Genomic DNA, 144,179 nt, shown 5'->3' with positions numbered 1-144,179 from the left:
GGCAGATCCAATCAGTCTTAAATTTCAACAGAGTACCCGCATTCAAGGAAGTTAACGCTTGTCAATGGAGAGTGGCCAGACTCTCTGTACAAATGAAATGTACGAGAGTCTGGTAGGACCAGACTACACTAGGGGCGCTACAAGTACGAAAAGTTTATATCTCATGAACGGCTTTTCCGATTTTTACGAAATTTGAAAGGGTACCATCTAGGGCCACTCCTGAGGCCACACCTACAGTGGTGTAGTGATTCATCAAAGTGGGAGTGGTCTACTGTGCCCCCCAAAAATTACTTTGGTGCCATTTGTTGGGTACTAGTAGGTGTACAGATCCAGATCAGATGTTTTATCAATATTAATAAAGTTATGAATATGGTTATTAATAACTTTATCAAATCAACAAACAATCAAAACGGGGCACCACCCTGAAACTTCAGGGGCCAATATTGAACTGTGATTTCTTTAAAGGAACAAAGGGAAGGGTGAGAACCAGTGTGTTCAACCAGCAATTATTACAATAAGTACACAAATAATCACAGACAACTGCTAATTAAAGTATAGTAGAATTTATTAACTTCAAAATTATTAATGGCCAATCAATAATCCTTTGGTCAATTAAAACCAATATACGTTTCTTTTAAGTACAACAAAACAAACAAAACCAGCATGTCTCTGTGAGACACTGTGTGAGTGAGTGCGTGAGTGAGTGAGTGAGTGAATGAGTGAGTGAGAGAGAGAGTGCGAGGAGGAGGGGTAATGAAACCCGGGGGTTGCTTGGTTACGCCCAGATTAGCTGTTGGCTCATTTAAGCTAGGTTATGTGTTAGCTGCACAAAAGCTATTTAGCCCCCAAGAGGGCGGCAGTGGGGTGCGTTGCAGGCTCCACGTGGCTAGGCTAGCCAGTTAGCTCTCAAACTAACATGTTGCAGACAAAGGACACCCTAAGGAGCGCAGTTGTTAAGCAGTGTGTGCTCTGTAGCTACGTGACTACTGTTGGCCAGCTGTTCACCTTAGCACGTGTGTGTAGCTATGTGTTCATATATATGTGTGTATGAGAGAGAGAGGTTAGAGAAAGAGGAAAGAAAGAGATTCTTAGATCCACTTAGATCTTGGTTATCGATAATGACCAGCCGTCTCAGTCACTCCTGCCTGGACTAATGTGAAATTAGGGCAGACTCTGAGAATTTCGTCTGACTGAGTGAGGGGGCGTTCATTATAACCACTCCGGTGTACAGTACCTAAACTCCGTGGAAGGAGCTAGCAATGTAGCATTTACAGTTTACCCAAGCTTCATTAATCAACACATCATCAACAAGTATCGTGATCAAATGATACATTCACAGCAAAATAATGGGACACAGCGGTCACCATCAGATTAATAAATCAAAACGTGCAGCACTGTATTAATCAGATCACATTAATGGTAACACAAAATAGCAGCAATAGCAAATTACTCATTAATAAAACACACCCTGTTCTAATCTGCCCAGAACACTATGAAGCCTCTTACTTTGGGTGTGCAGTTCGTTGTTTCTGTCCATAGATAAACAGAACGAGTCCGTGTGCTCATCAGCAGCACGGAGAAACTTTGCTGGTCCCCAGGACAGCGGGGAACCAGCCAGAGTCGACTTTGAAGATTTCCTTCTAGAGAACGTGTTGTTCTCTCTGCAGTATTGAAACACGACGTGTGTTTCCAGGATCCAGTAGTGTTCTTCAGAACACCTAGAAATAAATCCACTTTCTCCAGAAAGTAGAAGTTTTAGCACAAGCTTGTGTGCTTCCTGCAGCAGCGTGAGCCACAAGCGGAAGACGATAAAAAAACAGTCCAAAGGTTTTATAGGCTAAGGCCCCATGCTGTGTTCAGGGGCCGTTAAGCGAATGGGGATTCAGAGATCTCTGAGGAGGTGTGAACTACAAGCTTGTAGTTTTTAGAGTTTTACCACTTTGGCCACTCCTTCATGGTCATTCGGCCATTTTGTGATCCTTTTCCCTTGGGGTGACCTGTGGGAGTTTGGTGACAAGGCTGTGGAATATACATGTAGGCCCCTGACTTCTTTGTCTCTGAGCACATGTTGGCTGAAAACCCTTTGCTTGAAAAAGATAATGTTTAACCCACTACTGGATGGTTCCAACACATTACAACGCATGTATAACATGAATGTGAATGGGAAGTTGGATTTATACTTAAGACCATGCAGCTCATCCACTGCCATACTTCCTGATGTTGGACGAATTGCGATGTTTCCTGACGTTTGCCTAGATGCCGTCATAGGTTACACAATTGCGGACTCCGAGGCTCGTTGGGTGGCGTCTCGCGCCAGGGCGGCTCAGACCCCGTCATAACTGCTTGCAGTTCTCATTTAAATGTTTTGATCCGTCCATAAAAAATATTTAGATAATTGTAGTAGCTCTTCTTCAAATATTCTTGAACCAAATACCCAATGTTAAGATTCCTCTCTGTCCATTTTTCTACATTTGAAGATTTACCTTGATTGTGTTGTGTATTATCTCATTTGTAGTGTTTCACTTTCTTGTTCATGTCCCATCCAAAGCCTTTACCAGAAAATGTTGTGTACTCTCAACAATTCTGCATGCTAAATTCCATTTCGTCCTCTTATCCAGTATGCTAATTTATTTTTATGTGGACTTGAAGTTGAACATTCTTCTATCTCTGTCTGTTGGTGCCCAATTGTGAGTCAGCGGTAATGAAATGTAGGCGCCCGATTAACGTACTGTTTCTTTGCATCTTTCCTCGTTGAACGTTCCCAATTTCCGAGTACAATGGAACGCAGCATAATCGTCAGTGACAAGTAGGGATGCAGCGGTTGTTAAGTGTTTGTTAGCTTATTAACGTCACCAGTTAGCTGGTAACGTAACGTAACGTTACAGTTAACAGCTAACCAGTCAGGAGCCGACGTTTGCATTTACAGTGAATGCACTGATGATAACGTTACGTTCATACGAGGCATACATTTCTTAAATGTATAGAGAGTTAACACCTACCAAAGTCAAATTCCTTGTGTATGTAAGTATACTTGGCCAATAAATCTGATTCTAATTCTGAAAACGTTGATGATTGATCATATATTCATTTTTAAAATGTTCAAAACTGTTACTGTTATTTCTGTTTCAAAAGGCAGCAATACATAACACATTAAAAATCTGTTTTGAGTGTTCATGTGATTTCATACATTAGTAGTGAAATTAATGAATGCATAATAATCGTGATAATTGTTAAACCTTGATTATTTTTAGACTATAATCGTACAAACAAAATCTATAGTCGTTGCATCCCTAGTGACAAGCTCCACCTGGGGCACGGGACGGGAGTAAATGACCCCTACTCACTGATGTAAATAGCGTCACTGTGCTCCATTTAAATTTAGGGCAGGAAAGTCGCCACAGACACTCTGATTGTATTACGTGATAAAGCAGTTATTAAAGCATTTTCTGTGAGTCTTCCTTTTCTAAAGCTGCTAAAAAATATGAAACCGGCAAACAACAATCTTTTTCCGATTCTCATGAACAGGTCCATATGATATTGTACGAAAACGTATTTACAACAAACGACTAGTTAAGATTAGAAAAAATATTGTGGTTTGGGTTACAAACAGCAGTCCCCTTAAGAAGTACTCCCGGGACATGAACACCGTTTCCTGGGTGAAGGTCTTGTGTTTTCCCCTTATCTTCTTTCGGGACATGAACACGAGAACAGCCTGACTGTGGACACTGGCAAACGCTCTTCCTAGAAGATTGTCTTTTTTCATAATGCAACATTATCATCATCTGCAAGAACTGGTATTTATTGTTTATCTTTCTCCCACTTTTTTTTTTTAAATCATGTTCTATATCATGTATACTCATGTATCTCTCTCTCTCCTCCACTATGTTACCACTGTATTTTTACCCATCACATATGATACCATATTTGGTATGTTTAATCAATGCATGCCATCTTGTTCCTATTTATATACAACCTTGTTCCTCTACCATTGTTACTGTTATTATATTGATTGATTCTCGAGTTCTGTACACCTCAACAATTGTGCATGCATTTCCACCTGAAGGATTTATTATTCTATGCGCTAAACCCTATTTAAAGTTTTAGTGCGTAACTTTTTTATAATAATAAACGTCCGTTACGCTCCTTGGCTACATAGCAACTGTGTGATGGAGGGGTGGGGGTGAAATTAAGATAATTTGAACTTCCAAAAGACAACATAGAAAAAGGTGAAGCAAATGAGGTTAGTGTCTTTGATTTTTCACACCTTTGTTCTTTTTCCTGGACAGATGGGTAATACTGCATGGTCTCTGGCTGTAGCTGATCCTGGTGTTTCTAAGTGCTTATGCACATTCATCATGCTGCTCTGTGTTTTTCTTACCAGACTGCGTTTACAGAGTCAAAGAATAAGTGGGAGAGAAACTCAGCGAGATGGTAATATTTATCTGTACAGACAACACAAGTTTGTGTTGGAATCCTGCTCAGACACCACAAAGGCACAAAGGAAATGGATGGAATGAGCTCTCCTTGGTCAGCCCCTGACTTTGAGACTGTTGAACAAGACCAGAATATTCAGTGTTTCTGATTCAGAATGAGGGAGTTAGAACTGTTTAAAAAGAAACCACAGGAAAATGCTTTCGCCACCATGAACGAAGAATGACGCACCTGATACTGTTGAGATTTTGCACAAGTTCCTGTATTTTTTGCCATCATTACATCACATCACATTTACACAATAGTTTGGTGGGACAAAAAGGTTGTGCAAAGAAATGAATAAGTGAAATATTATCGTTCTACCTTCAGTCCCACCAGAAACCACTTGTGGCTTGTGTATACTTCAATGGGCCAGGGGAATGTTGGCCTTGGAAAGTATATCCTCATTGTGTTGTATGTTCCTGTTTATAGCACGATCGTGGTCTGATTTGCAAGCCAGATTCAAGCCAGAGCCAGAGTCATTATTCCTAACAAGACAGGCTAGGGCAGAGCAGGTCAAAGATCTAAGAAGTCATTAAGTGAAATCCTCCCAGGGCACAGACTTCAACCAGCTCCATGCTATTGGCCTTGACTTCCAATTGCATTGTGCTGCATCATTAGAACGGAGGAGGACAGGATGCTTAACTTGATGCAGTTCCAAAGAATCCTAACAACAAATGACATCCAACCTTTTCCAGTAATAAAAGGAGTAGTTCTCAGGTACAGATATTCATCTAAACGATACATTTAGTCATAGAGGGATAAGGTGGGTGAGCTCTTAAGCAACGGTTGCACCCTTTCCTGAAATGATGTATATGAAAAGTAGCTGATTTTTTTGTTGTAGCTGCTTCACTTGTTTTGAATTTTCATAATAAAAATGAAAAGGAATGATAATACACAGTGTAATTTTGCTATATGAATCTGTTACCAAATAAATACCGTACTTACCAGTTCCTACTGGTACTTAAATGTAGGTACAGTGGGGCTTCGGGAAAATCTCTGGAAACTCAGATGGAGGGGTTAATGAAGAACATATAACTGATTGATTCATCCTGAAGGTAAGCTTCCGGTAGATATTTATTAAGACATTTTGTTAGATAAGTTTGTTTGTATTTGTGAAATAACCTTATTTCATGTTAAAGCAATACATTGCTTTATTATTTCAATTTCCAGTCTCCCGTTTTTCTTTTTTAATGTTGTGCTCCCACACTCCTAGTAACAGAACTGCTAACTGGTATTTTATTGGTACCTGATTCATAAAATTAATTTACACTGTAAATCACAAAAATGCCAAAGTGTTAAAGAACAACAACAATTGCAACTAAAATAACATGATACAAGGAACAAGACTCACGATCATCACACATTAAGTATTACAGAGGTACAAAGATTGCTCATGAAGACAGGCACGGACAGGCTTCAGCTTCCTGAAATTCTCTCAATAGATTGTGAAGTTAGCACACGGCAGAGAAATATCTCCTGCACAGCTGAGCAACCACAGAATTCACCATTCTCCTCTGCAGAGCAGATTCTGCATCTTTAATCAAGATGTGCTCATTTGGAAAATCATACATCTGGTTATATTTTGATAGCAGGTTAGCAAACCTGCAAAACAATGTTAAATAATTCATGCAGTTGCATTTTACACTTACAGGGCTCCAGGCTGTGACCAAATGGTTGACCATTTTTTGAGACAGTGCTAGTATTATATATATATGTGGGACATGCACATTTTATGACTTTTATTTTTTATTTCATGTTGAAAAGAAGGATAGAGCGAGTCTGCCTAAGTTGGCCAATGTGTGTGAGAGGGGGAGGATCCATAAGTGATTAGTCAACTGCGTGGGTAACGTCATCTACACTCATGTGTCTCGCTATCGTAACGTCACACTCATTGTCTGCACATGCTGTTGCACAGCCGAAGATCATCAATTTTGTTTGCTAAAGACTGTACATTGGAGAGAAAAATGCTGTGTAGTAATAGCCGAAAAGGAGTTAGCCTTAGCCTAACGTTAGCTCCCCTCACTTTGTTTACGATCTTAACCAGCTTGCACGCACTTCTCGTCGGTGGAGCTGTGTTGATAGACCTCGGCAGTGTTGTATTCGGTCTCATCACAAAATATATCACATTTTCACTCAGTGTTGTCTCAGTCTCAGACCAAAAGGACGGGATTTAATTTCAACACCAGAACTGCAGGATATCACTTATTAGCAAGTGTATCTCGCTGCAGCCTGCGGAAAGGCCCCGCCCACATCCAAGTCAGTCATTTTTCTTTGCTTACGTTACTCCCCCATACGCTCGAACGGACCAAGACAGCCTGGTAGCATTTCTTACTATGAAGGAAATTATTTGGATAAATGCCATGTTTTCATTTTGAATCTTTTAATTTTATTTGAAAATTGTATATCCATAAATGTAAATGATCTGAAAGAAAACTGAATATTCACCAATTTTGAAACTTATATTTTGAAACTTTAAAACGAACTTTAATAAGAAAGCCATCTGGACTCTGAACATTTACAATTAACACCTCTTTTAATGTAAATTTCATGCGCCCCTTTTTCGTGTATGTATGTATGAATTTAATGTTTTCAATGTGTATGTGTATCTATACTTGAATAATAAAGTTTTTTGAAAAAAAAAAAAAAAGACGGCCTGGTCGCAAAGCCTCTTTTTTCACATTAGATAGAAACTGATGATGTAGGCTAAACACAAACAACATTTCATGCAACAGTGAAGTTTTCATGTAGTTAATGTAATTGTTCCAGTGTACTTTTTATAAAAGGTAAAACTAATATATTATATAGACTTATTACATGCAAAGCGAGATATTTCAAGCCTGTTTTTGTTATAATTTTGATGATTATGGCTTCAGTTTATGAAAACCCTCAGAAAATTTTAATATTGTGAAAACGTCCAATATTGTAGGCTCAAAGTGTCCCACTCTAATCAGCTAATTAATCCAAAACACCTACAAAGGGTTCCTGCTCCTCAGATATTCAGCTTCAATCAGTGACCTGCACAGTAACAGACCTAATTTAAGTATTTCAAAAGGTCGAACACACATACAGATGTCTAGACAGTAAAATCGCTACGTGATTACCGTTATATCCGAGGGTTGAAGTTGCAAGTTTTTGCTGTGGCTTAGCTGAAGCTAACGCAGCCTGAGCTTTCACGTTGCGATATAAAAGGTGTTGACCGTTGACTTAGCTAGCTAGCATGCAAACAGTTAATTTGCATGTCTACGAGCATGTTAGCAAACTACACCAAGAGACAAATACCGAGGAATATTGAAAGAAAGCAGGGGAAACTAGCACTTCCATACTTTTTATCATTGGCTAATTAGCAACCTGCCTGCCATTCAGAGCTAGTTAGCAGCTAGCCCCAGAAGTTCATGAAAACAAGGCTTTCACCGGAGCAGTCTTACGTTATTCCCGAACCACTCTTTTCGTTTCAAAATCGGAAATCAAATGAACGAAAAAGTACACGGGCCCAATTACAGTTCACTGTTGTTGCATGAAATGTCGTTTGTGTTTAGCCTACATCAGTTTCTATCACTTACTGTGAAACAAGAGGCTATATCAGCTTCGCTACCATCTTGGTCCGTTCGAGTGTATGGGAAGTGACGTAGGCAAAAAAAAATGACTGACTTGGATGCGCCTTCCCGCAGGCTCCAGCGAGATGCTCCTCCTTATTAGGGGTCCAAGCCTGAGGGGGCTGAGAACCGCGTTTGCAAGGCAACACAAACAACAAAAAAGAGACAGAGAGGAGGGAGGGAGAGCCTGTATGAGGCAGAGACAATAATACACTACATTGACAATAATAATACTTTGTTTACATTTCTGAATGTGCACCATTCAATTAAAATGTGACTGTGAACTAAATTAAAACAGCATCAATATGCTGTTTTAATTAATTAATTTCATTTCTGTATTTATCCCCAAAGCATTTATCAGTAAAACACTTAAAATAGGGGAAATGTGAAAAATTGCATTCCAGGTTGATTAAACGTGTGCGCCCCTAAATTTTCTGTCTGTGCCCCTAACATTTTTCTGTTAGGGGCTACAGTGCTGCTAGTAAAAGAAGAATCAGATTTCCTCTGATGCTCATTTGGCAGTCGCAACCCCTACGTTTAGAAATCAGTCATCATATGTTATTATCATCATTCAGAAAAAGGTAGGCTTTCTTGTTGTTGCAGTGAGCCAGATATTAACATCCCTGTTACACTATTCTCTGTAAGACCACAGGGCAAAGACATACAATATGTAATAAACAGTTATGCAGTGTTTTGCCACTATGTTTGCAAAATCAAACGGGTCACAGAATGCATCTGTAAAATCCTGGTATTTGACTGGATTTGTGTGTTTGACGTGGGTTGGACAGCTTTTACTATTCAAAACAGCGGTGGAAAAGTTACACACTCCACACCATAGTTATGGAGAATTTTGAGGTACTTTTACTTTACTTGAGGACTTCAATTTTTTAATACTTTTTTTTATTTAATTACTTTTTTTGATACGGTTGGGAGGCAGCTCCGGAGCAGACCGGAGACCTTCGGTTGGCGGCTGTGGCGGCTCGGTTTTAGCAAGACACGAGCGCAAGCGCCTGGAGTCTGATATGGTCTGTTCCCTGATGGATCAACAAACTTTCTGTTATTGCTGTTAGCGTCGTTAGCACCCGGCGCTGGGGTTTGTCTGGGGGCTGCTATCCTCAGGATCATCTGGTATTTCTGGGCGTTTCCCGTGTTTTGATGGAAGTTAGAGCAACTAAGTTAGAGGGGTTAAAGGTTATATTTACAATATTTACTGTAGAAGAGCTTTGTTTCCCCTTTAAACAATATGAAAGACAACTCCTTCCCCAAAAGAGGTAAACAAAATAGCTGTTCAGGGGGCTCCAAAGATGTCAGAAAACCAAGAACTGTGTCTACTTGTGCCCCATCAGGGGGTTGAAGAACACAACAGAGTGTGAAAAATAAAGATGTGATTTATTGTGATTTCATGTCTTTTATGTAGCTTTAAACTTGGGAGCTGCTGGCTTTGACAAGGTCTCATTCTCTAACAGATTTGTGTTGCGATCTACAGGATTTCTAAAGAAAAACATCTTGAAACACGTGTGATAATTTGAACATGCAGAAAGAAACAATACAGGAGAATAATAATTTTCCTTTAAAAAAATAAAGACATTTGCACCATAAATTGTTGCATAAATGTTCACCAGAGTGCAAGAAATGTTACGGAGCCCCTAAGGGGACATGAGCAAAAAAAATCTAAAGTTTAGTTTCATGTGCGCACGTGAAACTTTCATGTGCACACATGAACGTTTCGTGTGAGCACATGAAACTAAACTTTAGATTTGTTTTCGTGTGCGCCGCTTTGAAACCCATTTGGCGCTGTAATAAACAGTGCCAGTTCCACAGTCAGCAGCACTGCAGCAAAGAACTCCGGTTAGAAAGGATGGCAGCTAAAGATGAGTTTATATAGATGCCAAAAGGCTTCAATTTGTCATAAGAGTCATAAGAGATTTTTTGTCAGTTTTCAGTGGTTATGAGGAGCAATATGAGAGAGAAATTTGGGGATCATTGATCGTTGTTTAGGTAGGATACATTAAACCACGTTAAGCCTTTTCCTTACAATAGGCACTAATGAAGCAGAAACGCTTAATGTCAGATAAGGTCCATAATAATTGGACGTTTGGATCGATTTTTTGTCAGTTGTCAGGGGTTATGAGGAGCAATATGAGAGAGAAGTTTGGTAATCATTGATCATTGTTTAGGTACATTAAACCACGTTAAGCTTTTTCCCGTTAAGCGTTTTAGAATGTCCCGTTCAACACCCCTTTTCTCGTAGAATTACTCGAACATTCTCTTTCCTTATGTTTGATCCATTCTCCTTTGCATTTTGTGTACATCCACCTATATCCGTGGGGTTGGCCAGATGTTTGTAACTGTTCATAAATAAAAGTAATTGCCCGATCCAAATCGCTGTATCCCTTGCTCCGGAACAGATTACAATACTTTAAAATCCGTTTTAAATGTCATAGTAAAACAATAGAATGGTGACGACTTGCAAGCAAAGCAGCAATGTCATTATAATGAAGACCTAGATTAAAATATAGTGCAACTAACTCCTGTACTGTAGTCATTTCTCTAGCTGTCACTGTCATGGCCCAGACTACATCAATATACGGCTTTCATGTGCTCACACAAAAGTTTCGCGTGCCCACACAAAACTTTCATGTGCGCACATGAAAAGGTTTTGCGTGCACACATGAAACTAAACTGTAAAATGTAGTGTTTGATACTCAAAATGTTATGGCGGATGACCCCCAGACACCCTGTTACAATGTGTCCCCCCCCCCAATATTGAAACTAAACCTACGCTCTTGCCATAGACAGCCTGGATGAAACACTGATGGAAACATTTGGGATAATGAAGTACATAACTAAACAAAATATATTATTAGTAGTATTGTCATTTTTAGACATTTCAATGCAGAAATATTTCATATTGTATATTTAAGCTTTAGGAAACACAGTGACAGACATATTTCACTGTTTTCGGATGTGTAATAAATAAAATGATTACCGATTAACAAAAAAATCAGCACATTAGGCGATAATGAAAATGATCGTTAGTAACACACACACACACACACATACACAGGATGTGCGCTGGGCTTTGAAGCAAATTGAACATAGCGGACAAACAGTGGAATTGCAACACTCTGCCTTTCACGTGATGCCCTCTGGCCCAAAAATACTTTTTCCCATGGACTTACTTATAGAAAAAAACGTCTGTAAATCAGTGGATAAATTTTTTCGAGCTTCACAACCCCCGCAACATGACTCATCTCACTGTCCGAATTTGATACATTCGGTCAGATAACATTTGGAAAGAAGAGCTGCACAATTAAATCATTAAATTCCCATTCAAGTTAGCCAATCGCTAAACCGGAACTAGCCGCGTCGGCCAGCGAAGGTCTCTCTCCGCTGGCTGAAAAGACCTTCATACAAGGGCTGTGTTAGCCTACCCTCACTGATATAAATGTGGTGGACAAAATAACAGAAACACCTCTGTATAAGAGAAGAACAGCACAAACTACAGCCTACAAAATGATCATACTATTAGTTTCACTTTACATGGTCACATCAGTAAAAATGTCCCAATAGTAATATAGTATATAATAATATATCACAGGTGACATTCTGCATAATAATTACTTTAATTCATGATATTTTAGTACACTTTGTTGATAATACTTCTATACTTTTATTTAAGTACACATTTAAACATACAGGATTTTTTACGGCAAAGTATTTGAGGTTTTCTTCCACTTTGAGACTAGAGATCCCAGCACTTACATCACTGTTACAGTTCTTTGTTGAACTCATGTCAATGTCCACTAAACAAATGTGCAAAATTACGAGCTGTGGAATGGCCACTATGACAGTTAAACATGCCTCTGTTCAAAAGCCTTTTGAATCTGAGTTAAACATGGACAACACAAACCATGCTTCAGCAGTAACAGTGCATAGTGCTATATAGGCTATGGCCCGGCAGTGCTCAGGCACAATACATGTGTTTTAAAACATGGACTTTTCTTGCACTGTACAGTAGGAAGCAATCACAGGACAGATCCGCTTTTTTAAGCACACAATCACAATCACAGTAATACACAGTGCAAAAATATGAACAGCACCTTGGTACAATTCAAATCAGAGCACTATATGAGATGCTAACATGAGCTTCAGCTGGAAATAACAAGTTCTGTCTTTTGTAATAATGTTCAGCAGAAACAGAGAAAATCCTCCAGCAGGACATTTGATATTCTCTCTGCGCAGACACCTTGGTGACCTGATGACGTATGGCACTGCTAGATAATTGGCTATTATCTTGCAAATCATCCGTCATTATTATAGGCTACTTTGTTCCAGGAAATGTGGAAGTTCTGGCGGTGCATGATACGCAGGGACGGAAATGTATCTCGGGTGAAACGATTGTGCGTCTATCCATTCATCAAGTCGGAGTTACCGCGAGTCTCTGACGGTGAATCCGCGTCCGCGTCCATCGGTCTGCGGTAAAGGACTGCGCCTGTCAGGCCGGCCAGAGACAGCCGGGCCCGCCTGCTGAGGTGCTGAAGCTTCATAAGGAAATCATCATTCCCAACTATATAAATCAGCGGGTTTATTGCGCTGTTTAGACAAGCCAGGAATCGGCCGACCTGATGCGCAATGTAGATGTCGTCGAAAACAGAGTGGCAAATCCCACTCTGTTTCAAAATCCTGGTTTTCAGGTTAACATTTCGAAAGACGTGGTAGGGGATGAAGCAGACGGAGAACAAAATCACCAGAATCACGACCAGTTTCAAACACCGCTGCTTCAGCAGAGGGTTGACGTTGGCTTTTCTGGCAAGAACCACAACGATGTGTCCATAACAGAGCAAAATGATAAGCAACGGTATGGCAAACCCTGTGACGGACCAGCCGATGCTGTACGGCAGGTATCCTCGGATCAGCTCGTTCGAGGTGGTGTCGTAGCACGAGTTTGGGGATTTGAGATCATTCTTGTCGAAGAACATATCAGGGAGGATCTGGATAATTACGAGAAGCCAGACCAGGGCGCTGATGGCCAGCGAGTGGCAGCTGGTAATTTTCCCCATCACCCTCATGGGGTGCACAATGCCCAGGTACCTGTAGATGCTGATGCAGGTGAGGAAGCCGATGCTGCCGTACAGGTTGAGGTTGAAGCAGAAGCGGGTCACTTTGCAGAAAGGCTGGCCGAACTGCCAGAGGCTGTTTCTTGCGTAATAGTGCACGAGAAACGGCAGGGTGAACAGGTACAGCAGGTCCGCAACCCCCAGGTTGAACATGAAGATGTTAATGCTTCCGATTTTGTTCCAGCTGGTGCACACGCTCCTGAGCCCCCAGATGTTGGACAGCGTCCCGACGACGAACACAGTGATGAACCCCGCCGGCAGGAAGGCGTGCGTAAAGTTCAGGTTGATGCTCTCGCATGCTTCGTGCGTGATATTTCCAGACATGTCTTGAGATCCCGCTGGTTTTAAACCTCTCTTTCATTCAATGTGACCGTTTAACTAAAATAAAAACCGTATGTAGCCAGCTCGCTCAGACCAAACATGGGAACTGGGAACTACGTGTGTGAGTCGCGCAAACCAAAACTGAATTCGAAAGGAAGAAGCCCGCCCACTTCCAAGGCTAGAGGATGGTGTGATACACACGAAGAGCCAAAACAACAAGAACAAGTCAACATCACAGACCTTTACAAGAACAAATCACAGGATTTATTCCAGTGAAATAATTTACATCATGCCTACTGTCATAACAGCTAACTGTTGAAGGCTACAAATGACAATGACAAGAAACAATGACAAAAATATTAAAATGTTCACGGATTTTTTACTAGTCCTGCAGGTTGAAGCATTTATAACTTTTCACAACAAAGTCGATTGTGTACCAACATTGAAATCAAATAGGCCCAACCAAATTCCATTCTACTAAGATATTCATTTATAAAACCAAGAATCAAGTCATTTTTGTGAAACATTTATTCATCACTTTAGCAATGTGTTCTTGATTAAATAAACAGCAATTCTTTTATTTACCACAGCTTTTTATGTAACTCAAATCTGATCTTATTGAAAATACACCCTAACATTTGCAAATGAATACTACTGTAGTACATACCCAGATTTGAAAAAGTGCACTAACATATGTGAATTTGTATGATTTAAAATATGCATATTGTGAGTAATAGGTGGGCCCAGTTTTATATAACTCCATTCTCAAACTCCCAAATCAGTGTGCAGCTATCTGTACATTTTGTCCAACCCTTGGTCGGCTCTGTGATAACGCTGACTGTGGTGAAGGGGCTGAGGAAACAAATCAGAGCATGTTTGTGTGTGTACATACTTGTAGATGAGGAGACATTAAAGCTAATGTTATGGGCAGAAATATGTGCCACTATAAATGGAATCTGAATTGTTTAATTTTAATAATTGCATTGAAAAACTGAATCTGAATAGCATAATCTGAAATTGAATTTAGTTTGGAACTGAATTCTAATAAACTTGAAACTGGATGTAATATTATGAAATTATATTCAGTTTCTCTGAAACTGTAGGCTATTTGATCCTCACTGAAAATTCAACTCTCTCTATACTTCCACATTGAGGGCTCACAATTCAGATTCAGTTCTTGCATTTCAGTTTCAGTTTACTGAGATACACATCTGGTCATTGAGGAAAGAGCAATGAGAGCAGATTGACAGAACTCCTGGTCCGTGTAGCCAAAGTTAATCTGGCCGGCCTGACAGGCGCAGTCCTTTACCGCAGACCGATGGACGACCTGATGAATGGATAGACGCACAGTCGTTTCACCTAAGCTACACTTCCGTCCCTGCGTATCATGCACCGCCAGAACTTCCACATTTCCTGGAACAAAGTAGCCTATAATAATGACGGATGATTTGCAAGATAATAGCTAATTATCTAGCAGTGCCATATAACAGAGAGCTTTAACGACAATATTATCAGCAAAGATAAATCAGCCTACAGTAAAAGCCCATAGGTAAGGTAGCCACTAAGGTAGCCATCCACAGATACAGTTAAGCTTAAGGATTCACTGTGCCACATGTATGTCTGACTAAACTCAAACTGCAGGCTTAAAAATGAACCCGTGGGTGCTATTATCACTGAGGCCATGTTTTCCTCAGACTATGACTGGCACTTAAGCGTGTCCCTTGTGCAAGGTGGACATGTTTTTAATCTCAGTACAAATCTGAGTTTGTCAAAGAGTGGATGGGATTCAAATGGTAAGATGTGGTGATATGAGAATTTGTAGAAGCATAGAAAGTAAACAAATGTGGCAATGTGAATTACTTTAGCTTGTTTTAACTCTGGATACAGATTACTGCATACATCTTAGTACATACTTTTGAATGTGAGTGCCCATTTTGCTGGATACTCTATTCTCAATAGCTATTGGCCAATGTCAAGTATCCCATCCTGATTGTAATATTTCCATAATTTTTAAACACTGGCTCAACTATCATGTGTATACGTTTGGTCACTTTCCTCACAGATGGGACCTGCCTATGCATGCTCACAGCCATGGCAGGACACTCCGGGCAGCTGTGGCTGGGGACGGGCGGCAGTTAGAGATGCTGCAGGAGCAGGACTCAATCATCATCACCTGCTGCTGGCTTAGACCGCCCTGGGGGCAACGGAAAAGCATCCGCACTGTCCTGGTGTGTGAGGGGCTGCAGCAGCGTCCCTCTGGACAGGTCAAGGCACAGAACCTGGGACGGTAGGCTCGGGTGCTCCAGCAGCCCTGTTGTTCCAGCTGAATGGACACAGGTGAACTGTAGCTGCTCTCGCACACCCCCGAACCCTGAAATACACAGGGACAGGCAAAACTGTAGTAAGTACGGAGTTACTCTTGTTACATGTCCAGTGATGTGTAGTCATTTGTAGGTTGGTGCATGTTTTAATATCCACGGGACCACGATTATCTTCGGTTATGGCACATTTGTAACATAAAATATAATGTGTTGGTAAGGATGCAGTATTCTACAATGTCACTTTTCATTATTGTAATAAGTCTAGGCCTGTAACAATTGTCTAATCGCAATTTTTTTTACATAATCGCCATTTTTTTTGTTTAACCGTAATTAATTGCTAACATTAGCTAAGGTCCTAAGGGGAATTGTCAGTTTTATGTTCATTTAAGAAATAAATACAATGTTTTATGATAATAAAGAGGCGTGGTTTACTTCATAGGCCGTGTACTTGTGTTAATACATTATCTGGGGCACATATATAGTGATATAACCAAAAGATTCATTCAAAACTTTAAGCATTCTCTATGGGCCCATCTTCACATGAGGGCCCTGGGTACTTTACTTGAGGTTATGGATATTATTCATGACACCATAATATAAGCATTTGATGATTAAATCAAACTTCATGACAGGTTCAAATTGTTTCACTTTACTTGAGGTCAAGGAAAAATATTCATGACACAATTATAATGCTCTCATGACAGCCAATGTAAAAACTAACCTCTTAATGAATTTTAATGTAATGTTAACATATAAAGCTAAATAGTTTATTAAAGTTTGATAATTGACATATTTATGAAGGTTATGTTGTCTAGGTTAATGTCAAGTTGTCATAACACAGAGATTGTTGTCTTCGCTAAAGTCAAGTTGTTATGACAAGACATCTCGGACAATGCTGACTTTGCATTAAAAGTCTCATAATTTCCCGAATGACACTTAATGAACACAGTCATGAACACTCAAAATGACTCCTTCATGTTCATGACAGATGTCATGTCATAATAATGACAGTGTCATGTCAGTCTTATTCAAAAAATCCTATGAAAAAATCGAGGAAGGGATGAAGTGACCCTGCCCGGAGGAAGCCCGGGGCCCCCGTCTGGAGCCAGGCCCAGATGGAGGGCTCGTCAGCGAGCGTCTGGTGGCCGGGTTTGCCACGGAGCCCGGTCGGGCACAGCCCGAAAAAGCTACGTGGCGGACATCCCTCCATCCCATGGGCCCACCACCTGTGGGAGGAACCGCTGGGGTCGGGTGCGCTGCCACATGGGTGGCAGTGAAGGTCAGGGGCCTCGACGGACCAGACCCGGGCAGCAGAGGCTGGCTCTGGGGACGTGGAATGTCACCTCTCTGTGGGGGAAGGAGCCGGAACTTGTGCGGGAGGTGGAGCGCTACCGGTTAGATCTGGTGGGGCTTACCTCTACGCACAGTCTTGGTTCTGGAACCATACTCCTGGATAGGGGGTTGGACTCTTTTCTTCTCCGGAGTTGCCCAGGGTGTGAGGCGCCGGGCGGGTGTGGGGATACTCACAAGCCCCCGGCTGAGCGCCGCTACGTTGGAGTTTAACCCGGTGGACGAGAGGGTCGCCTCCCTACGCCTGCGGGTTGTGGGGGAAAAACTCTGACTGTTGTTTGTGCATATGCACCAAACAAGAGTTCAGAGTATTCGGCCTTCTTGGAGACCTTGAGTGGAGTCCTGTATGGGGCTCCAGTCGGGGACTCCATAGTTCTGCTGGGGGGACTTCAACGCGCACGTGGGTAATGATGGAGACACATGGAGAGGCGTGATTGGGAGGAACGGCCTCCCTGATCTAAACCAGAGTGGTTGTTTGTTGTTGGACTTCTGTGCTAGTCATGGATTGTCTATAACGAACACCATGTTCGAACATAGGGATGCTCATAAGTGTACTTGGTACCAGAGCACCCTAGGCCAAAGGTCAATGATCGATTTTATAATCGTTTCATCTGATCTGAGGCCATATGTTTTGGACACTCGGGTGAAGAGAGGGGCGGAGCTGTCAACCGATCACCATCTGGTGGTGAGTTGGGTCAGGGGGTGGGGGAAGACTCTGGACAGACCTGGTAAGCCCAAACGGGTAGTGCGGGTAAATTGGGAACGTCTGGAGGAGGCCCCTGTCCGACAGACTTTCAACTCACACCTCCGGCGGAGCTTTTCGTGCATCCCTGTGGAGGCTGGGGGCATTGAACCTGAGTGGACGATGTTCAAAGTTTCCATTGCTGAAGCTGCGGTGAGGAGCTGTGGTCTTAGGGTCTTAGGTGCCTCAAGGGGCGGTAACCCACGAACACCGTGGTGGACACCGGTGGTCAGGGAAGCCGTCCGACTGAAGAAGGAGTCTTTCCGGGATATGTTATCCCAGACGACTCCGGAGGCAGTTGCAAGGTACCGAAGGGCCCGAAGGGGCTGCAGCCTCTGCCGTGAAAGAGGCAAAGCAGCGTGTGTGGGAGAAGTTCGGAGAAGACATGGAGAAGGACTTTCGGTCGGCACCAAGGTGCTTCTGGAAAACCGTTCGCCACCTCAGGAGGGGGAAGCGGGGAACCATCCAAGCTGTGTACAGTAAGGATGGGGACGCTGTTGACCTCAACTGAGGAGGTAATAGGGCGGTGGAAGGAGCACTTTGAGGAACTCCTAAATCCGACTAATCGCCCTCTATGGTAGAGGCAGAGCTGGAGGATGAGGGGGGGATTGGCATCAATTTCCCTGGTGGAGGTTGCTGAGGTAGTTAAACAACTCCACAGTGGCAAAGCCCCAGGAATTGATGAGATCCGTCCAGAAATGCTTAAAGCTCTGGGTGTGGAGGGGTTGTCTTGGTTGACACGCCTCTTCAACATTGCGTGGAAGTCTGGGACGGTGCCTGAGGAGTGGCAGACCGGGGTGGTGGTTCCCCTTTTTTAAAAAAGGGGGGGACCAGAGGGTGTGTGCCAATTACAGGGGTATCACACTTCTCAGCCTCCCGGTAAAGTCTACTCCAAGGTGCTGGAAAGGAGGGTTCGGTCGATAGTCGAATCTCAGGTTGAAGAGGAACAATGCGGATTCCGTCCCTGGTCGTGGAACAACGGACCAGATCTTTACTCGCAAGGATCCTGGAGGGAGCCTGGGAGTATGCCCAACCAGTCTACATGTGTTTTGTGGATCTGGAGAAGGCGTATGACCGGGTGCCCCGGGAGATACTGTGGGAGGTGCTGCGGGAGTACAGGGTGAGGGGGTCCCTTCTCAGGGCCATCCAATCTCTGTACGACCAAAGCGAGAGCTGTGTCCGGGTTCTCGGCAGTAAGTCGGACTCGTTTCAGGTGAGAGTTGGCCTCCGCCAGGGCTGCGCTTGTCACCAATCCTGTTTGTAGTATTTATGGACAGGATATCGAGGCGTAGTCGGGGTGGAGAGGGGTTGCAGTTCGGTGGGCTGGGGATCTCATCGCTGCTTTTTGCAGATGATGTGGTCCTGATGGCATCATCGGCCTGTGACCTTCAGCACTCACTGGATCGGTTCGCAGCCGAGTGTGAAGCGGCTGGGATGAGGATCAGCACCTCTAAATCGGAGGCCATGGTTCTCAGCAGGAAACCGATGGAGTGCCTTCTCCAGGTAGGGAATGAGTCCTTACCCCAAGTGAAGGAGTTCAAGTACCTTGGGGTCTTGTTCGCGAGTGAGGGGACAATGGAGCGGGAGATTGGTCGGAGAATCGGCACAGCAGGTGCGGTATTACATTCAATTTATCGCACCGTTAGACGAAAAGAGAGCTGAGCCAGAAGGCAAAGCTCTCAATCTACCGGTCAGTTTTTTGTTCCTACCCTCACCTATGGTCATGAAGGCTGGGTCATGACCGAAAGAACAAGATCCAGGGTACAAGCGGCCGAAATGGGTTTCCTCAGGAGGGTAGCTGGCGTCTCCCTTAGAGATAGGGTGAGAAGCTCAGTTATCCGTGAGGAGCTCGGAGTAGAGCCGCTGCTCCTTTGCGCCGAAAGGGAGCCAGTTGAGGTGGTTCGGGCATCTGGTAAGGATGCCCCCTGGGCGCCTCCCTAGGGAGGTGTTCCAGGCACGTCCAGCTGGGAGGAGGCCTCGGGGGAGACCCAGGACTAGGTGGAGGGATTATATCTCTAACCTGGCCTGGGAACGCCTCGGGATCCCCCCAGTCGGAGCTGGTTAATGTGGCCCGGGAAAGGGAAGTTTGGGGTCCCCTGCTGGAGCTGCTACCCCGCGAGCCGACCCCGGATAAGCGGATGAAGATGGATGGAAGATGGATGGATGTCAGTCTTATGAACACCCCCATTCAAATAAAGTGTTACCAATTTTTTTTTTTCTGAAAAAGCCACAGTATAAGTCAAAATTTACTTTAAGATGCTTCTTCAGGTTGGAGGTGGAGTAATTTGGACGCTGAAAGGAGGTTGGTTGCTGGCAAGCAGAGTTATATTTTGTTCTCCCTTCTCTTTCTTTAATGTGAAATGTTGTTTGAATTTTCAAGATAGAAACACATTCCTGCCCTGGCTCTGTTGTGCCGGTTCAAACTCCATTGTGACTGATCACGCAAATAGCGAATTTTTTCGTTTTCATATTGGGGGAAATGCATGGAGTTGCCTTAATTTATTTAGAGAGTGAATAAACTCGTGAAAATAAAGTAACGCCATGTAATCCATTGATTTCAACAATGTAACTGTATTCTAAATACCAACTATTTCAATTGTAACTGTAACGGAATACAGTTACTCATAATTTGTATTCTGAATACGTGACGCCGGTACATGTATTCAGTTACTCCCCAACACTGGTGGCCGTAGTAGTTATGATGGGAACAAGGCAGGAAGTAGGTGACGAAGTATAAGAGCACCAAACTCCACATAAGGAGACAGGTTGGGGTGGTGGATAGGTCAAACAAACACTCACTGAAAATAAAAATGAACAGAAAATTTGAGAATATAACTTTGCAAAACAAACAGAATTACGTCACATTCTATGTCACAGGCGCAATTACGTCATGTTGTTTTAAACCGCAACAGTTACATTTACATATGAGGATGGAAAACGCTCCTGTGATCGCATTTACTGCCATCGCTAGGGGCACTAATTTATCAAACGCTCCTGAGGGTAGGAATAAACGACCTATGTGGTCGGTTGGAGGACTTGTTGATTATAGCAGATAGTTATTGAGTCTTTTAGATACAGTACTTTACCGTATTTCCAGTACATCACCAAAAGCATTTGTAAATGATATACCGTACATGTTCTTGGATGGAAATGTACTTGTATTTACATGTATGTATTTGATCACTGGAACTGTGACTGGAACTGACCGGCTGCAGTCTTGGGAGCCCCAGCTGCAGACTCTGGCACGGTCTGATCTGGCACAGTCTGGTCTCTGTCTGCAGGCGACAAGCCCAGTTCCTGTTTGTGGTGCGGGTGGAGACACCTGGGCCACAGCTGTGGGAGCAGGGGCTCCAGTCTGAGGTCCACACGATACAGTTGGAGATCGAGCCAAGCGACGGGCCGGACAGCCCACCCCCGTAGTCCTGACGCGTATGCTCTACTGGAAAGATACACCGAAGGGGAATTTATTTGCTGTGTGCAACAAGCTGAAAGTTGTTTGAAGTGGACAGCTTTGATGAGAGCTCATGAGCCAGAATATTTTGCACATATGTAGTCTGAAATGTTGTAAACTGCTGCTCGAGCGAGGTCAGTTTGCTAAAAATAGTGCTTGCAGGTGTTTCCCACAGATGTTTGATCTTCTTGACACCTCTTTGGTATTGAAATCTGTTTATTTCTTCACAACCCAACCTGAAACATTCTGATAGTTGACTGTGGGTCCATGTGTCCAATGTGTTTAAAAGCAGATTTGAATGCCTCACAGGAAATAGCTGAAAATCACCCAATCCGCTGTTTTTCTCAAGAGCTGGTGGGGACGGGACGCAAATGGCTCTGCAGTCTTCAAAGTAGTTATAGGCTATTTGATGCTTTTACTCTTTCATATGAGTGCCAGCCAGACTTGTTGCAGTTATGATTCTAATAATCTAACTACTGTTGAAATATGTTTCAAGCTGTCTTTTCGATCACCAAACCCATTACCTGCTGATGGATTTGAAGAAATGCTGTTGTCCAGGCCATCACACACCCACTCTTTGCAGCAGCGCCCTGGGAGTCGCACCAGCTGAGGGCTGGAGCACTTCTCAGTGGGCCTCTGCAGATCATTGCTGCACATGGGCACGCAGGTCACCCCTCCCCCCAGGCAGTGGCAGAGCTGGGCACAGGAAAGTTGAAATACCTGTCCCTCCTCCAGCCTCCGGTCATTTATCTCACAGCCCAGCTCGTTCCGACCTGATGGCAGCAAAGGGAGGAAGGAGAGGAGGGAATGTTATGCGGGTGAAAGTGCCACGCTACATCACTTGTAGAATGCATAGAGCTATGTGAAACATGTGCAGACAAATAACGTGCAGGAAACATATTGTTATCCAGTCATTACTGTTAGAACATTAGCAGAATGTCTTTAATAACTGAAAACAGGAGAAACAGTCACCTGCTTAAAAATGCAGAACAGGATGCAGCAGAATTGATTACATAATGTACTAAAGGATATGCGGCTTATTCTTATCATGATGAATAACATCATTATTAGTCACAGTAGGAGTGGCAGCAGTTACAGTAAATAGCCTAGTGATAGCAGTGGTTGATTAGTAGTAGCATAGTAGTTGCAGTATAGTGGGCAACATCAGTACTGTCAGTAGTAGTAGCAACATTATTGGTAGCACACTAACATACTACTTGTAGGCTAAGGCCCAGGCACAATTTGGCCAATCAATGTGAGAGCACCTGAATCTTCAAGAGGCTCATGTAGCACAGGTGTGCCGGCTTCATTCTTTCTCCTGTGCACATGCTTCCTTGGTTAGCCAAATAAAGTATTTGTGTTTTAATAAGGGTTACTTGATTGTTAGGGTAATATAGGGGAATTGTATTTGTATGAAAATGTTGAACTTGCTGGATTTTTATACAAAAGATTTGAATTACAAATGTGGGTCTGCCAACAATTTGTTGTTTCTTTTGTAAAGGGTCATTACAGTGGCAATGTACAATAATGTCTCTAATGTTACACTGTGTTTAACTGTGGTTGGACTGAAATTAGCATGTGCTGTGTTCAATTCACATTTGTTGACAGTCATTTTACATTGTATTACCTTATGATTTAGTAGTGCGAGTATAGTGCTAAATTGGGATTTTATCTCATCTTAGTGAGATGTGATATCGCAGCTCGTGTTGACCTCTGGTCACAGTACCGGCTGGTGCAGTGGGACTTCGCCTGTTGATTAATGGTGATATCATTTAAAGTTTGCTGTGGCCCTGGTAGTAGTTTTTTTCTGTTGGGAGGGGGGGGGGGTTATCTTGTGTGTAGTTTTGATTATCCACAGATAGCATACTTTCAGTGCATCGGCCTGCTGACAGGTGCATCATGTTTTATTATTTTATGACCCTGAGTTCTTATTGTAATAAACCAGTCTGTTATGGCACTTTGACCCACAGTGTTGGCTTGGTTAAAGTGTGCCTATATTTATATCAAGACTTAGTCTTTCATTACATTATTCAAAGATATTCAATTTCCTCTTATGTAAGACTCAGAAAAGCAGCAATTTCTCACATTTTAGAACCTCTGAATGTTTGGAATTTTTGCTTGAAAAATGACTTAAACTATTAAGTTAAGTTACTACTATAGCAACTGTTTCTATAGTAGTAATTAGCATAGCAGTAGCATAGCAGTTTCAGTTTTGTCAGTAATAGAAGTAGTACTTGTAGCTCTAATCCAAACTAATCTGTTTCAGCTTGTGTGTAATCTGTTCGCACCGACACATCGTCCCGGCCCTCCAGGGAAGCTGGCGCTGTAGTCGCAGTGCAGCCCTCGGTGGCTGTCACAGGGCAGCCGGTCGGTGCAGGCCTCGCCCTCCTGCCTAGCACATGCCTGGCAGCATCCGCAGCTGTCTAACATCAGAGGAACACCAACAGGGCAGCGTGGCATGCTGGGCGGGCACTGACATGTCCCAGTACACTGTTGGCACCACGTCTGCAGTGAGAATTACAAGATACAGCTGCTGTTTATACTGTTGTTCAGTAGCTTGTTGAACTTCTGCAGCTAATATCTGGCTTTACTGGTAGTACAATAATTGTTTAGTGCTTGAGTGGGTTTGGCACTCACACATGTTATGTAAAGGTAATCCACACACTGTGGATTCTCACTGGAACTGCTTTCTACTGAAGAAACAGCTCCAGTTACTACGGCATTGTTTCTGAAAAGACAAAATGCTGTTGACTTTTTCAGCTCACACACAACTCTTTTATATTTAGTGAATTTGGGTGAACTGACCCTTAAATTGATAAATCTTGTCTCTGCATGCTATACTGATGATCTACTGTAGAAGTCAGTCTGAATCATCTGTATTCCTAATGTAGATCTACACACAGGTTCATACATATGACAAAAGGTAGGTTGTTAAAGAGTCATGCTCAAAATAAATTAATATTCACTCATACTGATTCGTGATTCAACTAATGTTGTTTAATTGGAATAGAACAAAAAGCTATTTTCATAGAGAATGGAGTTTAGCATTCTGCACATGTTGATCAAGCTGCAGAACTTCAAGGCGGACTTCTAATTTTAAATTACAATATGTGTCAGAGCCCAGAATGTTTTCGAGGGACAGCCCCATGTAAAACCATTTTGTGTTACTTCAGCTATCATATTAACATATCAGATATTTCCAATATGACAATTTCCTTTGACAACCGGAAAGGTTGAGAACTAAACTATATGTGACTGACAGTCAAACAATCTGTCTGCGTGATCACTGACGCTGCCTTCTCCTTGCTGATTAGAAGAACTTTGAACCTGTTTAACCATAAGACAATTTGTCATCAAGCATAACACATTTGACAAAACATCTTCTGGTCACACATATCAGAAGCAAAACATCAATTAAAACATAATGTATGCCCCTACATACTTTCAAATAACATAAATTAAATACATACATTATTTATATGTTCAGTACAGAGGCAGCCGTTTTAAGGAAACTAGACTAAAACTGCTGTAGTAAATAGCTACTGCTGTGATTCCCCTCATGGTATGAGGATTAATGGCAGACCTTTGCTTTGTATTGCTGCCTCCAACACTTGTCATCTATGTCATTATGGAAACAACAGGGACACCCCCATCCAACCATCATCGTGATAAGATGAAAGCAAGCATTCACACACCACAGTTCACCATGCCACCATGCAGAGAACTGAGATTTTGTGACAAAATCTTCAAGTGATTCCATTAACTGACAGGACTACTTTTGTGGTTAACAATTATTTTACAGAAAGGATATAAATATGTTTAATTTTGGCAGGTCATACCTGAGTGATGATACACAACAGCAAAGAGCAAACCAGCTGGGTGTCTCTTCTGTCCATCTTCCTCACCTCTGCTTCTGTGTTCCTCCCTTTGTCCACTCTCCCTCCCTTCTTCTCCTCCTCTGGAGAAGTGTACATGTATTTATTAAAGCTGCCAACCTCCATTCATTTATATAGTCTAGGTTCTGATGTCACAGGCATGGACTGCAAAGTGAATAGTTACTGGAGAAGAATAAAAACTCCCAGGCCTCTCTCATCTCATCTCCACATTTCTACAGCAACCCTTTTCCACTGACAGACAGCTATTCCCTGGATGCTCTTTGCCTGCAATATGCTGCTGAAAGGTGCTTAGTTAGCCAACAGTTTTGAGGTGGCCCTTGCCCATTTACACATCCAGTAGATACGAAGCAACATCAGCATTCATTTTGTGTTGTGTTTGTGTCCAGTATTAACTCTCCTTTCAGATATGCTTTGGTTTAATTCCTTAGGAAAATATCTGGTTGTTTAGCTGCTAAATGCTCCACTGTCTAACCTTGTTGTTTGGTGTGGGCAGGTAGTGTAGTGGGTTTATCAGATTTTATTTTTATTTTTTTTTGCTATTTCAAAATATTTATATTAACAATGGATCAGATGTCGGTCATAGCAACAAACCCACAGAGAATTATCACTACCAAGGCTTCAATAAGCCCTTTTTCTGTTCAGCAGCAAACAGCAGACAGATATAAGGTTAGCCTCTAGCTGGTGAACATAGTGGAGATACTTAGCAGCTAAAGAGACAGATATTTCTGGTACAGACCATAACAAAGCTAAAAAGAGAGTGAATATTAGACTTACATTTGTTCACCAGAAACATGGCTACAATGAATGCTAATGTTGCTCCATGTCTACTGGATGGGTAGCCTCGCTTTGCTAGACCATCCTCCACACGATTCGAAGGAGGATGGAGGATGGGTAACTTGACATGTTAGTCATATCAACTTGGCATGGTGATAATATGGTGATGCACTGCCAATTTATTTCAGTGTCAGAATTGTATGATCTGGTAGTGTCCACTAACAAGTAATTTTGGACACAGCTTATGTGTTTACAGCCTTCTCCTTAAAGAAAAAGGCTCAATCTGAGCAAACAATTTCACATTACGCATTTCACATTACACCACATTTCATTCAGTGTTAATCAACACTATTTATTGCAGATTTAATTCAGGTCCATTGTGTGTGTGTGTGTGTGTGTGTGTGTGTGTGTGTGTGTGTGTGTGTGTGTGTGTGTGTGTGTGTGTGTGTGTAGGCCAACTACATGTCATGTTTGCAGCTCCAAAGAATACCTACATAGAACTGGCAGAAACACTCATGGGTATTTGTCTCCGCCTAGTGGTTGGTATAGATTTGAAATACACTGATGATGAGCAGCACTTCTTTCAGTACTGTATTTTCTACACAAGTACTCTTATAGTAGAATAGGTTTACATGCTTTGATGTTCAAACACATACTATGTTTCTTATACTGCCCATTGCTGCAGCTCTGCCTGAAACACTCTGTCTGAGCGCTCGGCTCTCCTTCCGGAAAAGCCCAGTTTATTGTGTATTGTTTATTGTTTATTAAGGATCCCCATTAGTCATCACCAAGAGTTTTCTTCCTGGGGTGAAACACAAGACAATAAAAAATATTACAAAGCAAATTATAAATACATATTGTTATATCAGAAAAATGAAAACATCCCACATTTTATAAAACAAAAGGCACAGTTTTCCATGTTATAAAAACAACAAAACAGTAACATGAAATAAAATATATACTAAAGAAGCAAGAAAGAAGACAACAGAAAGGAATGACAGAATCAAACAGGTTTTAACCTAATCTCCTTACTGTAGAGATGCACCGATTGACCGGCCGGTGACCGGACTTGGCCGATTTTCACATCATCGGCCATGACCGGCGACCTGCCGGTCAGTCTGACATATGCCGATTTTATGCCGGTCAAATGCATGATTTACATCGCGCAACAGCAACATCACACTTGCACAATCAGGGTTTTTCGCTGTATACATGTAGCAGCGGCGCACTGCCGCTCAATCAGCTGTTTATGAAATGTCATAAAGTCGTAATTATACAGGGCTCGAACAGTCAGCCGCTCTCTCTCCCCTCCGAGGCTGAACAACTGGAACATGAAAACCGCACTCACACGTCCCGTGAAATATGACAACTACAGTTTATCGGAAAATAGCGTATAAAAGAATGTGAAAAGAGAAAAAAGCGGATGTGAAAAGAAGGAAATGGTTCTTTCATAACATTGCACTTTAGATGTGTGTTAATTTCCCACACCAGGAGTTATTTATATAGTTGTACTTTATAGCGATCAATTATCTATTTAAAAAATGTTCTATGTTCTATGCAAAATGTAACATTTTCTATTAAAGAAAAGATAGAAAATAAATATTTGTGTGTGCTGTAAAGGAATCGGCTAAAATTGGTATTGGCTGGCCTAACTCAAAGAAAATCCGAAATCGGAATCGGCCTAGAAAATTGTAATCGGTGCATCTCTACCTTACTGATAACAGCTTCTCTTAGTTTGTTTTTTAAACTTGAAGTATTTCCCATTAGGATTAAATGTGAGGGGAAGCTATTATGTTACAGTTCTGTACATTACTATTTTTTTAAGCACATTGGTTCTGGGCATAGGCAGCCATAACCCACATAACATAACACATAACCATGGTATCATAACCATGACTATCATTGGTAGGTAATAGCTGTGAGAACAAGCTGGTGGGTTTGCATAATGTACAAATATTCTTTAAAAATACAATGCTATGCTATGCATTTTTTTTCCACATTACTCCTATTGGAGCAGCTCAATTTGAAAAGCTCTTCTTTTGAGGCACCAGACCAGATTATAGGGCAATAGTCTAGAGACTGTCCCATCAGCCATCGTATTGGTCAGCTGGCCCACTCTGTTGTGATTGGGGAATATTAGCCATCTGTTGTTGGCTCTGTATTTCAGCACATTGGTTTTGAAATGTAACAGTGACTACAAGGTTAAAAGTTAAAAGCTCAACTTTAATTTGCAGAAGCTACATGTATCATATGATGAACTGTGATGCTCAATGGTGGAAAATAACTAAGTACATTTCCCACTTACTATGCTTAAGTATAATTGAGTATTTACATTTTTTTTAGTTTATAAAAAAACCAACCCTGAGCATAACAACATGAAGCATTGTATTATAGTAAATGAAACCAACAGTGTTTAAAGCATTAGAATGCTGCATACATGTTAATGCAGCTGTGGTACACTTTTACACTCATTTTCTAACAATGCTATGACCATTTATGATTGAATGACAGATGACAGAGTAGTATTGCTACTCTTAGGCAGGGTTGGTAACTATTTCCAATATACACTTTTTTATATATTGTTTCAAATGGTCATCTGTAGCTGCTATAATCCTGTAAAATCGTCCACCAATCCCTGCCTCGCAGTTCGCTTGGAAAGAACCAATTAAATGCCTCCTTGCCCCACTGCATGTACTCTACCCCGCCCGTGTAAAAGCCTGAGCCCAGTGCGCGCTGTCCCCACTGGAGTTACTGACGTCTTTCTGTTGGACATATCTGAATACTTGATTACTGTTCAGTACCGTGAATACTGTTGGTGTTCTCCAATAATGGGACCAAAGGTTATTGAATGATTAGCTGCTCAGATGTTTGAGGACAAGTGTTTTTCATTGCAGTCCATTATTTGAGGCGCAGAAGAGCTTACAGGCCCTGCCCGGTGTTTCAACTTCCACTGCCTGATTAGACCTCTCTTCTGTGTGGGCGTGTACAGACTGAGCTTAAGTTGTTATGCTTTTATCATTCTTATTGGTGATGATTGTTGTAGAATTTTGGAGAGCCAAATAACTTGGAGACTAAATAAGTTTCAGGAGACTTTGATGACTTATTCATTAATTGAATCTTGATCGAGGAGAATATGGATAAGCAATAAACTACTTTACTAAACTTTAGTTTCAGTGCAACGCCACCCCAATTCGGAAGGCTTTTCTCCCCAGGGAGGAAAAGAGCCCCTCATACTAAGCATACATGATTAGAAATGACCAAATAAGGTATTTCCTCACTTATATGCACGTGTGAAGATGCTATTTCACAACAACTATTCTTACATAATATTTCATAAGGTGACAGTTGGTAGCATCTGTGAACGTATGGGTCATGTGATGTTTTATTTAGCAGAATTACATTGTGTTGTTCTATTCTATCCAATACTTCCTATATTTCTAAGTAGATTTCCTATGCTGTCTTCTAATAAAATGCCAGAAAAAAGAGTAAATTTACTATAAATCTTTCCCCAACAATGATGTCGACCAGAAAAAGTGATACCTCCTGTGTGGGTGTGCAGATACTTTACCAAAAGGTGATTTTGGATGTGACATTTGACTGTTTGGTGTTTTCTGTAAATGTATCCCCCTATGTATTCCCTTGTCTCAAATCCCCAGAAACAATTTCAGTTACTTTGGAATGATTTACTTGACAATGCCTTATTCTTCTGTTCATTTAAAGTTTTAGATTACTGTAATCTTATCTAATCTAATTTGCTTGCTTTGAGACTACAGTGAATGAATTTATTGTAGTACACATATTTCACCCATTGGAGTCACTAGTGATCTTTTGGCCTGAGATGTTTCTGTTGTCAGCACCAACAGCAGTCTGTCATCTGCACTCAAACACTCAGGAAGCAGTTACAGAAACAAAGGGTAGCTTTACTATTAGTAAATAATATTTTAAAAAGTGTGTAGTGGGTCATGTAACTAAGGTTAGAGAAGGAGAGACAGCGGTGGGTCAAGCCTAGCAATAGATAGAGAAATAGAGAGATAGAGAGATAGATAGACGGATCAGTGATTCAGTGATAACAAGTCAAGTGACACATGATCTTTATTCCTGATTAAACTTAAATGATGTAGGACACTGAAGGTGAACATCAAATGGTCAACATGAATTTCAATCAGTGGATTAAATGTCTAAAGCACAAGGCCTACACCAACACAGAATGTATCTAACAAGTACTGTGCGTGTATCCAGAGCCTGAAACATCTTCTTTCTCTGCACTGGGTGCACACACGCTGATTTGACACCAACAAATACACTCTCCTCCTGTTTGAGTAGCATTTGATTAAAAAAACTATAGCCACAGACAGGGCAGAGAAGTCAGAAAGTACTGAGAGATAAGCTAACACATTGTTGCTTTTGGTCTTGTCATGGGATTTGTTGACAATAACAAAGATTTAGAATATTACTAGCCTTGTCCTGAAATGTATTTTATCATATCACCAGAAATCCAATAATATTTATTAAACATTGAATTTCATCAATATTCATCTTGCCATGCATTCTCCTCTCATGTTTTGAGAACTGATGCTGCCTCACAGATGATGACTCACATTCAAACACTGAGACAATGACACAGCTTTTCTTATCACTGATGATTGGGGATTGACCTCTTCAATTGTGTTCAGTGGGATCTTGTTTTAGCCAGCTGAATACTGTTTGGTAAACTAAGATAATCCACTCTCAAGCTAATGGATGATTAAGTCGTGACATGATGAATGAGTTAGTTACACTGTGCTATGGACACCAAGGAGTTAGTGGAGGATATGACCATGCTTCTTTTCCCACGTACAGCAATACACACTCCAGTGTGTTCAGTGGTTGAACACTAGTTGTTGCTTCCTGGTGTTCCAGCCATGAGGAACACACTGTATGTAGTGCTATACGACACTGCAGAACAGAGGGATCCTGCTTCTGCATGCTGATCACCAGACAATGTTTGGCCTGTCACATTCTAACTGTGCATCCTTTCAGGGCTGGGGTAGTCTGAGTGGGAATGAGTGCTCTATTGTTGGTGATTAATTACACAGATCTCGGCTTGTCAACTCCGGATTCTGTTCAGAGACAGAGAGGAATCAGAGCATGAACATGATGCTTGAATTACTGCAGAAAACAAACTCTCACACCCAAATAATTTACTCCATAATTACTAGAATGTGGTATATATTATGTACTAAATATTATACTGTATGAGGACCATTATATGAACTGTATTACTGTGTTTGTGTTAGTATCTGTGTATTGTTGTTGCTGTTGTGATTTGACACTATAAATAAAATTGAATTGCATTAAAATTGGGTGTATGACTGATGTAGACCTGTATGGAGTCTGGAGTGTCCCAACAGAATAATTAAAGACTTTTTCAGCATTTAACTGTGATCCATTAATAAAGAAATTACACATTGATTGCGAATTGCATTTAATTTATGCATTGAAAACTCAAAGTAAATAGAATAATAAACAGATGACATTACATTTGGATAATTACATTGGATTTATTTATAAATAATAAATGAATGACATAATAAACAGGTTTGATGTGATGATGTGTAGTCAACTCACCTGACCGGTTTTGCACAGAGAAACATGATCTTCTGCCAATGTAGGTTTACATCATATCAGCACTTCAGTTTGCCCTCTGACCTGTGAATGTAATGGGCTTCAGGGTGGTGGAACACATTACATTTTACACTGAGCACATTAGAACTCCAAAAAAGAAGGTGAAATGAATACCCTTCAAAGAGACAGGTAATACATCTTTACACTTCAGACAGCATTTAGTTTCAAATTATTTATCATTTGGGAATGACAGTAGCTCAGTCTGTAGGGAGTTGGGAACCGGAGGGTTTCTGGTTCAAATCCTCTTACGGACCAAAGTATGGTGGTGGAATGGTAGCTGGAGAGGTGCCAGTTCACCTCCTGTGCAGTGCCAAGGTGCAGTGAGCAAGGCACCGTCGACAGCTGCAGCCCCTTCACTCTGACGTCTCTCCATTTGTGCATGTATAGGACCTGAGCATGTGTGTGTATTTCAGGCCTGTGTGTAATAACAACAGAGTGAAAACATTGTAATTTCCCTTGCGGGATTAAAAAAGTATATCATTATTATTTTAGTTTTTCTCTTGATGCGTCCCAGATGTTCAGCAGCATTAAATGTTTTGCATACAGTATTTGTTTTAATACATAAAGCGGCGTACTAAATGTACGGCAACACAGAGGCAAAGGAGCAGGTTGGCTTTTGATTTTACACACCAGTAAGACTAACTAAAGAAAAATACAATTGTATAAATGTTTAACCAAATTGAAAAAATGGCTTTTAAAAGATAAGGTTTCAATATCAACAAATTCCATTAAAGGACCAAAACCAACAATTAAATGATCCATTGTAGTCTGATAACTATTAAAAACTCTTCAATGCACCAAATGTGGATTAATCCACCGCTAAAAATAGTCCTCAACAAATGTCCTCCTGTTTGTGTAACGTTTGCTTAAGACTACAGCTGCCCAGCTGTTTTAGGATTTGCAAAAGTCAAATATATCGGAGCTCTCAGAAAAATCAAAGAAAGCTTTTTACAAGTCGGAATCTCATAATTCCGATATGACATGAATGCGGCGGCATGAGTGCCACAGATGGGGTAGGGAAATCAGTAAGTATTGAGAGATGGATTTTGATGGTCTGTTCATGGGATTGGTTAACAATTACAAAAATATCAAATAATGAAAGTCTTCTCCTTAAAATCTTTTTATTGCAGATGTATTTTAAACTATATGTGAGGGCATCTGGACTTAGATTTCCAATCTAAGGCAGCAGTAAATCAAGTTGTAATTAACACAGTAAACATGTCGATAACAATTTGCGTGGGCACACCCAGCTAACTTTCATGGAAACATGCTCATAATTTTCCTGAGCATTCTCAAGCTATACTGAACGTCTTCTCATATCTCCTACACATTCCAATCATTGTCATAAAAATGTTAAGAATTCGCACAGATACGAGGTATTTCCAACCTTTATTGAAACAGAGCCCAGCTATGTACAAAGTCAGCAATAAAAACATTTTTTCTTTTAAAGGTGCCATAGGTAGGATTGTGAAGACCCAGGACTTAACCAAAAAATTTGAACATTGACAACTTCTCAGTCCCTCCCCCCTCTCCGCTAAAGCCCAAAATGGTTTCCTAAGCCCCTCCCCCCACAAGGGAGAATATTCATTCTTGTGCGTGTGCATGAGCAGTGATTGACACACAGTTAGACCCCCCCCCCCCCAGCCTTAATTGGTGCATCTGAACAGGGAGCGGTGGATTTTTGCAAATCGCACTACAGGCTGTAGGTGGTGCCAAATTACCTGCTTTGTGTAGTTTCTACTCAAACATGGGGTCAATTTCAGCAAATATGACAAAGTTTTATAATGCTTACCTACTGCACCTTTAATTCAAGCAAACAGCTTTAGCATCATGTACAACCAAGGACTGTAATGTTGAAATAAAGGGTCAAGTCATCTGAACACAAGGTCCAGTGGTATAGTCCAGTTCCTGTCAGGATGAGAAGCAGAGGACTAAAAGAGAATGAGCCACACCTGGATTGTTCCACAGGAAGGTAGAGTTGCATAGAAAAGTGTTGCATGTAACAAAAGTGACCCATTAGTCATCAGAGTTTAGTCAAACGTAGTGTTACTGCACACTATACAGGTACATTATTCCAACACCAAAGGAAAACCTCCAGGGGCAGCTACACAGACTTAAGGGGAATATGTTGAGGGTTTGCTTGAATCGCTTGACATTTTAAGTACATTCCTCTAAATTAAAGTAAAATGAAAGCAGTTCCTCAGAAATCAGAATAAAGAACTGTGTGAGTGTCAAGCTTTAGCTCACCTTCAGTTCAAGATGATCATTCCTACCCTACACAATAAAACACTGCACATACATTATGGGAACTGAGGAACCATTTTCACAGAAGTTGAAGAAATTAACTCAGTATATCACGGCCTGTGTTGAGCTAAAGGTGTGTAAACATCTGGACCAATGTAAACCCATTTCTCAGAATGCATCAGCAAAAACAGAAAGAAACAGTCAAAGCAACAGAGAGAAGTCAAACTTCACTTATTCCAAACCAATGTGATGCATTCACAATCCAAGGAAAACTTCCCACATCTAACAAATACGTTGATGACATTAAATAAAAGTCTTAAAATCTCTAACTGAGGAATGTCTTTGTTGGAAAAATGTAACTATGGCTCAGAAAAGGAAATGTGAAAATGTGCAGAAACATGAGGTAGTACAATTAAAAAAGAAATAGGATTCGTTGAAAACATTCAGGTTCCCAGTTTAGTTCAACATATAAACAGACTACAGACCTTTGGTTTCAGGGCAAAAAGATCAACCGAGACACAATATTCAGCTGGTTCACAGTACAAATGTTCCAACATGCTTCTAAACTCGTTTTTTTTTTTCACATCACAGGCACTATTAGACCTCACAAACGGCCTGTGGCTGATTTTAGCAACACTTAGATTAAGTGTGATTATTTCTCAACAAGAAACACATCCTATTCATCACAGTTTAGAACTCGTAATCCACCCGAAACGCTAAGAAATAGCTCTGCGGCTTTGCTCCTTTAACATGAATGGCACCTGTTCAAATACTCAATCTTCAGTTCCCTTTAAAAATAAGATTTTACTTAACAAATAAATGTTCTACAGAAAAACAGTACAATTCCAAATAGTAAATAATATATGTATAGTAATAATACATTCATCATTCCTCATCCATAATTACACCCAAAATACTGAAGAAACTAAATTATCGAGACCATATACCATGAATAATGTATTTGGAGTGCCAAATCAAAGAACAATAAAACAGCTGATCTAAATGTTACCTGACTAGCAAATTCAAAGCTTCACTAGGTATAACCAATGAGATTACAGTGAAAATCAAGTGTCCATGAAATCAAAACAAGCTGCGCTCAGCATTGGATTTCTAGTCAAAGGCAAAGAAGAGGGGTAAGGTAATGTCAGGCCTGTGTATGTCCTGCATGTCACCAGATATACTCTAAACATTCACACCCATCACGTGTGTCTAGTTCAGGGCGTGTTTCTGCTTTTCTTTTCTTTTAGCTTTCCCCATGTACTTATAACAGACATTTTCACATATGTTTGTAAAGAGTATGAAAATTAACTTTTTAAACTATTTTAACTACAATTACGCTTAAATTTGACCTGGGATTTCCTTACATAGCTTTTGCATTTATGCCAGCAAAAATTCTATATCCACGTCCATGAGAAACTCTCAGACAAATCTTCTGTGAAACCCAGTCTGCTAACTAGGTTTCACTATTTGAGCTTTAAATGAAGACAACACTGATGTGAACCTTAGGAAGGTGGCAGAATTATGAAGTGATCAAAACCCAGGCTAAAAATATCTAGCATTATCCAGTGGCTTATAAGGTTTTTACTGTGGGATTAAAGACATTTGTCAACCGTTACAAATTCTGCATTATTGTTAAGTTAACGATCACTTTAAAAGCTTTGGATGCTTTAGGAGATAGCAGGCAATGCTGCGAGTTAATGAACATGATGACTTGATCACAGTACTGAAATCACAGGATTTTTGCAAGTTTTTAAGATGAACTAACAGTCTCAATTGAATTTACAGAAAACTGGCTGTATATATGAATATATGAAACTGTGTATATAAATTATAATATGACAGAAGATTTTACAGTCACTCACTTCTAATAACTAACCATGACTCATGTGTAGTGTTCTTCCATGTAAACCAACAGATGTCTGGAGAAATTCAAACCCAACAACAGAAAAAGGATGTTGACATGCTTTTTTTTGTCAGTAAATAAAGCCGTCAAATCTCCCTGGGGCAACACAGGGCAATGACGTTCCCTAGTGTGGCGACCACGACCACAGCATGGGGAATACAATCCAAACTGGCAGCAAAGTCAAACATCTGACTAATGACCAGACTCCACTGAAGTTTTAGACAACAGAAACTCCACCACTTGAAGTGAGAGGTTTGCAGTAGCAGTGGGCATCTGATGTTTTCATCCAATATTATCAAAATGCCCGACACATGGAGACGATCGCCTACACACACACACACACACACACACACACACACACACACACACACACACACACACCTTAGCTTACATTTAGAGTCAATCGATGCACCGTCCTTCGTTAAGCAGTGTCACCATCATGTTTTCTGATGGGAATTTCTCCAGACCTCTATTCTTTGATGAAGGGATGGTTACATCCGTTTAAATCAAGCTTCCTACTAAGCAGCAGGAATAATGTTTTCTTGCTTTATCATAATATGCAGGTCACAAATATTCTCTATTGAATTGGCAGATGACCTCACTGTAAACAAGTTCAAAGAAAACAAAAATCCCATTTCAGCATCCAAACTTGACGAGTCACGAGTTTCCTATGCTTCTCCTTTATCTTCACAGTCTTCAGCTCAAAGCAGCCAGACCCTCGCTGATGTAGCAGCTCCCGGTAGAAACACAAGTCTGCAGAGAAAACAGCAACATTGTCATTTAAAATGACAAAAATTGTCATTTAAAATGAAAAAAAAAAAAACACGTGGTTCAACAGTAACAGGCACAAACTGAGAATTTACAGTTTGTCTATGTGGGACATGGTCACCTTGAGTAGAGAGAAAAAAGTCTGAGGCTGGAATACTGCTAATTTAAGAGGCCATCCACACGGAGACGCTTTTTGGTGCAAACACGTTTAGCATCGTTTGGGCCCGTCGTCCAAACGAATCCTGTAAACGCACTGCCTGAAAACCCACTTTTTTGAAACTGAAAACAGCTCCCTTTTGGCTTCGTTTGGACGGCAAAGCTGCATACTTGCGTATCGATGATGTCATCGCCACACCCCTCGACCTCTTACCCGCGGCCACTGACACATACGACTGCGGTGAAGCTAAGCGAGCATATCCCAGTGTTTCCCACACATAGACTAATGTGTGGTGGTGCGCCTCACTATCAACACTGGCCGCCGCAAATTGTGTTCGTTATCAATTTATTTTTTTAAATAATGCTATTTAAAACACGTTCAGCTGGATTTTCTCTCCCTGCTCTCCTCCATCTCACTGTCACTTGCGTCTCGCTCGCTCGCTCTCACACACACACACACACACACACACACACACCTCCTCCCACCATGCACACAGCGTCTCTACATAAGAAGAAAAGATGGCTGGCGAAATTCCCGTCCCGACTCTTAGCAAACAAGCGATTGCGCCTGCTTTAGAAAGTTAACTAGTCGCAAGTTTGCGCTAAAATGCAGTTGGGTTGTCGAGGTCAAAACACTATATGTAGCAGCCGTGAATCAAATAAACGTATTAATGTTATGTCATTTTTTACTCTTACACTGAATGTTTGCTGCTTCAATTCATATGAGTATTGAAAAGTATTTTCCGCGACTGAAAAAGGCACGTGTTGAGGATGAGGACCAGCCTGAACCGGAGACAAACAGGAGAACAGTCCAACCAGTTTTGTTATTAATTTGTTTACAATATTTTCAGGCTTCAACCAGTGAAAGACAGGGTCAGAGAGAGAGAGAGACAGATTCGTTAGGCATTGAAGTAGGAGAGGAGGACAGCATCCAACAGCGTGATAAGTACGAAAATAAGTATTCTTCCCCCTCCACTTATATGAATGACATCTTTTATTTAACTACTTCAGTCACAGTAGTATATTGAGCACTGACCAAGCCTGGTGTAAACATTCATATGAAAGTCAGAAATAAATCACACAAACTAAAGTGCAGATTGCAGAAATATAAAAACAAATATGTGGCTTTACCACACTTAGTAGTATTTAGATTATTGAATTATTATTTACTGTAATAAACATATGTAAACATGGGGATTGCACTTTTTAAACACTGTCTTTGAACTTTACTAGACAGTTAAATACGTAAAAATATAGTACATACACAACGGTGCATTTTTTTTTTTTACAGCGCACACAGGAGCTGCCTCCAGCCCCTCCCTCCCCTCAGGAAGTGTGCATGACAGCGTCAACGTTGCACTTGCTCAGAGAGGCTATCGTTACATTAGTAGTAGCATGCTGCTGGTGGTCTTGTTGTGGGATTAACTGTACTAATAAAACCGTTGAAACAACGCGGCCACGCTGCTGTGAAAGCTCCCCAAACGTCATTTATCAGAGTCTGGTTGTTACCCCTCTCCGCGGCAGTCTCCTCCACTCCATATCTTTATAACGGCGCTAGCTAACTGGAGCTAACCACTAATCAGAGCTAGTCGTTGCTAACCGAGCCTTCAGTTCTGCGTGCCTGTATCCATTAACTGCATGTATGGACTCGAGCCCGAATAAAACCCTTATATATACCTATATATAATCTGCTCAAGGTACAGCGTAGCGTTAGCGTGCCAAGTTGATGCTTTCTCGGCAGAGTGCAGACTGATTTGCTCTCGTGAGTCACGTGACCAAATCGCAGCCTTTGCGATTAGGAAATTGCGTTTTAACATATTGCGATATTATTGGAAATGCAATTAATCGTTCATTAACCCTACTAACGTTATACATTGCTAAAGTAGCTGACGCTCCAGCAGCGATGGAACGTTAATGTTAGCTGCTATGGTTATCAGTTTATAAAGTGGAAGTAGACAACTTATCAACTAGCTAGCTAATCTGTCTGCTTATCAACTCTTGAACGGATTATAGTAACTTTTAGCACGGCTTATTGTAGAAAGGCTACTGCAAGAAAAATATGTAGATTATCAAAAAGACATTGGATCATTGAGGTTTGTTTGACTGCCGATGTTAGCTAGCAGTGTTAGTGCGCTAACATTAGCTCTGCTAGCTAGCACGCGGCAATCATGTCCAATGGCAGACAGAATTGCAAAAATAAAAAGCAATCCAACAGCACATTATAGAACGTAAACAAAGACGGCCTTTATAAAATGAGCAGTGGTGAAACGATCTACCCATCTTCCCTGGATTCGCTATAACGTTCTCTTAATACATCCATGGACTATAATAACTTTCACCACTGCTCATTTTATAAAGGCCGCCACAAGAAAACGTCTTTGTTTACATTGTATAATGTGCTGTTGGATTGCTTTTTATTTTGCAATTCTGTCTGCCATCGGACATGATTGCAGCGTGCTAGCGCACTAACGTTAGCTTTTCAACGATTTGCTGAGTAATTGCAGCAATGAAAATTGTCTCCGACTCTTTTACAGCAATGCCCACAAAGTGCTGAGAGATGCACACACAACTAAAATGGAAGGAGTATCGGTCTGTCCTTCGATTTTATCGACAGCTGTTGATCAGATCGACTTCCCATTTCGGTTGACTGCGGAGTGCAGTGTCGAGTGCGAGTTCTTGAGATCTACTGGACATATTTATAAGTAGAGTGTTATGTACACACTGTGTAGTGTATTGAAAGAGGAACCCTATTAACGGTTACGCTACTGTTGGGACCAGCAGTATTGTTAAAAACCCGATGCCCAACCCTAAGCAACAGTGAGTAAAGCTGACATAGGTATAGCAGTGAAGGCGTTTATTGAGCATATGAGGAGTAGTGGGACAGACCATCAGGAGGTTTTTACTGAGGCAGGCCTGCTGTCAATTGCACTGACCAGACAGCTGACTGCAGGGCCACAAACACTTCCCAATAGCTCTCCAACTCACACAACACACTTTGCATGTCTGACATCACGTCAGCCTGTAAACCAGTGTGTTGAGGATTATCATCAGCCATTGTGTGGCAGTGAGGAGCCAGAGCCTTAGGGACTGCTGTGTAGCCGCAGTTTGTGCCCAGCTATGCAGTCATAGGAACCTCTTTTAAGTCCGTTATGTAACCGAGTGCGTTTTCTACACGCACTCGGTTACATAACAGACTTAAAAGAGGTATACTGAGGGTATTGAGAGCTTTATCCTGCAGCCCACAGAGACAACACAGTTTAATGACCAGTGCTGACTTGTCAATTTTATTTAGCATAGGAATTTGGCCAACAGATGGAACGTAACAGAACACAGTCTGTTGCTATTGGGTACCTAACATGACAATATGCCATGGACTGCCTCTATTCAAAGTCTTTGTATATACTAGTGAAAAATTATCCAAAATGTACAGGACAACCCCTAATATTTGAAGGGTTAGTTCACCCAAATCACAAAATCATTCTCACTTATCCCTAGCTGTACCCACACAAGCACATAATGTATGTGTTGAGGATTGGACATGATTTGACTTTTGTCACCAACTCAATTCAATGCAGGTGAGTGGAATTTAATAACAAAATGTTTATATTAATGTTGTTTGATTAAATCATCTTGAACTTTAAAGTAATAATCTGAAAGATTTTTATTTAAATAAATGTCTGTTTGGTCCCTATCCATCACTGAATGAGGTAACATAATAGTGATTGAGTCTATGGCCCACTGATGAAAGCAACATTGACAGGAAACATCAAACTCGGCGCACAGTTAGTGATCGTTTTCCATCACCCAGCAGTGATTGGTCCACCAGAGAGGGTAGGCGGAGCTAGCGCAACAGACTCACCCTTCCCTTGTGTGTGAAGCGCCGTCCTGTTTGGATCTCTGAGAAGTGAGACCCCGTGGTTTTTCCTACATAGGAGTTTTTGGTGCCCCCCAAAATGGTTTTAGCTAGCCCCAAAGGAAAATCACCAGCACCAAAATTAAAATAATTGGAGAATAAAAACAACAACAACCGTGGAACAAGCAAAACATAAACTTGAATAGGAGAGCTAATCTTACCCCAGGGTCAGGCTGTAGTGATTTATTTAAATGTTAATATTTTTTCAAACAGTTTTGTTAATTGAGGTTTTATTTACTCAAGCATAATATACATGTTTGTTTATCAAATTGTCAGAAACAACAGGAAAATGCATAAATTTCTGCCAAATAAGGTAACAGACTCCAGACTACTGCAGTGCGTAGTCGCCCCCAAAGGCCTATTCTGAGCCAGGAAAAACCCTGGATCCATGGTGAGAGCCAAAACACACCTGAAACTATGGCTTATCACCATAGTTGCCGCCAAAGAGAATGAAATGGAGATCTTCAAGACTTAACATTCAACTCCAGCTAAACCAAAGAAAAAGCAACAGGCCCAACATGTCATGGCTTGGTTAAGACAGGGATGTCTCGATCAACTTTTTTTCGGCCCGGTTCCTGATCCTTTTATATTACCCATCTGTCGATACAAAATCCGATTCAATACTTATATTTGCCCAAATGTTGAATGAATGAATGTGCATCTGACACATCAAAATACCATGTGTAGTAGAGCTGTCAATCTTCCTCTATAATACCATTCGAATTCCATTCGATTATTATTTTTATATTCAAATAATATTCGAATATTTAATGCTCAATTGCAGCCTGTTAAATAATATGTACTACACTACTCTGGCTTATGCACTGTCAATGCCACTATATACTAGAAGCATGTGGTTGTTGTTACACCTTCTGTCCACTAGAGCATGGGTTTTCAAACTTTGTGTGTATGTGGACCACAATTTGTAATCAAGAATTTTCGCGGACCACCTCATAATACACATAATAAAATATGTCTACACACAGTCCTACCTGAATTAATATGCACCTCTTACTACTAACTACATCCTGCTAGCACTAAAACTAGTCTAACTGGTCATCGCATCAGTACAACAGGCGTGTTAAAAGAAAGTTTACCGCGCACAACGGCTGCCACATATTTAATTTATTTATTTACTCAAGCACCTGAGGGCATAATCAGGTTCATTTGAACAACAGGCTTATTTCCATAGCAATGGAGTATTAAATATATAGAGTATAAGAACACTTGGATATAGTCAAAATTTCAAAACCTTTGGCGATTTTAGGGGATTATTAATCTTCGAGTTTGGATTTGAATGTCACGCCTGAGCGCCACTAGCCTATTTTAGTAATCACACAATAACATGACAATTGAATTAAAATTGTATATCAATATACATATTCTTAATTTTTATGAGAATGTCCTTGTAAAATGAAAGTTAAAAAACTATTATTTTATTTTGCTTTTCCAGGGACCACCTGCAGTACCCTCACGGATCACAGTTTGGGAATGACTGCCCTAGAAGATCTTATAACATCAGCCTGGCCTTGAGGGGACCTGCAGGCAACTTTGTTTACATTAATTTTCCACAACAAGCACAGAGCGACAAACACAAATCATTAATAACAAGCATTAATAACCAAGCCAAACTGTGCTGTCACTACTATTTTAGTGATTTATAAGCAACCTGTTTCTTATTGTTACAGATTGTCATGTTACTGAGAATACAGCTATTAGAAGGTAATATATGAAGTCGAAGCTAACTCTGACAGAGGGCAGCTAACATTACCTTTAGCTGTCTCCATGAAGCTCCCAGCTACGCTAACGTTACTATACCTTGCGACGCAGTTAGAAAACAAGAACAAGCTAACTAATATTAACGTAAGCACTTTGGCTCCGTGGATGTCGATTTTAAAGTCATGTTAAAACTATTTCCCATCCTTCGTTACGATATCCAGCCGCGGCCTGTCACTCCCCCTTGTACTAAGTTAACTCGGTATGAAAAGTTAGCTCCGTAATGTTGCACTAACGTACGGTACGTAACGTTAGCTTAGACCTCACAATGCCTTGTGTTTCTCACTCCCGCTAAATTATTGTTCATGAGACATGACATGAGTGACACATGTGGGTAGGCCAAGGCGAGAAGATGGAGATTAGCTAACGTTTGCCAACATATTTAGAAAAAAAGTCACATTCGAATAGTCATTTCAGCCAGTGTCTCCTCCATGTTGATTTTATTGTGGCGGTACGCCATGGCAAAATTTCTTCCGCCACGCTATCAGAAATAGGGCAGACGCACAATAGTCGCGGTTGCCTTTTAAATGATCCTGCCGACATAATGCGACAAATGGCTGCTGCTCACATTGCAATGTAACAACAAGTAGAACTATTCAGAGGTTATTGGGCCCGTCCAGTTTAACAACACATACTGTTGTGTGTGCAGACATGTCAAACAAACATGGTGCCGTCCAGGTGAAGAGAAATAATGCTGCTGTATGTGCTCTACTGATTTCCTTGCCTGTGGCTTTTTGTTGGGCAACTTGAGAGAGCCGGGTTAGGCAGCAGTGTTAGGTGACCTTTTAACATGCTCACAGGATTCTTTTCTCAAGAATGTAGCCAGACTACAGATTGCATTTACCCCCGACTGAGATTTGGTCACAATGTGAGCCAGACCACCTCCAGTATTGGTCTGACCAATTGGATAGCGTTCCGATTACAATACTCTGTGTGTAATTACAACTGCATCAATGTGGTTGTCTTTATCAAGGTAAGATATCCAGATACAAACCTAGGGTTTAGGTCAGAGAGCATTTTATGTGAATTCAGTATTGTATCAGTTTGATCCTTTGGTATCCCTAATCAAATCTACTTACGTTTATTTCTTGACATTTGTAAGTAAATACAATAACAGACACTACCATTTCTTGGCTGAGAGTGCAGAGGGTGGTTGCGCAAGGGGGTGGTTGTGCAAGACACTGAGCACATACACTGAGCACATACACTGAAGGCAGTCACTAAAGTTACGAAACATGGAAAGACACTAAAGTTACATTAAGACCAACAAATACGGGGGCAGTGATGTTGACTGTACGTGTACGGGACTCTCTCAACGCCTCAAAACCATGTATATTGAATTCCTCTGCATGCAATTAGATAGACATACAACCAATCAGAGCGGTGAAACGGGACCTACAACCAATCAGAGCAAAGAAACGTCATAGTGCTGAGGGACACACGCAAGTTGCGTGGTCCATTTTGAAGCAGGAAAAAAATGGCGACAAGGTCACAAACTTTCTTTAATTACAGTTAAACCGGACACTGCAATGCGTTCCTGAAAACTTTGAGGCGAGAAATATGCACTACAGTAACATAATCTTGATTCATATTTGATCAGCACCGCCTAGTTTGACAGTTTGTTCTGAGTATCCTGAGCCTGGCGCATTAAGCTGGACAGAGAATTCCTCTGTCAGAAATTGTCTTAAACCCGCCCCATGTGAGATAAACAGTTGTGATCGGCCTGTGCAAATTCTGGACGTCTGGAAATCTGTATGAACGGGAGGGGCCCAGATGTATCTGCCACAGCAAATTAAACATGAGCTGGCAGATTCAGCTGGTTTCCAGGTTACATACAAATAGTATTTCCACATTAAAAGGATAATTCTGGCACAAAATGAACCTAGGGGTTAATAACATATGTATACCGAGTCGAACATTCTCTGGGATGTGTTTTCATGCTAATCGAATGCGTCTCTAGCTTTAAACAAGCTACCGCAAATTGGTGGATAGCTGCGGATGCTAGCTTTTGGGGCAGATGGTAAATCGCTATTTTATACCACTAACAAGGCTCAAAATAGCACCACACTTCAACGGTAGTATAATTAGGGTCCCTACATGTAAACCGAAGCATTGAGAACTTTGTAAGTGTACAGACAGTTTATTAAAAAGGTAGATTATAAAGACAGTAGCGTTCATGTTTACATGAGGGCGCCATCCTGGAAAACAGTCATGAGCAGTCGAACGATGAATGACTGTTTTCCAAGATGGCGCCCGCACGTAAACATGAACGCTACTGTCATTATAATCTATCTTTTTAATAAACTGTCTGTACACTTTGCCCCGGAATTGTCCTTTAAATAAGATGTGCAGTAATTCATAAACGAGGCAGATAGCACATTAACAGGTTCAAAGAAGTCATGGGGTGATTATAAGGGCTGATATTAGATTGTGAACGATTAAAATGTCTTTATGATCTGCCTTTGCAGAGAGATTGTTGTCTGTTGACTGATAGTCATCCATCCGATTGAATCGCATCTCATGAAATCGTACCGAATCGATTCAACTTCGAATTAATTGTTGCACATTAAAATGTACTGTATCATAGGCCACATATCTAGATATGCATCCGATCGTCTCTTAAGGGAGAGATGCACAACCCTATGGATCAGTGAACAGCGAGTTACCAGCGATCAGCCAGCCATCAAGGCATTCTCTGCTCAGGACACCATCAATTTCGCTCTGGCCACACTCTCACACAGTGGTAAATATTTTGGCTGAAAAACACTGAAATTCTGAATTTTAGAAAACAGAAGTGGGGAAATAGTCTAGAAACATTCATATTTTACATACTCGTTTTTTCATACTTCTTCAGAACTGATAATGACTAAAATCAAATTCCATACCTTTCCATATCGTGTAGCAACATTGCAAAAATAAAAACGGGATAAGATCATGGATCTGGATCCTGCCTGAAAAAAAATCCTGACCTGATAGTTTTGCAAGGTGATTATGTTAAGATGAAGGCATAAGTACCTGTGAAACAATGTGGTTGAAGGTCATGCAGCACACGTAACTTGGTCCATTCTGGCCTGCAGCTCAAAAGCATCGGGCCGGTCCTGAGGGTTGACTGCGAGCATGTCCTGCAGCAGCTTCCTCACTCCATCGGACATACACGACCTGCGTTTCTGTGGGATGTTTAGTATCATCTTTGGATTCTCTAGCAGTGCCTCGCCCACCGGCACAATGTCCACTCCTTGTCTCACGTAAGAACCCAGCAGCTCCCGCTTAGACTCAGCATCAATGAAAGTAATTCTCTCCAACATGGCCCAGATAATGATGCCTAGGGCAAATATGTCCGCTTTGGCTGTGTAGTGACCCTCCCACACCTCAGGAGCCATATAGAAGTCTGAGCCACATGCCGATGACAACCAAAACTTGTTGACATTAACATTTTTGTTCTTGTCTTCGCCTTCTTTACGCTCGTTGCTGTTTCCTAAACCAGCGCAAACTTTACTCAGGCCAAAGTCGGCCACCTTGAGAATTGGAGTCCCTGACTTCTCTGAGATGAGGATGTTGTCAGGTTTGAGGTCTCTGTGGACAATGTTGTTTTCATGCAGGAAAGCAACGGCGCTGGTCAGCTGCAGCATAAAGCTGTTGTTGGTTTGTGAGTCGGGCCGCCGAGACAGGATGAACTGGTTGAGGTCGCCGCCTTCACAGAACTCCATGATAAACCAGAGGTAACAAGACTCCTCTGGAGGACCAAGCATTCTCTCACCTGCAACGGATGCACACCGGTCATTCACACAGTGATGCAATGATATACACTACTTCAAACAGCTACATGTGCAAAGAAAAATTATCTATTTTGCTTAAAAAATATAATTTTTTTGTGGTTATTTAATGCAACACAATATGTGTGAATAATTGTTTTACGATTTGATACCAGGCTTAAGTCCTTATAATTTCCCAAAAGCCAGTGAATGTGCACTCTGCACATCTGACAGTAAGCAATTCCACTCCAATCTCTTTGGATGTGCCCTGCCTTTCTTTATTAGGGTGTTTCTTGAAAAGGTTATGTGTGGGTGGTATTTATCTGAAACTCAACACGCTGAAACACTGTGGAACCATTACACAGCATCTTGAACATGCTATGGCATGCATTTTAGATGCAGTTAGAGGAGAAAATGCATCATTAATGACCCACTGTAAGCCAAAAAAATGAGGTGTATCCATTATGAATATACTGTCTACTATTTATGATGCTAAAACCCCTTCAACAAGTCCTTGACTGAGATGCATATTTCAAATACCTGTAAACAGATCAAGTGCCATAACTATATAAGGAGGTATAACTGCACACAGCTGGTTTAGAGTGATGGTCATTCTGCGTTTCACAATATTACCTTACTGTGATTTATCATAGAAACCGCAAAGGGAACCAGCACAGCACATTAAGACAGGTTTAAAATGCAAACACTTTGTTGACGTGGTGGGTTTGGTTTAAGTTAAATGACTATCAAATAAATGTGTAAAACACCTCTGTGAATACTGCCAACACAGCAGACTTCATTTTAGTCAGTGTGCCTCGGGAGCTCCCTCACAAAATCGACCCATCCCCCAGCGAGTCTGTGTCATGGCGACAAAAACAATGCTACCTCCTGCTTGGAATAAGTAGTCAGAAGTACATTAAACATATATTGCAATTTAACATTTCTTTGGATATATCGGATGACCACCAAAACCCATAGCTACACTGCAGATAGTTTCTGAAGTGTTGCTTTTTATTAGGCATATATCTAAACCAAAATACAGCTCTTAATATAACGTTACACAGCTAACGTTGAAGAGCTAAAGAGCCTCACCACCTTTTAGTGAAGTCTCCACCAGACGCAGGTACTGTTTGGACCTTTTGTTCCCATGACTCATTTTCTGGGCCATACCGTTCCTCTGTAGTACACACTCTTCCAGTTGCACCACATTTTGATGCCGTTTTTCCAGACTCGCCAGCGCCCAGAACTCCTGCAAAGCGAGCTCTACGTTTTCCGGCGCGTCGCATCGCAGTTTCTTCACGGCAACTTTCGCACCGGTCCTCCGGGCCACCGCTTCGTACACCACGCCGTATGTGCCCCTTCCCACCTCCCGCAGCAGGCTGTAGCGGGGCGCCATGACCCTGCGCTCCAGATTGTCCTGCTTGAAGAGGCCGATGGCTTCCTCCATGTCATGGCCGTCTTCCGTGTTTCCAACGCTCAGACTCCGCAGCACACTGGACTCGTCAGCTCGTGCTACAGCTTGTTTATAGGCTCGCGCGCTCCTCGTGCGTCTCCGCCAATTGTCCCCACCGACTGTATCCATACGTACTCACGAATCATTCACGATTCAAACAATACATCGAAAAACGTCCACATGTTATCAACAACAGCAGTATCCATGCAACCCCTCGCTCTCCTTTCTTTGAACAGAGAAAACAACAGTCAGGCTAAAGAAGGGAGGAGTGTCAACGGGAAGATGAGTGAAACTCGCTACAATACATAACAGCATTTCCGGTATGGACCTTCTAAATAAAACACACAACCTTTTTCTTCCTCTTTAGATTAGGCAGACTAGACGCTGCAATGGCGTATCGCTGCCCTCTGCTGTTTGTTACAACCAGTCTATATAGTAACATTTATTTATATTTAGTCCAATACCAGTGCTGGAGAAAGTATACATTTCAGATCCTTCACTTAAGTAAAAGTAGCCTACTAAAACCACGCTGTAAAAATACTCTGTTACAAGTAAAAGTCCCACATTGAAAATGTTACTTAAGTAAAAGTATGTAAGTATCATCAGGAAAATTTAGGCCTAACAGTTCTGTCAATCAACTAAGTGTTTAATCTTCTACTATTGTTAATTTAAAATAAAACATCATATTTTATAAACTACATGTGTTTCGTGTGCAAAAATCTTACCGCAATTAGTAAAGTAACAAGTAATTTAAGCTGTCACATTAATGAAGTGGAGTAAAAAGTAATATTTCTCCCTAAAACATAGCAGAGGTGAAGCAGAAAGTGGCATGAAAAGAAGAGACTCAATTAAAGTACAAGTACCTCAAATTTGTACACTTGAGTAAATGTACTTAGTTACATTCCACCACTGTCCAATACTGCAGATATACAGATATCCCATCAGTTTCTTCAGCTGCTCCCAGGTCTCTGAAAAGCTTTTACTTCGTAGAACATAGTTCTTACACCGAATGAGGATGTGTTTTACTGTCTCTGAGGTCTCTGAACCTCCACACACACAGCTTCCATCCGGGTGTTTCCCAGTCAGAGCCAGCCCACTCCTAAACCCACAATGCCCAAGCCTCAACCGGGTTATGATAACAGAATTCTTTCTTTTGCAGGGGAAATTGCTTTTTGCTTTATCCACTGTTTCCTTTATCTCAAATGAACTAATTTTCTTCTTTTCTTTCTCCCATGTTTTCTGCCACATTTCTTTAACTGACTTGTTAATGATTGAACAAGTCAGTTAATGAAAACCTCTGACAATCCAAGTCCAAGTTTGTATGCGTGTGGAAGCACCAGAGACACAAAAGAACACCCCAAATCCCAGAAAAAGTGTTTTTTTCATAATATGGGCACTTTAAGTTCCTCAGATAACTCACTTCCAACCCTCACCTGAATTGACCTATTGCATAAAACGTTCTTAATCCAGTTAAACATTCTTCCTCTAATCCCAGCATCATCAACCTTCCATAACAAGTCAGATGCTTTTTTTTCAATGTCAAGAAAGACTACTGCTTATTTATTTACTATAGTTTTTTTTTATGTCAATGTCTAACTTCGAGACAGAGTCCATAGTTGAGCGACCCTGCCCAAACCCACTTCTACTTTCCAGCAACTGCACTAATCTGTCTGTAATAATCTGTTCCATTATTTACAAAGTACTGAGGTCAGGGCAATAGGTCTTTAGGAACTGGGGTTAACTGGTTCCTTCACAGGTTTGAAAATTGGGATTATTACAGAATGTTTCCACTCTTTAGGAAGACGCCCAAGCTGCACACATAATTGATTAGGGCTAGCATTTCCTCTGACAACTGTCCTCCAGCCTGTTTAAATAATTGATATCTGAATCCATCTCTGCATGGAGCTGTATCCATGCCTTGATAAATCACTCTTTTTGACTCTTTTAATAAAATACACAGACATTAATAACACCAGAATTATCCCAATTAATTTGCAATATATCCTGCCATTTTTCTAACATAACATAACACCAACTAACAAACATGACTAACAGAAGACAATTGGATGTTATGGATGTTTCAGGTAGTACAAAAGTATTTTCAACAGTTTTTCTTTACTTCTATTACTACCCGTCTATCTTAGGCTCTAAGACTCTTGTATTTAATAACATACATGTAATTCTCTAATGGATGTCTTTTTAACTTTTTATATGCTCTATTTGTGGCTCGAAGCTCAAACTGCAAAGTTACACTCCTCATTCAACCATGGGACCATTGGTCCATTTTCTTGGGAATTCTGCCTGTTGGCTGACAACTGCCTTAGCTAGTGAGTCATTCCACTTATCTATTCAGAGTACAAAGTACAAATCAGAAAACAGAGTGACTGAAAGAGGATGGGATAATGGACAACAACTTAGATTTTAGGCAAGAGTGCAGAAAAAAAAGGCCAAAATATATATATATACATGATCTAATAAGACATACATAAAATAATTAGGCAAAACACATATAGGCTGTTCATCTACTTTATCACATTACATCTGACCACATCATGTTTCATGTTCAAAGAAGCCAATTATCCACCTTTAAACATGACTGAGCCTCTGACATGGAAGATTACTGTGAGAGAAGGTGACTTTCACAAGCATGTTTAAGGCTTAAGCATAGCATGGTTACAAAACAAAAACCTCACTAGACAAAACATTTCATTAAAACTTGTGTGTGACAAATACTGTATATGTCAAAATCTAAGCTTTGTCTAGCTGCTTTGTCTAGGACGTGATTAGCAAAGTGAGTAGCAAACTGAGATTTATATGTATATTTTAAAAAATCACGCATGGAAATGTCCATAAAAAAATTGTTGCATTGAGATAATCGGCTTAGAATCGAATAGTTGGCCTCTGAATCGGAATGAAATTGAATTGTGAGGTGCCAAGAGATTCCCACCCATGTTAATTGTATACCTTATACTTTTCAGGTAAATTGTCATATTAAGGTAACATATTTGGCCCCTGATAAAACGCTTTTACATATTTAAAAAAAATCTATCTGTACTATCAGTAGATTGTAAATGTATATCTAGTCTGGTGGGCCAACAAAGGACATACAATCACATAGATGAGTCATTATAGGTTACTTACCAATGGGAACAATAACATCTGCTATTAGATATACAGTCCTAAAACAGTTTTACAAATACATTTTATGCTGTCATGAATTAGAAGAAATAAACAAACTAAACATATGAAGACATGCAGGCCTGTTTCCACCGTACCTGTACATCCGTCTGCCGTGGTTAAAAGACTGGCCCAACCTCATCGCTGACCTGACATAGGACACTTTATGGGATTGACATAAAAAATATGAACTTCAAGCTATTAATATTGCACATGTTTATGGAAGCCCATAGCGGACTTAATTAAAATAATAATGTAAACCTCAAAATGAAAATTGAATTCCACGATAGCATTAAAATTTTCCACAGATGTAGTATCTTATTTGAGTAAAACTGAAAATGCAGTTTTCAAACAATTTGAAAATAAAAATGAAAATACCATTTGATATTTATTTTTTAAAGACTTAAACTACAGTACTTTACAGTGGACAATGTTCAAATGGAATAAGCAAAACAGCATCCCCAGTCGTTTATAATCTCTTTGCTATAGGTTTAAGCACATTTCCTGCAGAGGTGACGTTGTTGGGCACATTAATCATCACTTTATCACAAACGCTCCAAGTTTATAACAAAATAACAAAACATATTTCTAGTGTAAAATATTATTTATTTGCAGATAAAATATTCATGTTTATTCATTCTTTATTTTCATACTTACTTCATACGCACTAATAAGGCAATATATATTACCTGCTTGAAGTGTTTGATATTTTAAATAGATTTCTTATTGTTAGGACAAATTCTATCGGTTGATTTTTTTAAGTTTATTTCAAGATTATTTCAGTTCTCATGAGTAGAAATTTAAAATTAACATGGCAAATACATTGAGGTTAATACATAATATAATTAATATGGTTTGAACATTGTACCCTGAAACTATGGGGGGGGTATTTGTTTTCTGATTTTAACGCTATAAAGACCGTTGCCGTGCTTGCATCACTCCCTTACCCCTCCTACCAGTCCCTATGGCCACTTGGCCAGTGTGAATGCAATTGGAAAAAACGTTTTTGGGGGAGAGTAGTTAGTAGATCTGTTTAGAAGTGGACTTTTCCTAGAACTACGTTCCTGTAACTACTTGGTCAAAAAGCGGCTATAGTAAGCGGAGTGGCAACCGGGAGAGTCGGGACTTTTTCCAGTGGGCCGGTTGTGTCTTTTATTTTGCTGCTGACGTTTGTTTAAATATCACAACAAATGTCCATCATAAGATTAACGGGAACCTGTGGTTAACTGTCTTTTCGGAGTTAAACTCCACAAGCGTGCCCTGCAGGCTTGCAAGTTCTTGGCAACACCATCCGGCAGCCTGGTGTGCGGCCGCTGCCCGCTGGTCAAACTGTGCAGCCTCTGCTTAACCCGTGCGGCGGCCTCTTATTTCAATACAAGCACAGGCTAATCAGAAAGCACCAAGGAAGTGCAGGTCACAACCATGTCTAGGATTTTCAGAAATATAGGGGATCAGTGAGAGTCTAATGATGAAAAGCCAAAAAATAAAAGGGAAAGGTAGCGCTGAGATGGTCAGACTCAAAAGGAAAAAAGGGATCGTGTTGCTTGCTGTGCTGTGTGTTGTTCATTCATTCACTGGACCATCCGATACTTCACCATCAACGGAAATGTTCAGTTTAATGTGAATTGAAGCAGTCTTGGTGGTTCAGTTACCGCAGAATAGGTGACAGAGCACCGCAAACTTATTTATGTATTTATTGCCTCATTTATTTATTTCATGATGTATTTCAAAGGCATATTTATTTATTTATTCATGTATTTATGTATTTATTCTAGGGCTGTCAAACGATTACATTTTCTTAATCGCGATTAATCGTTGAATTTCTATAGTTAATCACGATTAATCGCATGAAATTATCACATGATTAAAATTCTATTATTTTGCTGTTTTTAAGTACATATTAACAATGGAAAGCAATTCTTACCAGTGTATCTTGATTGGGAATCAAATGAATGCAAAGAAAATTACTTTTTGAACTTGATTTTAAGATTTGTATTTGTTTATGATATATTTAATCTAGTCATACATTTGAATCTAGAGTTAATATTAGGGTTGGGTATTGTTTGGTTTGGATACCTGTGCTAAAGTGGTACTTTTAAAACGGTACCGGTGCCTTAACGGTGCCTGAACCGATACTTTTTAAGAAAGTCAAAAAAAAGAAGGGTACTAAACAGTTGGCAACATTAAAGCATGGCTTGTTTATTGCTAAGGCCATATCGTCAAAATGAAATGTTTAATAATAATGTAATCACTATAACAATAACCTATTTCACTAGTAAATAGCTGTTGAATGACAAAAACAACCACCAGATGGGAAAAGGGCATTTAACAACAACGAATGCACCACGAGGCTGTAAATTACCAGTTTCATCGAACGCACGGTCTGTGTTTTTCCAACAACAGCAGCTGCAGATTGTTACATACCAGTGTTGAATCCTCCACAGTGAAATACAGACAAACTTTACACCGTTTAGCGTTAGCTGTCAGCATTGTAACCGTGTTTAATCATAGCTACTAGCTAGCGGTAGGCTAACGTTAGCTGCTGTCGAGTATAGTGTTAACTAGCGTAACGTGCAGCAATGTTTCTGTTGCCTGTAACTCTGTTTCAGAGCATCAGAGAGAAGTGCAGGCATATCAGTGGCACCAGAATGAGGCACCGAAATCCGCGTTGCTATTCCTGCAGCAGCAGGATGTGTTACGAGGAAGTAATGGCAAAATAGTAGCCTGTTAGGCATGACGCAAAGCCGAGTGAAGTGAAAATAAATTAATAAATGGCGTCATGTGATTAATACGATTAAAAAAAATTAACACATTATGCCCTTAATCGCATCGCATTAATGTGTTAATGCTGACAGCCCTAATTTATTTAATATTGAATAAAACGGCATTCCATATAAAACAGAGTCAATTGTGTTTGTTGGAGACTATCCTCCCCCGAAAAATGCTCCCAGACGTTGTTTGTTCAAACAGCAAAATACAACCTATATTTAGGTTTCTAGTTGCCGTAGTAATTACAACAGCAGCAAAGCAGAAAGTAAGGTGACGAAATATAAGAGTGCTAAATTTCTGCAATAAAAGGGAAGGTTTAGGTGGTGGATGAGACTAACAAACACAGGACATTCACCAGGGAGCGCTGGGTTTGGGTCCTGTATGAAACCAAAATACACATTCAGCGTCACATGCGTAATCTTTAGGAAATAAAATTGTGTCTGATAAGTAACTAATAAAATGTGTTGAGAAAATTTTGTGGAATGGAGTATACGCTATTGTTACAGATGGGCCTGCTAGTTCCATATATATAATGTTTTATTTGATCAAAAAGGAACTAAAATAGCATAAGCTTGTCTTAAAGCTTTACTGCGTAACTTTTTGATATTAATGAACGTCTGTTACATTCAAGCCAATGCCAAATGAGTTGCTACAAAGCTAATTAAGACTATCAGCGCAACAAAACTCTCTCTGTATTTCTCAGTATTGTTATGTTCAGAAGATTGTGTTATCCGGTGACTTTCCCAGAAACTCAAGTGAAGATAATTACCTCTTCTGAAGAGTCCATCATGTTTTTTTTTAATCCTTCGTGTCCGCCTTGGCTACTAGCAACTGTGTGGAGGAGGGGTGGGGGCACGTAGGCTTGTATCACGTGGACGTGCCGACAGTTTTGTTGTCATGACTTAGAATTCCTCATGGGGGCGACAGAAACTACGCACTATAGCTTTAAAGCCGTCGTTTTATTAATTGCAGTGCTCAAAACTGGACTGTCCATCAACAACTGGACAGTGCATCAACAGGGACAGTTCTTTGTCACAGCTTACAATTGGGTGAAGCCAGTAGTCCCTGCATGGTGCTAAGTCATCTTTGAGTATTTTTGTGTTATGAGGCTAGAAAAATCTATTTATCCTATATTATATTATGTTTGTCAATTACATAAAACCAAGGCAAGTCTAAGCCCTTTCTCTCTCTCAGAGCTAGCAGGTATAGTAGTCAGCTGGACTTCAGTTGCCTACTGTTTGTTTTTTGTGTCTTTTTGATGAAGTCTTCTCTTTGTCCTGTGCTAGTTTCACATTGCCAGACCTATCTCCACAGCGCTGTGGAGTAAGGTCTGGCTACACCACACATACATTCTGGGACAGGAGAAAGAAATTGCTCTGGGTTTTTTATATTTCTTTAAACCAATCACAATCGTCTTGGGCGGTGCTAAGCTCCAGACACAGCGATGGTGGCTCTGCTAAATAGTCTCAGAAAGGAACTTGTTTTGGTGGAACATTTGGACCCCACAAAAGAAAACGCCACATATAATATTAAATTAAGGTAACTGTCGACACAATACAGTAACATGAGCTATTTAAATTGTGTATCGGCATGTGTACTTCATCCACAGCAATCCTACCAATCGGTCCCAAAATGTCCCAGTTACAGAGTAAATGTCCTAAACATAGTCTTTGTAAATCTTTACAATCATTCACAGAAAGAACCAAGCAGGGCTGCCATGTTGCACATTCAAAAATTTCTTCAAAACATTTTCAGCGTATAACTTGCTAGTTTGTAGGTTGTTGTTTCCTGAATGGAACAGAAGTAAGTAACACACACAGTAACACACAGAGAGCAGAATGTGATGGACATCTGGATCCGCCGGTTGTGAGGCAATTATCCTGGAAATGTACTGTCCTTGATCCAGACTAGTCCGGTGCTGACGGCTTATGTACACGCTGTGGAGGAAGGTCTGGCTAGTTTCATACCTCAAAGACATCACAACCCCCTCCTGGACCCCCTGCAGTTTGCTTACATAGCCAATAGTTCTGTAGATGATGCAGTCAACCTGGCCCTACACTACATCCTCCAGCATCTGGACTCTGCAGGAACCTACGCCAGGATCCTGTTTGTGGACTTCAGCTCTGCCTTTAATACCATTATCCCGGCTCTGCTTCAGGAGAAGCTCTCCCAGCTAGGCGTGCCTGACTCCACCTGCAGATGGATCACTGACTTCCTGTCTGACAGGAAGCAGCATGTGAAGCTGAGGAAACACGTCTCCGACTCACAGACCATCAGCACCGGATCCCCTCAGGGCTGTGTTCTTTCCCCTCTGCTCTTCTCCCTGTACACCAACAGCTGCACCTCCAGTTACCAGTCCGTCAAGCTTCTGAAGTTCGCGGACGACACCTCCCTCATCGGACTCATCGCCGATGGAGACGAGTCCACCTACAGGTGGGAGGCTGACCACCTGGTGACCTGGTGCAATCAAAACAATCTAGAGCTCAACGCTCTAAAGACAGTGGTGATGGTTGTGGACTTCAGGAAGAACCCAGCCTCACCTGTCCCCATCACCCTCTGTGACTCCACAATCGACACTGTGGAGTCTTTCCGCTTCCTGGGAACCATCATCTCCCAAGATCTCAAGTGGGAGCTGAACATCAGCTCCCTCGTCAAGAAAGCACAACAGAGGATGTACTTCCTGCGGCAGCTGAAGAAATTCAACCTGCCAAAGACAATTATGGTGCACTTATACACAGCCATCATTGAGTCCATCCTCATATCCTCCATCACCATCTGGTGCGCTGCTTGCACTGCCAAGGACAAGGGCAGACTGCAGCGTGTCATTCGGTTAGCAGAGAAGGTGATTGGCTGCAATCTGCCGGCGCTCCAGGACCTATATGCCACCAGGACATTGAAGCGTGCTGGAAAAATTGTGGCCGATCCCTCCCACCCCGGCCACAAACTCTTTGAGACACTCCCATCTGGCAGGAGGCTGAGATCCATCAGGACCAAAACCTCACGCCACATCCATCCATCTTCATCCGCTTATCCGGGGTCGGGTCGCGGGGTAGCAGCTCCAGCAGGGGACCCCAAACTTCCCTTTCCCGGGCCACATTAACCAGCTCCGACTGGGGGATCCCGAGCGTTCCCAGGCCAGGTTAGAGATATAATCCCTCCACCTAGTCCTGGGTCTCCCCCGAGGCCTCCTCCCAGCTGGGACGTGCCTGGAACACCTCCCTAGGGAGGCGCTCAGGGGGCATCCTTACCAGATGCCCGAACCACCTCAACTGGCTCACGCCACATGAACAGTTTTTTCCCATTCGCAACTAGCCTTATTAACAAGGCCTGGAAACCACCCTGACTCTCTCCACACTCCACCCCTGGCTCTTCATGCCACTGTACTCTCTCTGCTGTAATGCTCTTTTTATTTCTATCTTTATTTTTAATTTAATACATACTGTGTACATATACTTAAACTTATATTGTTTAATATTCCATTTAGAGAATGTGTGACGTGCACCAACAACACCAAAACAAATTCCTTGTATGTGTTAAAAAATGTGCTTCTACTTCTTAAAACCAATCACAATCGTCATGGGTGACGCTAAGCTCTGCACTGAGTCGCTGCAAAATAGCCTCGGGAAGGAACTTGTTTGAGTGGGATGTGTGTATGTTCAAAAGTTGTTTCAGTAGTGCAACAGAAAACTCAGATTGGACAGATAGTCTAGCTAACTGTCTCGATTTACCAGTTAACAGTTGCAGTTAACTATACAGTCCTCATAAATCCACCGGATTTTAAAATTCCAACACAAAGAAAGTGGAAGGAACGGACATTGGTGAAAAGACGGGATTTCCAGACTGGCGTATGTATGACACGCCAATCTGTATGCCATTTTTGCGTGTTATCAAGATGCATAATCGCTTTTTACGTGTTTATCAATGTCGTTTGGCCTCCATTAACCTACATTACGTCCGCGGATGGGTAAAACACAGGACTTTCACCCAGAAGAGCCGGGATCGCGTTTATTAACCGTTTTTTATTTTTTATTTTAAGCCTTCCCCAATGTTCTTTTCCTAACATACACACACCACATGGTGATGCCATGTATGTCTACAGCGTAGACATACATGTGGATAGCTCAAAATGCATACAGATAACATGCCATTTGGCTTTAGGAAAGTGGCGTGTATGTTTACGCAAAGTCATGATGCCATGTTGCAGATGGAATTTCCTGCGTCACCTGAGCAATCCCGGAAGTGGAATGTCATGGAAACAAACGTTTGATGGCCACAGATGACTTTATCGTACTGCTGTTTCCCTGGTGAGCGAATGTCTGTAATGTTTATTGGTCCATTCCCAGATGAATCTCTACTCCACTGAAGCACCAACAGCCTTCGGTGTCATGTATAGCACTACAGATAATGCCTCTTTTTTTTTAAAAGGGATGCCTCATTCTGTTAATACACAACAATTTTGTTGGAATCCAATGAAGTTAAAATGCTGATGTGTTATTTTGGATGGGGTTGAAGTAGTCTATATCCTTTGTGTTCCACTTCCGGGATTGCTGCAGGAAATTCTGCCAGATGCATGTATTTTACGTTTCCTTCTGCTTTCTTTGTGTTGGAATTTTAAATATAAATTATCTTTCCAATCAAAGTTTTCACTTGCAGGATTATTTTGCAGCGGCTCTGTGCGGAGTTTAGCACTGCCCATGATGATTCTGATTGGTTTAAAGAAATGCTATAAAACCAGAGCACGTTTTCCACCCATCCCCAAATGCTATGTGGAGTAGCCAGACCCTCCTTCACCGTGCTTTGGAGGAGGGTCTGGCAAAGACTAGGGTTGAAGAGACCCTCCAAACTGCAAGCTGTATGTGTTTAGCATAAGTGTGTCCTAGTGTGTAGGTAGATGCACACGGAAGATCATCTATATGGAAACTATATTATTCACATCATATATACATGACCATGATACTGGTAAAACTGATATTTTATAAATTCATTACTTTGGAAGCAGTAATCACAGCACGCTGACTATTTAGCATAAAAACATCATCTTTCTTACCAGATGGCGTACAAGGGTTGACAGCATAGCAGAAAAATAAAACATATAAAAAACAACCTAAATTCACAGTCACTTAATGGCACTGAGCACTTAAAAGAACGAGGCTATAAACCAAAGAACAAAGACTGTATGACAGCTCAGCTCTTATAAACGGCCTTAATCAGCTGATTGTCAAAAGGCTGTGACTATATGCCACCTAACAACAGCAATTAACTTATGGACAATTCATCAAAATACAAGTTAACATCAAAGTCATAATTTTGAAGTTGAATGTTTTTGTACACACAGTTACTAAAATCACAGAATGCAGAAAAGTTTAAAGAACAACTTTAACAGCAGTTTAAATGTATAACCTTTCCTGAAAACTACCATTTGAAAAGTTAAGGATTTAATGTTTTAGAAGATATAAAGGCAAAAATTCATAGCCATTTTGAGCAATGCTGCTAAAAAACGTTTCTTTTGTCTCAACATCATACGTGTCATATTTGATAAAAATGTTTTATTAACATAGATACATGTATTCCTGTAGCAAAACCTTATCCCTGAACAAACAACATCTAAAGGTATCAAAAACAATTCTATGAGAGGTCAAACATTAAAAAAAGAAAACTACAAACTGGACTCACTCTTTAAGTTTTAAGGCCAGATGAAAACTAATTCTGACACATTCATCAGTAAACAGGAACGTTGTCTTACTGGAGGTGATTTCATACAGTGGTAAATACAGTGAAATACATTTAAACTAAACCTAAAGATTAATTAAAAGATTCAAACAACAAGAGCTGAACTCTGTTTTCTGTCATTATCATTGTCTGATAAAGTATTTATTGTAGCCTACACCTTTTCTTAAATGCAATTTCTTAAATTGTAAACATAATATAAAAATAAACAAAAACAAAAAAAACAGACTTCATTCTTTGAACCTGGAAGTTTAGAATTCGAATTAGCACATCTAATAATAAAATTCTAGATACAGTTGATATAGGAGTTTTAGGATTTCCTATTTACAGATTTACACATATTAAAGAGAAAGGTGTATTTAAATCAGAGCACAACCAAAACTGTCAAATACAATACAAAACCCCCAAATATGGTATATACAATTGTAAAAAGAATACATAAAAAGTTACTGCAACATCATTGAAAAAACATAAAAATATATAGACCTACATATTTCATGAAGTCGTGCTGTTGCGCAGGCGTAGGGCTGTGTGTGTGTCTCTTCAAAGGGACAGATGAGATCAGCTATGTGGGACGACACACTGAAATCTTGTCTGCAATTGTCACTGCATTGTTACGCTTGTAGTGGGCCAGGAGCTTTTTCCAAGGGCTACTGCAGCTCAGCAACTCTTGGTTTCCTTTCAGAGGACAAAAACATTTGAGTTAAGAAGCTAGGAGGTTTGAGCTTTGAGCGTCGGAATAAGACATTGAGCTGCAGTATCTTACCGATAATGCAAAGTCCCTCTTTGGCTCTGGTGATGCCCACATTTATCTGGTTGGGATCACCCACAAAGCCCACATGTTTGGATAGCCAAGAGCCTTCTGGTTCTCTATTAATCTCTTTACTTGGCAGAGAGCACACCGTAGATATGATGACGTAACGCCATTCACTTCCTAGAAGACAAAATATTGTATGTCACGTGATGTTGTGCTTTGCTTTTTTTGGGCCGGCACTGAAATACTAGATTGTTGAGTCATGGGATTGTCATTTACATGTCCAGAAAAATGGTCTATATCATGAAAACAAGTACACTTGAAATGCTACTCAAGTATTTCCATTTTGTAAGACTCACTCAACTGAAAAAAATATTTTTATTTCACTACATTTGTCTATAGTTACTATTTTACGGATTATGATTTTAAATTCAAATGTGGAATATATAGTCATAAAATATGACACACTGCTTCAAACTAACTAAGTTGCCTACCCAGCACCAATGGGACAAGCTTCAACATACTGTACTGACTACATGTTTCTATTGGTAATACTTTGAGAGGAGCAATTCTTCACAATGAGTAGTTTTACTCTGGAATATTTATTTATAGTGGTGTAGCTTCTTTACTTTCAGTAAAAGATTTGTCGTTAGGTAGCAGAGAGGTCACCTTGGCTTTTGGTGATTGTGGTAACGCTGATTTGAGTCATGTCCTTCTTCTTCAGCTCATCTCTGATTTCAGACACTTGTGCATTATAGGGTGACAGAATCACAATATCTTGCTCTTTGATTTTGGCATTCTTCACCAGCTTTTCAGCAATGTCAATCTGCAAAAGAACCAAACCAACACTGTGGTTGAAAGCAATAATAATGTAAAATGGTACTTTTACTTTACTACTCTATAGTAACTTTTAACCAAAACCAAGTGTGCCCAATACAGTACCACTTTGTCTCTCTCTTTCTGGTTTGCTTTGGAGTTCTCGTTGCCCTTGGCTGTGTTGACAACCAGACTGATGGTCTCTCCTTTGATATCCCCAAAAACGATTGGCATCGTCTTGGCATCAACACGCAGGACGCTGCTTGGCTGATTCACCCCAGTTTTCAGCATTCCCTCATAGTATTCTTCTGACGGGAACTCGCATATGTCCTTGTGCTATAAAGGCATATCATTGATAGTTGTTGATAACAATTTAAAATAGTAAACTCAGACATGTGGTAATTCAATATTGCTACACTAAGTACATGTAATAGATACATATGCAATATACTGTATAATATATATATATATATTATATAGATAATATATACAATAGATATGTATATATAGTGCATATTTAATGTTTTCACCATTCTGTACTGGGTGTCCAGCATCACTGCCCTGCTCTTGTGCATTGTATAGTAGCGTTCAAACAGAGACTTGGCCATCCCCAGCTTCCTCACACGCTCATTCTTCACAATGGGTCGTAACTGTTTGTGGTCACCGATCAAAACAACCTGAAAGTCATATTGTAAGACATTGGAGTGAATAATTATTGTAATGATCCAGTGCCCCAAACTCCTGTTATTTGACAACAGTCAGATCTAAAATAGTCAGTCAGACAGGTGGCTTTAACCAGCACTAGGAGAACCTCCTGTGTCAAAACAAATGGAAAGGCTTGATGCTGTTGGGGACATGAGTGTGCCCAAATCTCCCCTTTATATTTTGATAAGTGCAAAAACTGGTGGGGACACTAGATAACAGAATAGAAGGTCACCATTAACATAAGGATTAATTCCCTGTGGACAAACCTTCATGGATATTTGGCCAGTAGTTTTTGAGATTCATTGCCATGGACTAAACTGCTGGTCAACATTAGAGTTTGACCTGAAAGTGGGACCGGATACATGATCAGGGGGCAGTACCATTATCATTAGGAATCAGCCTTTGACAATCATGTTTTTCACTGTCACACAGGACAACCTTGCTAGTTGTCATGATGCCATTGTCACAACTGCCATGAAAAATAAAATGCTACAAAATAATATCATTACATTTTTGAGGATTAGGCTAATAAAAAAATGATAACAGAGATATTCTGACATCAAAACCCATTGTGCTTTAAACATTTCAGGGCAGTATTTTCATGAATCAAGGCACAGATCAGCATCAGCATACAGAAGCATTCAGGACAGTGTTAATGGGAGGCACAAGCTGGACAATGATTGTTAAATGAAAAGCACACCTTTTCTGGTTTGTTGCAGACTAATGGAATCAGGGCCTGGGGTTCAGTGGCCATTGCACATTCATCAATGAGGATCTGACGTGCGCTGACTGTCTTAGTCAAACTCGGGGTGGAAGACTGTGTACATGTGCACAGTATGATGTCATGGCGTTCAAGCTCATATGTCCGTGCAGCTCTGAGAAGTTTTTTGTATCTAGACGGGAAAAATGTTATACAGTTAGGGCTGGATACAAAGTCTTAAAGTTCTTTACTTACTCTTTTCTACTCTTTCTAACTCTTTGGACAGGATTTTGGTGTGCAAACAGATGATAGACATGCAGGAAACTAAAATTACACTAACAAACACAAGACATTAAAGTTGGACATAGCCCTGTTTGGGACTGTCTAATTATCACACTGAGTCAAAGTGACTTTTGATCATTATCTTATGACAGAATAAGGAACATGTTATGATAGGATCCTAATGATGAGCTTGTTACCGTACATTCACTAACTATCCCAAGACAAAGTAATGTCCAACCTAGTCCCATTGAGGACCGTCTCATCCCTGCAGTAGGAAACAGTCCCATAGAAAAGCTCAAGGAAGTAGCTGTACGCTGCTCTTTAATGTTTATTTGCCAAACCAACTAGTTTGTCTTCATCCTTGAAGTCTTTTCTCTTGTAAAACTGAAACTTGCGGTTTATTTCACAAACTTGGACAACTGCCACAAAGGTGAGATTTAGTAACAACTTTCAAAAATGAGTATTTAGGAATTCCCTACTTTTACTGACTAAAAGGTGACATTTTCATGCAGCTTTAAAGTTTGTTAAACCAATAATGCATCTGAACTTACTCTTTCACCTCTTCAGCAGTCAGAACTTCTCCTTCTTCCTCAAGGGCAAGTTTAATGCGTCGATCAAAATCTTTAATTCTACCTGAAGAAGGGTTTTGGTCCTGTCGCATGCGGTGATGCATAGTGATGCTCCTAAAACATGCCAGTGTTAGTGAATAATTAAATATTTTTTTTCAAAATTGAGTGTCATCAACTGGTCTGATAATAATACCTTAGCTCTGATTTGGCACGTTCTTGGCGAAGTGACCTCCGGGAAAACTGAAGAGTGCAGTCTGGATAAGGGTAATCAAGCATCTCCACTTGTTGGCTGTAGACCCTGAGGGGATTTAGTCTTTCCCCAAACCTCAACAAGTATTCTGTGTTACAACAGTAAAACATGGGTTATAGTAACAGAAAAAAATGCAGCTGAAATTTCCGCAGAGAAAGAAAGTAACTTGCCTGCAACAACATCAACAGACTTGTTGGATGGGCCGCAGTAGAGAATGACTTGTTTCTTGTTCTCATCCTTTGGGTCATCAACTATCCTTGGGTTCTTAGAGTTCAGCTCAAAGAAACGGTACACTATATACACACCTACTACTGTCTTTCCAGTTCCTAAAAGACAAATGGGAAAAATTACTTAAGCCTTTGCAGAACATATGAAACTTTAGGGTGAATTTACGTTCCAGCTCTTACCAGGAGGTCCCTGTATAAGTGTAAAGGTATTATTTAGAGCTTTCTTCACAGCACGATACTGACTCGCGTTAAATGTTGGCAATACATTTGGTAGCTCTTTCCTCAGGATGTGCCACATTGGTATGTGCTCATTACACACTGCAAAGACAAAATGACAAAATGTTTTTGCAAGAAAAAGAAAAACCTGTTGAGTCAAATTTAAAATATACTACATGAATATTCAATGTGTGTTTTGTGTATTCCACGTTATGTCTGACTCCCATTGATACAAATACTTAAAGTCAATGAATGAACATACCCTCTTTTGGAATGTGTTTTCCAAGTGCTATAGTCTTGACAAGATCACATGCAGATATAATACTGACCACAGCATTTTCTTTCCGGCTACAAACAGATAAGATAAAACTTTGTGTCAACCGCTTAATCTAGCTGAAAATGAAATAGTCCATCAGCATATGTCAATGCAAGAAAAATAAGATACAGCATGAAAAGTAGGGCTGTCAATCAATTAAAATATCGAATCACGATTAATTGCCTGAGTGTCCACAGTTAATTAAATTAACATAGATAATACTCAACATGGGAGTGGACTAATATGCTTTCTTTATGATGATTTTCCAATTGTTTGAGTGATCTGATATCCATTAATAAAATCCTTTTAATATATGCCTTTTCACCATGCGGGCGAAAGATGTAACCCACAACTAGAATATCATAATTTATAATCCTCAACCATTAAAATGCATTTGCGTGAACACGTTGACAGACAGCCCTAATGAAAAGTCAAAGTGTAAGCAAAGTTACATTGGTAGGCTCAGAGTAAACTACACTAGAACTTACATGTCAGGCAGGAGCTTTGGAATTATTTCAACTGTGAAACAAGTGTTTTTCTGAAAGATACATTCAGGAAAGGTCTCCATCGGCAGGTGATTGACATAGAACTCCACTTTACTTCCTTCATTTGGTGGTTTTTTCTTTTCCTCTTTTCTTGTGACACCATGGGCCACCCATGTGAACTCTTTTGGGTCCATCGGTGCAGAAAGCTCCAGGGTTGGAGTCACCTTCAAACCTCTTTTACGTATGCACAGTAAGCACTTTGAAAGGTTACATTCAATGGCCCATTCATTAATCCATGTCAGAGGTAAGAAGAAGCTTCCTGTTAGTATGCCTTCTTGCTCTTGACTGAAGCTTACCACCAGGTTCTCGATGACTATGCTGTCACTTTCATCCACGGCAGTGGAAGCAGATTCCATCTCACACAATGGTTTCCATATGCGTACATACTCCTTAGTGTCGCTATAAAAAGTCCTTGATGGATCATCTGCTGATCTGGAGAAGCATGTAATAGGGCTGTGGACATGGTGCACACAAATCTCAAACTTTGGTTTAATGTGCACCAACTGCACAGCAGGCATGTGATAACCTCTTTTTAACTCTGTTGTCATTTGGATCTGAAGGGTGTCACCTCTCTGCAACTGGAGCTCAATGTCAACCTCATGCTCCATTTGTGTCTCATGCTCCTTTAAGGTACATGAGTTAGTCTTCGATTGAGGCACATTAGATGACTGTGGTAGAATATTTTGATTTTCCAGTCGCAATGTATTCACGTTCATTGTAAGAAACTTTGCATGATCCCAGTTTTTTTCATCAATTGCTTTAATAGTGGCTTTCCACATATTCAGTGGAAGCTCAATGTAGGAATCACAGTCTGGAATGTTCAACTCTTGGTGTATTTGCATGTTGTCAACTGCGTAGATTCGCCTTTTCCATTTAAGAGTGATGCAGTTATTTGCTTCATCATAAGTTGGTTGGTCGCACAATTGTAAATCTTTGTACATAATTGATAAACTCCCTGCAAATATGTTCTTGTGAAAAGGAAATGCCACTGCAAAACTGTCTCTGTTGGGATTAACAACAAAGGCTAGCTTTGAAGCACTTTCTTTTCTCATGCTCACTGCATAGGAGATCTGCTCAGCCTTTTGTTCATACTCCTTGGCATCCTTGAGGTTTTCCTCAAATTGACTGCACAAAGTCTTTATCACGTCTACAGTGTATTGGACATCCTGGTTACATATGACGGAGTGCAAAAGTCTTTGCAAGATGATGTCCATGTACCGCCGTATTGGTGAGGATGCTTGTGTGTAAGATCTTACATTCAGAGAATAATGGCCAACCTGTGCTTCGCGAGAGGAGTTCGAACAGATGACTTTAGATTTACTAGAGCACCTTCTGAACTGATCAATGACTGGCTGGAGCAGAGGGTGGATGTCATCTGCAGCAATCAGGTCCACCATTTTGTCGATATCATCTGTTCTGGCAGCTGACTGGATATCTTCCCACACTTCTGTGAGTATACGGAAGTTTTCACTGTTTGGGGCTTGTTCCTCGTGGTCAATTTTGTTCCGTACATGAAAAGACAGTTGTATTAATTCTCCGCATTTCTCCTTGAATTCTTTTATCTTTTCTAGATTGGGTCTTTCCTGACAGCGAAGGGGTGTGCAATACTTGGTTTTCTCTGAATCAATCAACCTCTTAGATGCAAGTGTGTTGAATAACACACTCAGCTCTTCAATCATCAGATTGGCTTTGCGCTTTCCAGGCAATCTCTGATCATCAGGTTGAGCATAAGCCCAATCTTCTCCAAGTCGAATCTTCCTTTGTGCCATTGCAAAACAATAAGCCACTGTGACGCAGTCTTCTACAGTGTCAAATGTAGGTCTCTCTCTATATCTTTTGGTGATCATGACCTCTGCCTCCTCATAAGACAACTGCTTATCAGACCTGATCAATGACAGCTGGAATTCGGGATTTTCAATGATCTCATGTGTTTTCTTGTTTACTTTGATCATTAATGAAACCACCCTGCGAACTTCGCCTGACAGAAGACTGAAGTGTCCGGTGCTCAAGTCTTCTGGGAACATATGCATATGATTTTCTTTACTGCAGTAAAATGTAGCACCACGTTGTTTTGCAACCTCATCTAATTCACCACCTGGACTCACTAAGCTTGCCACATCTGCAATATGGACTCCCAACTCATACTGATCTCCAATTTCCCTGACACTGATGGCATCATCCAAGTCTTTTGCTTCTTCTGGATCAACAGTGAAAGTGATTATGTCTATTATGTTCTTTCTGTGTGTCCAATCTTCATCTTTGGAGAGAGCCTCATCTGATTTACATGTATTGGGTGCAACTTTGAATTCTTGATTCAGGATTGTTAGTCCATCAGCCAAAGAACTTCCAATTGGAAGAACATCTATGACTTTCCCCAATGGAAAACGACAATTGTCTCTCCAGCCAATCACTTGCACTACAAATACATTGTTTTGTTTGAGCTTTTCATCAAGACGCTCATTTCGTGCAATCGTCCACTGTCCGTTAGTTTGCTCCCATATCGGAAGGAAGTTACGTCTTTTCTTGTTGATCAGTATGCATACTTTGGGTGCAGATTTTGTAATGGGCATCATCGTTCTTCTGACAAATATGTCTTCAGAATTCTGTCTTGGTTTACTGTGATCCTCATCTTCAAGCAGGCACACAAGTTCACGGGCGGATGCAGCTTCCTTGGTGATGCTGACCACCTTTGCTGACTGCAACAACACTTCATCTCCAGTGAAGCCCTTACCCAGGTTTGCCCTTCCTGTGATGCTGATACGTCTAGAGGGGTTGTGAGATGGTATGACATAACCTCTGTTATATGACTCCCTGACCAACTTTCCTCGCATGTATATCTCTGGTTGTTTTTTACACAACTCCAAAACGTCTGTTTCAACATCACTGGTATTGTATGATGATCTTGACTTTAATCTGATTTCATCTGAACTACATTGTGTTTCCAACTGTTCATATTCATCTTTCAACTCTTGCAGAATTGCATCACTGAGAGTGTTGCTTTCATCCACATGTTCAGACTTTTGAAACCTTGCAGTTTCCATAACATCTTTTTCGAAGAAATCTTTGGTGAAATGCAATGGTGCAACACTGTTGTTGCTGATGCAATGATCTATGTAGCTCTTCCAGACTCTTGAGCATTTTCCAAAGCAACAGAGGGCAGCGGCATCTCCAACCACAGCCACAAGGGACTGAGCCCTAGTCATTGCAGTGTTTAACACACGGGCATCATTGAACAGCTCCAGACCAGGCAGGTGAGATGTTTGTAGGCTGTCACGTGTTTGCACAGCGGTCATTATGACTGCCCTGAATTGTTTGCCTGTTAACACATGAAGACAATGTTTATTATGTAAAATGACAATAATATATATGAAAGGTAATACAAATATATTTGAATAGTCAGACAGGTGTAATGTTTAGCCATCCTTCATGTCTAACATAATGAGATAATTCCTGCAGGAGTTCTTAATAGTAGCTAGATTAAAATTACCTTGCACATTTGCAATATTCTCAACATGGACTTCAGCAAGGCTTCTTCTTTTAAGTGCTGTCCTAATTTGCCAAACCTACAAATCATAAAAAAAACAATTAAGATAATTAAACTATTGACCATAGTCTGACCATATATAACAATGGCAATTAAAATACATCAATCACTGTTTCAGTCTTGTAACAAGTTAAAGGTTGTAATTTACCTGACATCCTTCTGATAGAACGCAGACTGAGCTTTGGTCCTTGGTCCCCCAGGTCAATGGCCAGTGTTCGAGAACCTCTTTCACTGCTTCAACCACTTTGGCAACCTCTTCTTTGTTAAACCAAGACATAGATACGGTGTCCAAAAGACACTCTCCCCTAACATGGTGAAACTTTAGGGCATGGTCATTTGCAGGAGCCGGAATATTTCCAGTGGCTTTGATAACATCATTCTTACCAACGTAGAAATTGGTAGACACAAACTCCACAATTTCTTTGGTTGATCGGTAGTTTTCACTGAAAATGATTCTACTGTTCTGGGCAGCATCACACTTTTGGCCTTGATAGTAGTGGAATAAGCGATTAAGGAGTGTGTGATTTGAACGGTGATGATCATCAACTGAGAAAAGCTTGGGTCCCATTTGCATGTGATCTCCAGCCAAAACAACTCTGGTGTTTGGCCCAGCAAGAGCAAGGGCCATCAAAGCATCACATTCCAGCATCTGAGAGGCTTCATCAATAAGTATGTGGGTGAAGAATCCCTCTGGGAGCTTTAGGTCATGGAAATGTCTTGCCATTGTTGTGGTGGTTATGATTATTTTGTAGCGATCAAGGGCAGCTTTTGTGGGTGGTAAAAAATTCTGTCCATCTTCCGAAAGCAAACAGTATTTTAAAGTTATCTCATCTGTGGCAAAGAAAGCACTTCCTTGTTTGTTTGCTTTTATTCGAATTGGCCTCATTCCATCATTTTTCTTGTCAATGAATGGATGGAAGTGATCTCTGACGTACAAATCTGCAGAACTTAAAGCAAACAAAAATGACAATATTGTCAAATGTATATTAAAACTTTACAACAGTACATCTTAGAGCAAAGAGCTTAGTCTTTACACTTTTACTTTGCACATGTCCATCACACACATGTCAGTTCAATTCAATTCAATGTTATTTATAGTATCAAATCATAACAAGAGTTATCTCAAGACACTTTACAGATTTACAGAGTAGGTCTAGACCACACTCTATAATTTACAAAGACCCAACAATTCCAGTAATTCCCAAGTCAATCAATCAATTAATCAATATTTCATTAAAGGCATACTTAGCAGCATTGTTGGTTTGTAAACACACCATTCAAATGTGGCTCTTCCAAATACAGGCAAAGAGCAGGTCTACATCAATACACACTTCTAGTGGGTCATAAGCATAGACTGTAAAAATAGTGGCCATAGCATCATAGCATCGGATAAGATGATTTTTGACGATAGGCTGGAGCTGGGAACGATAATGTGTCCAAGCCAGTGTTGTTTATGGTGGCAATTGTGCTGTGCTGTGCTAAGCTAAACGCTTAAAGGGGTAAGTTGCAGACTTTCAACCCTTCTGAAGCGAGTCATCCAGTGGATTTACGCAGACCTCCGGTACAGAAAATTGTCACGCTAACACTAGTAGTAGCAAGATAGCTTGGTTAGCAGAATGCTGAACAAGACATTTTAGGCGACCAAATGTTCCAATTAACTTTGATAAAGTAAAAACACACAGGTTAGAATTGCCTCTGTCATGATTGACAGGTCCCTGTGTAGCCACACCCCTAAAGCTTCCCTTGCTTTATTCTGTATTTTAAAATAAATGGGACCATAATTCACAAAATGGCCATAAGCTCATGAAAATGTTTACTGAGAAGTTGGGTAATTTTCTCTTCTACAGAAACTGAGGTCTTTTTGCAACCAGTTGAGCCTTGCTCGAAATTAGATAAAATGCAGGATTAAGGCTTCACTTTTCAGGCACAGAAGCGGTGTCCATTATTTTTACAATCTATGATCATGTATGATGAGTGAGAGGGATTCTTTTTGTATTAGTCTATACATTGTTTTGTTTTTTTAGGAAAATTATGCTTAATACACCTTTAAACACATGATCAATAATATGTATTACCTGTTGGTGTGGGTGCAAATGAGCACTTTGTTGTGAGGCTGCTTACACAGCTCTCTGGCTGCTGTAGCAAGGGTGAATGTTTTGCCAGTTCCAAATGGTCCATAGATAAGGAGTGGTGCCACATGGTTTTGGACATTGGAATTACCAGTGATAAAGTCAATTGCTGCCTGCTGCTTTGCATTCAGCTTCTCATATTTGACGCTATTCACTGGAACTCCACAGTTTTTAAGGTCTGGGAGCACTCTTTTTGTATCAGGAAGCAGGTCTACGGCCTTGTGCATGTTGCAGAAGCTGTGGCGATTCAGCTGAAACTGCACTTCCATTTGGTATGATTCATTGCTTTTGAGTGTAAGATCAGAGCAACATTTTTTAGACAGTTGCAAATACATTTTATTCTCACTTGTGGTGTCCTTCAGAATGATGGCTTCATAGACCTTGGAGTTTCGACCTCTTGAAGATAAAGGTGCTATCAGGCCAGACTGGATGCTTCGTTTAAGAACCAGTCCCTCAGGGGTGTCTGGTGTGAGATTACAAGGAATTGAGACCGCACAGAACAGTTCTCCCTGAGGAGCCATCATCATGCCAAACCTTGTACTTTTCAACATATCCATTGTTGTAATTTCTCCACAAACATTCAGTCTAAACAAAGAAAATAAGAAAACAACTTAGTTTTTGTAAATATGTGCTAATTCTAAACAATATAAAAGGAAACCGCTACAGATAAGCATATTACCTTGAAACAATCTGGTCCTCTGCCCGTTCCTCGTTGTACAGGAAGTGGTGCATTCTTTCTTTGTAGTTCTCATTATTCAGAGGTGTTTGGCTGTTGTAGAAGGACTTATACAGAAAGTTAATCTGAGGAGGTTTGTACTCCTTTAACAGCTCCTCCTGTTCTTCTGTCCTGGATGAACAAGGGATGAAAACCCTGTTCCCTCGATGCCAACGCTCAGCACTTTGTAAGGTGGCTCCACGGTTCACAGTTGGTTTTTCAATGTCCTCCAATGGCAGCTGGCCTAGTCTTACTCTGAGTTTCTTCAGTAGCACTGGTCTCATGTCAAAATCTAGCACTAACCACTGGTCATACAGGCCTGGGTTCATGGATGTGAAAGACACGCTGATGTCATAGGTCATGTCTTCACTGAGAAAGTGTTCACCTGAGGAGTAGATGCAGGGCACAGAACTGATGTCACCAAGGGTGAACAAAGCTCCTGGTTCCTGCTTCAGCAGTGCCACGTGCACAAGCTGTCTCTGTACATACAGAAAAGTGGCAATTAAGCATACTATGACACACCATTTCTGGAAAATTAAAGAAAAATTCAAAATGAAGATTGTGTGAACACAACACTGACACCAAGAAGACAAATTGAGTAGCTAGGTTTATGGTCTAACAGCATTTAACTTTTAATACACATTTTAAGCCGGTCATTATGGCCAATTAGAACCCACACAGGCTGATGCAGGACTTGAATTGAAATGGTTAAATTTACAATAATGACCGGCTCGCTCTACATTATCCAACTTATTAGACAGCTTATTACACAGCTTATTACATGGCTACTCATATAAAGGTTACCCCATAGAAATAAAATGGATAGAAAGGCCCTTTCCATTCAAATCAACGTAGCAGAATGGTCAGAGCGGCAGCCATATTTATGTGTATCATTGCCATGGTAACGTATAATCTTTAGTATAAGCTAACCTCCGGCGAGTCGCGGAGCTGAGGTTTTGCAGCAACAGACAAACGAGTAGTGTAACGTTACGAGGCAGCGAGCCTGCCGCCCAATGAGTTAAATTAACTTCATACTTCATTCACACAAAGCACAATGCTATCGCCACGAGTGACAGCTTTATTCGGCTCGTTTTCTATGATTGATGTGGCGATGGGGTAACATTAAGGCGGTGCTGGCAAGCTAACGTTAGCCAACAAATAAGTTGTTCACCGGCTGGCTGGTTCCGCTGTGCTCTCATGCTGCATTGGTTACAGAGAATGAGCTGGTCCGAACGTTAGCGGTCCGCTGATACGATTGATTGTCATCATAACATTGATTATCATTATACGATTGATTATTATCATACGATTGATTATTATCATACGATTGATAAAGGATGATAGATTTTCTCGGACGTCATTGTGATAATTCTGCTGATAATGCCGTCACACAACAATAGGGATATTGATTGATTGATCCATTTGATCTCGCAAACTAATGTATTTTTTTTTAAAACAAAATAAAATTTATAAAGACATCGTAAATAGAGACAATATCTGGGGAAGTGTAGCAGTTGAACTGGCTTGTGACAGTGAGTAGACTGCAAAAGAGGGGTAAACATACTTTGTTTCAAGATAATATATAGAGAACAATTAAAATTAGCTGACATTATGGTATGGACATTATACGTACGTACGTCACAAATACTCGTAAAAGGTAAACTATAAAACCTGACAAAACCTGATAAGTGATAACATGATATAGGCCTATTATTATTATTATTATTATTATTATTATGGTTGTTGTTGTTATTATCATCATTATAACCAGCAATTGAATATAAGTTCTCTAAATAATATTGCACACTTGGAATAACGAGTCCATCTCCAGTGTGCAGAGTTGAGTGTGGGTTTACTGCAGTTAAAACAACGATGAGTTGACGATTATGTGTAGTTTTCAGTAGAATGCATGGAACACGAATATTCATGCCGGCCTTGGTGTGAAAGGTTTGGACACGAAAGCTGTATGTTTTCTTTTTCCGTTTCATCCCCAGTGTGAAAGCCCAGACTTTTTGTCAGTCCAATCTGGCAACACTAGTCCTGAACTACCGAAAATGTGAAATGAGCACAGGAACAAAAACACAGCCTGCCGTGTCTGTATTGAAGTAGTTTGAAGTAAGATATTAGATAGACTTTTTCACATTTGACCCAGGAAAAGCAACCAACTTCATGCCTTATTGTAAAAATCTCACCTCTGTTTCCACTTGGAAGTTCCATTGCAGTGTTGCATTGGTCTGTTCACACTCCACAGTTAAATCTTCATCACAGGAGATGCTGACATCGTCAACTTGTTCTGAAATCTGTTCAACATTTGAGACAATTAATTAAATTAGCATGGTGAAGAACTAAAGAATAAATTGCTAATATAATAAAAAAAATCAACTGCCTTTGTTAGAAATTAAAAAGTCATATAATTATTTGTTATACCTAAATTATATAGTTTACTTTTTCTAAATGTGATGAAGGGGAATTTAAAGGGACCATTCTACAGTGTTGTGAGTCTTTGGGAAGCAGGAATCACTATACTTAAATAATACCCAGAGATGTCCAAATTCAGTCAGGCATCTTTATCTCTACTGTAGTTCATCGAATGAAGCAACATCACAACATCAGCGACAGACTGCGTTTGACCTGTGTACTTCAATGCAGTTTTCTCACTTAGCACTTGATGGAAACACCTTTCTGTATTCCCATTTTATTCCTTGTCTGATGTGCAAATGTATGACAGTATTTACATAGTGTCTTCTTTGTGTGTGTGTGTGTGTGTGTGTGTGTGTGTGTGTGTGTGTGTGTGTGTGTGTGTGTGTGTGTTTTCAGGCCTTGCAGCACTACAGTTTTTTTTTCTCTAGGGGAGTATTCAAGTTTGCAATGTCCTTGAGAAAGAGGGAGTGTTTATGTGATAAAGACTGGATTCAAAGACAATGTCCTCAAAAGAGAACATGGTGTGCTTCTCATTTGAGTTAACCAATGGCACAACATGAACAACCAGAATAAGATAATGAGACGAAAGATTAGAGCCTCGTACTCACAATGTGTACTTCATTACTGCTGTTTTTGTATTCCTCCAAGAGCCTTTCATTGTAGCACATGAGACCCTGGGCGCCAATGTTATGTCTGATCTCCTTCTCCTCTGCAGCGCGCATCAACCACTCCTGCAGTTCCTCCTCAGAATGAGCTTTTGGGCACTTGTTGCCATACTCGCATGTTTGTGGTCTAGGATGAAATGGCAATTTGAACAGTACAATACAAAGAATATGTCACAATAAAAAAGACATCTAAATGTTTCTCAGAAGATTTTTACTCATTCAAATTTATGCTAGGTACTTATTATTATTATTATTATTAAAAATAATATATTAGGTATTATTTTTAACTTATTTTACTACTATTGTACTAGGTTTGTTTTTGTGTGTGTTTCTGGAGCTCCCCTACTGTGGCAAATTTAGAATGCATAAATTAAAACAAATCAAAGAAAGTGAAATACATATTGGTGAATTTAATTTTTGTGCATGAATTTACCGTGTCATAATTAAATGAAAAACAGATGATGAAAAGGAGAATTATTCGGCTTTTTGGCCTTAACTGAATTAATTGTTTTTCATTGTGGCATAAGTGGTCCATGCCATATTAAAATCCAATCACAACACAGAAAATAAAGTGACAAGGAGTGTTGAATTTCAGTGTTGTCAGCAGAAAGGAGCACAGAGCTTCAAAAACTAAATGCAAACACTATTATTAGCTTTGATGAGGGGGTTAGAGGGAGCGTATTCTTTTTGAGATGGAGACGCATTGCCCATGCTAAAATAAGGAATTAAATTAATTAAAGTTATTAAAAATAATCATCCTTTTCGCATATGTTCTCCATTTACTTAACCCTTCACGATGTGTATTGTATTTCACTTTATTTCATGTTTGATTTGTTTTCATTTATGCATTTTAAATCTTCCATACCTCTATTAGTTTGAATTTATTTTGTGTGTGTATTAAGTGTGAGTCGCACCTTTGTGTTTGTTGTGTATTGCATTGGACAAAAGGACCACACTGAAAAATCTAAAGAATTTAGTATGCATGCTAGTATCTTTGAGTGTATGTAAGTAATTAGGGCCCGAGCACCGACAGTGGCGAAGGCCCTATTGAAACTGAAGGAATTATTATTATTATTATGTCAAATGAATTGGCTTTTTGAGGGGCTTACCATATTCAAAAACTCACCAAAATTGGCGGTCGCATCAAGTCTGGTGAAAATGTACGTATTTTAAGGGTTTCGGGAATAGGCACACAAAAATGGCTCGCTAGCGCCCCCTACAAAGTTAAAAAAAATTGAGCCCCTGCAGTGCGTTTAACATAGACTCATGAAAGTTAGTACACATATGTACCATGTCAAGATGTACAAAAAACGTCATTGGAGCCCTACCCTAAACCCAACAGGAAGTCCGCGATTTTTATTTCAAAGTTCGAAATTTGTGTGATTTTGGCCATTTCCACATGTCGTACTTTAACGAACTCCTCTTAGAGATTTCATCCGATCAACTTCAAATTCGGTCTGTGCCATCTTAAGACATTAAAGATGAAGAGTTGTTACAAGAAAAACTTTTCGTCATAGGGCGTGGCCGTGGCGGGGCGGCCATTTTGTGCGTTTCGCCATCAAAGCAGGAAGTGGGTGTAACTTGAGTGTACATTGTCCAATTGGCTCGAAACCTTTCAGGATTCATAAGAGTCCAACCCTGAAGACAAATAAAGGCCGATATTTACTTAAAGTCATAGCGCCCCCTAGTGGCAACAGGAAGTAGGCCTAAAAGTCAAGGTACGAACTCCTCCTAAAGATTTCATCCGGCGGACTTCAAATTTGGTCTGTACCATCTCAACACCTTAAAGATGAAAAGTTATTAAAAGAAAAACGTTTTATCAAACGGTGTGGGCGTGGCATGGCAGCCATTTTGAGTGTTTAGCGATGAACGAGTGGCTGTAACTAGAGTGTACATTGTCCATTCTGCTTGAAATTTCCCATGATCAACAAGGGTCAAGGCCTGAGGACATCTACAGGCCAATATTGTCTTTTGGTCCAGCAGGGGGCTGGCAAAAGGAAATCAGCATTATATGACAAACATCATCAGATTTACACAAAACTTATAATGTGTGGTCTAAATGTGTGGCCCCCATGCTTTAACCACCCCTACTTACTCAGGTCACGCCCCCTTTCATAACTTTTGAAACGTTTAAGGTAGAGTCTTGTGTGAGGTATCATTGAACTCAGCAGAGAGTTCCTTTGTCATTGGTCATGGTTTGGCCCGCCCCCTATGCTTAAACCATGGCCCTTTCATAACTGGTGACCCATTTAAGGTACAGTCTTGTGTGACGTATCATTGAACTGAGCAGAGAGTTCTGTTTTCATTGGTCATGGTTTGACCCGCCCCCTATGCTTTAGCCATGCCCCCTTTCACAGCTAATGAACTGTATGATGTAGAGTCTTGTGTGAGGTATCATTGAACTCAGCAGAGCGTTCCCTTTTCATTGGTGACGATTTGCAGTGTCTGAGTGCTACGCAAATGCACGGTTGCAAGGAGCGGCGTCCGCCAGTAACCCCGATGTGCAAGGAGGTGCAAGGGCCCGTCCAATGCTGCTTGCAGCTTTAATTTGCTTTTGTATTCATTTGTTTTGATATGTTGTGCCTGTTCAGCACTTTGTTTGAAATGTGCTATACAAATAAAGTTTGACATGACTTATCCTTTAAACGGGTTAAAACTAGGGCTGTCAAACGATTAAAATTTTTTAATCGCGATTAATCGCTGAAGTTCTATAGTTAATCGCGATTAATCAGATGTTTTATCACATGATTAAAATTCTATTATTTTGCATTTCAGAACTGTTTTTAAGTACATATTAACAATGGAACGCAATTCTTACCAGTGTATCTTGATTGGGAATCAAATGAATGCAAAGAAAGTGACTTTATGAAATTTATTTACTGTAAACAAATGTGTGAATATGTCATTATTGCACAATTCCTACAAGTACCTAACTAAAACACCACAGCAATTGACTGAGATGTAACACTAACACGCTGCTTATACAGTACAAACAAAATGGTCCAAAAACCAGATGCCACAGCAGGACATTTAACCTTTACATTTTTAACAAGGATTGTGAACAGTTGACTGAGCTGTAACACTAACAACCACCGTTAAGGCAAACGAGTGCAAAGTCCAGCCAGAGTCAATATAGTGTTTAGTAACTCCTAAATAATGTTGATTACTCAATGACGTCTAGTGATCACCGGTTAATGAGACAGCGTTTGCATTTGGCAGCAGTTCCAGTTTAGCTGCTTTCTCTGTGTCATACAGGCTGTGTATGGTGAAACTACTGTCCCCCTCGATGGCAGTGTATAAGACGGGTCAGAACATGCCAACCGTAGCACTTCTTTAAGACCCGAGTCCTCTACAATGCTGACAGGTCTGCAGTTAGTTGCCACCCATTTTGCAAGAGCTGTAGTAATTTTTTTGGATTTGGTTTCATCCACAGGTCGGCAAGTAGCACTCTCCAAAATATTGCTTTGCCTGCGTCACGTTAATATGCTTAGCTTGTAGGTGGTAGCTCAAGCTTGACGTGCTTCGGCGATATTTTAATTCGACTTTACAACTTTTTTTTAAAAGAAAAGCGCCATTCAGAAGTGTGTTGCTGCTGTCTTTCTCCATGCTGGCAGCCTGCCTGCATTCTGCAGCAGAAGATGTGTTATGAAGAAGTACGGCAGCGCCAAAGGGTCAAAATAGTAGTCGTTAGGCACAACGCAAAGCCGAGTGAAGTGTAAAATAAATGAATCGCATGCCGGCCTGCGATTAACGCGATTAAAAAAAAATGAATCGCATTGCGTCGGCCCTTAATCGCATCGCAATTAACGCGTTAACGCTGACAGCCCTAGTTGTAGTAGTAAAAAAGTGGAGGAGCTGCCTAAAGCAAATTATAACAGTATATAACAGTAATATAAGGCTTTTTTTTTTATCAGACCAAAGGGTTAAGTTCTGGGTGTTTTAAAATTGCCACCCATAGTGGGACATAGCCATGACCCATAACCTGCATAACAAAAAATGTAAAGAGGAGTGGAGTTGTTTACCTCTCACACAGCCAAAAGTCAGATCGGTTGTTGTGTGGAGGCTGTCGTCCTCTCCACTTGGTGACGGTGTCCTCAGAGAGTAACTGGGCATGCTCCAAAGAGGAGCAGTGCTTGTAGAAGCTCTCTGGGGAGGAGAGGGCCAGGAGGCAAACTTTGCAGTACATGGTGACCAGTCTGGGCTCCGTCTGCTCCCGCCGGCTCAACTGAAGGAGATGAGGCCGAAGAGACAGCCCACTGTGCTCGGCTTTCCACACGGCCATCTCCACCTCGCTCTGGGCAGACTGGCAGTGGCCGGCCTCATGCCAGCAGGGCTTGCCTTGCCTGACATGACTGCAATACTTAAACTGACAGTCCTGGCGTAGAGGGCGCACCTGGCTGTAGATGTGCTTCCTACTATTCTCTGATAGGTGATAAACTAAGACTGGGTCCCAGCTGTGTGCTGCATCTGATGAGCAAGTGGAATTCCACCTTTTGGCTGTTATTTTTTGTGGACGATCATGAAAGCAGTCTTTGCACAACTCAATGAATTCACCTGAAAACTGTTGGAGTATGCTTTCAGCTGCGCTTTCTGGTGTTAACGAAATAGGCTCAGACTCAATTACAAGTCGGATTAACGCCTCTTTATTAATGTTTTTGTCTTTAATATAGTTCCATACAGTGGCCTCTTCATAGCTTCTGGCATACGTGCATTCCTGTCCATGTTGTGTACATCCAGAGCCCTCAACGAAGAACTTACACACTTGGTAAAGAACATTTCGACCAAACAGTCCACATGTAGGCCGCTCAGAGACAGGCCTCCATTGGTTAGAGGCTTTTTCTTTCGCTAAAAGCAGATTTCTACTGCACTGGTGAGTAACTGACTGAACTGTGTGAGTTATTTCCTTCTCCTTGATGGAACACAGCTCGCACACAGCCTTCAAATCTAGAGTTGGCAAGAGGTGACCCGTAGATTCAGAGTTATCAGGCGGCTCAGATCCTCCCTCAGACTGAACTACGAGTTTACAAAGAAACACATGGTCTAATCTGTGACACTTTCCAAAGTTCCAAACGGCAGCTTCCTCATCACTTCTGGCAAAGGTGCACCGGTTCTTGTGGTATGTGCAACCAGAGCCCTCCACAAAGAAGCAACATACTACATACTGACTGGGATTTGGAAACGTAGGCCGCCTAGAAACAGGCCTCCATTTGCTGCCACCTTTAACTTTGCAGAGCAGGAGATCGCGTGCACAATGGTGCCGGTCTGATTTTAACTTATACGTAATTTCTTTCTCCTTGACAGAGCATTTAGTGCATACAAGTTTGAGGTCATGTGTTGATAAAAGAGGAGCAAGTTTGGATCCATTAGCTGACATTGTGATACTTTCATAATGCTAAAGCATCTGAATTTAAACGTTTAATGGATTGTAGGAATGTGCTCAGAGCTTAAGTAGTTTATATGTTTTCAGTTGTGTTTTCTGGTTACAGCCAGTCACAATAGACCATCAACTTGTCATTATCTCACTGAAGGCCAAATGTCCAACTTTGCTTGAAGCTTGAATCTGTCTGAAAAAGAAAACAATAGAGAAGACAGCGTAATAAGAAGTGTGCTCAATATGTTAAATTCAGAAAGTCATTCATATATTTGGCATGTATACTTTTTGTTTGTTTATCTATAATTGTTAAAGACTTTGGTATTAAAATTTAAGCTCCAGACATTCAGGAAGGACACAAAGTGTGCTTGTTGCTATGGTCACCTGCTGCTTAAAGCCCAGTTCAGATACGCGATGAAACATTTCTTTATTCAAAAAACTCAACTGCACCATCTATTCGACTGAAAATACAATTAACTTTATTATTCTAGTACCAAAAAGTTAAATTCTCATGTGCAATTCATATAATAAAATACCTGGTGTCTGTCTGTGTATCGATACAGTATTGCCACAGAAAATATTGCGATACTATGCTGTATCGATTACCACCCAAACCCTGCTGAGCACTACATGGTGTTTTGTTCAGATCAAGGCTGGCCACAGGTTATTTAACTTCATCCTGTCAGTAACCACGAGTGTTGAAAGATAAGAGATAAACAGTTTTGAATGTGTTGGGTTACGTCGTGGCTGTATTTGTTTTCTTAATCTGCTGAAACTTATTAGAAGTGACGGACATGGTTAAATATTACCACTGATAAAATGATAAGATGATGATGATATAAAGTATTGGTAAAGACTGGATGTTTGGTTTTTTGAGCGCATGTTGAAACAACTCATGTTAATTAGCAGCTATTAGCAGTTCCAAGGCATTCTGAGTGTATTTACACTAGGGCTGCAACAACAAATCAATAAAATCGATAAAATTCTATTATTAAAAAAGTTGGCAACGAATTTCATTATCGATTCGTTGTATCAATATGCCACTCAGTCGCAGAGATAAAATAAATAAATTGAGTAGAGGAAAGAGTTGGGTAGAGGAAATATGCAGCCCAGCCCCGTAGTTGCGTCCCCATGCCTGGGCATAGCGGCCGCCTCCCAGTTTATGAGGCGTCCTTTTCGGCTGTCTCCCGGAGTGTGAGGCGTCCTTTCCCCGTAGGGTATTTCGTGCTGGCCACCAACCACGAGAAAAATGTCCCTGTGAACATGTCTCAATAGATTAAAAATAACGTGACATTTACACTAACTGCCGTGAGACCGGGTTGAAATACGGAGAGAGACCGGAGAGACCCTTAACGTTGTTCTGAAACACATGGTGGAGGCAGAGAAATCAGTACGACCTAAGTCATCCAAGGTGTGGGAGCATTTCACACTAAATAAATCGAGAACGTGTTAATTGCAAGATAAGCACAAGCGACATGGCATGGCACAGGCGGACCACGGTGATGATTCAGCACCTAAAACGTAAACATGTTGGGAGTCCTTGATGAGGAGGAAGGGAGTTCAACAGCAGGGTAAAGTCACTACAGAATCCTACTTTTGTTCAGTTTTGAAGTGAGGAACGTAACGTCCCTCCAGTTGCTCTTCTGGTGCTGGTGTGGTATTTACTCGTTATCCAGCTTGACAAGCATGACAAGCTAGCATTAGCTTGTTAATGACAGTATTAAAGCAGTGGTGGTATAATTTGCAAGACTAAATACACGTTTTTATTCACTTGCCTTTTTTGGCCCATTCATTTTTCAATCTATTGTCATGTATATATTCTGTGCTTTGTCCCATATCAGTTATTGTTGACAAATATATTTGTGTGTGTTGTACTTTTTAATTTCATTTTAAAGTTCTTTTATAGCACTTGGTCATCTTAAGCTGTGTTTAAATGTGGTGTACAAATGAACTTGACTTGCACTTACTACAATGATGCTAATAATTTAATGAATAAGCTTCAAGTGAACGTGTGTGTGTGTGTGTGTGTGTGTGTGTGTGTGTGTGTGTGTGTGTGTGTGTGTGTGTGTGCTCTTTGGGTAACTTACCTTTACACAACTATTAACTAAAACAACAAGTATGTATGTAAGTATGTATTGAGTTGATGTAAATTAATGCTTTTTTGCTTTTTGTTTTTCTATTCGATTCATCGATTAATCAAAAAAAATAATCGACAGATTAATAGATTATTAAAATAATCGTTAGTTGCAGCCCTAATTTACACCGGCATTAACAGGCCTTTTTGTTCTCCTGATATCTACAGATCTCATGTTAAAGCCAGGTGTTTCTGCTATCAAAATTGCTTTGACAGATATGACAACATATTTCAACAGATTTGAAGTAATGTGCAAATTATACCCTATAGTCATTTTAAAGCCTAACTCAGAAACCACATTTCTCAGTTGAAAGCCAGTATTCCAAATCTAGGTAAAAAATGGTCTAAATGTGAACTAGATTAATCAAAGAATAATCAATCAATAGATTAGTTAAACTTTTAAATTATTTGCTAACTATTTTGACAATCGCCTCCTCGGTTTGAGTCATTTTTTATGAAAGAAAAGTAAAACACTTCTTAAATGTGAATATTTTCGAGTTTCTTTACTCCTCTGTGACAGTAAACTGAATATCTTTGAGTTGTGGACAAAACAAGACATTTGAGGACGTCATCTTGGGCTTTGGCAAACACTGATCAACATTTTTCACCATTTTCTGACATTTTAGAGACCAAACTAATCAATTAATCGAGAAAATAATCGACAGATTATTGACAATGAAAATAATCGTTAGTTGCAGGCCTAATGTGAACTTTTAATCAACGTCTTCAAATAATGGGTAACATTTTCTAAACTTTTGAACCAGTTTTAGACCTCTTTTAAATGAGAAAATGCTTAGTGTAAAATTAAAGGAAGACTGTACGTGCATGTCAGTTTTACACAGAAAAGCCCCAAAGAATAGCAAACAAAACACTCTGTTGATAAGAAGGATCAATACAAGTCACAGCTAAATTGATCCTAAAAATACTAAATGACTACAGATTTTTTTTTAATGCATGTCAGTAACTGAATGCTGTTTGGAGTTACATCTTAAATCCAACAGATGGCGCAGCTGCCCTTTCTCTTAATACCAGGAGCAAGCAGGCAACAACACAGAATCAGAATGAAAGTCAGTGGCTCAAAATTTTCAAATCACCCAGGGAGTAGCCTGGCTCACCGGATGTATATTGCTGGTAAGACCTGAAATCCGGCGCCCCGAATGTCCAAGGCAGTTTGGTTTAATCCTTGTGTTGTCTTCCCGTCAACCTTGAAAAAAAAGTTTGTTTTTGCTTTTTCCAACGTTTTAAATTGTAAAATGTTTCTTCTACACATTTTCAGCGCTTATTTCTACGTCCCATTTTTTCTGATATAAAACAAAAATTAAAAACGGGCCAATGTGACCCGAAGTCAACACAAACACTAACAACAACAATCCCATAGAGATAGACGGTGCAGCCAGACCATACTGCAGCGCTGACAGAGCTGTGGATGGGAGACTATTGCCTACCCATGGCAGTGATATTAAAACTAGGTTTTGAACTGTAGACTTTTTTTTATAGTAAGACACGTGTCTATTAATCAACAATCAAGAAGTTTAAAGTGCAACCAGTTATTGCAGTCTGTTCAAATTCTCCCAGTCAAGTTAACTGTTGCGACATTATTGCTTCAACTCGTGCTAGCCTACTAGTTACTACTACTGATATGAATCGCCTAATGACCGCGATAACAACAACAATAATAAATGTGATAATTAGCCTACCGTCAGATGGGCTGTTGTTCATACAGGTATATCGCGGAGAATAACGGAGCTCCTCCGTGTACCGGAGCTTGGCATCATGTGAACCCGGAGTGAACCCCTCCCTGAAGCCTCCCCGCTCTCCTCCAGTAGCCTGTACGATTTAAGTTTCGTTTCTCATCACATCAGGCTGACTGATAAGCATGCGCTGTCTCCTCACTGCTCTTCCTCATTTGAGAAGCTGCCTAGTGAAGCCGCACGTGATCCCCGAGGCATCCCATTATGTTCTTTATGTTCCATTGACTCATTTTGTTTAAGAGTCCTGTATATGTATTCAGAGAAACTAAAACAGTTTGACATATGGTTAATATTGCACCTGTTTCCAGTACAGTCTTAATATTAGCCAGTAATCTGCCTCAGAAAGGCTCTGTCTGGCTGGAAAAAGAATGATCTAGGTTTGGAATGGTAACCTCTGTGTGCATCTATAACTAAAGTGTTGCTCCAAACAGATCCTTATTCATACAGTGTGGGAAATTAGTTTTCTTCTTTATATCAGGGGGGACTTAACGGATACATCATAGCTCAGGAGGTTAAAGTAGCATCAATGATGTTTTTACTGTGTACCCATGAGCCACCTGTCCTCCCTCGTCCACCTTCCTTCTATAAATTGTCATACTTTAAATTTGCAATTTAAATTAGAGATGAAGAAAAGTGTTTTTTACAAAACACGTATGGCCTTAAGTACATATCCTACTATTATGGTAAGTAAATATACTAAATATAAATCAAAGTTTAAGGTCTGCACTTTATATCCCCAATAACATGCAGTACCTGTTCTCACCTATCACGTAGACCTTGTCAAACCGGCATTCACCGTTCTCCACAACCAGCAGAGACACTTGCATCATGTACTGTATGTACATTTTATCATATTGTTCATGCTGACTCTCTGTCACACCCTTGCTTGCTGGGACATGCCATACTTTATGAAGCTTGGCAAAAAGTTTAACCAGCTCACCTCTCTCTCTCTCTCTCTCTCTCTCTCTCTCTCTCTCGCTCTCTCTCTCTCTCTCTCTCTCTCTCTCTCTCTCTCTCTCTCTCTCTCTCTCTCTCTCTCTTCCTGCTTCTATCTCAACCAGCTGATTGAGGGTGTTGGCTCTTTCATTTGAACCAATCAGATTTTGCCACAAGACTGCTCCTTTCTGCTCACCTCCCCCCCTCACTGCCTGCCAGCCTTCTCTTTACAAAATACACTTTATGTTAGGGAATGAACTTAATGTTACCCTAGACACACTGAGAGCCGTCATTCTCGTAACACATGAACTCAAATTGTGTACCAGTACCATGTGTATCCATGGTGCCAGATAATGAATCCTAGTGACATATAATGTCTGTTATGATAATTACTGCACAATATTTACTGCTAAGAGGTCAAATATACATTTCATATATTAACATGCTAACCGAGATGTTAGAAGGCCAATATGGTAACATGCGGCAACATCAGCTTGATAACTTCAAACTGTTGTTAGTAGGCATGTTAGCACATTAACATTAGCATGTTGTTACCTACAGTGTCACAGATACGTTCATCTGTGTTATTTCCTCAGACTTTGGGACGCTCCGTCAGACCCACAGAAGACATTATACAACTGCTTTAACAAGCTGTCGACTGAATTGAACTTCATGTGTAAAACTATGGTAGAGTAACCCAGTATAAAATGTAATGTGGTAGTAAAATGAATTCTGCTAAAGTATCTAATAAACTTTCTCTTCTTAAAACAGTTCAGTTCAGCCCCCCATGACAACTTAAAATGTTGTTTTAGAGCTTTAAGCTGCTCCATGGCTTCAGGTCTTTGGGGTGAAGGTTCTTTCAATGTGCACACATCACATTGGCCCACAGGCCTTAAAAGCTTTGGGTAGTCCTGGCAGGAGTCATGACAAACTCACAGTAAATGTATCATCTTTATCACCTTTAGCTAGCCATGTTTTTCAGTTACTTTACTAAAGCAGTTTTATATTTAGAACACAGACCTTGTTTGGCTCAGGATTGTACTTTATTTCAGCTGAACTTGACTCTGCTATCAGAACATGTATCCGCACTTCTTTAAATATGTGTTTTACCAAAAATTAAACAGATGAGTAACAGTATTTGGTGCTGATTAACAACTAGTTTGGGTCCTGAAAGGTGCACTGTAGAGTGATATAGGTGAATACTGAACAACAGGAAAACGTTGACACACAGAAGAGTTTCAAAAGTAACATCCACTGACAGAGGGTAGAAAACATTTTCAGCCCGAGAGGCCAGCCTGCAGCTCCTTGTTCCTGCGTACCTCAGCAGCGTGGACTTCCTGTAAAATAAAGCAATAAACTGTAAACTGTCATTCACTTGTTGCAAAATGAAACTTAATGGCTTCTGCGGAACTTGAAACTTAAAGGTACAATTATTATTATTTTTTTTTAATCCCTGAAGACTGGAAACACTGCTGACCACTGAGTTGCTAAAACTCTCCAGAAACATTATGCAAAGATGCAGTAACTTTGTGTTCCAGGAAGCCCAATGCTCTGTTAAACCTGTTAAACCTGTTTTCAGCCATTGCTTGTCTGCTTGATTTTTTGTCATTAAAACTCACTGAAGAGGCTTCTGTGTTGTTGGCTTCAGGCTCTTCTCCACAACGACACTTTCCTGCTATCCATGTTTCTGGATGGAAGCTATTTAATGTTGAGCCTTCCTGAGGGGTTGGTGGTTGAATAAAATGTCTAGTTTTAGTTAATGTTTAACAGCATGCAGTACCTGCTCTCAGCCACCACCTTTCTTTCTTTTTAAAGTAGTAATTCACTCTAGTTTACAACCACTAGGGATACTTACATCACATGCTGTGTGTCAAACTCTGTGGATGTCCAAAGTGGAAACATTTAGAATCACTAAGTTACGTCAACAGTGCTCATTTAATAATGACTTTCAACTGTTTTTACTAATCTATGTATTTATTTTGTAGGGTATTCATGGCATATAATTGATATTTTTTTTCCCTGGCTTACTAAAATTTTATGAACAAACACATTGTCTTTAAATACATGATCTGCTGCATTTCATGAGAAGTGAACTAGAATCGGCATCAGGGCTGTCCCAGTCAGTGGCTGGAAGTGATTTGAGTTTGACATCCGATAGTGTGATGCATAGTAAAGGTACATGTGTGAGAGGGTTGGATGGAAGATTTATTTAAACTAGAAAATGCATTTCCTGCGTGGGAATGCTGAATAGCTGAATTTCTAAAGCTAAACTGGTTGAATAGCTTAAATCAGTAAGAAGAAGTTGAAGTAGTGAGAATAGTTGAAAAAGTGGAAATCGGTTTAATGAGTATGAATTTCATTAAAAAGTTGAATAACACCACTAATGTATAAAAGAATTTATTTTTATTTTATCTGAAATTATGAATCAGGATGGAAGACTTACAAATGTTGTGAGAAACATTGATGAAAATGCAGAAATATGGAACAAATTGTTTGAAAAATCTCAAATGCATTGCACTACACTGCTGAAAAACTTGGAAGTTGGAAGCTGAACTGCGAATAAGTTAAGAGCTGAAATACATTTGTAGAAAAGCTGGAAGCTAAACTGTAATACTGTCAAAAGTGGAAGTTTCTCAAATGGAAATCTCAAATGGATTGCACTGCACTGCTGAAAAACTTGGAAAATTAAATGTAAAATTGACAATTGGAAGCTGAACTGCATATAAGCTAAACTGTAATACTGTCAAAAGTGGAAGTTCAAATAAGTCGACTAAAAAGGCTGTAAGGAGAGAGAAGGAGAGAGAGAGAGAGAGAGAGAGAGAGAGAGAGAGAGAGAGAGAGTGAGAAAGAGAGAGAGAGAGAGGGAGAGGGAAAGAGAGGGAGAGAGGGAGAGAGAGAAAAAGAGAGAAAGCGAAAGAGAGAAAAAGAAAGAGAAAAGAGACTGGGAGAGAAAGAGGGAGAGAGAGAGTGAGAGAGAGAGAAGGAGAGGGAAAGAGAGGGAGAGAGAGGGAGAGAAAAAGAGAGAGAGCGAAAGAGAGAGAGAGAAAAAGAGAAAAGAGACAGAGAGAGGGAGAGAGAGAGGGAGGGAGAGATAGAGAGGGAGAGAGAGAATGAGGGAGAGAGAGAGAGAGAGAGGGAGGGAGAGAGGGAGAGAGAGAGGGAGGGAGAGAGGGAGAGAGGGAGAGAGAGAGAGAGAGAGAGAGAGGGAGGGAGTGTGAAAGTGTTGTCATGGCTACTAATGACCCGTGACTAAACGCCCTTTGATCTCTGTGATGAGATCTCTTTGATCAGCTAATGACCGCAGCACCTGCTGTTAAGATGGCACACTGCAGCTATTCAGATACACTGAGATTGAGCTCTCAAATAAAGGCTCAGTGTGCTAAAACGATAAGTGCTATCAGTCAGATGACCTCATCTTGAGCACCACAAGGCCTTTCTGAACGTAATCATATACAATTAAACTTAAAAATGTGGGCATATCAGTGATTTAAAAAGATTGGTTTGCTCTGCATTTCGCTCTAAAATGTGAAGGATCTTTAACAGGTGAGTGAATGGAAGAAGATTTGGAACTGTTGTCATTTGGAAGCTCACCGAGCCAAAAGTATAAGCCATATATAACTGAGCACATTGGCGGAAACTAGATAATAATAATACCTACGTTTTGATGTATAAATTGTGTATGACAAGTAAATATTGTGGGTGTGAAAGCAGTTTATACACACTCTAATCTGTGACATCACTCACTCTAAGAAGCTACATACACACTCTGTTTAATCGATACAATTTCCTGAAATGTACACTAAACTTAAATAGCTTTTTTACAAAAACTGTAAAAGATATCAAAACACTGAGCACACCCCGAATACCTGAATATTTTGTGAATGGTTTAAAGTTTGAATCACTTCTGTAGGTGAAAGAATGTAGGAGGAGATACATTTTGAAGCAGAAGAGGATTTGAAGCTTGCTCTCATTGACTTTAATGTTAAAATAAAATGTTTAAAAGCTTAATATTTAAAAAGTATAAATAGTAGAAAAAAAGTTGAAGAAGTCCCATCATTAGCTGAAAGAGCTGAACATTTTAAAAGTTGAATGGTTTTAATAGCTGAACGTATGCAGAAGTTACGGAGAGCCAAAAAACGTATGGAATAATAAGAAGAAGCAGAAAAATAAAGAACAGGATAACAATAGTTGGAATGCTGCTGAATCAGCATTCCCACTAATAACTAGAACTTTACAGTAACTTCAACTAAAAATCACTTGTGTAACATTAAAGTTACATTTAATCCATCCTGCGTTGGATTAAAACTGAGTACCACACAAGAGAAAAGCTTCCGCAGGTACGCATTTCATAATGCAGAAAAAATAGCCACTGCCATTGGGGAAATTAGAGGCGTAGCTTTTATTGACAGTTGCTCTTCTGTCAACCTTGTCTCCTAAAAAAATGATGTTCCCATACAACTAAACTGTATCCTCAATTACATTTTAAAGGAAATGTATTTTCTCTCAGATTATACATCCTTGTACCAGCAACATGCACACGTTGTAAAACGGGTGCAGTTTTAAACATGTGGTTAACGTTATGATTTGACTACAACTACTTAGGGAGGTTGTTATGGGAAAAAAACCTTATTGTAAATACTTATCGCTCTCAAATATTGTTTTACTAGGCTCAGTCTTGTGATGTCTGGCATGTAATCAGTTCTAATCAAGAAATCAGACAAATGTAACCTCACCATGTTCTGTAAGTTTAGCAAGGTACACTATCAATCATGTACACGCATGTACACATTGTGTTCATGTTGCACCTTAGAGTATCATGTTTAAAGAAAATTAGGACTCTGAGAGGAGGCTCTTCTCTCTGTGATAGTTGTACGCAAATAACAATCAATAGTCTATACTTAATTGGTTATGCCTGTAGTCAGTTGATGTGTCCGGGACAACTCGTTTTTTTCGGTAGCCCTGAAGTGCAAAACACGACAGCAAATCACCACAACACACCAGCACAACACAACAGCAAATTACCACAACATGACAGCAAATCGGCAACTTGCTGTCATGGTTTGCAGTTCAGGTACACTTGTTTTTTTTTTTACACTTGTAATTACTACTTGAACAAACAACATATGCAAGCATTATTTTAGGGGGAGGATGGTCAAAATGTATAATTTCAAACATTTTCTATTAATAAAACACACCTATTGTTACCACCAGTAACCAGGGGTGTTGCCAAATTAACCAGGACTAAAATCTTAAGGAATAGTTCATTTTTGGAAATACACTTATTTGCTTTCTTGCAGATAGTTGGATGAGAAAATCATACATGCTTGTGAGTCCACTAGGGGTGTGTCATATTATATCTTTCACAACAATAACATCATTTTCAAAATAATTTTAATTTTTAAATAATAAATATTATAAACATGTTTAATGGCAACATTCTGACTTGTTGACATAATTGCCTGTTAATTTGGCAACTTTAGATTTGCACTGTGTTGTACTATTTACATTTTATACAGAATCTGAATCTCACTTTGAGTAGTTTTTTGGTTTTACTGAATATTTGAAGGCAAACTGTTAACGTTTAGGTTGACTTATAAAACTATACACTTATTTTGTTGCAATTGTATGTTCTTGAAATAATATATTATGGTTCAGTATTTCTTCGTATGATCAAGAATGTCATCATCCCAGATATACCCTGATATATTATTTTAGGGCCATATCCTCCACCCCTAGTATTAATTTTCTCTTTTAATCTTCTCATCAAACGTATGTTGACCTTTTTCTTTAAGGATTAGAACTTTAACCAAGTAGCCTTAATTCCCCAGTCACAGCCATAAGGGCACAGTCCTGTAAGCAACAGGTAAACTGTACGACCACAATGAATTCCTTTTTATTTTAAGGTATGTGTGAACACTTCTAATTAATATGGGGAAAATGGCAATTGTGTCCACTTTATGCGGGTTTGACATAATCCAAATTGTTGGAGAGAAACATTCGGGTCACATATGTTTTATACCCACAATAACAAATGATCACAGAATGGGAAGACTTGCTTTTTCATGTAGCCTTTGTTTGAGAGCATGGAGCATGGCCTCCCGGTTCTCCTTGCTGATCTCCATCTTTTGGATGAGCTTCTCCTCCGTCTTCTTGCTGAAGATGTGGTTCACCTCACGCACCTTGTGGAGAACCTCCTGCTCATGCTCCCTCTTCTCCGCCAGCTGCTTCAGCACCAGGGCTTCCTGGGACTACAGCGGGGGGGGGGCACAGACAGTGAGGGTGAAGTCACTGTGATGATGCCTGTTTGTCGAGTAGGCCTGTTTGTCGAGTAGCTAAATTTCCTGACAGCTTTAAAGGTACAGTCAATAAGACATTAGTGCACAAAAAAACACAATACATACATTAAAAATTGCCAACCACTGAAGTTTCAACACAGTCCCTTAGTTAATCCCCACATCCCTTTTGCAACAGGTTTTACTTGTACTGCTTGACTACAGCACTATCTGCTCAGTGATGTTTGTTCCTGTTGCTGTGCCGTAGGTAGGTCTATTGTCTTTATTTCTATGTTGCATAATTGTCGTCTTGCACACCTTCTTAATAGTACAAATGTATGTGGCTATAATTATGACAACACGTTCTTGTGCCAGTTAGGCGTGGCGGCTGAGCTGGCAGACATTAAAAAGTCTTTACAGTGTCTGGAATTGTCCTTCATTATACAGTAACCTTTGGTACCTTTCGGTAATCTCAGTGTGCAGTCAAAATATATCAAATGGTAATATAGCCTTACAACAAACACAGACATTTAATATATCAAATACTTGGAGAACAAGTTGTGAAGCAACTTGGTATTCACAATGAAAATGTTTTGTCTGTGACAGACAGTGTCAAGGTTGGACAAATGCACACCAGGTTCTGAAGGCTACTGCCAGCAAAACACACAATGTGAAAGCTTACATTCATCTGAACTCTGTTCCTGTTCGATGTTTTAAATAAAAAAATAGATCCAACGACTGCATGTCGTGACTGCACGTTTTATACAGCACTATAGCACAACAACAACAGTTATTTTAAACAAGTAACATTTTGAAACCTGATTATACAAAATATAGACCCTCTTTTGTTTAGTTAAAAAATTATTCCAGCAAAGTGATCTTTGTATTAAAGGTGCAAATACAGCAATTATCAGAAAGTATCACAATACTATAAAAGGAAACTAAAATAATTACTGTTAATACACTGCCCTGGCTGTGTAAATGTAAAACATACAGAAAGGAGTGCAAGAGCCACACAACATTGTTACAGCCAATCAGCAACAGGCAGCGACAGTTGATGGTAGTGGGGGAGGCGGGGAGGCAGCATTTGAATGTGCAGGCCAGTAATAGAGCTCAACAGTCCCGCCCACAGCGGGTTCCGAAAGTAAAAATGCAATGCAATTTCTACATTGACAATTGGAGTATAAGCCATAAAATCGTAACCGTCGATGGTAGACTTAAAACCAGCATGCCGACATGACTAAGCGATTGTATATGCTCATATAGACACCAAAAGTTCATGGGGCACCAACCTTGTTTTGAGATAAATGTCTTTTATTCGCGATGTCTTGGATAAGTACTTCATTACCCACAATCCTGAACAATCCCACAATCCCACAGTGATGCCTCTGATTGGTGGAACTCATGCTGGTGAGGAGGGGGAGCTGTCGGTACCCGATCTGTGCTGCCTGCATGATCCGTCATGCGCATGCGCAAGATGATAATTCTGTTTCACAAGGATTTACGACACTGCACGAATCACGATCTGTTCCATGCTTCTGCTGTTAGCCTCCACCAGGAAGCTAATGTTAGTTTAGCTAACAGCTAATTCGGCTAACCACTAGCTGACAGCTTGATTCAGTCTAAAATAATGTTAACTCAAACTAAACACTGGGAAAAGCAAGCTACAGCTGACTTAACAGCTGTTATATATCTTAACGGTTATTTTGAGGTTTTATTTTGAGGTGTTTTTAAAGTTATTACATGCTGTCTCAGCTCAATTAGCTGTTAGCTAAATTAACATAGCTTCCTTTATTCAGTGGTGTGCGGTGGTTTATGGGATGAGTAGTTCCTTCGCTCAATAATGAAAATATGTACACAGTCATGTACCCTCGACTTTTAAAATGATATTGATGTTGTATGCTTATATCACGTCACGTCTGGTTAGCCTAAGGCATGGTCTAAAACTCTTTATATACGGATTTTTCCAGATGTCAATGAGAGAAATGAATGGGAAATGTACTTCCGGAACCAAAGGTCTCTCGGAGGAGGGGCGGGACTGTTGAGCTCTGTTATCTGTCTGTGAATCTGGGGGGCGGAGCTTCTGAAGGGGGGGGTATTTCTTTGGCAGACAAGTTCAAATATCAATAATCTTTATGTAGAATGACTTACTGCACCTTTAAATAGCTCACGTTACTGTATTGTGTGGACACTTGTGAACATATGAACATTATTTAACATGGTTTGTGCCGTTTTCTTTTACGGGCTGCAAATGTTCCACCAAAACAAGTTCCTTCCCAAGACTATTTTGTAGAGCCACTGTCACTGCGTCCAGACCTTAGCGCCGCCCAAGAAACGCAAACACCCCAGAGCATTTTTTCTCCTATCCCAGAATGCATCTGTGGTGTAGCCAGACCTCACTCCAAAGCAATGCAATGCCAGACTAGAATCAGTGCAACATAAGGCATTCCCATAAATCATAGTATCCGCATGTAATATCAACTTACAAACTGCAATTTTACATCCATCACATGGATGATACAATGACTGAGCCAAATTTTGATTTCAACTGCGTGAAAAATTAGAAGATAAGATAACTTTTTATTTATTTAATTATATATATATATAATTAACTTTTTAAGATCTTAAGAATGACAAGACTTTAGTTAACTCTATTATGGGTTTTAAAAATGGGTTAATATTACATTAAGAGCATAATGTTGTTTAATAAAAACAATCTGAGCTATTATAGAATTGTGGGAGAACAATGACCTGAAAATTCTCAACTGAAAATGAAAGGAGCTTGATGAGCTTAATGTGGCTCAATGCAGATTAATCACCTTCAACTAGGTCAAATAAAATAAAAAGATGTGCAGTGGTACTCCATCATGAGACCATACTGTGATGACATATGTGCATACCTTCCTCCTTTCCTCAGCAGCCTCCAGCCTCTTCTGGAGTTCCTCCAGGGATACCTCCCTCCTCGGAGGGGAGGGCAGGGGCTGAGCCTGGCTTTTGTCCCCGAACTGATCCAGATCCTTAAGGAAGACCTCAAACGACTGTCCCGATGCTCGCTTGTTCAAGCCCTTCACCTCCAGGTCTGACACAGCCACGATAAAACACAAGTTAGTGAGCTGTTTATTAGGTTTTTTTTTTTCTTTCCTTTGGTCACTTTATATATATATATATATATATATATATATATATATATATATATATATATATATATATATATATATATATATATAAATATATATAAGAGTGGTGGGTGATACAGCTCCTGACTGTGTCTCAGCATTGTTATCAAAAATACTGTATTTGCGGATGCCCTGCAACGCCCTCCTATGCCCTGCTATGCCTTATGCCCTGCAACGCCCTGCTATGCCCTGCTATGCCCTATGCCCTGCTATACCCTGAACTGCTACAACTATTATTTCCAGTCATAGTTCCATTATCTTTCTTGTTACTATAGTTGCCACTGTTCATCATACCAACTGCTATAATCATTATGATTCATATTTCTCCATATACATAGGGATGCTCATAAGTGTACTTGGTACCAGAGCACCCTAGGCCAAAGGTCAATGATCGATTTTATAATCGTTTCATCTGATCTGAGGCTGTATGTTTTGGACACTCGGGTGAAGAGAGGGGCGGAGCTGTCAACCAATCACCCTCTGGTGGTGAGTTGGGTCAGGTGGTGGGGGAAGACTCTGGACAGACCTGGTAAGCCCAAACGGGTAGTGCGGGTAAATTGGGAACGTCTGGAGGAGGCCCCTGTCCGACAGACTTTCAACTCACACCTCCGGTGGAGCTTTTCGTGCATCCCTGTGGAGGCTGGGGGCATTGAACCCGAGTGGACAATGTTCAAAGTTTCCATTGCTGAAGCTGCAGTGAGGAGCTGTGGTCTTAGGTGCCTCAAGGGGCGGTAACCCATGAACACTGTGGTGGACACCGGTGGTCAGGGAAGCCGTCCGACTGAAGAAGGAGTCTTTCCGGGATATGTTATCCCAGACGACTCCGGAGGCAGTTGCAAGGTACCGAAGGGCCCGAAGGGCTGCAGCCTCTGCCGTGAAAGAGGAAAAGCAGCGTGTGTGGGAGAAGTTCGGAGAAGACATGGAGAAGGACTTTCGGTCGGCACCAAGGTACTTCTGGAAAACCGTTCGCCACCTTAGGAGGGGGAAGCGGAGAACCATCCAAGCTGTGTACAGTAAGGATGGGACGCTGTTGACCTCAACTGAGGAGGTAATAGGGCGGTGGAAGGAGCACTTTGAGGAACTCCTAAATCCGACTAATACGCCCTCTATGGTAGAGGCAGAGCTGGAGGATGAGGGGGGATTTGCATCAATTTCCCTGGTGGAGGTTGCTGAGGTAGTTAAACAACTCCACAGTGGCAAAGCCCCAGGAATTGATGAGATCCGTCCAGAAATGCTTAAAGCTCTGGGTGTGGAGGGATTGTCTTGGTTGACACGCCTCTTCAACATTGCGTGGAAGTCTGGGATGGTGCCTAAGGAGTGGCAGACCGGGGTGGTGGTTCCCCTTTTTAAAAAGGGGGACCAGAGGGTGTGTGCCAATTACAGGGGTATCACACTTCTCAGCCTCCCCGGTAAAGTCTACTCCAAGGTGCTGGAAAAGAGGGTTCGGTCGATAGTCGAATCCCAGGTTGAAGAGGAACAATGCGGATTCCGTCCTGGTCGTGGAACAACGGACCAGATCTTTACTCTCGCAAGGATCCTGGAGGGAGCCTGGGAGTATGCCCAACCAGTCTACATGTGTTTTGTGGATCTGGAGAAGGCGTATGACCGGGTGCCCCGGGAGATACTGTGGGAGGTGCTGCGGGAGTACGGGGTGAGGGGGTCCCTTCTCAGGGCCATCCAATCTCTGTACGACCAAAGCGAGAGCTGTGTCCGGTTTCTCGGCAGTAAGTCGGACTCGTTTCAGGTGAGAGTTGGCCTCCGCCAGGGCTGCGCTTTGTCACCAATCCTGTTTGTAGTATTTATGGACAGGATATCGAGGCGTAGTCGGGGTGGAGAGGGGTTGCAGTTCGTGGGCTGGGGATCTCATCGCTGCTTTTTTGCAGATGATGTGGTCCTGATGGCATCATCGGCCCTGTGACCTTCAGCACTCACTGGATCGGTTCGCAGCCGAGTGTGAAGCTGCTGGGATGAGGATCAGCACCTCTAAATCGGAGGCCATGGTTCTCAGCAGGAAACCGATGGAGTGCCTTCTCCAGGTAGGGAATGAGTCCTTACCCCAAGTGAAGGAGTTCAAGTACCTTGGGGGTCTTGTTCGCGAGTGAGGGGACAATGGAGCCGGGAGATTGGTCGGAGAATCGGCACAGCAGGTGCGGTATTACATTCAATTTATCGCACCGTTAGACGTAAAAGAGAGCTGAGCCAGAAGGCAAAGCTCTCAATCTACCGGTCAGTTTTTTGTTCCTACCCTCACCTATGGTCATGAAGGCTGGGTCATGACCGAAAGAACAAGATCCAGGGTACAAGCGGCCGAAATGGGTTTCCTCAGGAGGGTAGCTGGCGTCTCCCTTAGAGATAGGGTGAGAAGCTTAGTTATCCGCGAGGAGCTCGGAGTAGAGCCGCTGCTCCTTTGCGTCGAAAGGAGCCAGTTGAGGTGGTTCGGGCATCTGGTAAGGATGCCCCCTGGGCGCCTCCCTAGGGAGGTGTTCCAGGCACATCCAGCTGGGAGGAGGCCTCGGGGGAGACCCAGGACTAGGTGGAGGGATTATATCTCTAACCTGGCCTGGGAACGCCTCGGGATCCCCCAGTCGGAGCTGGTTAATGTGGCCCGGGAAAGGGAAGTTTGGGGTCCCCTGCTGGAGCTGCTACCCCCGCGACCCGACCCCGGATAAGCGGATGAAGATGGATGGATGGATGGATTTCTCCATATATGTAGATCTGTATCAGTGTCTCTGCGTCCCAACTTGCACCGGCAGATGGCTGCCCACCAGTGTAAAATGTATGCCCCTCTGCTTGTAACCTTAAGATTAACAATTTGCAAGATTCAATATCTATTGGATAAGGGTGGCTTTAACTTGGCCAAAAGGCCACACAAGTATGCTTACACATCCAAACCAAAGAGGATAGGTGCTGAGCTGAAAGTGAGCAGATCATAAAATAATCAAATAATTAGTTTCCACACTGCAGGGTTATAGTGGGCATTCGAGCCCTGCAGTGAGAAAGCTATTTATTTGTTCATTACAAAAGGCCACACTCCCAGTACAAAGTGCAGCAGAGCAAAGACATGTTCATTTAATTACAAAAAAGGCATTTTGTTCAGTGCTCTCACACAGAAACCTGGTTGAGTATTTGTCCCATACAGCAATATGACTTTTTTTCATTAGCTAGTTCCAACAACCACAGGCTCATTCAAAAGCCTGTGGTTTTTCTTAAGTGTTATTTGTCACAGGGACTTTATTTGTACTTATACTGTAACCTGCACCCTATTTTTCTCATTCATTGGTGTCTAAGTGACTAATGTCAACATTTTCTTTTGAAATTGGTCCAGTATTGAGCAACAACGCTGTAACTGGCAGTATTGCCAAAAAAGTGTCTGACAACAACGGAAAGGATCCCTACAGAGACCTTTTTGTTTAACATGAAACAGCTCATAAATCGCCAAACTCACCAGACTCCATGTAAATAAACAATCATTTTAGTAAATAAATGTAAATGGGTAAGTTAAGGGTTTATTTCAACCAAACCAGAGTAGTGATTGTTGGAACAGTGGAAAGACAAACCAAGATGGCTTTTGGTCTATCTACAGTTTGTCAGACAGACAGGCAGGCAGACAGACAGGCAGGCAGGCAGACAGACAGACAGACAGACAGACAGACGGACAGGCAGACTGACCTCCATACTGATAGAGGCTGTTGGGATGTGGCTGTGTGTAGAAGCAGGAGCAGAGCAGAGACAGCATTGACATCTCCTTGATCTTGTCTGTGTAGGCTGTTACAGAGAGATAAAAGACAAAATGTTACATCTGAAACTACTGAAAACCATGTCAACTTATTGCAACAGAATCAAACTTGAGTTACCTCTTTGGGTAATTTAGTTAGCAATTTAGCCTAATACATTACAGAAAACAGCAAGAAATAATTTGAATTGGGTGCCTTTAAAGGAGACATATGCTCATTTTCAGGTTCATATTTTCTAGAACATGTCAACATGGTTTAATGTTGAAACACCAACCCAGAGGTCCCCATTTACCCAACAGTAAAAACTCCGCTGGATGACTCGCATCAAGGGTTGAAAATCGGCAACTTTCCCTCTTTATCATTTAGCTTAGCGAAGCGCCATTGAAACCATTAACAACACTGGCTTAGACACGTCATCCTCACCAACTCCACCCTTTTGTCCAAATATGGTCACTTCTGGCTCCATGATATTTTCCAGAACCAGAGCTATAGATTACAGTAACCTTAATATTTCCACTATGAATGGACATACGATGAGAGAGTCACAGAATATAAATATCTCTGCATCTGGATTGACTAAAAGCTCTAATTCAAATGTTATGTTGATAATCTTGGGTGCCGACTCAGGCAAAAAGTTGGCTATTTCTACAGAAATAAAAACATCTTTCCCACGATTTGTAGGTAAAGGGTTGATGAGGCAGTTTTCATGTCATTCTTGGACTACGGTGATGTGATTTATAGACACTTCATGCTCTTCAACTCTTAAATCTCTAGACTCAGTCTATCACTCTGCCTTGCAATTTATAACCGTTCATGCCTATGGTACCCATCATTATGTTTTATATGACAGGGTTGGGTGGTCTTCTCTACAAGAGAAACGTGATACTAGTATTGCTTCATCAATAAGGCTCTTATTGGAAAACTACTATACTACCTGACTGGCTTGGAAAAACTGCTTTTACTTGTAGTGACCGGACTCCTGGAACAAAATACAGCACTCACTTGTACCTTTTGTACATTTTTGAAATCTGATTTTAAACTTTCAAATTTCTACTTGTAATTGCTTACATAATAGTATTTTCTTTTACATCCTAATTTTCCTAATTTTATTTTAGGAGCTTTTTTTTGTTCTCATGATGGTGTTGCTTCGTATAGTTGTTTTGTCTTTGTAATTGACTTGATGTCAATGGTAATAAGGTTCGCCCCTCAGTGATATCTCGAGTATAAATAAAGGTTTAATATATGTTTATACAGGTCATGTAAACAGAATTTTCTGTTTGAATATTCCAAATAAGGCCTTTTTCCAAATATAGCATTTTACGATTAAGACGTGGGATATGCCGGTATTATTCTGACTTTAGAAGCATTCTTGGACATGTATACAGCACATTCAGAATCTGAGTCTCAGTCAGGGTTTTTACCACAGTTTGTGACAGTTTACGGTCTCTTGCCTGTTCACAGCTTATTATCAGCTCTGTACGTTGCTTTGGTTGTTGTACCCAAACCCAGCCAACAGTTTGCAGGGCTGCAGTAAATATGCATGCCCAAAAGAAAAGAAGGAGAAGAAGAAGACATACTTCATTGATCCCCAGGGGGGAAATTACATTTAAATTACATTACAGAAACACAGCTACTTTTAAACTTGATCAAAGACTTAGATATCAACAGGTTTTTGGATATGCACAAACATCGCAACCCCAACCTTGTAATAAATAAAACTTAATTTTACTCACCATACATGAGTACTGAAGTAATGTGAAACCATAGAATAGTGTTATAGCTGTGATGCTTACATTCAGGAAATGCAGTCAACACATCTGAGTATGTTTACATGCACACCAATATTATATTATTATATTATATTAGTTTTGATACAGGTCATGTAAACAGCATATACCGGTTGGATATTCCGAATAAGGCCGTTTTCCGAATATAGCATTTTCCGATTAAGACATGTAGGATATTCCAGTATTATTCAGGTTTTAGAGGCATCCTTTGGCCTATGGAAAGCCAAACTGTTCAAATACACGTGATTTCTCAGACGTAAACAACACGTAAACAACACGTTAACAACATGTTAACAACACGCTGACAACAAGTAGACTACGCGTAGACAACGCATGGTTAACGCATTCATTTCACGTGAGTTTGAGCCATTTGGCTACTTCTCCAGTTTGAATGGGTGAGTGTCCTAAGTTCCCATTGGCGGCTGAGCAGTAAAGTTAAATCGTTTCTGTAAGCCTGGGGGGGGGGGTTGCCTACTACTATTTAACATGCAAAGGATCCTGTAATTTCTTCCATTTTCTTTTCTTTGTCATTTATTCTTTTTTGTGTAGCTTATAAAAAATTATGTTATTAATTTAAATTCAATAAATGTACTATTCAATTATAAATTATTTTCATCAAGATAACATTACCACCTTTTGCTCCTCTGCTGCCTTTTGGGGGACATTCTAGCTTCAACACCATCCATCAAACTTTACAAACCAACAATAACAATAACCTGTCACACATATATTATACATAATAGTTATATGTTATTGTTGTAAAAGTTGATTACTGTCTACTAGGTGCAATGCATGCTGGTTGTTGTAGGGGGATGGTTGCGTCATCTTTACTTTTTGTTAACGTAGATCATTTAGATACAGTGTAATTAATATTTTGGCTGTACTAGATATTGTGTATAGTCAGTAGATATATATTTTTAAAACCCTAGATATTTGCAAATCGGAAAACTACAGCTGTGGTGATGATTTGTACCCAGGCCCATGGCGCGACTGTAGGGAACTGTAGTTTAGAAAATATAATAGTGTTTTTCATAGAAAGGGAAGTTGTAAATACTGAATTAATACTAATTTATGGAGTTTAATATAATGGTAAATACATTTGTGTAATTAGATTTTAAATATCTAATTGTTTAATGGTTGAAAATGAATATTAACCATATGTGACGGTACCTCATAAGCTATTTTCACCTCATAAGCTATTTTCACCTATTTAACGATTAGATTTTCAAAATCTGATGACACCAGTGTGTTCATCATCCCGAAAAACAGTGTGTATCCAGAATTCTACACTGCCAACCTTTACTTACGAAAAAATATACCAAGGTATTTTTCAAACTACAACTCCCATTAGAGACCCACCACATAACATGTTACAATGCTAGTATACTTTATAAGAACTCTTTCAGGGTGGGTGAGTGGACTCGTTTGCCTCCTGGTTTTGTGCCGTCAGTCGTGGATAGGTATCATTCCATTTCAGATTGCCGCCGGCCGCTGGCCGAGCAATCTGAATCATATAGGCCTACAGTAGCCTACATAATACAAATACATGAAACTGTATTTTTATGATTATCTTTATTGTAAAACCCTCAGATCCAATGTGTAACCAAAGCAAAAATATTACGTAGCATACATTGTTTTTTTTCTTTTCTTTTGGATTTAGGATGATATGCTGTTTCCCATGCCCAAGACATTGCCTCAACTTTCTACCTGATGGCTGCAAAAGGATGGATGAGATTGACCTGCTACATAGGGCTGCAAATCTTAGCACACACACACAGGTCCTGAGGCAAGGCTGAATCTAGTCTTTGGGATGCAGAGAACCACAAGTACTATCTATTCATACAAAAATATTCTTTATTAACCACATATGCAGCACCTTAAAAAATAATAATGTTTATAATAAATCTCCACTTTAGTAAAGAAAAGCATTATGACAAAGCTTGTATAAAAACAACTGGTGTCTTCACTGAATAAATGTAGTCTTTTTGCACTGTGAAGAGGAAAAATTCAGATATTCACACACTTTGTGATCAATGACAGGTTGTTTCTTCACCCTGAATATATTTGGCTTTTACAACTCAATTACAGTAAGCTGCTTTATTTTAGGAGTTTAGTGAAGGCGGGTCATTTTTGACCCGGAAGGAAAGGGTTGTATACACAAAAGGGAAGACAACACCAGGGTTAACAAGCAATTAAGCTGCCTGCAACAGACTTGCACCTGTTGCACTTCAGTCAAGCCGTTTGCTTTTTTATTGTGTGTGGCTTAATGTGATGAAGTATAATGTAGGTATCTTAAGGCTCTGGAGAATGATCTAAAAGGCTGCACTAAGGAAGCCCTCCTACCCAGTACATTTATTTGCTACTTCTTCTTCATTGGAGATTTCTTCCTACAATGTAAAGGAACATCGATGGGTTGTGCTTTTGAGCCGGAATATACTAATTTATATTTTTTTGTTTTTACAGTTAAGTTTTTAACACTAATAGAAACACGTTCCTTCTTAAATTCCTCAAACGGCTTACATATGATATATTTAGCATTTTCCAAGTGATTAGCACTCATATAAGGGGCAGGTACGGCTTCTATTGGAATTCCTCACAGTACATTCAGTATTTAAAAACCACAATTCCCAGGAAGTGGATGTGTTGTGTGTGTTGTTACTGCCAGTGATTGGAATGTGATTGATTGGCTATTTCTGCCTGCCTATCCAATGTTGAGATGCATGCTCTGATAAAGGTCTGTCAGATCGAAAATCTCAAAATCAAAATCACGTGAAATGAATGCAAACAATGCGTTGTCTACACATTTACGCGTTGTTTACACGTTTACGCGTTGTTTACGTGTTGTCAATGTGTTGTTAATGTTTTGTCTACATGTTGTCTACCTGTGAAAAATCAATGTGTTGTTTCCGTGTTGTTTCCATTTTGTTAACGTGTTGTTTACGTGTGAGAAATCACGTGTATTTAAACAGTTTGGCTTTCAATATTGGACATGTATACAGCGCATTCGGGATATGCTTCTCAATCAGGGTTTTTACCGCAGTTTATGCCCAGTTTACGGCCTCTTGCCTGTTTCCAGCTTATGGTCAGCTCTGTGCGTTGCTATGGTTACTGTTCACAAACCAACCAGCCAACAGTTTGTAAGGCTCTAGACCCGATAAGAAGGAGAAACACAGCTACTTTTAAACATTATCAAAGACTTGGATATCAACAGCTTATTGGATATGCGCACACATCGCTATGCCGACCTTTTCAAGAAGCTGGTTGAAGGAATGAAAGAGGGAGGCTGTGTTTGCACAGTCCAACAAGTCCTCCACCGCTGGTAAACTTTAAAACTTTATTTTTCATGGCTACACGTAAACGGGAATATTAGTTGAATATTCAGTTTCATTAGCCATGTAAACAGCTTAGTCGGATATATCGTCTTTTTCGGAATAGGGGCTAAAACCGGGAATATTATGTGCATGTAAACATAGTCAGTCTTTGTTCCATTCAAAGTGGGAAGTCTGGTATAATAATTTTACTATATAATAATAATAATTTTACCATTTAAATCCCCAAAGGCATGTGACATCATCACACACGCCTTTGGGGATTTAAATAGTAAAATTATAGCAACATCTTTCCCCTGCTATTTGAGGCCACTTACAAAGTAACAGCAGCCAAGTACAAAGCAGTGGAACAATCCTTTTTTATGCCTGGAAGCTTTTATAGCGTGACTGAAACTACAGCGCATTACAGGGCATTTCAGGAAAAGTTGTTATTTTTAGGATAGTTCTGAATTATTCACATGTACTTCAAAATCACTTTCTGGCTGCACAACCTTCTTGGATTATTCTGTGGTGCTTGCTGCTGGCACCAGTATTCAATATTGGATCATGAGGAAAGAATAATACCTACCATAGAATCATTCAAATTTCATTCTGCTCCAAACAACCCATCTGATGAAATAAATAATCTTATTACTGCACAGATTCAGATGCTGTTTGCATAGAGCTCATTTTATGTTCACATCCAAATACTGGATTTATACTTTAATACTGGATTTATACTTTAAAATACTTTACATTTTGTCATATCCTCTTTTGACATTAGAGAATCTGATGGGTGATCCAACTGATTAAAAACAATTATTTGAATATCTTGCCCTTGAAAGCTGCCTTAATTATAACATAACACAGGCTGTTCATGAACCATTGGTACATACAGTATAGCTACAAAAAGCGACAGGAAAGTAAACTTTTGTTGGCTAAACTCAACTGCAACCGCCGCTAAAACAACCTTAACCTCATGGTGCTCTATGCCTGGCTACCAGTGACAGCTAAACCGGACTGTCATGAGACAGCTGGCGGTCACCGTCATTTTGTAGGATATCATACAAATTGTTGCACAACTATAACACAGCTAACCACCTTAAAAGGCAGGGTCTGTCTAATAAGTATAGCAACACCCCTACTTCTAATTGTAAATTAAGAAAAAAATGCTTTCTAAATATTCACTGTTGTAACTTCAAAAGTTCTATGCCATCAAGATAGATTTCTTCCACAAGTGCAATATAAATTTTAATGTTAACAATGTTAACGTAGATACAGGACTGAAAATATCATGACACACTCTATTTAAGAGGCAGAAAAATACAGGAAAAAAGCTGTGTTACAACATAACACCCAAAACATGGTTGTAGACTGTACAGCTAGCTGACACAACACCTTAAAGCATGCTCAGTATTTATTCTTGCTCTCCAAGGAACTCAGTGCATTAACTCATTAAAAGTACAACATGTTCCCATGGAGTCAAGGGCTGTGGCACGGGCAACAAATCTCACTGTCATTCAACAGGATGAAGATATCATCAGAGGCAACAGCCACGGTTATGGCATCAAGTCCAACCTGTTTGGGAAGAAAGGCTTCAAAAGCTTTTTGCATACAGCACCAACAGGAAATGATCCTGTCTTGGTATCAGAGCAGAAGACTTCTCAGGCATCTAACTTCAGCAAGCCACTGTTAAATGTATTTGAACCAACAGACAAGCATTGAAGCACTGAATAAAGCAGCTTCACGTTCAAACTCAGTCAGTGGTGGGGCTGCAAGCAGGGCAGCTGCTAACATTTGCCCAGCTTGTTTCCCCGATAGTTAAGATCCAGATCCAATATAGTGTTAAATGTGGCTTAAAACTGGATAAAAAGTCAATCTATGACAGCTTCTGGCAGACAAGTGCAACAATGACGCATGCTAGAGCTGTCAATCTTACTCTATAATACCATTCAAATTCCATTTGTTATTTTTTTTAATAATGAAATAATATTTGAATATTTAATGCTCATATACAGCCTGTTATAAATATGTACTACACATTGTTAATGCCACAATAAGCATGTGGTTGTTGTTACACATTCTGTCCATTAGAGGGACTTCCAACATCAGCCTGGCCTTGAAGGGGATCTACGTCATGGCCAACAGGTTCTCACTCCCATCTCATAAAATACGAACACTCCTTTAGCGTCATATAACGTGCTTTAACTAAACGCGCTTGGTCGGGACTATTGGCGTCCCTTTTTGCCGTAACTTATTGTTCATCAGACGTGACATAAGAAGAGGGAGATTAGCTAACATTAGCCAACCTATTTATATAAAAAAAAATCACACTTGAATAGTAATTTCAGCATTCGAATAGTATTGATTTTTTTACTATTCGAATTACATTCGACTTTCGGAATTCGTTCCAACAGCCCTAACGTATGCACAAAGGGGATATGACGGCATCGATAGGCAACCACATTTAGGTCTAATTGTTTTTATTTTATACATTTTAATGCAGAAATGTTGCACATTATATCTTTAACAATGTCCATAGTACAGTAATAATTATTACCATTAACAGCAATATGTAAATACTGTTTTAACATTATTTAAAAAAATAAACATCACAAATTAAACCAAGCAGAAAAGTTCCAACTAATTTATTATCTTATTGTGTTTTATTTATAACAAATGAAAAACTAAGCTAATCTGCTCCATCACAACTGTGTAGGTGTGTTCGATGATTTTGATTGACAGTGACCAAAGTCAGACACCAAAGTGTCAGCAGATTTTGGATTCAAATATTGTCAAATCCTGAGGGTGCATGGGAGGATGTGACAACACCTTTTTTTCTAACCGACCCCGCTCACTTCAAACCAGTGGGAAGAGCACAGAGAAAAAAAGAAACTGCGTCAGTAGGATCCCATCACTCTTAGTAAGAAACTGCCTGAGCAAATCAGTTCATCAGCCTTCTCGTGCATGAACGATGAAAGGGTTTACATAAGCACTTATTTTAGGAATATTTAAGCAACCTGTCCACTAAACGTGCAAAGTTTATGAATGATAAACACTTCATATTAAACTGTAGCCTAAGTGTAAAAAAAATTTCCCTCTCTGCACCATGGCTGCAAAACTTAATGTGTGTGTGTGTGTGTGTGTGTGCGTGCGTGCGTGTGCCTTGCTGATAAACCTGAAATAAAAGCCAGTCATGCGCCCAATGGGTGTTGCCAGGGTGACATCATTGAAGTGTAAGTGATTGGTCTACCTCTCAACCCTGAGCAAAACACGATCAGGGATTTTTTCAATATGTGGTTCGCGTCCAACCCTGCGACAGAGTAACATCCATTATACATTACACATACAATCAGTTGCCAGTTTATTAGGTGCACATAGTAGTCCTACAATTTATTCTACCTTCATAAAGGTTATAATGTTCAGTTGTGTTGAAACTGTTTTAGAGAGGTGATGATTAAACTGTGGGATCATTTTGGAACTGTATTACATTGTACCGACAGGTGTTTCTGTTATGTTGTCCACCTCATCTACATCAATGAGGGTATAGGCTAGATAACAGAAACACCTGTCTGTATAATGCAAGACAGTAACTGACAACCCAGGCCCAAAGTTTATTTGCACCACATTTGATGTGGAAACACGCCCTCTGCTGTTTAGAAAGGCAAATGCTGATTGGTTGGAACAGTTCATTAACTTACTGTATATTGTTCAGCTCAACTCAACTTAATTTATATAGCACATTTCATGCAAACATGCAGCCCAGAGTGCTTCACAGAGCAAAATAAAAACAACTCAGACAAAAAAACTATGAACAATAAATAAAATTAAGCAGGACTACAAGAATAAGACAATAAAATGTTAACAATTAATAAATAAAAGCCAACAGAGTAAAATTAAATAAACAAACAAAAACAAAATATAAAAAAAAAAGTATATATATAAAAAACGATTAAAACTTAAAAACACTGAGAGAGCTTGCCATTCAAATATCCAGAGGCAGTGAGTTCTACAGTTTAGGGGCGTAAAAACAGAAGGCACTCTCACCAGTACTTTATGGGAAACACACGTTCGTGTAATAGAAGCATCCAGTGTAGCTGGTTTGATTCCAAGTGCTGAGTATTTCGCAGTTACGCCAGGCTTAACAGCATGCTAAATGCTTGCTTTTGGGGATATTGTTGGGTCTCTGTAAATTATAGAGTGTGGTCTAGACCAGGGGTGGGCAAACATTTTGACTCCCACACTGAGTTCTAAAATTTGACAGCGGGGCCAGGCGAGAAGCAGATGGATGGAGTGTTTATGTTTACTAATGTAAATGACATGTAAAAACTATTATATAAAAGGTTTTGGCCTTTAACAGGCAGCAAAGCATGAATATGCAAGGCTTATTGTACAAATTATTTTACAAATGCATTTATTTCATAACAGTAGAGAAACTCATGTTCAATTTCAGTGGCAAAAGTGTCTCCCATTTTTGCCAGTGCATCAAAGTCTGGGGTTAGTTTTGTTGTGCCAATTCTCAGGATGGATCTGAGGTGCTGGTCAGTTAACTTGGCTTTGTGACGGGTTTTGTTGATGTTCATAATGCATAACGTCTGCTCACACAAGTAGGTCAAGCCAAACAACGCCAGCATCTTCTGTGCCGTCCTCCGGTTTTGCCCAGTTTGGAAACGTGGCTTCGTTGAGTGATCATAAAAGTAATTCAGTGTAAGAGAGTTAAACTTCTCCGTGAGTCAGACTGAAGATCGATCAGTTCCAGTTGCAGGTCCTGTGGTGCTGTTTCAGGGTCATGTGACAGGGGACAGGACTAGAGGATGGATACCCAAGCCCGTCAGGACCCATCAGTACCCGACGGGCCGGGCTGGGCCGGATTCGGACAGATATTTAGAAATGATGTTCGGGTTCGGGTCGGGCTCGGTCACATCAGCGCAATAAGGCAAATAGCTTATTATGTAGGTGCGTGCCTGTGTTAACGTGCGCTTGTTGCCCCGTGTGCACTGATGCGCTCATCTGTTGACATTTCCGAATGCCTTCCTACAGTTGCGTAATAAAAGCGGGCTCTCCACACAAACAATCATACATGTGTCATTAGTATGAGAAAAAAATGCGATTTTACCTGTGTCGGGCTCGGGTCGGGCTCAGACATAAATATCTTAATGCCTGTCGGGCTCGGGCTGGGTTCAGTTACTGCTCTGTCGGACGCGGGCCGGGCTCAGACAGAAAAATGTGGCCCGATCCGCACTCTAGACAGGACACCAGCTGAAGTGACTTGTCAATTTTTTCAAAATCAGAGAACCACTTTATCCTGAATTCTTTTCAGCAGCCCGACGTGTTTTCTAGTTAAATTTGGCGATCCATCCGTGGTGACATTGGCAAGTTTACTCCAAGGTAGTTTCATTCTCTCGATGATAGCAGACACCCTGTCATATAAGTCCTCTCCCTGCATCTTTCCTTTCAGAGACTCCATGGTTAAAACCTCCTCCGTTATCTCAAAACCTTTGCTAATCCCTCAAATAAAAATTAAGAGCTGAGCAGTGTCTTTTACGTCATTACTTTCATCCAGCGCTAATGAATGTAACGTAAAGGACTCCGCCTTTTTGTTTAACTCGCTGGCAATATCTTCATTAATTAGTTCCACACAGCGAGTCACTATCCTTGGTAATAAATTGATCTTTTCAAACTTGCCTTTGTTCTCTAGACATAAGAGACCTGCTGTGTCTATCATGCAGTCTCAACTCGCCTTCTGAGAAAGGCTTGCTAGCCTTTGCTAATTTAAATGCTAGCAGAAAACTTGCCTTGGTACTGGACTTGAATTGCAGTTTGTCGGTGAAATTATTTTTGCTGAGTCTGTAAACAACCTCTCAGCAGTAGCTGCCCGTTCTTGCATTGACTGCTTACGTTGACTGGGGGGGATTTACCCTATTGTACTTTAGCGACAGGAATTGATAGGTCAAACAGCAAACAGCCAGCCACGGACAACGGTTAAAGACAAGTTACTCAGGCTATCGAAGAATACCATAATTCCTCTGTTCAATTAGGCCAAAAACATCGAGAGTCACGCGGACCTTTAACAACCCAGCCACAACACATTGGGAATAGCACGGCTTACCTTAACACAGAATCGGCCACAGAGGCCTGGGTTCAGCTTCCTTTGCTGTTTGTCCAGAAATCCAAGAAGTAGATGGGCGATGACCTGCCTTAATCCAAGATGTGATAAAGGGAATTGGGTCGAAACTCTACAATGGGGGTGCATTAATGTCCAGAAAATGGAGCGATGAGAGGCTGTTTTCACACAACTTATTGCGGGTCTTGCTGTCAGTTGCTATCATTGACGGCAGAAAATCCCCTCTCACACTCAGCTGAAGTAGGAAGGTATGTTCTTATTGCTGTACACATCTTTTCCAGCTTTCTGCCTGCTGTCTTGTAACTTCCAGTCGCGAAACTCCTCGACCACCTCTCTGGCTGGTTCTCCAAGCATTTTAGCAAGTGCACGTACAGTACTTTGTTTTCTCCATACAGGATCAAAGCATTCCATTTACAGCATTTGTCTTGTGAGATTGTCGATCACAGATTGATAAAGCTGATTTCGGTTCATCTTACCTGTGTCCTCAACTAGTTGAACATCTTTAAACAGCCCCAGGGACGTGCGCTGTTCGGCCTTCTGTGCGGATTTCCCTCCACTCGCTTTCATTGCTTTCTGCTTGCCGCTATTGCTTTTTGCTTGCTAGTATATCAATAGTCTGCAGAATGTGGCAACTAGCATCAACTAGAGTGATATCTTTTTGCTGACTTTTCAGTGACAGGCCCTGCAACTCACAGAGTATGTCAAGCCAAATCAAGTGAAAACCCTGAGTTTGTGAGGTGTTTGTATAGCGCCAGGAATTTCTTCCTCTCTGTGTCATTGCGAGAAGTGGCACGCTAAAGCAGGGTAGTTATTCTAGACAGCCTTTACAGTATTGAAACTACTCACCACCCATCTGATGGTGAATATCTGTCCAATTCTCAAAATCTGCATATTTAGATCTGCAGCTGCTACCTCAAGCAATCTCATATTCTTTTCAGACTGGTGGTACAGAGAATACAGCTTGGCAATGAAAAACTCGAAATGATTACATCCAGCAACCACTTTCAAAGAATCATGGACAGCCAATTCAAGGCGATGGGCCGGGCAATGTATGGACTGGATGTTTGGAAAGTCACGCTTAAGCCTTGCAATGCAATGACTCCAGTGTTTTTACCACTGAGAACTGAAGCCCCATCTGTGGCGATGCTGATGAGGTGTTTCCCCAAAAACTCATTTTGTAATCCCGCTGTACGAAGGCACTGTCTTAACCTGTTGTAAATAGACTCTGCATCTGTGCCCTGCGTCAGCTCTACAATGTCTAAAAAAACAACTCAAAAACTCCTTTGCCACTCACATCACATCTTACATAAACAATGAGATAGACACGACCATGTACTGTGCTTTCGTCAATGGTGATGCTAATCTTTGAATTGAGCTCTCGAATATTGGAAACAAACTTCTTCCTCATTTGCTGTGCAATAATTATAATCTCAGCGTAGGAGTGATCTGATTTATGCGCAGTTACCTGCTTTTGTGTCATTAAGATCATGAAGCTTCATTAAAGGGGTGAGCTTTCTCTAAGACAGCCTTTCCTTAGCCACCATATAGGCGGAGCTGAATGATGTTGCAGTCTTCTTAATTAATTTGGAATTCACCTCAATTACTTTATTTGGCAGAATCTCCTTTTGCTTAAGCAATGCCACTCCAATGGCCCTCTTGTTTGCAATGCTGTCCCTATGTTTATATATATTTTTTCGCAACTTGTTCTGAGCAGTGCTGCTTCCCCATTGATCCACTCCTCAGATAATTGCGTGCCAGGTACCTTTTTAGACAGAAGAAGGGTTTTTGCATCCCTACAAGCAATGCACCCCAAGCTTCCATCCTTAACAATCAGCCATGTATATCGGCTCTTCCAGTCTTTCCACTGCTGGCTGTTCCAGTTTAACGAGAGAGAGGAGCAAGAGGGGTTAGCATCTTGACCGGCATCTGACGCGCTTTGCAATTTTACACATAATAATCCATGATGATCACATTGCACAAACTGAAATTGCACATTCAAATTACACATTGTCAATACTTTTAGAGACCCCCAACATTTCACAAATCACATTTTCAGGGGAGCCCATGTCTTATTAAGGGGAGCCGAGCTAGTTGTAGTTGTAGTTCGAACTGTGATAGTTAGCATGCTTCGTTGTAACAGTTTCCTGGCATATCAGACATACAGCTGTTGATGGGACATCAGTGAAAAAATATTTTGCTGTCCACTCCTTCTTAAACACTCAGCACTCACTGTCCACTTTTCTTTTCTTTGGTCCGCTCATTCTGCTCAATGTGCAATGTGACAAAGTGAAGTTGAGGGTAATGCAGCATTCATGTGCGTTTGTAAACATTGGTGAAACAAGTTCCGCGTCAATTGCAGGGAAGATTAAAAACGGCTGTACATGGCCCGCGGACTGTAGTTTGCCCATGCCTGGTCTAGACCTACTCTATCTGTAAAGTGTCCTAAGATAACTCCTGTTGTGATTTGACGCTATAAATAAAATTGAATTGAATTAAGTTGTGATTTGATGCTATAAATAAAATTGAATTAAAAAATAATGAAGTGAGTTGCTAAGATGCTTTCCAACTGAGAGATGCTTTTATTGAGAGACAACAACAAAAGTGAGTTTTCCACATGCAGGCCAAATTTAGTCATGAATAATGTAGTCTGGATCAACGGAAGTAAGGATAATTGCCTGACATCCGGCGTGTGATGTCTTGCGCCTTCCACTCTCTGTGTGTTGCCCTTCCCAAGCTCTGTTTGCTTCAGGAAACAACAAACTTTGAGCTAGCATGCTACACGCTGAATGATTGTAAAGATTTACAAAGAACATGTTTATGTCATTTCCTCTCTAACTGGGATGTTTTGGGAGCGATTGGTGGGATTGCTGTGGACGAAATACACACGGAGATACACTGGTTAGAGCAAATGAGGTTTAATCATGTATCCAGCTAATTTAAATAGCTCATGTTACTGTAGGTATTGTGTGAACAGTTAATTTCACTTAATATTGTATGTGGCGTTTTCTTTTGCGGGGTGCAAATGTTCCACCAAAACAAGTTCCTTCCAGAGACTATTTTGCAGAGCCACTGTCGCTGCTGTCGAGCTTAGCGTCGCCAAAGACGATTCTGATTGGTTTGAAGAAATACAAACAACCAAGAGCGTTTTTTTCTCCTATCCCAGAATGTGTGTGTGGTGTAGACAGACCTTAACCCTGCAGCGCTTTAGAGATAGTTCTGGCAAAGCTAGACTAGTCATGATGTGACACTGTTTCTTCGGTCTCGAAGGTCAGGTCGATAGTTTAATGTCCCATGCTGACATGACAGGACGAGGAAGAGCATTCACCACAAGGTTATTTATTATTTAGATGCTCATCAGGATGGACGTGTTAGTCCCTCTCAGTGTCCCAACCATGTGGTTCATTATGCAATCCCTCTGTCCAAGCCACACAGCATCATGACACAGAAGAAGACTTTCTTCATCATAGAAACACTTCCATGTGAAATAATGTCTCCAAATCTGCTGCAGTCACCAGCCTATTCCTTTCCGCCCACAGAGTTTGTCTGGGTGAAACAGCCACAGCACTAAATACTGTTATATTATTATTTAATACAAGCTTTGCACCCACCTTCGAACAGCTAAAGACTTTTGCCTTCCGATGTGGTTGAATTGTCTGGTATAGCCTAGTCTATATCCACGACATTCCACTTCCGGGATTGCTCCGTTCCTGCCGGAAATTCCGCCGGATTTCACTCTTTTCGGCCAGATGTCCGGTACTTTCTGCTTTTTTGTGTTGGAATTGTAAACTCCGGTGGGTTTATGAGGACTATGGTTAACTGCTCCTCAGATCTCTGCAGGGTAAATCCAGACAGCTAGCTAGACTATCTGTCCAATCTGAGTTTTCTCACACACGACTAAAACAACTTTGGAATGTACATGTCCACCAAAACAAGTTCCTTCCTGAGGCTATTTTGCAGCGGCACCGTGGCTCTGCCCGGTGCTTAGCGCCACCCAAGACGATTGTGATGTGTTTAAAGAAATGGCAGTAAAGCAGAGTACGTTTTTCTCCCATCCCGGAATGCTGTGTGGACTAGCCAGACCTTCCTCCGCAGCGCTGTGGAGGAAGGTCTTGCAAAGCGATACTTGGTATAGCCCGACCCTTACAACAATGACAACAGTGGTAAAACAACACTAATGTTGGTAATATAATAAGAATTGGTATTATTAATTCATTTGGCCCAGACAGGCACTTCAGCCAGAGGGCAAAGGGGCAGCAAGGTCAGCCTCTATGTGTACAGAGCTCTGTTTTAGGTCCATGCAGCACTGAAAGCACCAGACAAACAAACATGATGCACCCATTTATTCATCTCCTATTCTTCTTAAGGAAATATATTAAAGACAGCTATGTAATATTTGAATATGGTAAGTGTTCACACTCCCCCAGTGTATGGTGCACAGTGAGTGCTCAGAGGAGTATTTGGATCTATGAAGCACTATAGATCATTTCATAAGTCTAAAGTAGGGCAAAGTGACTGTTAGGTAAGCTCCACTGGAGATTTAACACCACGGTCAGCTCTGTTACTCTTCTGAATCCTCAAAATGGCTGACTTGTGCACCACAAGGTATTATTATAGCATGGTAGTAATCAAATGTGTTCATTAATCATGTTCAGACTCCTCGCTGTGAGCTTCAGACATAACACGACATGCCTGTCACTTCCTTTTTTGTTCTTCATAACAACTAGCTTCCTGCTGTGCTTTTCTGCAGAGGCTGAACAGCCACTGTGTGTGTGTGTGTGTGTGTGTGCATCAGAGAGGTGTGTACACAAAGGGAGACATCGGTGAAACAAGGAACAGGGCGGTGACTCGCTCACAGAGCCAGAGAGGATGCAGTGGTTGATACATTATTCACGAATTTGGTGCAAAAAATTAGACTCCAAATTCAACGAAAACAATCTTGTGCCTGGTGCACCAACATCTTTGAAACTACTTCAATATAGCACACAATATGGCCAATATGAGGAATGAAAAGGAATTATGAAAACTTCTTTGAGCTGGACGATGTTCTGCACTGACGAGGATCTCGTTGGACTCATGAAGATTATGAAAAGGCTAAAAAGGATTAGAGATTGGTTGTGCAATCAAGAAGATGATTGAGTCTGGAGATATGATGATGAAGGATGGTGCATGGAGGATGGAAATTAGTATTCAACTGGCTCCTCTGGCTGGGCATGACCCCCATTGACCTCAAATATCAAATACAACGAAGCACGTTAGGCAATGAACCAGGACACAAACTATAACTGAATAACCTCACTTGTGAATATGGGACAATCATTTTAAAGGCTGACATTGGTAATATTACTAGGGGTATTACGAAGTGCCACAAATGCGGAAGTGCCTTAAACCTGGATTCTATCTGAATTCCAGCAGGGGGCAACACGTGCGGTTGCAAAACGGAGGTCAGTTTCTGTAGATAACTATGAGAAAGTGACCCACTTCTCACTTGACTTATTACATCAGTAAAGAGTTTCATAATGAGTTTATGGTCTCAATCGCTAGTTTTAAGTCTTCTGCAATACAGAATGATGTTCATTTTTTTAATTATGGTCTTGTTGATTTTAAAATCTGCGATAAAGCATGGGGTGTTTTAGGGCATGGCTATAATGTGATTGCCAGTGAAAGTGTGTAACGTAACATAGATTGTAAGGGCTCCTCCCTCATTCCTCCATCTCGTCTACAATCGTCACATCTGCAACCAGGATGGCTGCGCCTGTAACGGCAAACTCAAAGACTCATAGCAGATCTCCACAAACCAATGGGTGACGTCACACATGCTCTGTCCATTAATATTATACAGTCTATGGGTTCAACACACCTCAAAGTTAAAAACAACAAAGATCATAAGCATCTTGTCAGACTTAATAACGATCAGTATGTTGATACACAATACTGGACACTCCCTTACTGAGTGCATCAATAGAAGATATACAGTACATATAGATAATATAATAAATGGATATATAATGTCCTATACAAATGCATGCACATGTAAATCAATCTAACAATCAAACAACTCAAATGTGTTTATTGTTCATAATAATGGTAGTATAACAAAAAAATAATTTTTAGTTTTACTTACGGATCCATGATACTTTCTGATGGAGAATGTTTGCTATGTCTTTTACATTTAGTTAAACGTGTTCATGCTTCTTGCACAGAGCCGTGCAACACTGCGGACCCCTCGTTGCAATGATTGGCTACAGAGAAGAAGTCCGTTCTTGGAGACGCTTTTAACCGCTGCGCTGACCGCTTTGATCAGGTGGTGGGACTGTCACTACCCGATGCGAGTCGAGTGTCAACCATCTTGATGCTAAGCTAACAACAGGCTCTCTCTTTTCAGCAGCAAACTTGCTATTATGTGCATTCAAACTACCGCACATGTGTAGCCTACCACTGGGATACATTGGTACAGATCGGAGAATATGCAGGAAACTTTATTACAGACGGAATACTCACACCGCGCAGAGGAGTTTTGGGACATTTAGTCTAAATAGACCTGACCCTCCCTTCACCAGCAATACATTTTAGATGACCCTCCAAAATGATATGGAAAAAAGGAATGACCCTCCCCAAAAACTTATTTATGCCTTCTGTACTGGTTTGTGCTTGGCAAAGACATTGTTTTTTTACAGACATGACATATGTGACTAAACCTCTGCATTCTCATCTTACGCATCACACTCCTCTGCTATGGTGTGTTGGCCATTTCAATAGATTTACTCACTAACATTGTTGTGGAAACACAATAAGCATGGGCACTAAATGCACACTTCTTGCATTACTGCATTACTTCAAATACTAACTTACTTATTTAGTAAACTAGTATTCACATGAAATAAAACAATAAAACATTGAGACCATTCAGCAAAGCACACTGGGTAATTAAACACTGGTTGCTATGGACTCGTCACTAGGCTTCCTTAGTCATTGTATATTTTAGCATATAGGTAAAGCTGTCAAAGCTGAACATTATCCAAAACTCCATTTCTCAGACGAGCGTCAATTTGGGAGCTTGCATGCTACCACTACTTCTTTCTCAAATGCCTTGAAAAGGCGAATGGATATTTGAGTCAGGTATGGCTGCAGCCTGGAGACCTCCCGTGTCATGCCATCCCGGCTTGGTGCAGTCCGCAAGCTTTGACTTTTCAAAATAAAAGTTTGTGCCTGGACCGTTATGTTTTCATACGGTGTTTTGGATGTTTTTTAACTAAACAGTACGGCAACCTTGCTAATGAATCAAATTATTTTTTCATCAGATGTCTTAGTTACAACACGATGGAGCTAGCAAAGCAGTTTTGTATTTATATGTGCGAGCGGGATTTATTCAGTTTGGGAAATCCCACGGTCTCTAAAGCTACAGTTCAAATTGTCTGGCTGACTACATAGGGAGGGACCCATCTGCTAGTGATAGGGGCCGAGACTGAGAGAGCTACATGGATAAATATGCACCAAACAAGACACTTTAAAATGTTGTTGTTCTCACGCATACAAAAGTTGGGTGACCCTCCCCCCTAGATAAAAAGAAATGGATGACCCTCCCCTCAACAAAGAATAAAAAGACATGACCCTCCCCTATTTTCCTCCGGTGGTCCATTCCATAAATACCGAACGGTTCCTTAGTTGAACTTTACAGAACCTATAATGTATGTGCACTAAATGTAGCCTGTTTCGTATGTCGTTTTTATGTCATTTTTATATATTTTAAATGTGTAACACCACTTGAGCCACTGTGAAACGTTGTTTCGTGTATATGGTTGAAATGACAATAAAACACACTTGACTTGACTGCCTCTCTGTAACCAATTTCACTGTCTGTCTGTAACCGGTAGGCGTGGCTTGGGAGTGGCCTCATAGGGAAGCGAAGCAAGTGCATTCTGGGCCAAAAATACATTTTCTGGCTTTTCTCGGTCTAGAAGGCACCAACTTCTAAACAAATTTCACATTTCTACTACATAAATGACCCAATTTCAATACATATTCATCTTTCCAGCGGTGAAATATCCCTTTAAAAGGGTGATATTTTAATGTTGTGTTCACAACTTGTTTCTGCTGCCCCCTCATGGCCTTATTGCTGTTATCAGCACTGTGGAGATGGAATGTGGTTGTATGCATAACATTCCCAAAGTTGGTTGCAATCCAATTTAGCATTGAAGAGTTATGGCCTGTTAAATGGATCAGTCCACACCTTAAAAAGTATAGTAATCAATTACAAACAGAAAGAAATACCCCAAAACAAACTCATGTTCTGTCAGGATCATCTATATATGGTATGTATTGGTGAAGATCAGATAGAATATGTGCCAAAAGAAGCAAAAGATGTGTTTAAAATCCAAAATGGCGGAAGAAATGTATAAGCGTAATGGGTGTGGCCTATATCAGTGGAATCAGCATCATCCAATGAACACACTGTTCAAAGAGTTTGATACGCCTCACCATTCATAAGGCTGTAGCCAAAAGGTAAAAAACGTAATAAATCACCATATGATAGCGCTATTGCTACCATGTTTTAATACGTTAAGCATTTCCAGATGGGGCAGCTGTCCATAAAGTATGAATACTTGTACAGTGGCACTTGTAGTTGTTGAGATTTCAGCTTTTAAACATTACTCCCATAGACTGCTCCATAAATTAAAATATTTCACCAAATGATATAATATCACTGAATGCTGCATGAAGTCACTAGAATGTTACTGATAAAAATGCTCGGTGCATCACCAGTCTCAGTGTGAATCTGTGTTTAGTTTTTTGTGTTTTCGATCTTGATCAGCAAGCTGGCGGTCAGTCAGCTGTGGTTGCATACTACTGGAGAGGAATGATAGATAACCTGCTGTTTCTGGAAGAATCTGACTGCGCCTACATGTCCGTATGAGACTATGGGAGGGTCCATTATCTACATCAGAGCCCCAGTACAATGAGAAAAGAAAACCCAAGTTGCCATGACAATTACACAGATACATAGACCCGCTCGGCTCTCTGCATTATCAAATAGACTTACAGAAATAGACAGAACATCCCCCTCCCCCCTCATCCCCTCCACCTGCCACACCCACATAATATCCACACAATTTCAACTAACCAACGAGCTGATGTGGAGCATGTCCTCTTACCTGATACTGTGCTGGCCATTGTTGCTGACATGACAGTCGAGAAAGAGGAGAGAGCCGGAGGATGCTGCTAGAGGGAGGAGAGGAGAGAATGTGAAGGATTCAGAGAGGGAGGATCAAGGAGGAGAAGGAGGAGGGGGTGAGAGAGAGAGAGAGAGAGAGAGAGAGAGAGAGAGAGAGAGAGAGCGCAGATGGGCTTGTGTCTGTAACCAATATGGTGCAGTGCACAAGTCTATGTGAATAATTGGCAGCCAGTGGGATTTGTGTGTTTGTGACAGTCAAACTTTTATGAAGGCAACTTAATAGGCAAATGAATACTCAAAATTGTCCTAACTTTGGCTGTGTATATACAGTATAGCTACTACAATATACTGTATTAGTGTGTGATTTGTGACACCACAGAGGAAGAGTAAAACATTTGTAGATTCCTCTATGCAATATTTTTGGAGTTTAAATGCACCATGTTGACAATGGTGAAAAATGAATAATGTAGTACAAACTGAGAAAACATTGGAGTCTAAAGAGTAATACACATAATGTATTGTTTATTTCAGTAAAAGGCTGTTATGTCAGTTTTTTCATGTCCTATTTTAAATTCCATAACTGTTTTAGTCACACTATATATACTGTATATGTCAATAAGTAGCTACAGTGATGTTTTTCAAATGCAATGACCCAAAATACAACAAGCTGACTCAGGGGCGATCTAGGATCAGACCTTTAGGTGGGCTCAGCTCCTAATTAGAATGTGACACGGATACAGTGCCTTGCAAAAGTGTTAACCCCCCCGCTAAATCAGTAATTTCATTAGCCAATAATCTCTGAGCTAGCTATTGAACAACAACGTCAACGTTTTTTGACACTATGATGGAACTAAACCTGACACCTTATAAGTCACAGTAATAACGACCAATTTGACACAATGTTCTAACATTCAGCAATTTTAGTTGCATACGTGTTAATTTGGGTTCTTATCTGCACCATGAAATTACCAACTTCTTCTCCGGTGAATACCAATGTTAAACTTTATCACCATCTCCTGCTCAGCCGAAGGCGGGAGTCTGGCACAACCACCACCGACTGGCCAACACTACGTTTCTGTTAACCCTTTCCTTGACTGGGTTACAGGTGCATAGCATCGGCGACAGACACACAGGATATTAACCTGTTTCAAACCCTTTGAACCTGTAATTGTTTGTCCTCTGTCACTAACAGACAAGTTCGCAAACTCTAACTTGAAGCTTTGAAATTGAACTTGAGCCCCCCTAAAAAGGGTCTGAAATCGCAATTGTGCTGACTGTTGAAAGGACATTTTGTGTCAAATTTGCTAGATAAAGGATCGTAGCTATGGAGACAAAATGTATTGTCTTAAAATATATTTAATATTACTGTGAATCAATAAGGCGCTAGCTCATTTTTATAAAATATGTCCTCCTGTTTCTTTTCACAGAATTCAATGCAGGTCATTTTATTTCATTTAAGGTAATTTCCAAATGTTTTTTTACAACTCCGATGACTTTTATTTCTGGATGTCACAAATATTTGTCTTGATTGAAGATTTGTATGGGTGTCTTTCATCATGCTTCTTCACATTAACTAAAGTCACATTCGAGCCTGCACTCTCACCCTGCTCTCATCTGTTTAATTGGACCAGTCACTACTCAAATTATCTTTAACATACTGTAAAGTCATGGGGATTGTAAGAGAAAGTGCACTTGTCTTTATGTGTAGTTATGTCTGTTATTGTAATGCCTTTCTTTTGTTGTTTTAAATTGTCTTTTCTCCTTTTGTGAGTTTTAAGTGTGTGTGCTGGTTTTGTGATGATCCCGGATTACGTAACATTAGTACGGTATAATGCCCAATTTCCACCTCACATGACCATCCTTCTAAAATTAAGACTAAATAAAACAAATAGGTTCAGTGGCTGAAAAGATGGCAGAAGTCTTTAGCTCTTCAACATTTCCCCCCCCCCCCGCTGACACAGACATGCATTAGCTGTTGCTCCCATTTATGAACCTTGATCATTCACATAAACAATATCGCTTGTTGGACCTTCAGCTGTGCTAACAATTGCCAAACACAAAATTTCCAAATCTTTAGGAGAGTGACATTTTATGATAAAAGGCCACTTACCTGGTTTGTTGCTGGCTTAAACCAAACATAAGTAAGTAAAAAGTAACAATATCTATTTCTGTTAGGGGTTGATGACCTTGAATAAAATTATGACAGGAGACTGAACACACATTTCTATTTAATTCTCCTATTCTCAGAAAAGAATTCAAAATTTTAAGTTTGACGTTAACTCACAGGTTATTGAGTTTTAAAATGATTAAAACAAATCACATCTGACGAACTGCACATACCTGCAGCTCTGTATCATTTGTATATGTGAGGTGTCTCTTAAATACTTTTAAGAAGACAAACATAATTCAAACTCTCATTGTGAGATGACCTAAAAGGAGCTGGAATGTGAAGTCAGGTGAAGGTAGAGGGGATCATCCACTAATCACAGGGTTGGGAGTTTGATTCCCGGCCGCGCCTTTCCACATGTCGAAAGGACCCCACATTGCTCCTGGCTTGGTAGCTACACATTGGTGTGTGGTACGGGTGTCCCCGACTAAGAATTTACAGTACATAGTCAAATCAGATTCCTATCGTTGAGCCTCCATCTGTCATGGATCACGGAAAGTGAAACTTAAATCTTTCGTTGGATTTATTCACACACTTTAAAAAGATTTATAAAAAGCTTCTCTCTTTTCACATTTTTATTTACACTATATATACATACATATATACATATATATATATATATATATATATATACATACACACACACACACATATATATATATATACACACATATATACATACACATATATACACACATATATATATATATATACACACACACACATATATATATATACACACACACGTATATATATACATATATATACATACACACACACATATATATACACACACACACACACATACATATATAAATATATATACATATATATACACACATATATATACACACACATATATACACACATATATACATATATATATACACACACACATATATACACACATATATACATACACACACACACACACACACACACACACATATATATAATAATATGCTGTATATTAAAGGTGCTCTAGGCGATGTCACGCGTTTTTTAGGCAACATTTTTTGTCATATACAGCAAACATCTCCTTACTATCCACTAGCTGCCTGTCCCCTGAACACACTGTAAAAAACACGGTCTCTGTAGACAGCCCAGGCTCCACAAACGGCAACAAAAACAAACATGCGCCAACCTGAACCACGAAACATAACAGTGTTCCAGTGTTCCACCGACAAGAAAGATTTTGGGGTGGAGGTTAGTGTGTGGAAGCACGACGGGATGAGGAGGAGGGAGGGGCGAGCTAGCCTCAGTTAGGTTTGACAATACTTCGAACATCAACAAGAAGTAACGTCACCCAACATCGCTTAGAGCACCTTTAACTTATTGGGAGAAAACAGGTAGTTATACTGTATGTAAAATCCATGATCCTTATTTCATAACACCTCTGCGAACATTCGACTGTGAAATTGGCAATCGAATCAGGCTCCTTTGATCGAAGCTTCGAATATTCAACTATTCGGGGTCACCCCTAGAGTTTGGATGTGTGAATGAATAAAGTGTTTTATTAATGCATTTTAAGTCTAAGTTCTGCTAAGACTTGTAGACCCACGGCCAGCCAGAGTGTTAACTGTGACTAAGGCACACAGATATTATATTACCAGAAATCTTGCCTTCCAATAAATACTATCTGCATAGGGCTGGGCAATATATCTATATTAGCTCGATATTGTGATATGTGACTAGATATCGTCTTAAACTTTGGATATTGTAATATCATAATATGACATAAGTGTCGTCTTTTCCTGGTTTTAAAGGCTGCATTTCAGTAAAGTGATGTCATTTTCTGAACCTACCAGACTGTTCCAGCTGTTCTATTATTTGCCTTTACCCATTTAATCATTATATCCTATTATATTTCTGTTGATTATTTATCACAAATCTCATTGTGTAAATATTTTGGGAAAGCAGCAATTGTCAACCATACAATATTGCCACAATATCGATATCAAAGTATTTGGTCAAAAATATTGTGATATTTGATTTTCTCCATATCGCCCAGCCCTATATCTGCATATTGTTTATACGGTTTCCAGGCAATGCCTAGCAACTATATAGTTATGTCAGAAAATGATCATCTATACCACAGAAATGTTTGAGTCCTTTTGTATTCTTAATTTTTCATCCATCCAAGTATGTCTTTTTTACCCTCGACTTAATTGATTTGAACATAATTATACGTTCCTTTATATAATCAACAATTAGCTTCAATAATTCAGGCATTAAAACACAAAGTACAAAATAATGCCCAATGGGGAATCCAATATAATGTCATCTTACATTTAAACTCAACCGGTAAAAAAGTCTATGTAAACAATAAGAATATTATCAGCTGTCACAGCCTGATATATACAGTCCTGATCGGGTTGTGACAGCAGGACACATAAGTCAATTTGAAACATGACAGTTTGTTTCTTTGAAATCAGAGATTTATTTTGATTATCTTCCATATATGTGACTGACAAGAGGAGGTCAGCTACGTTTTGTTAACCACTTCATACATCCAAAGTCGACCTACTGGTATAAAGTGATTCAGCAGAGGTCATCAAGATTTCTCAGTGTTTTCAGCGCACTATGTGCATGTAGTTGTTACAGATATCATGTCCAATTACCCAGCTCTTGTGTCTCTGCCAATTATGAACATTAACATTTCCAAAGTCAATAAAAAAAGTTTGCTTTAAACAAACAAACTATAAATGTTTTACAGAAGTCAAAGAATATATAGACAACATAAAAGAAACCTAAAAAAATAACTGTTGTAGTGGCCATTGGATCATATGTGTACCACACACACACACGTGTGTAAAGCCTGTTGCTGTTTGGGCTGCTGCAACAGTCTGTAGGGAGCTCCACGGAGGCCCAGGAGCAAAGTGATGCAAAACAATCAATGAAAAAACACCGGAAAGTATAAAACTGCTAGAGTAGTTATTCTCCTTTTCACTAAAAGTTTGACTCCAATGTTTTGAACTCTCAACACTACACAGCTGCCACAGAAGTCAAGTCAGTAAGTAAAGTAAGTAAACGTCATAAGAAATGTCACTAAATCTGAAACATTGCCATCGCTACATCAGTTAGAGGGACAGCTAAGTGCTGCTAACGGCCTGCAGCAAAAAGTTGAGACAGATTCAACTTTTGGAGAAACACACACAAATGGGCCATTTAAGTGATACTCCCACTGTCGCACAACCCTGCGACGAATCCCTGGGTCTCTTGTTTTTTGTTCTCAACATGCTCTAATACTAGCTACACTGGATTCTTTGTGGAACAAACAGCAGTGATGATGCAGGAGTTTGACAGTGACTCAGCAGATGATCGAAAGAAAGTTATAGTCGGTGGAATCGGTGCTAATGTTAGCAAACTAGGCTAACTAGCTCCCAGTTAAAGAGTTAAATACAAACTTAACAGTACCATGGGCCCTACCAAATGTGGCATGTTTTCAAAAAAGGACAGGCAGACAATTGCTAATGTTTGATAGCTATTGCTATGTGGACTCCGCTGTCAAGGAATCTGCCCAACCAGAGGCCTGAAGTGTATTCTGTTTCCACAAATATGTTAAAAAAAGATTCTATCCTCTTGAAAATATGCCCAAAAGCTTGCAGTATCATTGTTGCTTTATATTTCTTAACACAAAAAGTGAGAATTCAGATTTTAGTTTAAACTTAAAAAATGTGTGCTAAACATTGTTTAGTAAATCTGATACTGTGAAGAAATAGAGAGCCACCATATATATATATATATATATGTGTGTCATGTGAGAAGTGATGCTCCAGGGCTGTCAGTCAGTGAAGCTCGACGCAGACACAGTCACAGCGAGCCCAGCCAGCACCCAAGACAGCTGCTCACACATGAAGCAGAAGAAATCATAACACCGCTTCAAAAAGTGGAACACGGGAAACAGAGTCCATTCAAAGCACATCGGAAACTATGCTTAGTGATAAAAATACTGTCACGCTCTGTCTGTAATGAACTCCTACAAGCAGATATCCAAACTGTTCAATGTCGCAGCAAACACGAGGAGAGAGGAGAGTTATCAACTCCAGGGCTTACATGGAATGTCCTCCAGGAGAAACTAACAGTCCAACATAAGCGTGATGACTGCTGGTGACTTCTTACGTGATGTCCTTCTGTCTGGGTGGCCTGTGAATGTTTCGGACCACACACTTCACCATCCACTCAATGCCTTCGTTCACTCCATCCCTGAATCAAAACAAATATGTAATTTAGTGCCATTTTTAATTTCTTCTGTCCACAAATCATTTTCATCTGTAAAACAAGGAAATGTGTCCACTACACTGTCCCCTTAGTGCCATATTCTATTGAGAGGTTAGGCCAAAAATAATTTTGGTATTGATTTTGCAGGATAAATTTCAGGAAGTCAACAGGAGGTGTGTTATATTAAGGGGCTGACACACCAAGCTGACGGCACAGAACTAGTGACGACGAAGACTAAAAATTACCATATTTTCTGGACTATAAGTCGCACCGGAGTATAAGTCGCATCAGTCAAAAAATGCGTCATGAAGAGGAAAAAAACGTATATAAGTCAGACTGGACTATAAGTCGCATTTATTTAGAAATTTATTTCACAAAATCCAAGACCAAGAACAGACATTTAATCTGGAAAGGCAAGTTATTAAACTACACAATAGCATACAGAACAAGGGGCTGAATACGGTAGGTGTCCGGTATGTTAACGTAACGTAACTGCACTGTTGACGAGCCTCTCCCAGCAGCACGTTGTTCAAGCGCCCATCTGTAGACTCGTTCCTCCAGCTCTGGCCATCTTGATTTCAGCGCGCGACTAGCTTTCTTTGTTTTCTTCATTGCAGTAAGACTAACCTTTTCGCTAGTCCCTCACAAGTTTCTCACTCACTTCAAACTTTCGTTCTGCTGCTCGATTACTGTAGCGAGTAAATTGATACTCATCTGGCGATAGCAAACTGCTTTTCAACGATGTGACAAGAGCGTGTGAATGAAAAATTAAGTTGCTACATTTTACTCATTTAGTAGCAGACCGGCCAGTTGGCTAGTTTGCTTGCTAGGGGGCTCAGTTGTCAGTCTAGCACCAACCATGGTGCAGTATATTAAGGTTTACGGTACAGGACTTTATTTTGTCATATGTATTAATGTAGATAAAGACATGTTTATGTTGAAATAAATATGCCTACACAAGTAGTTATGTATGTCTCTTGTAGTACATTTGCCCTTCTATGGACATTATGTGTAAAAATAGATATTCCAAAAGCAACAATCTCAAAATAAGAAATCCTTGAGGGACTGACAGTTGAACACCGTAGCAGTCTTACCCTGTTAGGGCCGTACAAGGCTGGACTAAACAATCCCTCTTGCCGATCTTCGGGGCAGAGTCACTGAAGGCTGTTTTAATGTCCGCCACTGACAAACAGTCCTGAGGATAGAGCAGAAACAAGACATGACTGAAGGCTGCAACAGCAAAGACAAAACTCAACAACAACCATGCTAATCATAATCTCTAATAATAGTTTTGTATCTTACAGAGAGGACTTAGGCGTGCCTTCTAATTGCTTGTACAGTCCAACCAACAGTTCTAAACCTAAAGATTTTAAATTTACAATTAAATAAAAAAAGCAAGAAGCAGCAAATGTTTACATTGGACAAGCTGGAACCAGAGAATTAATGTTTGGCATTTCTGCTGATATATAACTAAGACAAGTTATAAATTAAACTAGAGATTTTACTGAGTATTGGCCGATGACGCTCTGCGGGCGATCAATCGGGGCATCCCTAAATAACACACTGGCTTAGTGTGGATGGAAGGTCAAAACATAGAGAATAATCAGTTTTTGTTTTTAATAAATCTGCATTAACCTGAACACGTCTCAGTGAGTCAAAGAGATCATACAGTACCGGTACGTCCTGCTTGTTGGCCAGCACAAGGAGTGGGACACCTTCTAACACCTCACTGCTGATCATTTTCTCTGGAGTGGACGAGAGTTACATTATTGATTCAGCAAACATAACACACAAAGCGGTTCGTGTTGTGACGTCAAGTGTTGGTTTTAATACGGCGAGCAAGTGTTCTGCACTAAAACACTGGTGCTAGTTTTCTCTGAAGGTTGAACTATCAAAGTAGCCTGTCAATTTTCAAAAAACACCATATTTTTGTTGTACTGCACATTGCTGCAGCTCCTCTTTTCACCCTGTGTGCTGAGCTCTCCGTTTTAGCTACAGAGTGAGACATCTCACTTCTGTACCATCTTTGTTGGGAGTCGCACATGCGCAGTACCTAGGTAAGCACTGCTACCTTGTCAGTTGCAGAGTATGAGGGCATGCCATGCGAACAGCTTGGGTTTGAGCTTGAGCATTATAACGTGTGTTACAAAGTGACACACGTTCATCACAGAAGTAAAGGCTGGACTACAATAGATCTGTTTGGAGCAGTTTGTGAACAGTGTTTTCTCTGGAAGATGGTAAGTCCCTTTGGGGTGTACTTGGGGCTTTTTCACTTTGTAAACCTATAACATGCACAAAAAAGATATATAACACAATAAAGGAAAGGGAAAAAGACAAAAAAGCATAATATGAGGACTTTAAGTAGAAAAAAGTTGCAGACCATTTTATTCAGAGGACAACAGACAAGCGTTACTTACCGAAGGCCTCCTTTGATTCTGACAGGCGCTCTTCATCAGTTGAATCTATCACATAGATGACTCCATGGGACTCAGCATAGTACTAAATATAAACATGAAGAATATCAGAGCAGACTCCGGGACTGAAATAACAACAGCACAACAATGATACCCTCATGGTACGATTGCTGAAGGAGGAACTACAAGTGACTCAGTAGTATTAGAGCCACAGTAGGGGAAAAGTCTGATTTCAAGATTCAATTCATAACGTTATGAGAAAGAAAATGTAAAAGTCTTAATATTTTAGGAAAAAGTCATCCATTTCTTTGGCAATAAAGATGTAATATCATGAGAATAAAATCACAGTATTGCGAGAAAAGGGTTGCCTTTAGAACTAAATGACACATATTATGATTGGATAGGCAGTGTTTCCCACAGAATTACATTCTATTTGTGGTGGCAGCTGACCCGGGGTGGGGGGGGTGCACGAGCAGAAAGAGGTGCAGACTTCTTATATTAATTGTACTGCAAATATTTGTATACAAAATTCTGCAGGAAACAATTCAGAAATGTAAAATGAATCGTATAATGCAGTAAGAGAAGGGGGCTTTCGCATCTGACAATAAAGTCCAATTCATTTGATTAGTATGAACAGGGCACAACCATATGGGGCATGTTTTGCTCCTCAGTTGAAAAATGTAGGAGTGACTTACATAAGGTAACTGTTAGTATTAATTATTGTTGTAGCTAATTTTTACAATAATACAATGTCATGAATACAAAACATTATGAAGTGTAATGTTTTCTATTTTGAAATATTGATGAATAAATTGTCCGTGACGTAGAGTAACAGACTGCCCCTACAGTTTGACATGCATGTGAACTGCAGATTGTTACAAATGTAACCATCATAGTGTGAAATACAGTTTAACTGGTGCCGTTACGTGAACGGGCCTCAACAGAGAGGCGGAGCGAGACGACGTCTCTGCATATTCAGGGAGTCAGGTCAATGCAACTAAAGCACTCAAAACTTTGACTTTCATGCGTTGGCTACTCCCAAATGGCTCTTATCGGGTGTTAAAATGAAATGTACCAAAACACGGGGGAAAGTATTTAACGCGACATATGAGATGTTTTTATTTTTACAGGTTATGAAACTGTCTCAATTTAAAAGGCACACTATGCAAGATTTTTACCTTAATATAACAGCTTCGTCGATATAACGGTCAAGTCATTTCGATGGTAAACAAACTGGTAGTAGGGCGAATCATCCCGATAGCAAAGCAGGAGAGGGACGCCTCTGAGAAAACCAGCAATGCAAGTTTGGGAGGTGGTGCTCCGCTAAATCTCGCGAGAATCACGAATTGCTTTACTACTGTCGGGTCTAGGAGGCGGCACAGACGGTGGAGGGAGAGGAATAGCAGGGGCCGCAGGTCCGCTGTTATGCTAAAGCTAGCATAGCACACAAGCCACCTCTACCGAGCCTGTATCTCTCCAATGCCAGATCCCTGGTGCATAAAACAGATGACTTGGAATTACAACTCGCTGGAAATCGCTATGTTCGTGACTGCTGTGTTTTGATTATCACTGAACCCTGGCTTAGAGTTTAGATTCTCTGCCCGAGAATTACTACATTACTTTATTAGCCTTATTCGGTGGGGAGAAAGCTATGCCTCTCCAGCTTCTCCCGTAGCTCTGGGTGTATGTCCTGCACTGACTTGAGTGTGAGGTAAACTGTGCTACATCGTGTCTCCCCCATCTGCAGCACTGTTCACGGCCAGTGCGTCAGCATGCAGACAGTGCCGAAGGACAGTATTAATTAGGTGATCGAGACAAGAAAGTCTCCTATATGGTTCCAGGGCTTTGATTATGTTGCTGCCTTGAGCCGTTACCCACACTATTTGACTGAGGGAGCTAGGGTCGAGTTTGTTTTAGGTTTCTTCATTCGGATCCATTTGCGTTCCATTCCATTCTGAATAAACAAACAGCGCAGTTTACATGCTTCGTCCTTGTTACATTACCTGTATTTATTAAGATAATTCTAAACAGATTTCTGTAGTTCAAACAACTTGGAATTGTAGTTGAGAATGTCAGTTATAACGGCCCACGTATTAAAAAATTGTCGGGTTTAAATCGGGCTCGGGCTTAACTACAGTTAATGTGTCGGGCCGGGCCGGGCTCGGACACAACGTGCACAAGCTCGGGTAGGGTCGGGCTTGATTTTTTGGGCCCGATCTAAGCTCTAGTTGTATGTTGTTGCGCTTGCTTGTTGTATGTCAGTTTTTACCACCACCTGCCTATACTTTGTATCACATATCGCACTTTTCTGCTTTTTTTGCACTTTTGGGTAGACGCGAACTGCATTTTGTTGAATTTGTACTTGTACTCTGCACGATGACAATAAAGTTGAATCTAATCTAATTTACGAAGTTGTTGATTCATCCATTGTTGATAATAAGAGCAGTCCTACAGGGGGTAGGGGATCAGGCCGTGAGTGCAGAGACAGCTCTGTGTGAGTGGTATTTACGACAGTAACGTTAAATACAAGTACTCCACAGTGACTCTAGGGGTAGCTGTTTGACAAAAATGAGTATGCCTTTAAAACTGATAGACGGCAGCGCAGACCGCTAGCAGTCCGAGAGCTCTGCGTCTGTCAGCAGCGGCTTCTCGCTGCGCCGCCAGTCGCCAGAGCAGCATGGTCCATGGTCACCAGGGGGGGTCCAGTACAGTCTGACTCTGCAAACACTGGCAGCTGAAAATCAGATGTTTTGGCAGTATAAACCCTGAATAAATACCTGTAATAACTTCATAATACTAAGCATTAAACTCCGGATCGACTTCAGCCGCGAGGGAAAAGATCGATGTCAGTCGATGTCTTCTTCTGTGTGTTAATTAGCGGATCGCAAACCAAGTTTAAGGCTCATACTGCCACCTACATTACTGTATTGGAGTGTGTAGAATAATCAATGGCATTAATTAATATGCACAGAGGAGTGTGTGTGTGTGAGAGTGAGAGAGAGTGAGAGCGAGCATATGCGACAGTATGTGGCGGTCAACATTGATTGTGTGGCGGGCCGCCACAAATATATCAAATATGGGAAACACTGATAGGGTACAGGACCACATGTAAGTGTTCCTGATTGTCCATATATACACTCCAGTTACAGACTACAATGCAGTGTCCAGTATACAGCTTTATTCTGCCTCCAGGCTGATACCTCAGGAATCAAGGCAGAGTCAGAAAATGAGGTCATCGTGTCTTTCGTGTCCAGCACGAAGGCTCCGCATGTTGTCACGGTTGTGCACCTTTGAAATTTTTATAACTCAGCGCACGCTGCACATTCCGTTTCTGCATGGTCAGCTGGGACGAATGGCCGAGCAGGTTTGTCTCTAGAAACATCTGTATGACTCTTGATGTAGAGACCACAGGGAGTCAAACAGCCTTTAATATGTGTAACATAGAGCCAACACATTGGGAAAAGAAGAAGCAATTTGCTGGAGAGAAAAACATGACAGACAGCATTGTCAGAGCTAAAAAACGGTCTCATGGAAGGAGCGGTTGTAACATCAAGAGGCGGACAGTAATTTTGATAGCAACGTAACGTTAGAATACACAGATGCAATGTTTGGCAGTACGTCAGAGTTAACCATGGATGTGTTTACTACTGTTGCCAGGCAGCCTGCTTTCCTTTACCTCTGCTCTCTACTTCTTCTCTACTACTTCTAATTTATTCACAGATTATTTTGATCGAAAAACACTGCAACGAACAATGCGTTGAACATAAACATCTTCGTGCATCATGCTTGTAGCTCATGCGCCATCTATGGAGGCCCACGCCTCGATGTCAAACGAGTATAAACAAAGCTTCAGCCCTGACTTGTCTCTTCCAACAGTCCCTGAAACAGTCTCCATTAGAGCCAGACCAATATATCGGCGGGACGATATTATCGGCCAATATTAGGCATTTTCCAAACTATCGGTATCGGCATTTATAATGGCCGATAAATAAATATTTAAAAAATAAAACAAAAACGGACCAAACACTCTTCAACCATGTTATGAGTGTTGCCGTTGCATAGTTTGTCCACCAGAGGGCACTCTACAATGTCCCTGTTGGCAACACTTGTGTTTAACCCTTTAAGTTTCATATCTTAAGTTTGTATTTTTATACATTTTATTTATCAGAACTTTAATATATTTTGATGTTCCTCTGTTCTGTTGTGACAAGAAAACAAAAAAGTTTATTTTTAAACTGCATTATCATATTATTTTAGTGAGGACTCATAAATAACCATAGGTGTGATTGGCAAAGGACAAAAAAACCAGGAAAGTATACGCCGCACCCATGACGCTGCGACAGCATCCCCCTCCCCCCATTTTTTTTTATTTTTTAAAATTGAATGAAACACCCAAAAATTCAATGAAAGTAATCATTAATATTACTTCCATAGAACGTTGTATGCAGGGGTTAAATTGGGATTTGTTGTGGGGGGGCTCTCCCTAGGGGGATCCGGGACATTTTTTTTGAAAAATAAACCATTAAATGGCACTTTCTGGAGAGTTTTGTGCAAAGAAATGGAGAAATTGAGTCTTACATGATATGTGCAAAACTGCAAGGTTAAGAGCCTATACTTTGCATTGTTGTAGTATCAACAGGTATTAGGGCATTTAGCATTTACATTACTGTTAATGAGTCATCACTTGATTACACATTGCATTACCTTGTTATAATATAAATAATGTACCACATGAAGAGACAGTGCAGCATATGACAGTAGCAACAGCTGAGAAGATTTGGGTCTGTGGTGACCAGGTCCAACTCACACAAACTTCCTTCTCCCATTCACTCTCTTTACTCACACACACACACACACACACACACACACACACACACACACACACACAGATGGTGAAATAATACAAGCAGTACCTTATGTAACAGATTTTTAAACATTTAATGTAACTGGCAAACAATGCTTACTACTTTTTAAAGAGCACACGTTTATAACAAAATTTTATTTATGCCGTTTGTATGCTGTTACTGTCATTCTCTACAGTATGTAGTATGTATGTTGTCACTGTCTGTTCGATTGTCCGTGTTTCTCTCTGTTGACACTGTACATATTGTCTGTCTGGTTCTCCATCTTTTCATCCGTTTTAACTCTAACTCTGCAATGTAAATGTTTTTTATGGCCTACATAGTGTAAAACTACTACGTAATGGGGCACAGCAGAAAAACGGAGCAGAGCGACGCTGCTTGTTCAGGGTTTTCATGTGTACTCCTATAGGCCTACATTTCGCATCAGGCGTTAAAACCAACTGTACCAAATTAGACTACTATTTAACGCGATAACGAGACGTTTTTAACCGGTAATGAAACTGTCTCAATTTAATACAGATGCCGTCAGACGGCCGCGCAGACAGACAGCAGTCGGAGTTCCGGTGGAGCTCTGCGCCCGTCAGCAGCAGCTTCTCACTGTGCAGCCGGTCCCCCAGACAAGATGATCACCGGGAGAGTCCGGTACAGCCTGAACCCTGCAAACGGAGATCCCGTTTGAAGGTGACGTGCTTGATTTTGACTGAACGTCCCAATTTAAGTAACCTCTGATCAGGTCGTAGTAAATTAAGTACCCTAAGTATATATATATATATATATATATATATATACATATATATATATATATATACATACACATATATATATATATATATATATACATACACACACACATCCTACACAGTGACATACAGACAAACTTTTACACTGTTTAGCTGTCAGCATTTTAACCGTGTTTACTCCAGCGTTACCTGTGTAGTGTAGTGTTAACTAGCGTCCCGTGCGGCGATGTTTCAGTTGCCTCTAACGTCCGTTTGCGGAGCATCAGAGAGAAGCGCAGGTATTTAAGTGGCACCTAAGGCACCGAAATCCACGGTCCGGTAGATATCGGTCGTTAAGGCACCGGTGCCGTATTAGCCCCGGGTCTCGGATCGGAACCCCCCCACCCCACGTGGATGACATTTTCCCATTCAAAACGCCGATTTTCTCCAAAAAGCTAGTTTGCAGGTATGTAAGAAGATAGTTCACCCCCACACGTCCAAAATTCTTATTCAAATAACCTTCCGCAACGATTGCAGGCTCTTTGGTGGAGCTCTGCTTTGAATGAAGTTACATCGTGACAAATTAATGGACCACTTACGGAGTGATATGAAGACATGAGTCAGAGGCACAAAAAACGTTGACAGCAGTGACCGGTCATCATGTTTACCAATAACCCCCCCCCCCCCAAAAAAAGAAGAATTTGCATGATTTACGAGAGCTTCATTTTCAGGTCAGAAAAGCCGGATTTCCCCGGAAGAATCACACCCCTGATAACTAATGTTAGGGAAATCTGTTTGTATTTTGTTACGCGTTTCTGGATTTTTTTCGGTTTTTTTAAATATATAAACGGCCGATATATTGGAATATCGGATTTTTAAATCACCAAATACTTGTATCAATATCGGCCTTAAAAATCCTTTATCGGTCGGGCTCTAGTCACCACGCTCTGTCTCATAGCTCCAGCCTGGAGAAGACAGTTTGGCCGGTCGCTGTCCTTTCAGGATCTGTCAGCAGCAGCTCCTGAGGACAGAGGCAAGCCGAGGTTGGCGTCTGTGTGGGTTGAACGGATTAAGTAGTGCTTACGCATCGCTCACGTCCCCCTTAAAGGTTCACTGAACTCTCTGATTCAATATCCTAAAAGTCTATGATGATGAGTAAGATTGGGCATCGACAACCGATTCCTACTTGGAATTGTTTCAAAAATTACGATTCCAGTAGAATCGTTTCTTTATTGGAATCGTTTGGAATGGAAAGTTTGGTTTCAAATCCGATCATCACTTCCCAATTTAAAATACGCAAGTTTTGGTTTCCGTAGCAGCCAGGCGCTTGTTGTGTTGCAGCCTTGGAGCACAATAAGCAGCACTCTAGTGTGGCTTTATTTTACACTGAAAAAGCCCGGTAAAACTACAAACCACCATTGAATCAAAATAAAACTTTCCTCTTACTTGTGAAAATAGGTATGTGACCCGTTTCAACTTCACCCATCAAAGAATCGGAATCGAGACTCGATAAGAAACGGAATCGAAAGGAAGAATCGGAATTGCATTCAGAATTGTTAAAATCCAAACGATGCCCACCCTAATGATGAGGTGCTTATATGTTGATGTATTTGTCCGTGTATATTGCCATGTGTATGAAACAGACTGTGCAAACAAAAATTTCCCCCACGTATATTGGGCTTTTTTTCTCGCAATACTTCAAATTTATTCTCGATATCTGATTATTATTTTCACCCAACTGTGGCTTTTCTACCCATTAGCATTAATATATAATTTATACATTGCATGAAACTCATTTGAGTTTCAAAATATTGTATTCTTTTTAAAAATTCTGATGATTACTGGACATAAGGCCTTTGGTTTGATTTGACTTTGGGCAGTTATATGAAGAAAAAAAAAAAAAAAGGTAGAACAGGGTATTTAAAAAATAAATATTTGAGAATATTTTTTCACTCTGGTGAAGACATGAAGTGTGTGTGTGTGTGTCAGTATGAGGCTGGTGAAGATTCCCCCTCAGGATATTACTGGTGTTGAATTCTTTACTCACTTTGTCCCACAGAGACTGGAGCTCCTCCTGACCTCCCAGATCCCAGAACATTAGACGAGCCTTGCCCACATCAATTGTACCAACTGTGAAGGAAAGGGAGACATTAATGAGAAATGTTAAACTGCAGAGCAGTGGGAGGAATAGGGCTGGGCAATATATCAATATAAATCGATATCGTGATAGGAAACTAGATATAATCTTAGGCTTTGGATATCGTAAGATGACATAAGTGTTGCTTTTCCTGGTTTTACAGGCTGCATTACAGTAAAGTGATGTCATTTTCTAAACTTACTTACTTACTGTTATCGCAGTTCTACTATTTGCATTAACCCACTTAGTCATATCCACATTACTGATGATTATTTATCACAAATCTCATTGTGTAAATATTTTGTGAAAGCACCAATTGTCAACCCTACATATCGTCGCAATATCGTTAGAGGTATTGGCCACATATATTGTGTTATTTGATTTTCTCCATATCGCCCAGCCCTAGGGAGGAATCAAACACCTACTGTAAATAATAAGACAAGCAGTATCAAGTGATGTGAAATGAAAAAGATTACGAGATTGAGTTTGTCCTTCAGAAAGCAGCTACACACAAATATGATGCTCCCTAGAAATGATTCGTAGCAAATTAGAATTATTGTAGTTAGCCACTGAAAATAAACCGGTTTAAATATTACAATTCCATTGAGTTTGGCCACAAGTAGTCATTGTGCTGCATGATTAATCCAATTTTATCGAAATCACAATATGGACTAGTGCAATTTCCAAATCGCAGGGGGGTTATGAGAATAATGATACAAAAATGATCATTCCCTCCAATATCGTGAATCATATCGCAATATCAGTCAGAAATAATCGCAATTAGGTATTTTCCTCCATCGTTTAGCCCTAATTCAGCTGACAACAGCTGTAACAGAAGGGGATCCACCCAGGGCAGTCAGCCTAAAGACATACTGGAACATCCACTTACTGTTCAGGCCAACCGTGGTTGTGATCTTTGATAAATTCATTCCCTTATAGTTCTTACTGAACTTTGTTTTGGTTTGTTCCAGAAAGGTCTGCAAAGGGAGACAACAGTTAAATCAACAGACAGCTAAACACATTTATATTCAGTGATTCATGACATATAACGTTAGGCTACCAGAAATATATATGAAGACAGTTTGCATGAAGGTATATAAATCAGTGAAAAATATGTATTATTTATTACATTTCACTTAAAATAATGTGGTCATTTGTGGCCCAGACTGACAGACGACAAAGCCACATAGGGATGAATGCAGCACAACACAGAAAATAACACAATCGACAATACGAACGAGTTAAAGTTAACCCAATTATAATTTCAATGACAATGTGACGGTAACTTACCGTTTTCCCAGCGTTGTCCAGTCCCAGGATCAAAACACAGAACTCGTCCTTTTGAAACATGTACTTATATAATCCAGATAATAAAGTATACATCTTGAAACAAATATGTAAACAACAAAAGTAATGTTATTTGCTAACTAGTCTTGCCTATATTAGCTTGATATCATAGCTTAGCCTACATATGAGGCCAAACACAGCGCCACGCGCCACTGTGGCTTCATTATCACCAGATTAATAAACACGTCTATAAACGCAAGTGACCGACAATCGTACATGTAGCAAATAATAAGTCAGTAAAAGTCGTCGTTTGTTGCTACTTTCCTACCTTGAAGCTCTAGATAATAGCAGGGACGCTACGTGTAATCTAACAGGAAGTACGACTTTCTTCTTCTTCTTCATGTAAATTATGGCAGTTTAGACGCCACTAGGCGTATTACTGCCCTCCTCAGGAAATCACTTTGACAAACATGTTCTTAATTCAGTTTTTCATAATAACCAAGTGTCATTCTGTAAAACTACTTTTGCCATCAAGTGATGGTTCTCGTTTTGGCCCAATGAAGATTTAATTAAAAATGACCAAGCTCCTAAGTCTGACAATCTCTAGATATAGAACATGTTTGTTTCTATTTTATAGGCCTATTTGTTACATTTTAGCAAATGCTTAACAGTTTCGGAAATCCCACACTATAATTTCCTATGAAGTTACATCCTTTAATGTATAAGGACTGATTCAGCCTACACATTTGAACAGAATCTCTTCAGGATCCATAACAATACCTGGCTTTTTTAACATATTGTATCCCTTTGGTCTCATTCCCATAATCTCTGCAATTAGCCTATTTTTCAATACACGGTTTGATTTTTCAAGAGTTCCACTCTTCCCAGTACCCCTTTCACCAAGTATAAAGCAATACTTAAGGGCCAAGGATCTGTCACTGCCTTCTAAAATTGGTCTGGACATCATTTGCAGGTCTTACAAGTTTCCTTCTTAATCTGTTTTCGTTCCACATATAGATTTCAGTGCAGACCCAGAATCACAGCAATAAAAGCCATCAAAACCTCCATTGACTTTCATTATTGTTAGCTTATATGATGAAGCTATCTACTTCTCCAAACTGTATGTGAATTGAATCAACTGGGGACTTTCTTACATGTTACGTTGGAGTGTCCACCAGTAAAGCAATTTTGGGAACAAAAAACAAAAAGTCTATCAGAAATGTTGGGTTTAAAGATGAACTGCTCCCCAGCATATTTGCTGCTTAACTATGATTCAGGGCAGAACTTTAATTATCCTCCGCTATGGCTATCAGCATGCACTGTTGCTAAAAATATGTTGGCAGTTAGGTGGCAGTTACAGTGGAATTACTTGTTAATAGAAATTCTATCTGTGGAGCTGTTGCTAGAATGAACGGGGCAGGCCATCTTGTGCTTAAGCCTAGGAAGGAGGCACTCAATTTAGCAATGAACATGGTTTGATTTTGAATGTGTATTTTGGTTTCTTATTTTTTACCTTATAAAGTACATCTGAAAATGTTTTGGCATTGTGAAATTTAGATCCATGGGGAGGGGTTAGGAGGGGGAAGGGGACAAAAGAAAATAAAAAGAAATGACATGCTAATTTTTTTTGTTGTTGCTGGTGTTTTTGTTTTGTTTATTTTGGTCATTTTGTTTGTTTGATTTGTCTTTTTAGGCGATATGCTATGTTTATAGTATATTTATATAGCATATGCTGTGTATATAATTAGGCACAGTTCACTCCAAGGTATAGGTCTAACTTTCATGGTTTCTTTTATAGAGCTCATATTATGCTCATTTACCAGAATAGGTTTATATGGTTTAATTTTCAAAAAACATCATATTTTTGTTGTACTGCACATTGCTGCAGCTCCTCTTTTCACTCTGTGTGTTGAGCTCTCTGTTTTAGCTACACAGCTCTGTTCCATCTTTGTTGGGAGTCGCACATATGCAGTACCAAAGATCCTTTATACTAAAGATAGTGCATTTCAAGCATCGCCAATGGTATGAAACAGTACACACTTCCTGTCTCCTAAAAAGGCGTGGCCTCGTTTGAATGTGTAGTAAACGTCATGTGGATGAATACAAAAGTTACATTTGAATAATTTATTAATATGTTCTTTTGCTAACGTTAGATATTTACACAGCTAAAAGACGTATTTAGCATCACGGAGATTAGTTTTGTTAGGGCGTTTAGAAGGTCAGGTCCTGACCTTCTCCTATTCACTAAAAGATATATAACACAATAAAAGAAAGGGAAAAAGCCAAAAAGCATAATATGAGCACTTTAAAGTTAACTGGGCTGAGCCCTCGGTTGTGTTTTGACCAAGGTTATTGTAGAGGTTATTGTTTCTTATATTGTCTAGACTCAGGTTTGGCTGTAAAATAAAGACACAGGCTTCCAATGCCGGAACCTAGACGGCACTGCATGTCTCACTTCATTCAACCACTACACAGTCAACCGTCAGAAAATACAACACTTTATCCACTTCTGTTTTTCCCGTCACAATAAAAGCTCTATGTTTACTGTAACTACCTCGTAACCTTCAACTGAGAGGTTACACAATAAAATACCTTACATACCTCCCCTCCTCCGAAAAGAAATGTCTCCGTTTCTAAATAGTAACCTCCAGAATATGAAGAACAAAGATAAACAACAGCAAAACGCCATAACAATAGAAAAATAAAATAAAAAATAAAAACAAATCCCAACTTTAACAACAGTATGCAAACCACAGTCACCTCACATACAGAGTCAACATGGACAATTATTTACGATAGGTGACAAAGTCCATAAAACGAACTGGCAATCTCACAGTCCGTCCAAAGCGAGACATAGTCTGTTGTGGCTCACTGGGGCTCATATCCTAACAGTCTCTGCGCCCCCAGCACCCAGTGGCTCCTCAGGTCCGCAGTCCCCATTCTGCAACCCCTCGACCAACAGTAAGGGAGCATGAAGAGGAGAGGAAGCTGGGAGGTCATGAAGCCGCACAAGATCACCCACTGCATACGGCTGGTGAAGGGCCGCTCTGTCATAATATAGCTTTTGATTCTCATGGGCATCGGCACCAAGTTGCCTGGCACTGCCAAAGGCTGTCTCCAGCCTCCCCACCAGAGAAGTCACAAAGTCAACATGAGAGGAATGAAAATCTGAGCTTCCTGTCCGAGACGGCACCAAAACATCCATTGGAACACATGCATCCCACCCATGAGTTAAATAGTAGGGGGTGAAGTTGGTGCAGGTGTGGACAGATGTGTTATAGGCAAAAGCCACCTGTTTCAGGTAATCATCCCATTCACCTCTACAGGCGAGCAATAACTTGGCCAGCTGGTCTATGAATCCAGTTGAAGCGTTTAATCATGCTATTCGATTTGGGGTTGTAGGACGTGGTTCGTGACTTTTTAAAACTCGACGGGTCACGACGCCGTAAGAGCGACGGCGTAGCTACGGCGTGGAGTTTGCGCACAACCGTTAAACGGCCTTAAGACATACCTGTTGCCCTTAGCAGTCACTGGTAGTTCAAGAATGTCAGTCGCCACTCTTTAGAATGGTCGAGTCGCCTGGAGACCCCCCATTGATGCTCGGTGCTTAGGCACAGGGGCCCTGTGGGTCTGGCATGGAACGCACTGTTCACACCACTGTTGAATGTCTTTCAGCATGGAAGGCCAGTAACAGGTTTGCCTCGCCCACTCCCACACTCATTCCGCAGAGAAATGTGCTGCAGCAGGACCCCCATGAAGGTGTTGCAGCACCTCAGGGTTGAGTAGGGGAGGCACAACCACTTGACACTGAGAACCCCCTGTGAGGGATAAAGTCATAGTTCTGCAGAGCAGTCCACTTACAACTGATAATTTCCGGAGCCATCGAGAGCTGCCTCTCAGGTGCCCCTGATGGCAACACTGCAGTTCTCTCATGCCAATCCCATCATGTGATAGAGCATGCATGAAAGACAGGTCATCTGCGTCACCATCAATTCTCACAGACTGCTCCCCTATGAGAAGATCAGCGGGAACCAGGACAGTTGAGGACATGGAGTCCGTGTCCGGCACACTTAGCTCTCCGTCCAAGCCTATGGCATTCATCTGACTGGCAGCTGCTGGAAAGGTGTTGTTTGTCATACAAAACTCAGGGTCTGGAGGCTGCCGTGAGAGCATATTGGCATTAGTGTCCATCTTTGTGTTTTATGACCCAGTTAAACGGATCCAGTTCCAGTATCCACCTTGCTCTTTTCCCTGTGGGGTCTTTGTAATAGACATGCCACGAAGGCCAAGAAGAGGTTTATGATCTGTAATTATGGTGAATGCGGCTGAGAGAGACTGACTGGCATAAACCACCACTCTCTCCGATCCTTCTCGGTCTTGAGCCAGCACAGCCCCCACTACTTCCAAGGAGGCGTCAGTATAAACCTTAAAGGGGACATTGAAGTCAGGCATGGTGACAACTGGGGCAGATGAGAGCACCCCTTTCAGGTACTCAAAGGCTGCATCACAATCAGACATCCAGTGGAAAGGTGTGTCTTTGCATGTTAGGCGGTGCAGGGGTGCTGCATGTTGAGCAAAGCCCTTAACAAAAAGTCTATAGTAACGTAACAGAAGCCCAAAAACGCTCTCACCTCAGTGGTTTCGTGGTGTAGGCCAGGTCCTGACCTTGGAAGTGTTACGAGGGTCTAGCTGCAGGCCAATGACGAGACACAATGTGCCTCTCTCTCTCTCTCTCTCTCTCTCTCTCTCTCTCTCTCTATCTATCTAATAAAGCGGGACTCCTCTGTGTGTGTATGTATGTCTGTGCGTCTGTCTTTGAAATATCTCATGAACCGTTCATCCAATCTACTTCAACTTTACTGACCTTGGGGTTTGGATTTTGGAGTGTGTGTGCGTGCGTATGTGCGTATGTGCGTGTGTGTGTGTGTGTGTGTGTGTGTGCCTTCCTTATAAACCTGGAATAAAAGCCAGTCATGCTCCCAATGGGTGTTGCCAGGGTGACATCATTGTAGTGTAAGTGATTGGTCTACCTCTCAAGCCCGAGCAAAACACCTCAAATAAAATACATTAGGTCAGGGATTTTTTCAATATGTGGTCCCGGTCCAATCCTGCAAGTCACAAAGAGGATTCCAGAGGGACCCCAAAAAATAATGTGTTTAATTTAATTCTGATTTAATCTAATGGAAATGAGCTCCATGACAAAAAAATAAGTATGACTGTTATCTTCATCGCACACACTATGACAGTTGATACAGTGTGTATGTCTCTCTCAGCCTCCCTGGTGATGTGACATCTTTAGTTTATGCTTGGTTCTCATCTGCTTATTTTGTACACTCTACAACATGCACACTGGCCACATAGTCAAATATATTCATCTTACATTACTGATCATACTGACATTCAAATCCCCCCTAATGTGTTCCTTTAGTTATACTTTGCAAATTACAAATTACTTGTTAAATAAATCCCTTTGTTTAATCCTTTAAACTTGTGTGCTCGGGGAAGTTCACTGAACAAGTCTGTGAAATTGCTTCCATACTGTAAATGACTATGCAAGGTTCCCTACCTGCAAGACTTTTAACTAATACTCTTTATTCTGGACTGAAACTGGAACTGAAACAAGGGGCCATAGCTTGGAGTCAAACCTGCGGACCCTGCAAGTAAGGACTGAGCCTTCGTACATGGGGTGCGCGCTCAACCAGTTGAGCTACCCAGGTGAGCTACCCAGGTGAGCTACCCAAGTGCCGCTTTGTTATATTTTTTGTTGTTGTGCGTGTTTTATATGTTATGCGTTATATCATATTAATAATATCATATGTGTCCCAACCGGCAGTGGCAGATGGCCATCCACCAAGAGCCAGGGTCTTGCCTGTTCAAAGGAAGTTTTTCCTCGCCACACATGCATGCGCAGATGATCATCTTGTTGTATGAGGATTTACGATTGCTATTTGTCTGATTTAAAGGCTTATTCTGTAAAGAACACCTGTTGTGTAGCTGATTGTTACGTTTAGAAGTCAGAGAGACTAAATCTGTTCAGATCACGGATCATCTACAGTGTTTTGTTAATTAAAATCAGCAACAGATAGCATGTGGAGCATTTTGACAGCTACTCTGTCATAATAAAAACAACAGGAGACTGTGTACAAGCTGATATTTGGGTCTGATAACATTTTAATAAATTGGAATTGGACTTCACAGGATGTGAGTGTTTATGTGACTTCCTGTTCAGCCTGAAGGCTGCAGGAAAAAGGCTTGAAACTGTCCGACTTGACAGCAGATTTTTGTCACCGTCCCCGGCTGCTGCCGCCTGCTCTCGTCCACTTTACAGGCGAGGCTCAGTTCATCTCGAATGAGCCTAGTGTTTCTCATCAACTGCAACCACATAATGACCCTCCCCCTATAGCTCTTCCCCCCACAGTTTGTCAAATGACTGTATCCCCTAAGATACAGAAACTGCTAATTCTGTCAACAGAAATAAGAAGACGTTTAATTTGAAACAGAAACAGATCATTTTCACTGTCTATTTTTGCTAAGAACCGCAGGTGACACACCAAATCTCGAGATGGGCTGTGTGGCTGGTTTAAGCTGTTACCATGCTTGGGATGACAAGCAACTGTGGGAAATATTTTTTAGATTGTAGATTTAAAGCTTGTTACATTGATCTGAGTGATTTTGAAAGAGCAAACTGCCATATCATCAAAGGGTCATGTTTTCCATACAAATGGTCAGGAGACAGCACCAGGGGGGGAATTATTTTTCCACACAACAAAGGGATGTGTGAAGTACATTAACATTAACTTGTGATTTTCAGGAAATGTATGTTTGTAATGCATGGCTCAAACGTCTCCTGTCTGAGGACAGGAACTATTGTCCTTTTGGTGGCTTAAATATTGTATATAAGGACAGATACACTGGAGGGACGGGAGCGAACACCCTACTTCTCCCGTGAGCACGTAATAAAGGTTTTGATTCATCACACCGAGCAACTGCACTTTTTAAGAGAACAAGAAGGAGAATTTTCTACAACACAATGCACACGCGTTGCTCAGGTAGGCGGTGTGGCCCTGGCGTCAGTGATAAAACCTGTCACACTGTACTGCAGGCTACATGTATTGTTTATTTTTATATTTAGTTTTTGCAAGTTCAACATGGATTATAGGTCAAAAGTTGAATGAACGAGTACTTGTGTCCTTTCGATTTGTTACAGGTTGACACGCTAGCATTCTGCTAATGAATGCTGATTGGTCAGTGAAGGACTGATTACGATTGGAGATCCCGCTTGACGGCATCCAAAGCAGAACCAGAATGTCTTTCTAGCACGTGTATTGACAGGGAGAGCCTAACCTGTCAGCTGTGTTGTCGATGCTTCAAGAGAGCAAAGGAAGCTTGCTGTAATTAATTAGATTACATTTTTTAATCGATTGACAGCCCTAATATTTATATATAGAAATATGTGTTTACACTTGGCAAAATAAAGTTTTAAAAAAGTATTGTTTTGGTATTGGTACAAAAACAAGGATACTTATTCTGTCACCAGTGCTGAAACAATGACACTCAGCTCTGCAGTTAAAATGTGTATTAACATGTAGGTTTGTGGAACAAAGTAAGGAGAAAGTAGAAGATTTATATGAATACACAGATTGAAATGAAAAGCCAGCAGCCAACAATTTGTACCAAAGTACTGCAATGAAATCTGCAATCTATGTTACATATATAAAAAAGACAATACATGGTCTTTATACACCACTAACAATTAATTCATTGAGGTAAATGACACAGTGGATACAAGAGAACTTAAACACTCTGTTTAATGGTTGACTTTTGCATCAGGTGTAATACATAGTGTGTCCACTCATGGCTCAGGGCCAGACACAGCACTTGCAGCTGTCATCAAAGACAGATCCAGTTCCGCATTGGCTGACATGGGTGATGCCACCAGCGCACATGTAGAAGCTGCTCCTGTCATCTGGGTGAGGGTAGAGGCCGTCAGGTTTGCCGTTGCAGAAGCCGGATCCCGGGGCATGGGTGGTGGTAGTGGTGGTGGTGGTTGCAGGGGAGGTGGTGCTAGCACCAGGTTTGGGGGTGGTTGTAGGGGGCAGTGGGGGCAGCACTGAATGGTCGAAGGAAAAGAAAGGGGTTTGAATTAGATAAATAATTATTGGTTATCTATAACTTGACTAAAACTTTAATCCAGACAGCACAGTACATTACTCAATTGCTCAACCCCATAGATGTAGATATTGGGTGAGGGAGGGGGGGGGGATGCAGGGGATATGTCCCCCCCCAATATTTAGAAGAGGTAGATTCCCCTCCCCCTTAGAAAATATGAAAGACAACCCACTCCCCAAAAGAGGTAGAAATTTCATTCAGGGGGCTCAAACCATTTATATATCCTTAGCACCGGTAAATATAG

General features: G+C 40.5%; 7 protein-coding genes across 11 annotated transcripts in view; all 7 read right to left on the bottom strand.

The window, feature by feature from the left end:
- Nucleotides 1-10,849: 10,849 nt before the first annotated feature.
- LOC144517303 (P2Y purinoceptor 1-like) lies at nt 10,850-13,655 on the bottom strand. The gene has a single exon (XM_078249353.1). The coding sequence runs from the start codon at nt 13,508-13,510 to the stop codon at nt 12,476-12,478; it is 1,035 nt and encodes a 344-aa protein (XP_078105479.1). The 5' UTR covers nt 13,511-13,655; the 3' UTR covers nt 10,850-12,475.
- A 1,716-nt stretch (nt 13,656-15,371) lies between these two features.
- On the bottom strand, nt 15,372-25,267 carry LOC144516122 (CCN family member 5-like). The gene is made up of 5 exons (XM_078247324.1): nt 25,211-25,267; nt 23,660-23,876; nt 21,896-22,144; nt 21,127-21,359; nt 15,372-15,878 (listed from the first exon to the last, which is right to left on the bottom strand). Exons 1-5 carry the CDS (start codon nt 25,265-25,267, stop codon nt 15,591-15,593), a joined length of 1,044 nt encoding a protein of 347 aa, XP_078103450.1. The 3' UTR covers nt 15,372-15,590.
- Nucleotides 25,268-33,075: 7,808 nt separating this feature from the next.
- Nucleotides 33,076-47,946, bottom strand: LOC144517302 (serine/threonine-protein kinase 35-like). Its single transcript, XM_078249352.1, has 3 exons — nt 47,313-47,946; nt 45,481-46,222; nt 33,076-36,605 (listed from the first exon to the last, which is right to left on the bottom strand). The coding sequence occupies exons 1-2, from the start codon at nt 47,797-47,799 to the stop codon at nt 45,504-45,506; spliced, it is 1,206 nt and encodes a 401-aa protein (XP_078105478.1). The 5' UTR covers nt 47,800-47,946; the 3' UTR covers nt 33,076-36,605; nt 45,481-45,503.
- Nucleotides 47,947-58,570: 10,624 nt separating this feature from the next.
- LOC144517301 (3'-5' exoribonuclease HELZ2-like) lies at nt 58,571-83,539 on the bottom strand. Of its 3 annotated transcripts, none has more exons than XM_078249349.1 (21): nt 83,400-83,539; nt 82,818-82,906; nt 78,220-79,761; nt 74,141-74,324; nt 73,304-73,411; nt 71,076-71,638; nt 70,343-70,981; nt 68,416-69,214; nt 68,211-68,286; nt 64,667-68,039; nt 64,125-64,210; nt 63,827-63,964; nt 63,590-63,745; nt 63,363-63,507; nt 63,152-63,283; nt 62,319-62,511; nt 61,444-61,590; nt 61,040-61,249; nt 60,767-60,923; nt 60,110-60,277; nt 58,571-60,021 (listed from the first exon to the last, which is right to left on the bottom strand). In XM_078249349.1, the coding sequence occupies exons 3-21, from the start codon at nt 79,569-79,571 to the stop codon at nt 59,909-59,911; spliced, it is 8,739 nt and encodes a 2,912-aa protein (XP_078105475.1). In that variant the 5' UTR covers nt 79,572-79,761; nt 82,818-82,906; nt 83,400-83,539; the 3' UTR covers nt 58,571-59,908. The 3 variants fall into 3 exon arrangements, with proteins under 3 accessions (XP_078105475.1, XP_078105477.1, XP_078105476.1); XM_078249351.1 differs by having other exon boundaries at nt 71,076-71,590; XM_078249350.1 differs by lacking the exon at nt 82,818-82,906.
- A 1,881-nt stretch (nt 83,540-85,420) lies between these two features.
- Nucleotides 85,421-118,005, bottom strand: stmn3 (stathmin-like 3). The gene is made up of 5 exons (XM_078249348.1): nt 117,940-118,005; nt 97,507-97,602; nt 93,562-93,740; nt 90,446-90,637; nt 85,421-85,726 (listed from the first exon to the last, which is right to left on the bottom strand). Exons 1-5 carry the CDS (start codon nt 117,968-117,970, stop codon nt 85,667-85,669), a joined length of 558 nt encoding a protein of 185 aa, XP_078105474.1. The 5' UTR covers nt 117,971-118,005; the 3' UTR covers nt 85,421-85,666.
- A 4,379-nt stretch (nt 118,006-122,384) lies between these two features.
- On the bottom strand, nt 122,385-136,168 carry arfrp1 (ADP-ribosylation factor related protein 1). 3 transcript variants are annotated; one of them, XM_078249346.1, is made up of 8 exons: nt 136,104-136,168; nt 135,770-135,824; nt 135,369-135,456; nt 134,390-134,472; nt 126,765-126,846; nt 126,022-126,092; nt 125,442-125,542; nt 122,385-124,332 (listed from the first exon to the last, which is right to left on the bottom strand). In XM_078249346.1, exons 1-8 carry the CDS (start codon nt 136,166-136,168, stop codon nt 124,245-124,247), a joined length of 633 nt encoding a protein of 210 aa, XP_078105472.1. In that variant the 3' UTR covers nt 122,385-124,244. The 3 variants fall into 3 exon arrangements, with proteins under 3 accessions (XP_078105472.1, XP_078105470.1, XP_078105471.1); XM_078249344.1 differs by lacking the exon at nt 136,104-136,168 and having other exon boundaries at nt 125,983-126,092; nt 135,770-136,084; XM_078249345.1 differs by lacking the exon at nt 136,104-136,168 and having other exon boundaries at nt 135,770-136,084.
- A 7,457-nt stretch (nt 136,169-143,625) lies between these two features.
- Nucleotides 143,626-144,179, bottom strand: part of LOC144516344 (acidic mammalian chitinase-like) — a 5,008-nt gene continuing 4,454 nt past the window's right edge. Inside the window, exon 11 of the mRNA XM_078247570.1 lies at nt 143,626-143,876. Coding sequence (XP_078103696.1) covers nt 143,626-143,876 — 251 coding nt within the window. The remainder of the gene's footprint in view (nt 143,877-144,179) is intronic.

The sequence above is a fragment of the Sander vitreus genome, chromosome 4 (assembly GCF_031162955.1).
Source record: "Sander vitreus isolate 19-12246 chromosome 4, sanVit1, whole genome shotgun sequence".
In the NCBI taxonomy this organism is placed as follows: Eukaryota; Metazoa; Chordata; class Actinopteri; order Perciformes; family Percidae; genus Sander; species Sander vitreus.
Note: the sequence above shows the minus strand (reverse complement) of the source record. Positions and strands in the feature narration are given on the sequence as shown.

What these genes read in the sequence shown, in the direction of transcription:
- LOC144517303 (XM_078249353.1), bottom strand. Translation starts at nt 13,510, where the DNA reads ATGTCTGGAAATATCACGCACGAAGCATGCGAGAGCATCAACCTGAAC.
- LOC144516122 (XM_078247324.1), bottom strand. Translation starts at nt 25,267, where the DNA reads ATGGACAGAAGAGACACCCAGCTGGTTTGCTCTTTGCTGTTGTGTATC. An exon ending in AGGGCCGGGACGATGTGTCG is followed by an intron (nt 22,145 to 23,659) that starts GTGCGAACAGAT and finishes TGCTGCCATCAG; the next exon opens with GTCGGAACGAGCTGGGCTGT. An exon ending in GGCTCCCAAGACTGCAGCCG is followed by an intron (nt 15,879 to 21,126) that starts GTCAGTTCCAGT and finishes TGTGTATTTCAG; the next exon opens with GGTTCGGGGGTGTGCGAGAG.
- LOC144517302 (XM_078249352.1), bottom strand. Translation starts at nt 47,799, where the DNA reads ATGGATACAGTCGGTGGGGACAATTGGCGGAGACGCACGAGGAGCGCG. An exon ending in GGTGGAGACTTCACTAAAAG is followed by an intron (nt 46,223 to 47,312) that starts GTGGTGAGGCTC and finishes CATCCGTTGCAG; the next exon opens with GTGAGAGAATGCTTGGTCCT.
- LOC144517301 (XM_078249349.1), bottom strand. Translation starts at nt 79,571, where the DNA reads ATGTCAGCTAATGGATCCAAACTTGCTCCTCTTTTATCAACACATGAC. An exon ending in TTCTATCAGAAGGATGTCAG is followed by an intron (nt 68,287 to 68,415) that starts GTAAATTACAAC and finishes TATGATTTGTAG; the next exon opens with GTTTGGCAAATTAGGACAGC. An exon ending in TGGACACCCAGTACAGAATG is followed by an intron (nt 61,250 to 61,443) that starts GTGAAAACATTA and finishes ATGCCTTTATAG; the next exon opens with CACAAGGACATATGCGAGTT.
- stmn3 (XM_078249348.1), bottom strand. Translation starts at nt 117,970, where the DNA reads ATGTCAGCAACAATGGCCAGCACAGTATCAG. An exon ending in AATGGCCAGCACAGTATCAG is followed by an intron (nt 97,603 to 117,939) that starts GTAAGAGGACAT and finishes TCTCTGTAACAG; the next exon opens with CCTACACAGACAAGATCAAG. An exon ending in AACAAAGGCTACATGAAAAA is followed by an intron (nt 85,727 to 90,445) that starts GCAAGTCTTCCC and finishes TTTATTTTACAG; the next exon opens with GAAGTCCACGCTGCTGAGGT.
- arfrp1 (XM_078249344.1), bottom strand. Translation starts at nt 135,862, where the DNA reads ATGTATACTTTATTATCTGGATTATATAAGTACATGTTTCAAAAGGAC. An exon ending in TGGACAACGCTGGGAAAACG is followed by an intron (nt 135,457 to 135,769) that starts GTAAGTTACCGT and finishes CTCCCTTTGCAG; the next exon opens with ACCTTTCTGGAACAAACCAA. An exon ending in ACTCACTGAGACGTGTTCAG is followed by an intron (nt 125,543 to 125,982) that starts GTTAATGCAGAT and finishes CTCTATCCTCAG; the next exon opens with GACTGTTTGTCAGTGGCGGA.